The sequence below is a fragment of the Sciurus vulgaris genome (genome assembly GCF_902686455.1).
Source record: "Sciurus vulgaris genome assembly, chromosome: 14".
Taxonomy (NCBI): domain Eukaryota; kingdom Metazoa; phylum Chordata; class Mammalia; order Rodentia; family Sciuridae; genus Sciurus; species Sciurus vulgaris.
Genome location: NC_136475.1, coordinates 29,782,885 through 29,901,179, shown reverse-complemented (window position 1 = coordinate 29,901,179; position 118,295 = coordinate 29,782,885). Strand labels below are relative to the sequence as shown.

At 39.7% G+C, this 118,295-nt stretch overlaps 3 protein-coding genes, 1 long non-coding RNA gene and 1 pseudogene across 10 annotated transcripts in view; 2 read left to right on the top strand and 3 right to left on the bottom strand.

Moving 5' to 3' along the window:
* The window catches only part of LOC306644438 (uncharacterized protein C2orf78-like), a 96,690-nt pseudogene extending 66,414 nt beyond the window's left edge, over positions 1–30,276 (bottom strand). Inside the window, exons 1-3 of the transcript in view lie at positions 30,180–30,276; positions 26,769–27,530; positions 24,152–25,956 (exon numbers count right to left, since the gene is read on the bottom strand). The product of the transcript in view is annotated as an uncharacterized protein C2orf78-like (transcript). The remainder of the gene's footprint in view (positions 1–24,151; positions 25,957–26,768; positions 27,531–30,179) is intronic.
* Positions 30,277–40,788: 10,512 nt separating this feature from the next.
* On the top strand, positions 40,789–107,912 carry TPRKB (TP53RK binding protein). 2 transcript variants are annotated; one of them, XM_079111495.1, is made up of 5 exons: positions 40,789–40,811; positions 104,367–104,536; positions 105,394–105,516; positions 106,791–106,967; positions 107,602–107,912. In XM_079111495.1, exons 2-5 carry the CDS (start codon positions 104,396–104,398, stop codon positions 107,686–107,688), a joined length of 528 nt encoding a protein of 175 aa, XP_078967621.1. In that variant the 5' UTR covers positions 40,789–40,811; positions 104,367–104,395; the 3' UTR covers positions 107,689–107,912. The 2 variants fall into 2 exon arrangements, with proteins under 2 accessions (XP_078967621.1, XP_078967620.1); XM_079111494.1 differs by lacking the exon at positions 40,789–40,811 and adding an exon at positions 102,836–103,109.
* Positions 64,216–71,521, bottom strand: LOC306643673 (uncharacterized protein C2orf78-like; the record flags this gene model as incomplete). Its single annotated transcript, XM_079109917.1, has 3 exons — positions 64,216–66,134; positions 66,945–67,706; positions 71,425–71,521. 3 exons carry the CDS (start codon positions 71,519–71,521, stop codon positions 64,216–64,218), a joined length of 2,778 nt encoding a protein of 925 aa, XP_078966043.1.
* DUSP11 (dual specificity phosphatase 11) lies at positions 76,717–100,898 on the top strand. Of its 5 annotated transcripts, none has more exons than XR_013759391.1 (10): positions 76,735–76,969; positions 78,629–78,704; positions 81,149–81,280; positions 83,955–84,078; positions 84,955–85,015; positions 86,713–86,759; positions 87,201–87,276; positions 87,505–87,666; positions 91,367–91,491; positions 100,690–100,898. XR_013759391.1 is itself a non-coding variant. In XM_079111464.1 (9 exons), exons 1-9 carry the CDS (start codon positions 76,869–76,871, stop codon positions 90,060–90,062), a joined length of 975 nt encoding a protein of 324 aa, XP_078967590.1. In that variant the 5' UTR covers positions 76,717–76,868; the 3' UTR covers positions 90,063–90,164. The 5 variants fall into 5 exon arrangements, 3 of the variants coding, with proteins under 3 accessions (XP_078967590.1, XP_078967589.1, XP_078967588.1); XR_013759392.1 differs by having other exon boundaries at positions 100,657–100,788; XM_079111464.1 differs by lacking the exons at positions 91,367–91,491; positions 100,690–100,898 and adding an exon at positions 89,867–90,164 and having other exon boundaries at positions 76,717–76,969.
* Positions 107,751–115,953, bottom strand: LOC306644475. Its single transcript, XR_013759399.1, has 2 exons — positions 113,919–115,953; positions 107,751–113,653 (listed from the first exon to the last, which is right to left on the bottom strand). It is a non-coding gene; the product is annotated as an uncharacterized lncRNA (long non-coding RNA).
* Between the last annotated feature and the right edge of the window lie 2,342 nt (positions 115,954–118,295).

Here is a 118,295-nt window from a genome sequence, read left to right as displayed (position 1 = left end):
TAACAATAGGGAGAAGAAAGTTTATTATAAGAAAGGTGAGGGCTAACTGATTTGCTAGTGCTAGGAAAACAATTTTAGCAGGTAACATAGTTGGGGACCCTCTTCTCCTTAATCAAAGTCATCATGTCCCATTCCAATTCAGGGTGCAACTTCCATGATCTCATGTGTTCAGGTCCTTTGGAGCATTGGAAGCACAATTAACTTAGGAACCATATTTTCTTGATGGTTCAATCATTTCCTCATAGCTTGACAGTCTGTGCAGAACAAAATTAACAGTATAGTTATAGCTAGTAGCCTGGTTACAAGTGTAGAAAGTATTTAAAAGGATTAGAGCAAGAAATCCCTTCAGCTAAACTGCCCCAAGTTTCTTCATTATCAAAAGTAGGAGTTTTTGGATAAGCCATAGCTGGAACCTGAGACTGTAATTTTAATACATCCAAAGAAGTATTATGAAAAGGATCAAGTCCCTTCAGGTGATTATGTACATTTTCCCATTGAATCTCAGTGTCATTATATGGAACTCTAGTAATACAAAATCGGGAATGTCATAGTGACAATGAAGTCTTTGAGCAGCTTGTAAATCTTGTACTTCTTCTCCTAGGCATATAATTTCTCAGTCACAGCCTGCACAGGGAGGGGATAAGTAGCCCTTGGAGGTGTGGGCAGGCTGGAAAAAAAATCTGAAAACTAGTATTAAGAAATCATATTTTAAAAAATGAAGAATGTTTTTTAAAGCAAGGGCTTTACAGGTGGAAAAGGCCTGATGGTTCTGAACCTACCAAAAGGAAAAAGGCCTCCAATGCTTTATTTATAGTGAAACACCCCAAAGGAATTTGATGTGAGGAAGGAATGTTCAAGGTAAACAATAAGCGAGAGGCTGTGGAGACGTTGGCCTGACTGGGATTCATCACTTGTGCAGTAAATCTCCCTTCTCCAGGTAGCTGGTACCTCGAGATTATTTAGCCTCCCTGGTATCTCTTTCACCCCAGGGCAGCAGGCATCTGAATTCAAAGCTATTGACTCATAAATTCCACACCAGGGATGTACTCTGCCCCATTAACAGTGGTCACCTGCAAGTGGACTTGTCTTTCAGCACTGCTGTATTTAAGGAACCCAAAAGGGCGGTCTAGCTGTCCAAGGCTATAGAATTCAAAGCAATGATTCTTTTGTTGCTCCTGACATAATTGAATCTTTTTGTTGTTGAATTTCCCTCAAAATTTCCTAGTCAATGTGTACTTGAGCTTGCCACATCTCAGTGAAAATTTTATGGATTTTTGGAAGGTAATGAGTAGTTTGGACTTGCTGTTGCAATGCCACCACTGCAGTGGAGGCAGAGGTGATGGTGGCAGCCACAGCAGCAGTACCTGCTATCGGCCACCAGATAATTCATTTAACACATTGTTTCAGGTGCCACAGTACTTCCTGCATGATGCTACTGAAGGGGTCTCTGTCATGGTTCTGATACTGCCTTTTACCTTGATAAGTCCTGCTTCCTCAGGTGTTGAAGTATAATGCCAGGTAACACTCCGAGGGAAGTGTAGAGTAGAAAGTAAGAAGCTTTGTTAAAGACAAGTGAAAACAGACTTCTCCTGGGTGGAAGAAGTGGACCCAAAGGCAGAATCCATGTGACGAGCAAATATTGTCCTTTTTATAGGTTTTTTTTACCTGTTCCTTTCCCACTTATCTCTTTCCTTTCTGTCTGCATGACTAGGCCCAGTTTTGCAGGTGAGATACGAACAGTGAGAAGCAGATGGGCAGGGGGAGGGCCAAAGTGATCCAGAGGGCATTAATTAGCAACTCTCTGCCTGTAGTCCTCCATAAGGGCAGGTAAATTTGGTAATCAGTGGGCTCCTGAGATCTTTGACATTCCATTCTTCCAGGGGCAGTCTCCAACTTCCAGATGCAGAAGGCTTTCATGGCTTCCATTTCCTTGATTTGACCTGATTCTCTATTTCTACACTAACCACCTGTCCTGAGTTCTGGCTTCAAATCTTCTAATTGTACAGGAAGAAGATGGCTATTGGCCTTTTGAGAATCCTAACAGTTTGTCCTGAACTTCCATATAGTTTGCCTTCCTGACACAAGGTTGCAGCATACAGTTCTCACATTTAACATAACATGTGTTCTGTGAGGCATTTGAATGGGTCCACATAAAAGAGGGATGTAATACACACTGTGAGGTAGAATTCCTTCTGAAAGGAAATGTTAAGATAGATCATATTTTTCATTTATTATATTGATAATCACTGTTCCAGATCTGAAGAGGCTCCTTGAATGCACCCAGAAAAATCACTCCAGACACAGGAACTCACACAAGAGATTTTTTTAAATGAAAGAGCAGCATGTCTGCCCCCAGGTTGAGAGAGAGACAGAGACAGAGACAGAGACAGGGACAGAGACCAAGACAGAGACAGAGAGAGAGTGTCCGGGGAGCTGTTCTTAAGTAGTGGAAGTTCCTCGGATAATAGAGATTAGACCAATGCCTGACAAGGACATTTGCACGCTAATGATCTAGGTTGTAAAATGGTGGGGTGTGGGTAGAAAAATGGCAGCATCAAAATGGCAGGAGGGAGTGGTAAACAGCTGCAGCCTTGGTAACCCATTATCCCTTCACTCCTCAGTCAGACCTATTTTCCATAAAGTTTCCTGAATTGGCCCCAAATCCATTCTCATGGTAGGAGGTCATAATTCTCCCTCAGATCAGTACACAGAGGATTGGAGTGTAAAACAGTTCTAAAAACCAATCTAAACTATCCCTGTTTGACAATTTCCATCCCAAAGCTTTAGATTCAGTGTCAATCAGTTCTCCCACAAGAACCCCAATTTATAACCTGATTTCCTACAACAGAACGATTTTGAAGATGGAGTGTAACACATTCAGACCATGGTAACAATTTATGTGACGCATCCCAGTGTCCATGTAAGAGCATAGGTGTCTGCTGAACGAGTTATTAACATGAACTTCCTGCCATGCAGGTGAGCCTCTGCCAGTGAGGAAATAAGCCTGTCCTCTTGATCCTGTGTTTTAGGGACATATGGAAGCCATGATTGAGGCCCAGTGTGGTAACAATATGAGTTCTTGAGAGAAATGTAAAGTGGGAGTTGAAAGTGTTGTGGGAATTAGGCAAGAAGTTGCAAAGGGCTCTGGAAGAGTGGGAGACACCAAACTTTATATTCCGCTGGTGCACCCAGAGGAGGTGAGCACTCCAGATTCTGAATGCCCCTTACCAGTTTTCCACACATTTCTAGGCTATCTAGTGTTATAAATTTTCTAGTCTGAAACAATACATAGTTGTACACATGGTTTCAAAAAATGATACATGATTGTGTGTATCAGTTTTCAAGTAAGAAGCATGTTTACAGAAGCAGGGTGCTATTAGGGGACTCCTCTCATAAGGCCTTTGGTAACTAAATCTCCACCCTTGGGCACTGGAGCCTTGCAAGGGGCCTGGGCAAGGGTTTTACACTTGAAAAGAACATAGTTTGGTCCAAGGGAAAGTCCTTTACAATCCAAAAGGTAGGAGTGAATGGAGATAATGAGGTTCCTTGTAAAACAGCTGGCAGGGGAAAGGGGAGGAGAACTCTCTCCCTTTCCCAGGCACTAATTTTCACAGGGTCCTTAGTTTATTTTGTATCTGGGTCTGTGTTTGCCACCGCCTACAGGAAGACAATCCCGAATAATTGAACAAAATTCATTAGGAAGAACCAGTAGTCAGCAAGGGACCAGGTAAAAAAGGCGGTGGAATTAAGTTAGAATGAAGGGGGAAGATCAAACCATGTTACTGGGTGAGCAATGGAAGGCTGTTAAATGTGAGCCCAAGAAGTCTCTGGCCACTAGTCATGCCCAAAGTTGTGCATATTATGAAGACCAGCACAAGGAACCTGTTAACAGGTTAGAAGTAATGAATTGACCCATTTTTATCAATTGGCACACAGATAGTTTTATTGTTCTCTTAACCTGCCTCCATCACATGGGGTCTGACTGCTCATTCATACTGCTTATTCCTGGGCAGTATCAAGGGTCTCATACACTATGAAGTCCCTCACGTGATATGTGGCATTAGCATGTTAAAAAAGTATGCCAGCAGTGAATCTGAGGGAGCCAAAACCAAGGAGGATTCTAGGCAGATGTCTCTTGCCTACGTTTTACTCCCGTGATATGTGTCATGCCCAGAGGGGCACTCTCACTAATGCAGAAGGTCATACTCCTTACCCAATACACTGCATTCTTAGAAGAGCAACTAATTATATCCCCCATCCAAACAATTCTTTGAAATGTAGAAAACCCAAGATAATTTACAATAGTATTTTAGATATACGTGGAATTAGAGATGTGGAGCTTGAATTTTATTCTTACGTAGGTCTTTCTTTTGCTTCTAAGGTTTAGAACTTGTTAATGACACTTTGTATGTACTCTGTTAAAGAAGGGAAAACTATTGTAAAGATTAAGAGCAAGACTGGGGTTGTGGCTCAGTGGTAGAGTTCTTGCCTAGCATGTGTGAGGCACTGGGTTCAATTCTCAGCCCCACATATAAATCAATCAGTCAATTAATAAATAAAATGAAGGTTCATCAACAACTAAAAAATATTTAAAAGCAAGATTAAAAACAGCTTCTGCATAAAAACTACTTATGACACAAGTGAACACATCCTTCTGATGCAGGTGAGGGAATATCATATTTTTACAAATCCACGTAGTTTTAAAAGCAGAGTAGAATAGGACATGGAAAATGCTGTTTGACAGCATAACATAGTTTGGATGATCTGACATTTTCAAGTTTTGGTTTTTTTCTTTTTAGGTCAGTGTCATACTTCAGAAAGCTTACTTCTGGAATGTTTTATGAGTTTAAGAGCATATGTTAAGTATCCATAAGACACATCAATCCCTATGTTCTCATAGAAATCAAGGAAACCCATCACTCCTACAGGTTAAGGTTAAGATCTTTGACATTCCATTCTTCCAGGGGCAGTCTCCAACTTCCAGATGCAGAAGGCTTTCATGGCTTCAATTTCCTTGATTTGTCCTGATTCTGTATTTCTACACTAACCACCTGTCCTCAGTTCTGGCTTCAGTTCTTCTAATTGTACAGGAAGCTGGTGTATAATATAAAGCTGCTCCCCAGCCCTTTACGCTGCAGCCATTTCTCCCCTTCCATCTTACAACCTAGCTTGTCAGTCTGTGAACATCCTAGTGTTGAGAACAGGGTGATATCTGTGCAGCTAGCTGTCTTAATTACCAGGATGCAGGCAGTTGCGACTGCTCCCTCAAAAGCCAATACAGCGCAAACAGGACTGCTGGGCCCCGTGCTTATCGAGGTTGTTAAGAAATATTTGACTGAGAAATGTGCAACTGCCTAGAAACCTTATCTATCAAGGACAGGGGGCCTAACTGCAACTCATCTCCTGCACAGTTCACCCCTTCCCTCCTCCCTTCTTCCTCTAGGGCCGTTCAGTTCTGGTGGGACCCAATGAGAATCAAATAGATTGGCAGGACCCAACCAGAGGAGGACTAATGTTTAGCTGTTCAAATGTTAACCAATTAAAAAGAACACTGTAAAACTGTTTGCCTTTCCTTATAAAAGCCTGCTGAACAAAGGCTCAGGGCCTCTTAGCGTCACTGGTTACCAAGTGCGCGGAGGACCAGGCTCGAGCTTGCTAATAAATGACTCTTTGTTGCTTGCATTGATCGTGGTCTCTGGTGGTCTTTGTGGGGTCTCGAGCCGCTGGGCACAACATATGGGGGCTCGTCCGGGATACCCCAAGCCCACCCAGACACCTAATCATAGAGTCATAAGTAACATCATTGGTCGGTGAGTAAGGCATTGCCGTATTTCTGTCTGGATTGCCTGCAGGTTTTGGTTCTGGGCTGGCAAAGTCCTGGCGGACGCGCTATAGGACCCCAGCAGGGTCTCGGGAGATGTCCCCTCGACCCATCTGGGCAGCCTGTGTGCTGCATCTGGGCAACCTTTGTGTTGCATCTGGGTGACTCTGTCGCATCTGGGCAGCCTTTGTGCTGCAATCTGGGCAGCCTTTGTGCTGCATCTGGGTGACTCTGTCACATCTGGGCTTTTGTTTTTGTCGACAAAATACCAACTAGCCAATTGTGATCTAGCGCACTATATATGTGTCTGTTTGTGTATTTGTGTATTGTCCTGTATGGTCTTTACTCTTGCCTCCTTTAAATTCTTCGATGTGTTAGTCCACTACTATTCTGTTTCTCATTATTAAACTTCTCATCTCCAATCTGGAGGAAAACGGGTCTATGAATCTCCTGACAGAGAGGAGAAATACTAACCAATGGTCAAATTCATTTCATCCTTTTGGAATTATACAGGGAACAGGCTCAGGTGACTCCTAAGACTTTCCTCCTGAGTCACTTTTCAGAGGTGTGTGCCAGAGGAGAGAACTTCAGTGTGGATCACCTAAAGGAGGGTGAGTTTGCTGCACTCTGCTCCACAGAGTAGCCAATCTTCACCAGGATCTAGGCTGAGTGAGATAAGTAAGCTTCTCTCTCCATGCACCCCACATCTGTTTGAGGTGCAGCTTTCTGTCTCTTCATTTTTGGAGGGTAAAATGGGCTACACAACACTCCCTCCTGGATGCTCCCCTTCCCTTGCTGGTCAGACATAGGAATCCAAACTGCAGGATTAAGACTTGGGACAATTAGTATGGAAATGCCCAGGTTCGTCACTAGTCTGTCCTAAGCACCTCTTTGTTTGTCGGAGGATGGGCTCCCTTTGTCCTCCCTGAGGTCCCCTATTCTTAGGCTTAGGGATACTCGTTGCAGGGTACTTTACAGTCCTTCTCCTTGTTCCTAAGAGATTTGTTTACTCCAGTCCCCCTAGGCGGAGAGCTCAGCAGCTCCATTCCCCAAAAGTAGTGGGAAATAATGTTTTGTGATTTTCTGCATTCAAACCTAACCTGATTTCTCAACCAAGAAAAAAAGGGTTAAAAAGTTCTGGGCAATCCCTCCCTCCTCCCTGCCTGGCCTTGCCCCCTGCCTGGCCTTGCTGAAGTCTGCATTGGAATGTGAACTGTAGCAGTTTCAGTGGGAGAGGCAGAACTAACCTGAGAGAAAAAAGAAAAAAAAAAAAAAAGAGGTGCGTTTTAAACTCCTGGGCTGCTACACAACAGAACTAATTCATTCTCTAGGATTCTTGCTTTGTTTTGTTTTTCTTTAATGCTGTATTTCTGAGCTCATAATTTTGATCCTACATACCTAGGTTAATGATTTTTTTTATCAGTTCTATTTTTATCCAACTCTAGAGTTATTTTTAAACATCTGTGATTGTTCTCCAGTAAGTAAAGTTACAAGGCCTTTGATTTTATGTTATTTGTTTTTGTGTCTGATGTCATGTTTTGTCTGTATCAAAACTGAGCGCTCCTAAAATTAAAATTTAAAAATGGATCCAAATACTTTTATTCACGTGATTTAAAAGGGTTCAATTTAAGTTGGGTAAACTAATAAAAGTGAAATGTCTTCAGAAATAATTCGCAAGTCTCTAAGTAGTCAAACTAATGCAATGTTGATGTTAAACAATGTCTAATATCAATTGTTTCTAGAACTTTTCTTCAACAGGAAAGAGACAGCAAATACTGTTCAGGACACTTGTCTGATATCTTGGTTTTTGCAGAATAAGTAAATTAAATTTAACATGTATAGGACTACTCAAATGTGTTTGTAAAGACATCTGATTAATTTGCAAAGTTAACATGCTAATTGTTAAATAACATTAAGTACTCTTAAGTCCTTAAATTCCATGGGGTATCATACTTAAACATTATTGGTGTTTTCATAGGTTGGTAAATTAAAAAGTGTTTAAAATTGCTTTGTGTCATTACTAAAAACAAGGTTATTAAGAGTTATGTCCTAACAGGTAAAACCCCAACCCAGAGGGTGAGCGTTCCATCTGCTTCCTTACCACTTCCCCCTGCTCCCCCTCCAGTTCTGCAAAGCTCCAAGGAGCTCTTAGGTTTGGATTTAGAGTTACCATCTCCCCTCTCACTGTGTTTCAGTTAGAGTACTATAAACAACAAGGTATTTTATCTTGTTAAAATGGAGTAATTTATCTAAATCCAGAAATTTCATGAGAGTTGTTTCAGAATGTGAGCAAAAAGGTGTTGACAGAAAGGAAAGAGAAAATAAAAGGTTCTGGGTATGAAAATATATTTAGTAAAAGGGAAAAAAAATGTTTCTGGGTAAGAAAGTGTTTATGTGATAAAATATATGAAGGTCTAAGTAAGTGCTAAAAAAGTCTGTGTGTAAGTAAAGAACAAATGTCAACAAGTTTGCATGAAACTAAGTTGCTTACAAGTATGTGAGACAATCGGTTAAAGCTATTTAAGGTTTTTCCTAAGGAAAAATACTAATGTTCTGATATAAACTGAAGTCTAATCTATATGGTAAAATGACATGGTAAAATAACAAGGATTTGAAACACTAATTTTCTCTTAACTTTGTGTCTATTAAGTTTTATTCTTTAGAACAATTAGTCTTAAAAATTGGGGTATACACAATTATGGTTAAACAACTGTTAAGAGTATTGTACTATGTTACAGAGTCTACATTTTTCTTTAAAAACTAAATTTGGTAAGAAAAAAAAGTGTCAAGGTAATTGTGAAAGTCATTAGTTGCATATTAAATGTGTTCATATTTTCCAGGTATACAAGTTTTTAAAGCAGGAAATTTATCAAGTGTTGCTATTCTCCAGAATAAACTTGTCTGTAATGGTAATCTTAAACTTAAGGAGTACATTTTATTGGGGATTTATTTTTATCACTTAATATTCTATTATGGGACCTATTATCAATAAGATATAAATAAAATTGGTTACTTATTTCACTGAGATAAAAATTTAAATGTAAATGTATATCTAAGAGTTAGTGACAGACTGATTTGTTTAAAGGTTCATATCATAGAAGGTGAAAGCATTTTGCTATACAAAAGAAAACTTAAAAGCTCTCTCAGCCTTTCTTTGATTGATTCCTGTTTTGGATATAATGTTAGTCTGTGTTAACTAATGTTCATATAGACTCAGGAATCAATATATGTAAACTTCTTAAAATGACATTTAATAAAGAGTATAATGCGCAGTAGCAAAAATGGGATAACAATGTCTGAGATTGGGGTCTCTGACCACATGACTGTAGCATGCCTGGTGCCTGGAAGTGTTCCTGTGTAGGGGCACAAAATGCCTGGCTGCTGTGGCAGTGCCCTCCCTGGGGAGGCTCTGTACAGGAGTCCTTTCAGCTCTTACATTGATCTCAGGCACACAGCTCTTGGGCAGAGGAAAAAAAAAAGAAAAATTGTTTTGCTAGATAATCAGTGTTTCATCAGCTCCCTTCTCTAGTTCCTGCCCACCTTACGGTAACTTTGGACAGTGGACTTTTTTGAGAGCTACACAGAGCTCCTAACATTGCACTTTGCAGTTGTGGAAAGAGTTACGTAGATGTTCTAGTCTCTGTAACTCTCCTGAAAACAAAGAATAATGCTTACATAGTCTTTAACCTAATAATAAGACATGTATAAAGATTGCTAACATAACTCTTTGGATCTGCATCTCCATCAGAGAACAGAGCTCCATCTGATCTCAGCTTAATCTTCAAACTCTGTGTTTATAAATCTTTGTTTTCTAATACTCCTTTGCCCCTCACTGAACTTGAAAATTTGGTCATGCTGGTCATGGCAAAAGGGGAAAAACTTAGCTTCAGGATCAGAACATTTTACTTAAGATTCATGAAGAGCCCTGCCTTACCTGAAATAAGGCTCTGCCACACCCTGCTGCATGTTAGAGTGACTCCAAAATAAGTCAGACTTCAGCTTATTTAAAGTTATAGTCAAAAGATTGGTTTTTGTTGTAGAATTACTATGATCTCAAATAGGGGATATAATGTGGTTCTCAGTCCAAATTCAAGATAGCTATTATACAAGCTGAATATGTTTTTACTCTTGCTAATTTCATTTTGTAAAACTGTTGCTTGTTACTGTTTTGCAGAAGTAGCTGCTTCCAGAATATACAACCTAGGTAACTTGTGATAATAAGCCATCACCTATAGAACAGATAGTGGTAACTTCCAGTACTAATACAGACTCCAGTTAGATAAAAGGGTAAATAACTGTAAAGTTATGGACATTAAAGTTAAAGCCCAGTACTCTTACTTTATGACTGGTGAGACTGGCTTGCTGGATGATTAAGATCAAACTTAGAAATTGGAATTAAATACAGAGGACAAGAAAAAACAGTATCTTGCCCTCAAAGTCAGCCTGAACCCAGGGAATAAGGGGACTTCTCTAAGGAGCGCTGCAACTCTGGGTCACACAACCTCCTGATCAAGGAGATTGTTGAGACTAGAGGACGAAAAATCACTCAGTGCATCTGCTGCAGAGGAAAGTCATGGAAAAAGGGAGACATCCCTGACACTTTCAAGGAAAGCCATGTCATCAAGAAGACCCTGCCTAACCAATGGCACTGGTGGAACTAAGAAGCTGCTCTTAAGTTCTCTACGAGTGACCCCTGTGGGAACTCAGCTGACTCTTTAACAAGACAGGAACCAGGTCAATTTGACCAGCTTCATCTTAGACACCCAGCAAAACAGTTAAAACCCAAAATACAGCCATTTTGGGGCATTTAAAAGAAATAATAGTTAAATGTAACTTAAGATGTACACTTGTATTAGCCCACTAGAATAAAAACTGGAAGCTACAAATGAGAAAAAGATTCTTCAGCAAATGTGCCTGATAACTATCAAAAGAAACTGCCAGAGTCAGAAGTTTTTAGTCAGTTTAAGACCTTCCTAAGCTATACAGGTAGACTTAATCTATGTTTGCTAGTATGATTACCTAGCCCTAAGTAACAGAAGTATAGAGATCTCTACTAAACACAGGTTATATCAATAAAAGGATATTTTACAAAAATCAGATGACATTAAGTAGCTTAACTATATTTTCTGGGAACATGTATGACATTAAGAGTTAAATGTTGTGTTTACATTCCTGACAATCTGGACAATGTTAAAGTCCCCAAATGAAGGCCTTGTCCTCTCCAGCCTTTGCTAGGCCTAGTTATGGGAACAATTTCTCAGTTCTTCCACCTCCTGGTGAGAGATTGACTTCCGTCATTTTCATGATACTCAGTGACATGTTTCAGATGCTGCAACATTTACTTTGTACTAGTCTCCTTTCAGTACTCATGTCTTTTTGTTCTTCTCTCATAGAAGCACCCACCCCCAGATGATTTTACAATCTGCTCTTCCACAGCCAGACTTCTACCTTGGACTCCTCCATTGACCCAATTTAAAAAAAAAAAAAAAAAAGGGAACTCCAAGCTGCTTGCCCCACGCCACCCACTTCCAGCTCGAAGAAGTCAGAAAAGTCATCGACCCCCTTCCCCAGCAGCATGAAGTTCCTAAGATTAGAGGGAGAAATAAAGCCAGAATTAAGAACAGGTAGTTAGTGTAGAAATAGGGGATCGGGTCAAATCGAGGAAATGAAGGCCATGAAACCCATCTGCCTCTGGAAGTTGGAGACTGCCCCTGGGAGAATAAAATGTTAAGGGTCTCCAAAACTCATTGATTACCAAATTTACCTGCCTTTAAAGACTGTAAGCAAGGAGGTCTATGTGCAGCCCTAGGAGAAAAATGTTGTTTTTATATAGATCACTGTGGGATAATCAAGGATAATATGACAAAAGTCAGAGAAGGACTAGCAAACAGAAAGAAAAAACGGGAAGCTAGTCAGAGCTGGTTTAAATTCTGGTTCAATTTTTCCCCTTGGTTAACTACTCTGGTGGGACCCCTAGTATTGTTGCTACTAGCTGTAACTATAGAGACCCAAGATTGGCTCTCTAAATGTTCTTGGAAAGGGGGGAATGTTGAGAACAGGGTGTTATCTGTGCAGCTAGCTGTCTTAATTACCAGGATGCAGGCAGTTGCGACTGCTCCCTCAAAAGCCAATACAGCGCAAACAGGACTGCTGGGCCCCGTGCTTATCGAGGTTGTTAAGAAATATTTGACTGAGAAATGTGCAGCTGCCTAGAAATCTTATCTATCAAGGACAGGGGGGCCTAACTGCAACTCATCTCCTGCACAGTTCACCCCTTCCCTCCTCCCTTCTTCCTCTAGGGCCGTTCAGTTCTGGTGGGACCCAATGAGAATCAAATAGATTGGCAGGACCCAACCAGAGGAGGACTAATGTTTAGCTGTTCAAATGTTAACCAATTAAAAAGAACACTGTAAAACTGTTTGCCTTTCCTTATAAAAGCCTGCTGAACAAAGGCTCAGGGCCTCTTAGCGTCACTGGTTACCAAGTGCGCGGAGGACCAGGCTCGAGCTTGCTAATAAATGACTCTTTGTTGCTTGCATTGATCGTGGTCTCTGGTGGTCTTTGTGGGGTCTCGAGCCGCTGGGCACACCACTAGCTAGCTATCTTAGTCAGCCTACAAGTCTCCTTCTCAGTCATTGGTTCCTTGTTAGCCTCCGAAATTCCATATTTAGGAGAAGTTCCTGCACCATTCTCTCTCTCTCCCCTCCTCGCTTACATGCGCTCTCCTCCTGGCTTTCACTCTCCCTCTCTCTTGCACACATTCTCTCTCTCACCCTGCAGGGAGACACTCTGTCTGTCCACTTAATAAACTCTCTTGTATGAGTTCCTGCTTCTGGAGTGGTTTCTGGGTGCTTACAAGGTGACTGTTGGCCTTTTGAGAATCCTAAGAGTTTGTCCTGCTCTTTGCCATATAGTTTGCTTGAAACATGGTTGCAGCATACAGTTCTCACATTTAACATAACATGTGTTCTGTGAGGCATTATATTGTATTTCAATGGGTGCAGATAAAACAAATTTAATACACCTGTGAGGTAGAATTCCTTATGAATGGAAATGTTAAGATAGATAATATTTTTCATTTATTATATTGATTATCACTGTTCCAGATCTGAAGAGGCTCCGTGAAGGCACCCAGAAAAATCACTCCAGACACAGGAACTCACAGAAGAGATATTAACTGGTTGAGCAGAGTGTCTGCCCCCTAGGATGACAGAGAGAGAGAGAGAGAGAGAGAGAGATAGGCGGGGAGGTGTTCTTAAGCAGTGGAAGGTCCCAGGTTAATAATGATACCACCATTTACCGGTGACAAGTTCTGCTCCTTCTAATGTTAAAGATTGAACACTAGAGAAGCACGCCAAGGCAAGCATATTAAGCAGGTTTTATTTAAAGTTAATAATACAGACTTCTCCTGGCAGGGAGAAGGGGGCCATGGCTGATGTTCTAAAGTCCCAAGAAGTGAGCGCACCCTACATCTTTTATAGGTTAAATTCTCTTTTGTCCTCCAGTTCTCTCCCTGCTTATCTCTCCTTCCTGCTTATCTCTCCTTCCGTGCATTAAGTGAGAAACCATGGGCAGGGGGAGGGCCAGGGTGATTCAGGCAGGTAAGGGCCCAGGGGGCATTAATTAACACCTCCTTGTTTGCAGTCCTTGATAAAGGCAGGTAAATTTGGTAATCAATGGGCTCTGGAGATCCTTGACATTCCATTGTTCCAGGGGCAGTCTCCAACTTCCAGAGGCAGATGACTTTATGGCCTCCATTTCCTCGATTTGACCTGATCCCCTGTTTCTACACTAACTACCTGTTCCCAATTCTGGCTTCAATAATGATTGGACCAGTGGCTAATGAGGATGTTTGCAGGATAATGATCTAGGTTATAAAATGGTTAAGCGGGGATGCAGAGTAATGGCAGCAGCAAAATGGCAGGGTAGTGGTAAACGGCTGCAGCCTTGGTAACCCATTATCCCTTCACTCCTGAGTCAGACCTATTTTCCATAAAGTTTCCTGAATTGGCCCCAAATCCATTCTCATGGCAGGAGGTGATAATTCTCCCTCAGACCAGTACACAGAGGAGTTGGAGTATAAAACCGTTCTAAAAACCAATCTAGACTATCCCTGTTTGACAATTTCCATCCCAAAGCTCTAGATTCAGTGTCAATCAGTTCTCCCATAAGAACCCCAATTTATAACCTGATTTCCTACAACAGAACGATTTTGAAGATGGAGTGTAACACATTCAGACCATGGTAACAATTTATGTGACGCATCCCAGTGTCCATGGTAAGAGCATAGGTATCTGCTGAATGAGTTATTAAGTTCCTGCCATGCAGGTGAGCCTCTGCCAGTGAGGAAAATAAGCCTGTCCTCTTGATCCTGTGTGTTAGGGACATATGGAATCCATGTTTCAGACCCAGTGTAGTAACAACATGAGTTCTTGAGAGACATGCAAAGTGGGAGTTGAAAGTGTTGTGGGAATCAGGCAAGAAGTTGCAAAGGGCACTGGAAGAGTGGGAGACACCAAACTTTATATTACACCGGTACACCCAGGGGAGGTGAGCACTCTGATTCTGAATGCCCCTTACCAGTTTTCCACACATTTCTAGGCTATCTAGTGTCATAAATTTTCTAGTCTGAAATAATACATAGTTGTACACAAGGTTTCAAGAAATGATACATGATGTGTGTAACAGTTTTCAAGTAAGAAGCATGTTTACAGAAGCTGAGTGCTATAAGGGGACTCCTCTCATAAGGCCTTTGGTAAATAAATCTCCACCCTTGGGCCCTGGAGCCTTGCAAGGGGCCTGGGCGAGAGTTTTACACTTCAAAGGAATGTAGTTAGGTCCTAGGGAAAGTCCTTTACAATCCAAAAGAGAATGGAGATAATTAGGTTCCCTGTAAAGCAGCTGGCAGGGGAAAGGGGAGGAGAACTCTCTCCCTTTCCCAGGCACTAATTTTCACAGACAGTGTTCATAGTTTATTTTGTATCTGGTCCTGGGTTTGTTACCCACTACAGGAGAACAATCCCAAATAATTGAAAGAAAATCGTTTGGAGGCACCAGTAGTCAACGAGGGACCAGGCAAGAAGGCAGTGGAATTAAGTTAGAATGAAGGGGGAAGATCAAACCATGTTACTGGGTGAGCAATGGAAGGCTGTTAAATGTGAGCCCAAGAAGTCTCTGGCCACTAGTCATGCTCAAAGTTGTGCATATTATGAAGACCAGCACAAGGAACCTGTTAACAGGTTAGGAGCAGTGAATTGACCCATTTTTATCAATTGGCACTCAGATATTTTTGTTCTTTTCTTAACCTGCCCCCATTACATGGGGGTGTGCCTGCTCATTCTTATTTCTCATTCCTGGGCAGCATCGAGGGTCTCATACAACATGAAATCCCTCACGTGATATGTGGCATTAGCATGTTAAAAAAGTATGCCAGAGATGATTCTGAGGGAGCCAAAACCAAGGAAGAACTAGGCAGATGTCTCTTGCCTACTTTTTACTCCTGTGATATGTGCCATGCCCAGAGGGGCAATCTCACTAATACAGAAGGTCATATCCTTACCCAATACACTGCATTCTTAGAAGAGCAACTATGATCCTTTGAAAAACAGAAATCAGATTCCATAACACATGGACTTCAAAACCTGTAATGACCTCCCATGATACTTGGGATTAAAAATTCAAACTCCTTACCCTGGATTGCAGAGTGATTCAGCCACTGTTGCCTCTCTGACCTCACCTCCCCCTCTCCTTCTTACCTTCCATTCTCCAGCCACATCATCTAAACATCTGCAGTTCTACTCAATACCTTTGCACAGCTGATCACACTTCATGAGGTGCCTTTCTAGTATATTTATTTGGCTGATTCCATTTGATCATTCATGTCACCTCCTCAAGGAGATCTTCTCTGTCCAACTACTCTAAGGAGCTACCCAGTCACCCTCTATCAGCTGGTCTTGTTTCAACTTTCTTGATAGTCTTTACCAGTGTTTGATATAGTTTGGGTTGTTTATTGTCTTTCATTCCCCACTGAAATGAGATGTCCAGAGAGACAGGAGATTTTCTGAGTTGCTTACAGCTCTCTTCTCAGTGCCTACATTGATATGTGACCCTCATCAATATTCAATCCATATTCCTGGTTGTTCACATATTGCTGAGATAAAGGTCTCACTGTTCCCAAAATCAGTTACATGGATGGGCTAGCCAATTATGGAGATATCCAAGGTACACAATGAGAAAAGATCCATTATGATCCTGAGACCAAGTCTTCTCCAGAAGGCAGTCCAAGCTAGAAGCATAATTCTTAAAGGCTAGATGACTTCATTTGCTACCATGCCCATGAGTCTATGCTACCCAGTGCACCTACAATGAAAAAGAAATATTTTTGTTACTTTAAGGCTTTCATAGATGATGGTTTACAGCCATCAGGACAAACAACTTTAAAAGGTGAGCAAGATTCTCAGGGGGATGCTAGGTGAAGTGCATGAATTGTAACACTACAACAACCTATCTAGAACATTGCTAAGGATTCTGAAAGCAGAAATGGAATGTGTATTAAAGAGAACTTGTTCACACTGGTAAAATGTTTGCTGTGAACCCATTGGGAACATTAAAATGACAGAATTTGAAAAGTTAATACTTGGAAAGAAGAAGATGGGATGAACTGGTTCAAATATAGGGAAATGTCTCAAATGCACTGGAATCTTTTAAGCTTGTACATTATTATTGCATGCATATGATATTCGTTTTCACTTGAGTTGGAATTACCTGGTGATATTGTCCCTTCAGAAGAAGGTTACAGTAAATCCATAACATTGAGATTAATCTGGGGTTTTGAGTGCCACCTATAGTTTCTTGAAAGATTGGTCTTTCCTGTCAGCAAGAAAAATGACAAGTTAGCAAAACAAGTTCTTATGCATGCTTGCAAAGATCTTTAACATGTGTGTTTGTTAAAATTAATCATTAAATATGTATATGAAGAATCAGTTTAATTTGAGACATACTTTGTCCTTTATTTCTGGCTAGTGAGCTATGTGTTACATAATTTATTTCCTAATAATTCAAAATCTTTGTTTTAGGTAAAAGATGCAATCCCAAGTTTGAGAATTACAAAAGAGTTAAATGAGATAGGAAATTTTATGGTTATTTGGAGCAGTTCAGGTGAGGGAATTTATCATTTTATATTTGGTTCACATATTTATTTTATAAATTGGCTTATACGTAGACAGTACACATTTTGTATTTCTAACTTAAAAGTTTTTTAAAAATATTTTTATTTGTTCTCTTATCTATGTATGATAATAAATATATTTTGATATATTATGCATACATGAAGTATAACTTCCCATTCTTGTTTTTGTACAAGATGTGGAGTTACACTCATCATGTATTGGTATACAAACATAGGAAAGTTATGTCTTGTTGGAGGCTGTGCCATGTTGACCAGATCGGCAGCAAGGAGGTTAATTGACATAAGCACACTCAGGTGATTTATCGTCCACGCACACAATGTATGCGCATGTGTTCTCAAGCACTCCTAATTGTGCCTGCTAGGACATCTAGCGTCTTGCTAATCTTGGCGTAAGAGGCGTGGCCCTGCTCTCTGCCTCCTGGAAGTGATATAAGCGTAGGTGGAGCGAGACAGCGAAAACACAGCAGCAGCTAGCAGAAGACACAGCAGCTAGCAGCACAGCAGCTAGTAGAAAGAAGAACACAGCAGCTAGTAGGAATAGGGCAAGAAGAAAGAAAAGACAGCAGAAGCAGCAGCTAGTAGAAAGAAGCGGCACAGCAGCTAGCAAAAAGCGGCGTAAGGCAGATCGCAGAGTGGCGAACTGAGACGCATCACTAAAGCACCTTAGGTAGACACACCCTTAGTTCACAGGATGCAGGACGCACCAGTAAGAAGCAGCAGAAAACTAAGAAGACATAGATATCTCTGAAAGCAAAGTCTCTCTCTCCCTCTCTCCCTCCTCTCAAAGCAAGTAAGCCTCATTTCCTCTATCCTCTATAAACAAGCAAGCAAGGAAGCAGCCCAGAGATAGAAGTGGCTCAGTTTCCAGTCCACCACCCATAAGACCCATGCAAATTGTTGCTGCAAGTGGTGACAAATATCTGCGGATTTGGTACCGCAAAGAGCCAGCAAATGTCTGAATACTTGTACTGTCTTTCCTATTCCCACCCCACCCTTCCCTTCATTCTCCTCTGTCTAATCTGATGAACATCTCTTCTTCCCTATCCCCCAAATTGTGTGTTATCATCTGCCTCTGAGAACATTTGGCCTTTGGTTTGTGGGGACTGGCTTATTTCATGCAGCGTGATAGTCTTTAGTTTTATCCATTTACTGGCAAATCCCATAATTTCACTGTTCATTGTGTCTGAGTGTATGTAATTCAGTGTGTATATAACCACATTTTCCTTACCATTCATCTGTTGAAGGGCACCTCATTAGGTTCCATAGCTTAGCCATTGTGAATTGAGCTGCTATAAACATTGATGTGGTCATGTCCTTATAGTTTGCTGATTTTAATTTCTGTGGATATATGCTGGCCTAGGAGTGGGATGACACTATAATTTTAGTGAGGGATGAAGAATTGCATGCCACTACATTTATACTCCTTGAACAAATTGATTTAGTCAGCCATTCAACACGTGTGTATTGGTTACCTCTTGTGTTCTAACACTGTTTAAGACCTGGGGCACATAAGAGTGAACAATGCAGACAAGAAAATTTCCTGCCTTCAAGGATGTTACATTTTACTGATGGTCAAAGGTGTAATGGAGAGTAAAAATAATAAACACAACAGTAAGTAAATTACATAGTGCATTTAAAATTTCAGAGCACTATAGGAGAAGTGGTCTCTGGTGAAGGGAATCAGATAGAAGGGAGGGAGAAACGCCAAGAGGTGATTGGTAGTTCCAATACTGTAGTCAAAGAAACTCTCACTGAAAATACGTGATTTGATAAAACACTTGAAGGAGGTGAGGAGAGCATTCCAGGCATGGAACAGCAAGTGAGCTCAGTATGTCTGGAGTAGAGTGAGTGAAAGGGAGCATAGCAGATCAGGCAGATCCAGAGTGAGAGAACCAGTGCAGCCTGGTTTTCTGAATGAAGTTTTATTAGAACACAGCTAATGTTCATTTGTTTACCTATTCTGCATGGCCACTTTCATGCTACAACTGCAGAGTACAGCTGTGCAGACAGAGACGGTCTAGCTCACAAACACTGACTTATTTACCATCTCTCCAGCTTTGTATAGAAAAGGTTTGTAACCCCTCACATGGGTAGAGATAGGCAGGAAATGGTTAGGGGTTATGCTAAAAGTAAAATGGAAGAATGTAGTTAGAAATGAATAGGTTTTCTAGATGCAATGTGAAGAGAGACCAGATGGAATTTCCTAATATTCTGACTGTGTGGTTGGGAGAGAAAGATAGGAGTGAAATTATGTCAAAGGTTTCTGGCCTGGGCAACTGGGAAATATTAAAATAAGGAAAGTATGCATAGGCCAGATCCCCCCCTCCCTACTTCCACCAGGGGAAGGAGAGCAAATTGGAGATTCTGCTTCATACATGTTTAGAAAGTAGATTCAAAGAAAAGAAAATGACCCGTTTGGACTAGAGGACACGTCCAGATTCTCCACCTGTCCTGCAGACCTATTCTCTCTTCCGTTGGCCAGATGTCCCTTTCTCATGAACCCTGAAGCTGTTGTTTGACTTCTCATTCAAAACACCACCTGAGCAAGCACAGGCACTAGGTGCCATGTTGCTTAGAGGGAATTCACATTCTGCCTCAGAGTCTTATCTATTTGGGGGGAAATGGAGCTCTGCTTCAGGGAACTGAAAACAGAAAGGTCCTAAATTTAAAATAATTACATTAAAATGTTAATCAGAATTTCAGAAAGATGAAGGCAGCAGTGCAGTTATGACCCTCCCTAAACACAGAAAAGAAAAAGATGCGTTAGGACTAGGGGCCATTGAAATAGATCAAACAAAGCCAAAGCCGTGGAGTACTATTTCCCACAAATATAGAGAAGAGTTTTCCCTATGAACTTCAGAACTAGAGGATAGGGAAAACCACCAGCAGGAGGCACCAGAGCTGCCTGGCAGTTCTACTTGCAGCAGAGAAAATGGGAGACTGGAGGCTTTCGCACCTCCAGCAGACATTCCCTGGAAAGTACTGCAGGCCAGCAGAGGGGTTTTAGCGAACCACAACATAAGTACAGTTGGTCTTGTATATCTATAGGTTCTACATCTGCAAATTTAACCAACTTCAGGACAACAACATGCATAAGAAAAATCACATCTGTACTAAAAACAGGTTTTTTTGTTTGTATTCCCTAATCAACATGGTAAAACACCTATTTACAGAGTATTTATGTGGTATTATGTATGATAAGTAGTTAGAGATGCTTGAAAGCATACAGGAGGATTTGTTCATTCTCTACACAAATACTACCTCATTTTACATAAATCTTGAGCATCTGAGAATCTTGGTGTCTGTGAGGAGTCCTGAAAAGCATTCTCTGTGGAATCCAAGGAGCAGCTGTAAGTACAAGTGTCCCATGATGGAATCTGAATGGCTGAAGCTGTCCAGTCCTTCTCCTCTCTTGAAAAATGAATAGCCAGTGCTCCTTTTCAGAACATGGCCCCACACAGAAGAGGAATTGCTGGGAGGAACAACAGACACAAAGGATAAAACTGCAGGTGGAAACCAGCCAGAAACTCTTAGAAAGCAAGCCACCATGTTTTTGAATACTACAAGAAGAATAGAAATAAGAAGGAGGAGAAGGAGGAGACCAGGGGAAGCAGACCAGGAGGAGTAGGGGAGGAAGGAAAGAAGGGGAGAGCAGAGAAAAGAGGTAGAGGGAAAGGAGGAGGAAGCTGTTGTCCCATTACATTAGAATCTTTATCCTCAATCATACTTTTACAAACCAAACTCATTTCACATAAAAATGCATAGGAAGAAAAGATTAAAACCAAATCCCATATAAAGGTATTTTAAGAAAAGGAAGAATAGCATTCTCTCAGACAATGAGAACACATCACAAAAGAACCGACCAGGCAGATCAGATGTAGCCCTCTATTTCAAAACTGGCTAAAAGGCATTAGGAAAAGCAATGCAAAATATGACAGAACATGAGAGGAGAATGAGGAATTCTCATTAATGGATGCAGGTTTCTGTTTGGGATGGTGAGAAGATTTGGAGATGGATAGTGGATAATGCTTGAATAACACTGTGAATCTGCTTAATGCTAAGGAGTTATCCACTTAAAAGTGGTTGAAATGGCGAGTTTTATGTTACATATTTGTTCACAATAACAAAAGAGCAACATAAATGGGGATTAGATGAGATACTGGAACTCATATGGAGACTAAACTAAAGAGAACATAGAGTCAGTGAACATAATAGATAATGCCTAAAAGAACAGAAAATTTTTTAAAACATCAAAAATTATTCCAGACAAATGGTAAATATAAAGGGCAAAAAAGTTAGGCACATTCTAAAGAGAATAATGCAAAAACACATAGGAATTGAGTATGCTATAAAGGTGACATTTCTAATCAGTGGGGCAGATCATTGGATTAATTGTGATAGATACATTCTGGGGTTAAGTAAATAATTTCTCTGGAAAGACTGGAAAGATCCCAAAACTGGCAAAAGCAGATATCTCCTCCTCTGGAGTGGGAAAGATGGTGGCTGGAAGATTTGAGATGAGTGAATTTCCACTGAGTACTCTTCCTGAATCTTTCTCATTGTTTTATGATGTGAATATTACTTCCAAAGACTGAATGCCACAGTTCAAATTCCAGATTCCCAGTTTATGGATAGCTCTTAATCTAGAGCAAATTATTGACCTTATCTCGTTATCAGTGAAAAGGGGGCCTAAGTTTGAGCCAAAAACTGGCAATAAATGTAAATTAGTGTGAAAACAACACAAAGACCACCAGTGATGTGTGGATAAACAAAAGTGGTATTATGATATTAGGTAGTGTCAAAAGGGATGAAGGACTCGCATTTTACAGCACAGATAATCCTTGAAAACGGTCTTCTAAGTGAAAGAAGCCTAACATAAAAGTCACATATTGTATGATTCCTTTAACATGCAATGTCCTGAAAAGGCAAAACCAGAGAGATTGATGACCAGGGTGAGGAGGGAATGGGAATGACCTCTAACAAGAGGCAGGATCTCTTTTTGAGATAATGAAAATATTATGTATCAGATAGTGCGGATGTGTGCACAACCTCGAAAAATTACTAATGCCACTGAACTGCACACATTTTAATGATGAATTTTATGTTATGTGAATTTTATCTCCAGAAATAATTTTAAAATGTAAATTAGTAATCTTTGTATGGTGATGATGCACTGCCTCCATCATCTTCTTGCGCCACTGCATTCCTTTCCTATCCTTCCCTACTGTCCCTCAGCCTCTAACAGGGCAGCATTGCCCAGCACTCTGGCCTCGAGAACAGACGGCATACAATTGAGCTTCCGAGTCCACTGGCTGTTGGCTGGCGTCCCTCACGGTCTGCTCGTATGGGGTGGATTTGGACGCCAAGAACTGATGTTTCTCGTGAGCGAGGGTTGATGGCAATGGTTCCTGAAGGCTGCACGTGCCGCAGTCAGTGGAGGAGCTGACAGTTTAGTATTTATCCTTGTTTTGAAGTGTGATCTCAGCTACTGGTAATGTCTGGATGCTGTGCTCTGAAAGCCAGGCTGGCTGCCAGTTGGCACTTGCGATCACAGAGGACTTGAGGCCATAGGCCTCAGATTGACACCTTGTTTCTCTGCTTACAATTTGATCCTACAGCACTACATCATTAGTAAAGTGGCTCAGTGATACTGGCCTTGTGTGTTTGAAGGCTAATTAAAGCACTGCAGCTCTGCTGCCCTGGTGCATGGGTGTTGAGTAAATGGTGATTTATTCCAGGCCATGTTCTGGGTGGGCCTCCTACTGCTGCAGTTCACTTGGCTAGGTCCCAGGTTATCAGCTGCCCTCAGGATATTTGTGAACCCTTGCCACTGCAGGTAGATTCCCCTATATTTTGTATTCACCTTCCCCAGCTATGATTTAGGTGATCCAAACATGCTGGAAGATGTGCCCTGAATCTTATTTTCTAGAATGCCTTTCTGGTAGGTCATAAGACCTAGGCCATTCCCCATGCGGGTTTTTTGCATTTCTTCTTGTCAACCTGAAACCTTCTTCTGCCATCTTCAATTTGGTTCAGCTTTTATGTTTTAACCCTACTCTCAAATCTTGTGTCTTACTTCAGTCATTTTATCCATTCGTGATTCTTTTTATACTCTCCAGAATCTTCTTTTTCCCTTGCTAGAAATGGATTGTATTCCTTCTTCTATCCTGTCCTTTACCCCTGTATCCCTGTCCAGGTTCAGTTCCTATCTTCTCACTCAAGTGTGATCCCCACCTCTATCAAAGAAACCACAGTTACCAGCAATTTAAAACTGAAAAGTTCTTTTATTACATACCTATTAATCAATTCTATTACATTTCTTTATTCAATGTTATTGTTAAAAGTATATCAGAATGAAAAAAAATTTATCTCTATATATGTGGAAAAGCATTTGCTAACCAAGTGGTAGCAAAAGGTCTCTTTATTATCTATTAACCAAATCTATTACATTTCTTGGTTCAATACAATTAATTTTTGAAAATATATCAGAATGCATACCTACTTTTATCTACATAGATGTGGAAAACTATGGGATACCCAAGTGGTACCAGAAGACCTCCTTATTATTTACCTATTAAAAACTTCTTTTATATTTATTTAATTTTGTTTCAAAATATGTCAATGAATAAATTTGTACATCTCTACCTATAAATATACATATGGAAACCTATTTGGTTTTCAAATGGTACCAAAAGTTCACTTATTATTTATCTATGAATCATTTCTATTACATTGTTTTATTCAATTTTATTATATTTTGAAACTATCAGAATGAATGAATTTTTAACTATCAATCTGTGTATTATATGTGGAACAAAACTGGTACCCAAGTCGTACCAAAAGGGCTCTTCATTAGCCATCAATTCTCATGGTACCAAAAGGCCTCTTTATTACTTATGTATTATTTGACTTTATTACATTTCTTCATCTACTTTAATAATATTTGAAATCATATGAGAATAATAAATTGGTATCTATATACATATGGAAACTAACTGGCAGCCATGTGGCACCATCAGCCTTAGCAGCTCTTACATTGTATAGCCATAGTAGTGAGCAATTTCCATCTCTCTTTCCCTCTCAATGAAAAACTGCACTCACCCCAAAGGATATTTGGCAGCATTCTCACGCTCTCGTTGAACCTTCTTCTTCATGGCTTCCCGCTCAGGCCTCTGCTCTTCTGTGATGGGAGTTGACATTACTGGCTCAGGAACATTGGGTTTCCTCCATGGAATTGGTTGTAAGGCAAAGTCTTGGAGCAGATATCGGTTTTGAGGCTTGGGCGCTTGGGACTGGAGCTTGTTCACAAGGGTGGAAACAGGGCCCCGCTGGACAGAAGTGCAAGATGATGCTCTGTAGGCTGCAGGCCTAGAGGCAGCAGACTGAGGGACACTAGGCTGGGTAGATGTGGTGAAGCCTGAATGGATTGAATGGGATACAGCTGGCTGAGCTGGCTTGGCAGGATGCATCAAAGATGTGTTGGCAGGAGCGGTCGAAATTGGTTGACTGCCCTGGGTTGAGCTGAGCTGGTGGAAGCAGGCTGGGCAGGGTAAGCCACAGTGGGTCTACGTGAGGCCAGAGACTGTGGCCTGCGATATACAGGTCGAGGTTGAGGTTTCTCTGAGGACAGAAAAGGCAAAGGCACCAATTTAACCTTCCCAGGAGGTGGAAGCTCATGCTGAGATGGAGATGGACACTCTTTGGCAGCACTGATATCTGGTTTCTGGGCTCTGACTTGAGTTTTCTCAGGACCTTTAACCTGCAGCCAGGGTTTCCTAGCTGGGCACGGACGGGGATCTTTGTTACTGCTTGAGTTTCCCAGGGCCCGGGAGGAAGAGAGCCCAGGATTCTTATCATTCTTCTTCCCCAGTGCATGAAAAACCTGCACCGACTCCAGCATGTGCATGCCTAGATAACTTCGAGGCTTTTTAAAGGTCTCCTGGCTAAGCTCAGGTTGATTTCTCTTGCGCTTTGCCTTAGGAACCATTGGCTTCTCTTCTGTCTTGACCTTGTTGCCTGCCTGCTTACTGTCTTCTGCTCTCTTGAAGCTGTTTTCTCTGCTCCTTTTGGGCTTTTCCTGCCTAGGACCCTTGGCTTGCTGTTCCTGCTGGGTGCAGCCTTTTGAGTGTTCCTGTTAAAAGGCTTGGCTCTGTTCCCAAGAGCCCCGTGACTGTCTGCATCCCTGCAAGCAACTTCTCCCTGTAATGTGCACTCTGGGGGCTTTGGCTGCATTTTGGCCTCAGGAGTCCCATCAGGAGGCTCTGAGGCTTTATGTTTGTTCTCCTAACTTGATCAGCATGGTCCTTTATGTCACTTGAGGTTACCTGCTCCTGATTCACCATGATGTCTCTATTATCATTGGCTTTTATGATTTGAGGACTTCCAGGTTGGTCAAGGTCTTTGAAGAAATTGAAAATTTCGGGAAGGTGAATATCCCCCACCAGTGCAGTGAGGTCTGCAAAATCACTGCTACATTCAATCCCATTTTCAAGTGTGCCTTGGTCCTCAAGACTCAGGCTACTCTTTCCCAGATTGTTATGTTCAGAATGAGGCGTCTCCTCTTGGTCCAGAGGACCAATGGAGGCCAAGAGCTGGTGGATATCAGAGATTTCTAAAGGGAGTAGTGGAGGATCCTGGTTTTCTATTGCAAACTTGTAGGCATCCAGAGGGTTTGAAAGCATGACTTTAATCTCATCCAAACTGTTACTGTCTGTTTGTTCCTTGCTTTGAGTTAGAGGCAATGCTAAGAAATCAGAAGAGCTCTGACCTGGAGTTATTACTGAAATGTCCCCAAGATCAGTTGGTGGGTTACTCTCAAGTATTTGGAGTTTTTGGATACTTCTGCTACTGCAGGAGTTGAGGAATTCTGGGGGTTGTGGCAGACAAAATGTCTGACTTGGATGTCGCAATCCCACAGAAGCCTCTATTCCTAGGGAAGTTTCCATCACTGCAAAGGAATCAAGGAGAATGGTAAGTAGGATGCTCCCCCTCCACAGCAACACAGTAATCAGGGAATCTGCCAACTGTGGAGAAGGCATTTCTGGTAGTTCTTCCTAAGGACCATGGACAGGTCTCTGTTAGGAGCTAGGTGCTGACCCTTAGTTACAGGTGATCACTAGTGTCCTAGATTTGGGCTGGCAACATCATGAAGGCAGCATGGCTCTTCGGTAGCACACTTGCCTTTTATGTGGGAAACCCTCAAAAATGTTTTATGAAGCCTATCATTCTTATGTAGCATGCTCTGAGTTCTCTCCACTCTCCCAAGAATATATGAACACTGAGCACCATGAACTAGGAGAGGATGGAGCACTTCCTTATGAAGTATATGTGAAAGGACAGATTTTGAGACACCTGCTTTGTAATGATCTCTGAGTACACAGTTTAAATGCTGGAATAAATTAAGAAAATTAAACTATCACTACCATGGTCAGTTTTGAAGTATCTTCCCAAGGGACCACAGCAAGATTGGGAAATATATTCAAAATATGTTGGTTTAGTGGGACTGATCTACCAGACAGTGAAACTTAACCACCTTCATTGTGCTCCTAGAGGTCTCTTAAATGCATCATGGATGGCCATTACAATATCCTGCATTCTCATCTTACAGAGTCTGAAATGCAGAATGCTGAATAAGGAGAGGAATTAAAGTCTCAGGAGTTAAATTCTATGAATCTGTAGACCCACAGCTCCCAGCTGCCTAATTGTCCCTCCTTTTGATTGCTGATCTCGTTCCTTCCCCATGTTCCTGTTCATACTCACCTTGAAAACTTGTTCCTGTGATAGGTTGAGTAGACACAGAGTAGTAGTTGCCAGGTGTAGAGACTGATGGTAGGACATTTGTGGGCTGAACCTCCTTCAGCACCATCACCATTTCTGGTTGAGGGGCAGTGGCCCTACTTTCTGCATATGACACAGAGCCATAGGATTGCAGGTAGGGTCCAAGATCTCCAGAGAGCAGAGGCCCCAGAGTGTTTTGATCATAGAAGTAGACCTGGCTTCCTTCTTGGTAGGGAAGTGACAGGGTATGTGCCTGATTTGGAATCTGAGATGCTGTCACCTGGACAAGCCTGGCCGTCAGTGATGGATACTCAGGGACCATGGCATTGGCATCTGAAGTTGTATCATATTGGGCTGTCATAGACATGGAAGGAGCTGCTGTGTCCTGATCAATGACAGTCAGAGTAAAGTCCCCCAGTGAAGATGACTTCTTTTCAGCACCTCCCGTGATATCCCACTCAAAAACACTTGGATAGGAGGCAGGTGTCATGGGGATCTGGTGTTGGCTAGTAACCCCAGACAACATGGCTGTGCTAGAATGTTGATAAAGGTAGGCACTACCCATGAGTGGCTGGAAGGAGGTGCCGGAGTTTGAAGGCAGTAGCCATGCTGAACTGACAGCTGGAGCAGAGACTCTGGAGAAGTTACATGCACTTCCTGTTAGGGAAGCTGCATTGCTCACCACAGGAAGAGAGAGAGGCAGAGAATTTGCAGTTCCAACTATGGAAGAATTCTGGAAATTTTCTGTAGGAAGCAAGAGGGTGATGAGAAAATTGATGAGACTCATGGATTTCTAAGATACTTCAGAAATGGTATTATCTAAAGGTTGTGGCAGTCAGGAAGCCTCTAATACCAGCAATTATTGAGATACCCCAAATGAAAACAATTTGCATGCCGCAAGTGTTGGAGCTAATTGGTACTCTTCTGATGAACTACAGTTTCTCTCCAATTGGGCACAGAACCCAAGTGGTCTATTTCACACATTGTTCCCAACAAGCATCCTTCTCCCTAATAGCTTTCTTTGAGCCTGCTCTAGTATTGGCCCATTAATATGCCCTAGAACTGCAGCATTTTAGAAGTTAGATAACATCAAATGTTATCAGTTTGCAAGTGAGTAAACCAAGGATCAGAGAAGTATCACTGACTTGTTCAATATCAGCTCCAGGTTATGAATCAGGTTCAGTGGCACACACCTGTAATTTCAGTGTTTCAGGAGGCTGACACAGGAGGATCACTAGTTAGAGGAGATCTGGCTAATTAGGGAGAGACTTTATTAAAATAAAATTTAAAACGTGTGTGGGATGTAGCTCATTGGTAACGTTTCCCTAGATTCAATCCCTGGTACTGCAAAAAAACAAAATCCAAACTAACTCTCCTCTTCCCCCTCACATGCAGAAGCAAAAACTGAAGGAAAAGAGCACTATTAATCTGGACATGGTGGGTGGTCCTGTGGTGCACATGGGAAGTTGAGGTACTGGGATTGCTGGAGCCCAGGTATTCAAAGCTAGTCTGGTCAATTTAGCAAGATCCTGCCTCAGAAACATAACAAAATATACTGGGGATTTAGCTTGTTGTAGTTGTTGTAGCATGCTTGCCTAGCATATATGAGACCCTGGGTTCAGTCCCAAACCCCGGGAAGGAAAAAGAAATGTAGGAAGGAAGGAAGGAAGGAAAGAAGGATCAAAATTGTATACACAGTAGAGAACAAAACAAGAAGTGTAAAGTAATTTCATCTCTGTGCTTGTTCATTTTCTTGTAAATATTATCCACATGAAGTAAAAGATATTAAAATCCCACTAGGTAGATATTTCAAATAACATAAAAACATTTTCTGATAAGAATTTCAGTCATAAAAATGTAGAAAACATGCTTTGCAAGGGCATTGAAAGATAAATTTATTATCAAAACATAAATATAATCATGTTTAACAGAAAAATGTTGTCCCAAAAGTCTGAAAGAAATATCACCACTAGAATACAATAATACAATTGAAACAAAATTTTTTGATGTTTACAGGAACAGGGATTTGAACCAGGGGTTTGCCCATTCTAAGTATGCACTCTACAATGGACCACCACTTCAGCCCCAAATAATTCTTTGAAATGTAGAAAAAAACAAAGTTAAAAATAATATTTTTTTAGATAAAGGTGGAATTTGAGATGTGGAGCTTGAATTTTTATTCTTACATAGCTCTTTCTTTTAATTCTGAGGTTTAAAAAACATTAATGACTATTTGTATATGCTCCATTGAACGAAGAAAACTATTGTAAAGATGAAAAATAGCTTCTGCTTAAAATTACATATCACACAAAGGAACGCATTCTCTGATGCTGGTTATGGTAAATCATTTTTTAAAAATCCATGTGGATTAAAAAGCAGAGTAAAATAGGACATGGAAAATGCTGTTTCCCTAGCCCTGCCTGTACATTCAGAGGAAGAATCAATTCTAAAACATACTTCAAAAATATCACTTTCAAACTGCCCAGGTCATCTGTGTTCAAAGAGGCCACAGAAAAACTCCAAAAAACCAAATGTAACTTTTCTGAGACACTGCTTTCCCCAGTGATACCCTAATTCTACCCTTTGTTTCCTTGCTAGTCCATTAATCAAGACATTTTCTCAACCAACCTCAATTGTCCAGTGCTGGGAAGATTTCCCTGTATACTTTCTCTGTTCATTTGAAATCTTTGTTTCTCTTGCACATTCCATCCCAACATCCTATTTTTTTTCTTGAGAACAGCTCCATGTTCTTCATCTCTTTTATTCTCACATTTCCTTCTCCCTTATTTTAATATTTTCTCCCCACCACCAAGTTTCTGTTGCCCAGTGCTTCAACAGTCCCAAACTTACTTCCCCTGGAATATCTGCCTCCTTATAGTCCTGTCCTCTCCCTCCCCTCTTCCTCGTTCTCTTTCTACATAGTTTAAACAGAAAACTCCAAAATGTGTGAATGTCTGCTTTAGAACAGCACTAAATTTGAAATACTGAAATGGAAATATTGGTGGGGGGAGACTGTTCCAGATGAAACCTCTTGGTACACAGTGTGAGTTTTCTTCTCTACCTCAGATTTCTCTTTTTCTGTTGAAAAAAAGACATGCCCAAAATCAGATTTCATTCTTTATAAACATGCCTCTTAAGACTCAATATTAGAAAAGAAAGGGACCAGTGCACAGTCAGTCTGTTATCCTCCTAGTTCAGATGAGGAAACAGATTTTGTGAGAGAGTAAATGATCATCCATCCCATACCTAGTACATGTCAGTGAAAACTCAAAATAGGTCTCCAAATTTCTACTTCCATCCTTTTCCATATTATTCTAAGCTAATTGGAATTCCAATAGTACATTGAGGCAGCAAAATGTCTAATGAAAAACTTTTAAAAGTTTCTTTCCTTACCTGACATTGTCAGAGAAGAGGTAACATCAATTGCAGATGCAAAGGATGAGGAGACCACCCCAGAGGATGTCTGGGTGACTGAGGCTAGAGAATGCATGCTTCCCAGTATGGAGTTCACTGGTCACTGGCCACTGGCCACTGGTCACTGATGACTGGTTACTGGTCACTGGTCACTTGCGATGATCCAAATTTGCTTACAACTCCATGGAAACCCTAAGATTCTACCAGGTGGCAGTAGGTTTGGTGGGAGAATGATGTCACAAAACAGGCAGTTTAAAGGTATGAGGTAGCCAATAGGGAGGTCAGATTCCCAACCAGAAGGTGGGATTGGGTGGAGAAACTGACAAGAGAGTTGATTGGGTGGAGAAGGTGATGGGAGACTTATCATTGAACCTAAATGGCCAAGCTCTGGGGAGGTGAAATCCTGCAAGAGGGACAAGGTAGGGCCACCTCCCCCAGGTGCTTGTTTTAGGGAGATCATCTCAGTGTTCCTTATTAATGTTCATTAAAAATTATATGTTATATATTATATTTCACATTGTAATAGGTAATAGTGTGCACATAATTATATATTAATATATAGTTAATATCCCTGTGGATGGAAGAAAGAGAGCAATACTAGTTGTTTTGGAACCATTAGAAGTTGATCTGATTACTGAAGTTACTGCAGCTTCCAAGGATGAAAGAAAAGGATTTAAAAGGTTTATTCTGTAGCCTAGTTGGAGGTGGATGCAACACTTTTATTCATTTATTTTTATGTGATGTTGAGGATCAAACCCAGTGCCTCACAAGTGCCAGGCCAGCACTCTACCACTGAGTCACAAACTCAGCCCTAAAGAGTTCTTTCATAACTTAAGAGTAGGGTGAAATTCCTTGAGTGCACCCTGTAGGGAATGAGGAGGTCCAATCTTTTTTTTTTTTAGGTTTTCTTGAATCCTACTTTCTTTGGACTGGGCTGGGGTGTGCTGGGCCAGGTTGGACTTGTAATTCTCTTCTGCTCTCCTCCTCTCACCCCTTTCATTGTAGACATTGTTGTTTCATGGACAAGCCTTGATTTTGCATTCTTATACTCATAGATAATATTTTCTTTTGACTTCCAGAGCAGGGGTCTGTTTTTTCTGTGACTTGATTCTTTGAAAATTGTACTCTGAACATTAGAAGTAAACACTGGAGAGGTGGAAGACCCAGCTCACTGTGAAGTGTCCCTGCTCTGGACTTTGGTTGTACATCATTTGCCTTGGATAACTCCTGGGTAAGGTAGACATCCTGCTTTGGCCTCTTTCCCCTGTGAAACGCACTGAGGATTCTTTCTCTTATGTAGGTGAATCCAGTGTGGCAGTTACTCTATCTTCCTTCCCCTTGCAAACAGTCACTAGGAAAATCTAGGGCTTCCCAATTCTTTGTCTGCCATGCTTGGGTAGAAGAACAGGAGAATAGTTAGAAGAGAACATTAGTAGAATATAGGGAACCTGAGAGTAGAAAAAAGATGGTAACATGGATTTTTAATTTTTTTTGTCAGAAACAAGTCAACACACTTTGATTTTATTTTGTAGAAATAAAACAGACAATTCTATGTTTGGGGTGAGGATCTTGGAAATTAAAACCAAAGACACTTTACCATTGTGTCATTTCCCAACCCTTTTTGTATTTTATTTTGAGGCAGGGTCTTGCTAATCTGCTTAGGGCCTTCCTATGTTTCTGAGGCTGCTCTTGAACTTGTGATCCCCTTGTCTCAGTTCCCTGAGTTGCTGGGATTCAGGCATGTGCCACTGGGCCCAGGTCAATATATACACATATATATGTATGTGTGTGTGTGTGTGTGTATGATATAGCTAGCTAGAAAGTTCAGAAATTGTCATGAATTCTGTACAATGAAGATACAAATCTTACATATTATTTTGTTATTTTGTTTTATGTCATATCTCAATTTTGTTCTTTATTAATGTGTTTGTGAACTGTGGACAGTTCTTAAAGGCTCTGGAATTTTAACTCACTTTGTCATATTTTAGAGAAATCTAAAAACATGTATCACATGTTTTTCTATTGATGATTGTTTATGTTGAAGCATCATTAACTTGACATAATGCATTTATAGAGAAAATTTGAGAATGGCATGTGGAAAAAGCATTATGTTGTAAGTTACACCATGCACCCAAGGATCAGGTGTGTTGGTGTTCATCCCAACTTGATCTAGATTGCTTTTGTTATTGATCCTGTGCAGAGTATCTGTTTCACTAACTTCTCTTTTAACTGTGATAAAGCAAATCAGGACATATTTGCTAGTTCATATATAATATATATAATATTCGTATATAATTTTCATATATACTATGTGGACTGAACTGGTTTGAAGGAGCAAATCTATAGATTTAATTATTTTCATTGGTGGTAAGATCTTAAGGATGCCTGGATTGATCTGTCTAGGGACTTCCTAGGGTCAGAGGGTGGATAGTTTGTGGTTCAACAGGTCTAGAACATACAGAAAGACAAACATATATATGATAAATGTATCATATATAAAGTTTAAATATGAAGATAAATATTTCATTTATAGGTCTATTTCTCACATGTTTTCCAGTGCTTATTATGTTATATGATATTTTTGGTAGTTTTGTGTGGGATAATGCTTTCCTGAGAAGAAATTGTCGAAGGATTAGCAATGAAAAGATATATCTTGGACTATGTAAACTTTTTCAAGGCTTTTGTTCCCCCTTTTATCTCAGATAACTTACTTCTATATTACTGGTAGTATTACAGTACTGGTGGTACTGTAGGCCTAACAAGAAGTACATCAGCAAGTGATATCATTCCCTATGTTCTCATAGCAATGAACTAAATCCATAGCTACTACAGGTTAAGGTGGTAGGTGTAAGATTGTGAGGAATGTGGTATATTCGTTGGGTTTCTGTTACTGTAACTAACACTTGAGATAATCACCTGATAAAGAGAAAATGTTTACTTTAGAGATTTCAGGCCATAGTCACTTGGCCCTGGTCCTTTTGGACTTTGGTAAGGTAGAACATCATGGATGGGAGTGCATGGTGGAATAAGCTGCTGACCTCACGACCTGGATGAGAAAGAGAGAGAGAGAGGAAGGAGGTTTTGAGCTCAATTCTCGACCCCAAGCTCTTGCCCTCCTCCTAGGCCCCCCACCCTCTTATTCCAGTACTGCTTAGGGAACCCAACAGCACTCTGAGCTATCACCAGCCCCTCCACTAAAATCTTATTTTCAGACAGAGTCTTGCTCAAATGCTCAGGTTGGCCTGGAACATGAGACCATTCTGCCTCAGCCTCCCAAATAGCTGAGATTATAGACATACAACACTGTGCCCCATTTATTCCCCACCTCTTAAAGGTTCCACCAATTCCCAATAGATCCAAGCTGGAGGGGAAGTCTTCACAACATGGGCCTTTAGGGACATTCGAAATCAAAATTCATAGCATGTGGTAAGTTCATTTTTTATAGCAATATAATTTTTACATACTAAAATATTCAGGTTTAATATTCAGTTATAATTAGGCAAATCTGTCTGCCTCTCCTGGTCCCCAGGGATAACTATTTACCCTTCATATTCCATCCACTCAATTCTAGCTACAGTATCAGCATCAACTCAGCCTCTAAAACAAGTCTAAAATGTGGAAGGAGGTACCTAAAGAGCTTTGGTTCACCACTGTGCACCAAATGTCCTCCCCTGACATAAGCCCTGAGATTTTATAATGAGGGCATTGTCCCAGAGACAACCCAATCCCAGCAATTAGTACTGATCAGAATAACTAGGACTCATCTTGCTGTTACACACCCACATCATCTATCCCTGACATCCTTCCATGTTCTCTCCATATTCTCTTTTGGGTTTTATTAAAGACTAGAAACCCTTAGGTCTCTATATGATACCTAGGCCCTACCAGGTACTGTCACATTTTATTAGTGTCAATGACTTTATTGATGCTCTTAATATCCCTTACTCCTGTCTCCATCTTCCATTCCTGTGCACTACGGATCTGTGAAGACATTCTTTTACTTCTTATTGGACTCACTCTTCTAAAAGGCCTACTCTTTGACACTTCCCATACTTTCTGGAAACTCTACCCAGCCTAGGTCTGGATTTTCTCCTAGCAACTATAACTGAGTTTGTTCTTGCCCTACATGTGTCTGTTTGAAAATGTAAAGTGCAAGACCAATATAGCTATTCTAGTTTCAGAGAAATTTATGTCACATTTTGTATTTTGTCATGTTTATAAACATATGGACCATTTATGCCTTCTAGCCATCATATACCTCTCAGATATGTTTTCCTATTTTCCAAAAGAATATTTTATATATTAGTGTCAAGTTTGAATGTGCCTAAAGTAAGTTTGCAAATTAAAATTGTTGTGAAAATAATAACAGTGCATATAAGGTGCTTTTAAAATTAGAAACAGAAAAATAGAAATTATTTTGAACAACTATTGCTATAATAACTATTTGCAGTTTAATCTGGAATTCAGTCCTTGGTCTCGTACTCAGATGGGAAACACTGTTCTTTGCTCATCTACTTGTAGCTGAATTGAGAGTTTTCCTAGCAGGTTCAATCCCACAATCTGATAAGTTTGTGCAGATATTAAACGTGAGCTACACTCTCATGTCTCTCACTTTTGTTTTGGTTTTGGTATTTGCTAAAACATATCCAATTCTTATCTACTTTTAGCATGATACCTGTCATGTGATAGGAACTGAGTAAACGTATGGCCAGGAATGGGAGTATAGCTTGATATAATTTTTGGAGGTCAATTAGGCAGTATCTTTCAAAACTTCAAGTGTGTGTCTCTTTCATTCCAGAAATTCTATTTCTAGAAATTTAGATATAGTTTTGTGTATGTGTAGGGATAGTCATTGCATGGCCTGTAAGAGAAGACCAAAACCCAAACCAAAAAACGTGAAAACATCTAGAGGTTCATCAATATGGGACTGGGTAAGCAAATGATGATACTTTCAGTTATGTTACTTACAATGCATGCAATGCACTGTGGTCATTAAAAACTTGGCCATCCACGTATAAACTGAGAAAAATCAGTATTCTAGAGAGAGTTAGAAATCGTATGGTGTGCTGCTGCTGTGTAGGAAGAGGCTATACATATATGTGAAAGTAAATATCTATAAAAGACATACAAAATTGTAAATGTAAACACTTGGAAACATCTAGAAGAACACATAAGGAACTGGGTGCAGTGGGACCTAACTCTTTATTCCAGGGCCAGCAGTTTTGAATTCAGGAGTGCTCACTGGAACTCACAGACCTGTGCTACAGGCCTCCGGCTAAAGAGGGCGCTGTGGGCGCCAGAGCCCCGTGTGTAAGTCGAGGAACACAGCAAGTGGGCGTGTCCCATCACGACGGGAAGTGGCGCAGGCACAGTGGCGCCGGCCCGCACACCATGGGTAGGTGCCCGGCACGCTCCCGACCCAGCATCTTTTTCCCCCGCACCGAGGACGCCACAGTGACGGCCTTGACCCGCTTGGCATTGGGTGAGCGGCATCTCGGCGCCCACATGAGCCAATGGCATCCTCTCCGCAGGGGCTGAGGCCAGGGACGCGACTGTTCTGGACGTCCCTCAGCAAAGAGGAAGGGCGGAAACCGCATCCCGGTAAGGTGATATGCCCTGCTGCTGGGTTGGCCCTTCCGCCTCGTAGCTTCTGGGTGGGCTCCAGGTCTTGTGGTCTCAGCCTCGCCCTGTCGCCGCGGCGAGCTTGGCCCGTCTGCCCGGGGTTAAAGCCTTTGACCCTCGCCGCGCTTCCAGCAGAAGCTGAAAGGAATGGAGTGCGGCGTTCTGTGATCCGCCCCACCCTTTTCTAAGTGAGGCTGTGTTCCTTTCTCCTCGGGTCAGGTATGCCTTTGAGGCGGGCCATGGTGTTGGGGACGCTCCTTAATCGTCCAGATGGAACGTCCCCTTGAATTCCTCAGGTCGTGTTATTGCTTGGCACAGAAAATATGAGTAACAAGATTTAAATTCGAATGAATCCCTCAGTACCTGCCTGAGACCTTTCATGAAAAGTAGGTTTGCGTCCTTGGCAGGAATCACGGAAGGCACACAGGTGCTTCCTAACGGGTGGCCCCTGAGACCTTCCTCTACATGCCCAGATGGTCAGTTTTGAGGCTGTGTGCCTATGTGCAGTGGAACCGTTTACTCCTCGAAATCTTCCTCTCCTCCCTTCCAAACTTCTTTGAGTTCCTCTAATTTTATCTCCTGAATATCTTTTGAATCTGCCAACTCTTCTCCTTCAGCATCCTAACGGAGGTCTTGCCTGATCTGTTGCAGTTGAGTGCAGTAGTGTCCATATATCTATCCTTTACTTTCTTCCAGTCTGTTCTTTTCACAAATCTTTTAAATAGGTCATTATGAACAATTGAAATTGAACCCTGCACAGTGGTGCATGGCTGTACAGCTACTTGGGAACCTAAAGGAAGGAAGATCACAAGTTCCAGTCCAGGGTCAGCAATTTAGTGAGACCTTTTCTCTAATTAAAAAAAAAAGCGTGGGTATATAGCTCAGTGAAGTGCTCATGGGGTTAGCCTCAGCACCCAAACAATGGTGAAATTGAAATGGAATTGTGAGGTAGGTCATAGACATCAGTGTAAAGCATTATTTTAAGAATAAAAAAACCAATCTCCTTACATGGTCTGTGAGGCCCTGTGTGGTGTGGGATCCTCTCTGCTTCTCCAGCCCCACTTCTTACTGCTCTGGACTTTCTGTGCTTGAGATATATTGAATTCACCATACTTACTTCTAACTTGTCCTACAGAAGTGAGCTCAAATAATACTTTTCAGAGTTGACTCCTAGCCTTTTTAAGTGTGGTTCACAGTCCCTTTCTATTTGAAGAGTTTTCTGTTCAAAAAATAAACCTTAAATGCCCTACCGATTGAATTTGATGCTGTCAGTTGTATGAAAACTAAAACATATGTTTAGTTAAAGAATTGAGTTTAAAGCGTTGCACTGTGTTTGTAATAACTCCTTAGTATTGGTACTAAGGTTAGAGTTTGTGAGGGATACAGAAGTTCTGGCCATCTGATTTTAGCTATTCCTGATTTGTGGAGGCCTTTGTTTTGTTGCCTTTGATCTGTTTTCAAGACGGGCAGATGAGAAGAAGGAATTATTACCAGACAGGGATGCATAAGTTACTTAGCAGAAAGCAAAGCAGAGGAACGGGGACATGATGTGTGGGTGTGACTCTGGCTTTCCAGAATCCTTTATTCTGTGCCAGGGAGACAAGGCTAACATACAGTTTGGCTAACAAAGAATATATCTACTAGGTGGAAAGACTATCTCCCAGTTGGAATTGATTTCAAAGACTTCACTGCTTTCAAAGTTCCTTTGCAAAAGGTAAGCAAAAGTTAATTCTGTATTCTTTCAGAAATCTAAATTCACCATATGGAATACTGGGGTATTTTTTCTTTTTTCTTTTGAAATTAATATGGAATTTTAATATATGTATATGTTTTAACACTAGATGAAATTTATAAAATAAAAGTAGTTGAGACTGAGAGTGTAACTCATTTGGTAGAGTGCTTGACTCAAAAGCATAAGGCCCTAATGGGGGGTGAGAAGGGGGCAAAAATGTAGGAAGGAGGGACTGTATAGATGGAAAAGAGGGGCGGGTGGGGGGGGGGAATAACAGAATGAATCAAAAACTATTAAACTAGGTAAATGTATGATTACATAAATGGTATGCCTCTACTTCATGTACAGAGAAACAAGATGTATCCCATTTATTTACAGTAAAAATAATTTTTTTAAAAAAAGCATAAGGCCCTTAGTTCAATCCCCAGTACCGCAAGAAAAGAAATTGTTCACTACAAGTTGTTAAAAAACTTTGTTCAACATGTACAGCATAAATATAAGTTCCTCTTTGGGGTAGGGATTAAAAGCCCCAGTATCCTTGCCTCTAAGTGGGAACCTGCAGGTGAGGTGTGCTCTTTTTCTCTCAGGTTTCTGCCTGGGCCACATAGCCAGCAGGAATTTGGGTGGTGGTGGCCTACAGAGGAGCAGCACAGACTCTGCAGAGGGATGGGGTTATCAAGCTGGGACTTTCTGTGGTGGGGAGCTTCCTTGCTTGGAGAGGTTCTTTTGGGATGTAGCTGCTCATAAACATGGTACAGTTGGCCTCTGTAAAGTAGAGTGGACATTGTCTCTGCCATCTTCACTCATCTGACGTGGTTTTTACACATATGCAAGCAGTGGAACCCTCTGGGACTTAAGAGTCACAACTCAGGCATCCATATAGTCCAAGTATCACACAGCCAGGGCTGGGCACGGGGAAGTAGAGTGTTGATATTCAGGCAGCTTGACTTCATTGCGTCTGTGCTTGGCCACTCTATTGGACTACCTTCCTTGAAATGGAAAATATTTAAAAACAAACAAAAATGAACCAACACCTGACAAGGGTGGCTCAAACTTTGCCAGATTCCTGGTACACCACAGTGAAATTGTGATGCCAAACATTTTTTTTTTAAATGGGAAAAGTAATTTTATTTACAAATGAATCTTTTTGGGTTTTGTTTTTGTTTTTGCTTTTTTGTGGGTTTTTTTAGTCATAGATGAACACAATACCTTCTTGTTATTTATTTTTTATGTGGTGGAGAGTGTCAAACCCAGTGCCTCACTCATGCTAGTTAAGCACTCTACCACTGAGCCACATACCCAGCCCTGCACATAGATGTTAAGAATTAATCTTGTTTTAAATCATGCTGTTTGTTGGGATTGGTGAACTTTTTGTGTTTTGTCTTGATCATGGTGACCTTTATTCAGAGTATATTTATTGAGACCACAGAGGTACTAAAAGGTACCCAACTGCGTCCACTGTATAGTGACATCTTGGATTTGCGTACTTTAAAAACTTCAAGGTAAATTTACTTCTTAGCGCTCAGAGCCATGCCATGGAAAGATTATTCTATACAGGGATATTATTTATGAAATTACAGTGATTTGGGTTGCATCTGAAGAATTCCCACCTGCTGGCCAAGATGCACAGCTTTTGCAATTTGCTTCTCAGTGCCAGATCTGCTTGGTGGCTTGTCTGCTTACACCCGTGACCCTTTGTGCCATTGCTTCATACCACGTTGTATTTAGAAGCATGACCAACTGCAGCCAAAGTGGAAATATGGAGAAAGTTCTTCAATCTCTTTCCTTTGAGTCTGTCTCTAGCATATGGAATTCAGCTAAAATACTTACTTTCCAAAATAATATTAAGTAACAGCTTCCCTATTTTTTACCGTGTCTTGGTGACTATCTTTTCCTACTCTCCTCCAGGAGCAGCCTGCTACTTCTGAGGTTGGTTTTCTAGATTTAATTTCCCCTGCTGCACCAAATAAGGCAGTACCTAACTGAATCTGTATAACTGAGGATTCTCCATGAGGTTCTTTGTGGTAAATTCTCACTACTATCTACTGAGAAGTCTATATGTTCTGGTGAACTATCAGCCAATACTACTGTGGCTGTCTATTGAAAATTGTTTCCCATCAATGTTTTTTTTAAATTTGGGCTGCTATTTTTAATATAGGCTATGAATATATGAACAAATTATTAGAACACTGGTTTTCAACCCTGTCATACTCCATTTTCCTTTTGTAGCAAATGCTTCTTAATATGCCCTTTGCTCCTCATAAATGTTTGTAGATCAGTATAATTTACTTAAAACCAAACTTTCAAAGAAATCATTATAATGCCATAACTATGAATAATATACTAAATTTATAATTAATGTATATTTCAGTATCTAAATTAATGAGCATTTGCACACTAGAATATTAAAAAAGAACAGGTGTTTATACTATGAATGCAAGATCTACAAATATAGATTGTGACCTAGGTCGTATTTCCAAAGCAGTGAACAACTGAATAGATTTCCAAACAAAACAAAATATAGTCTTCACTTTGTTGATCAGGTGATTACTATCCTGAGACATTCAATGGACATTAAAATTGTCCAAAAATACTTTGTGAATCAGAATTAGGTTCCAAAACTTACATAAATAGTAGGGTTTTTTAATAAGCTATATTAATGTTGACTCGGATGTTCACAAGTCATTTAGTATGTGGAATGTAAGTAACACATATATTTATATAGAGTGATCTTTTACATATAGAGTGAGCTTCTTTCTTCCTTCAGATGAGTGGAAGAGAGGTTTATAATTTAGCTTCTAGAAGAGTAGAAACCCTCCTTTTATCGTTTGTTGGTATCTTCAGATTTGAATAAATGTATAACCAGATTTTAGCACACATTGTCTCTCTATTTCATTCTCTCTGACAGAATTTTGAAGCCAAACTTGCTCCAGAAGAAAACTTTTTCCGCTGGATCTTTTTAAGCAAATTTGAGAACAAAATGAAGAGCTTAGATGATTATTGATTTAACGAATACTCAGTACCATTATGAGTCACGTAAATTGAACCTTTAACTGAAGGGATTTTTTTTTCCTCTCCAACCAAGGATTGAACTTGAACTCAAGGGTACTCAACCACTAAGCCACACCCCCAGTCCTATTATGTATTATTTTTAGAGGACAGGGTCTCACTGCCTTGCTTAGTGCCTTTCTGTTGCTGAAGCTGACTTTGAACTTGCCATACTCCTGTCTCAGCCTCCCAAACTGCTGGAATTGCAGGTGTGCACCATTCTTTATTATGATGTTAAAATAATTCATAGTAATTCAGTAATGATTTCATAATTTTCATCTTATTCTCATGTGAAGCCTGGCCTTCTTTCATGAGTAATGATAATTTTAAAAGGAAACCAAATGGTTTTCTTAATTACATGCTTTTAATTGCTATCTCAAAATGAGACAAAATGGTGACCATTTGGTCACCGTTGCTACTGTTTGTACCCAAATATTTTTCATCATCTTCACCAAAAACTCAGTAACCAATAAACAGTAATTCCCTTTTCTTCCTCCAGCCCCTGGTAACCTCTAATCTACTTTTTGTCTCTATAACCTTTCCTGTTCTTGGCACTTCTAGAAATGAATAATAATCCATGTCCTTCTGTGTCTAGCCCATTTCACTAATTATGTTTTCAGTATTCATCCATTTTGTGACATGTATCAGAATCTTATTTCTTTTCATGGCTAAATATTTCATTGTTTGCATGTGCCATGTTTGTTTATCCTTTATCTGTTTATAGACACTTGGGTTGTTTCTTTGACTATAGTAAATATTGCTGCTATGAACCTTGATGTACAAATGTTTGTTATTTGGGTTTTTTTGGTATTGGGGATTGAAACCAGAGGGACTTAACCATTGTGCATTATCCCCAGCTCTTTTTAATTTTTATTTTGAGACAGGGTGTCACTGAGTTGCTTAGGATCTTGCTAATTGTTAAAGGTAGCCTCAAGCATGTGATACTCCTGCCTCAGCCTCCTGAGTCACTGGAAGTACAGGCGTGTGCCACCATGCTGGGCTGGTGTACAAATATTTGTTTGAATCCTTGCCTTCAGTTCTTTTAGATGTCTGACTAGGAGTAGAATTGCTGGGTCACATGGTGCTTCTGTGTTTGACCTTCTGAGAAATAGCTGTGCTTTTGCAGTGTCATCTTGTTTTTAAGCTGTTATTGTAAATGTCACACAGATACAGAGAGACATAATACTTATAGGTGTTTATTGTATACCCACTAATGCCTTAGCTTTAATGTTTATCAACTGATGAATGTCTTGTTTTATCTGTACCCCTGCCTGTTTCACCCCATTCTGTAATATTTCAAAGCAAGTATCAGGTGTCATATAATTTTATTTCTACCTATTTGGTATGTGTATTTAATATAGGTACTTTTTTTCTTGAATTTTTCTAGATTTTTCTTGAATGGCACATAACCCTTCAGTGCTCAAACTTGAAATTAGCCCCTAAATGTCATAAAATACCATCATGTTGCAATTAGTTGTTAAGACTCTTATGTCTTATTTAATCCACAGATTCCCTTTCATGTCTCTCTAACTCCTCCAATTACACCTTGAAATTTATGTATTAATCAGGTAGTGTTTGTGACATATAGATTTTGACAATTGCATCCCCATGTGTTGTTAATATTTTTTTCGACTTTACTGTCTGCAAATTGGTACTTCAATCAAGCCTGATCATGTTCAGACTTACTTTTTTTTTTTTTTTGTGGCAAGATAATTTCTGAAGTTACAGTGTATTTGTTCTTCTCCAAGGAAGCTTATAAATGAGTGGTCATCACTTTGTATGATGTTAGCAGTTTTTTTTTTTTTTTTTATGTTAGCAGTTCTTTTTTTTCTCTTTTTTTTAATTTTAATTAAAAATCATAAATTTACGTAGGGCAATGTTGTTTGATTCATTGTTATTTTTTCCCTTCCCCCCACCCCTCCCACCCCTCTTTTCCCTCTATACATTCCTTTCTTCCTCCATTCTTACCACCCTCCTTATCCCTAACCCTAAACCTAACCCTAACGCTAACCCCTCCTACCCCCCCCCATATGTCCTCATCCGCTTATCAGCAAGATCATTCGTCCTTTAGTTTTTTGAGATTGGCTTATCTCACTTAGCATGATATCCTCCAATTTCATCCATTTGCCTGCGAATGCCATAATTTTGTCATTCCTCATGGCGGAGTAATATTCCATTGTATATATATGCCACAGTTTCTTTATCCGTTCATCAACTGAAGGGCATGTGGGTCGGTTCCACAATCTGGCTATAGTGAATTGAGCAGCTATGAACATGGATGTGGCTGTATCTCTGTAGTATGCTGATTTTAAGTCCTTTGGGTATAGGCCAAGGAGTGGGATAGCTGGGTCAAATGGTGGTTCCATTCCAAGCTTTCTGAGGCATCTCCATACTGCTTTCCACAGTGGCTGCACTAATTTGCAACCCCACCAGCAATGTATGAGTGTACCTTTTTCCCCACATCCTCGACAACACCTATTGTTGCTTATGTTCTTGATAATCGCCATTCTAATACGGGTGAGGTGAAATTTTAGTGTAGTTTTGATTTGCATTTCTCTTATTACTAGAGATGTTGAACATTTTTTCATATATCTGTTGATTGCTTGTACATCTTCTTCTGTGAGGTGTCTGTTCATTTCCTTAGCCCATTTGTTGATTGGATTATTTGTATTCTTGGTGTAGAGTTTTTTGAGTTCTTTATAGATTCGGGATATTAGCGCTCTATCTGAAGTATGAGCGGCAAAGATATTCTCCCTCTCTGTAGGCTCTCTCTTCACATTGCTGATAGTTTCCTTTGCTGAGAGAAAGTTTTTTAGTTTGAATCTATCCCAGTTGTTGATTCTTGCTTTTATTTCTTGTGCTATGGGAGTCCTGTTAAGGAAGTCTCATCCTAAGCCAACAAGTTGAAGGTTTGGACCTACTTTTTCTTCTATAAGATGCAGGGTCTCTGGTCTGATTCCGAGGTGCTTGATCCATTGTGAGTTGAGTTTTGTGCAGGGTGAGAGATAGGGGTTTAATTTCATTCTGTTGCATATGGTTTTCCATTTTCCCAGCACCATTTGTTGAAGAGCCTATCTTTTCTCCATTGCATATTTTTGGCCCCTTTGTCTAGTATGAGAAAATTGTATTTATTTGGGTTTGTGTCCGTGTCCTCTATTCTGTACCATTGATCTACCTTTCTATTTTGGTACCAATACCATGCCGTTTTTGTTACTATTGCTTTGTAATAGAGTTGAAGATCTGGTATTGCGACACCCCCTGCTTCGCTCTTTCTACTGAGGATTGCTTTAGCTATTCTGGGTTTCTTATTCTTCCAGATGAATTTCATAATTGCTTGCTCTATTTCTGTAAGGTACATCATTGAGATTTTAATTGGAATTGCATTGAATATATATAGCACTTTTGGTAGTATGGCCATTTTGACAATATTAATTCTTCCTATCCATGAACATGGGAGATCTTTCCATCTTCTAAGGTTTTCTTTAATTTCTTCCTTTAGTGTTCTGTAGTTCTCATTGTAGAGGTCTTTCACCTCTTTTGTGAGATTGATTCCCAAGTATTTTATTTTTTTCGATGCTATTGTGAATGGGGTAGTTTTCCTAATTTCTCTTTCTGAAGATTCATCACTTATGTATAAAAAAGCGTTGGATTTATGAGCATTGATCTTGTAACCTGCTACTTTACTGAATTCACTTATGAGTTCTAAGAGTTTTCTGGTGGAATTTCCAGGTTCCTCTAAATATATAATCATGTCATCAGCGAACAGGGATAGTTTGAGTTCCTCTTTTCCAATTCGTATCCCTTTAATTTCTTTGGTTTGTCTAATTGCTCTGGCTAGAGTCTCAAGAACAATGTTGAATAGAAGTGGTGAAAGAGGGCATCCCTGCCTTGTTCCAGTTTTTAGGGGGAATGCTTTCAGTTGTTCACCATTTAGAATGATATTGGCCATGGGCTTAGCGTAGATGGCCTTCACAATGTTAAGGAATGATCCCACTACCCCAATTTTTTCTAGTGTTTTGAGCATGAAAGGATGCTATATTTTATCGAATGCGTTTTCTGCATCTATTGAAATAATCATGTGATTCTTGACTTTTAGTCTCTTGATATAGTGAATGACATTTATTGATTTCCGGATGTTGAACCAACCTTGCATCCCTGGGATAAAACCCACTTGATCGCGGTGCACTATCTTTTTCATATATTTTTGTATGCGATTTGCTAAAATTTTGTTGAAAATTTTTGCATCGATGTTCATTAAGGATATTGGTCTGAAATTTTCTTTCCTCGCTGTGTCTCTGTCTGCTTTAGGTATCAGGGTGATATTGACTTCATAGAATGAGTTTGGGAGGGTTCCCTCCTCTTCTGTTTTATGGAATACTTTGAGGAGTATTGGAATGAGCTCTTCTTTAAAGATTTTGTAGAACTCGGCTGAGAACCCATCTGGTTCCGGACTTTTCTTTGTTGGTAGGCTTTTGATGACCTCTTCTATTTCATTACTTGAAATTGATTTATTTAAGTTGTGTATGTCCTCCTTGTTCAGTTTAGGTAATTCATATGTCTCTAGAAACTAGTTGATGTCTTTGAAGTTGTCTGTTTTGTTGGAGTATAGATTTTCAAAATAGCTTCTAATTATGTTTTGTATTTCACTGGTGTCTGTTGTGATATTTCCTTGTTCATTCCAAATTTTAGTAATTTGAGTTTTCTCCCTCTTTCTCTTTGTTAGTGTGACTAAGGGTTTATCAATTTTGTTTATTTTTTCAAAGAATCAACTATTTATTTTGTTCATTTTTCCCGATTGTTTCTTTTGTTTCAATTTCGTTGATTTCAGCTCTGATTTTAACTATTTCCTGTCTTCTACTACATTTGGTGTTAGTCTGCTCTTCTTTTTCTAGGGCTTTGAGCTGTAGTGTTAAGTTGTTTATTTGTTGATTTCTACTTCTTTGTTGAATGCGCCCCATGAAATAAATCTTCCTCTAAGTACTGCTTTCATAGTGTCCCAGAGATTTTGATATGATGTGTCTTTGTTCTCATTTACTTCTAAGAATTTTTTTATTTCCCTCCTGATGTCTTCTGTTATCCATTCATCATATAATAGTGTATTATTTAATCTCCAGGTATTGGAGAAGTTTCTTTTTTTTATTCTGTCATTTAATTCTAATTTCAATCCATTATGATCTGATAGAGTACAAGGTAGTATCTCTGTCTTCTTGTATTTGCTAACAGTAGCTTTGTGGCATAAAACATGGTCTATTTTAGAGAAGGATCCATGTGCTGCTGAGAAGAAAGAGTATTCGTTCTTTGTTGGATGGTATATTCTATATATGTCGGTTAAGTCTAAATTGTTGATTGTGTTGAGATCTGTGGTTTATTCAATTTTTGTTTGGAAGATCTATCCAGTGGTGAGAGAGGTGTGTTAAAATCGCCTAGTATTATTGTGTTGTGGTCTATTTGATTTCTGGAATTGAGGAGGATTTGTTTGACGTATATGGATGAGCCACTGTTTGGGGCATAGATGTTTATGATTCTTATGTCTTGCTGATTTATGCTTCCCTTAAGCAGTATGTAATGTCCTTCTTTATCCCTTCTGACTAGTTTTGGCTTGAAGTCCACATTATCTGAAAGGAGAATGGATACTCCAGCTTTTTTGCTGTGTCCGTGTGCATGGTATGTTTTTTCCCATCTCTTTCTATGAGATTGTTCTCTTGCAGGCAGCGTATTGTTGGATTTTTCTTTTTAATCCAATCTGCCAGTCTGTGTCTTTTGATTGATGAGTTCAGGCCATTAACATTCAGGGTTGTTATTGTGATATGATTTGTATTCCCAGCCATTTGACTCATTTTTGTTTTTTGACATGATTTGGTTTCTCCTTTATTTCGCTATTCCTTTAGGCTAGTTCCTCCCGTTGCTGATTTGCATTGTTGTTTTTCATCTCTTCCTCATGGAATATTTTGCTGAGAATGTTCTGTAATGCCGGCTTTCTTTCTGTAAATTCCTTTAGGTTTTGTTTATCATGGAAGGATCTTATTTTGTCGTCAAATCTGAAAGTAATTTTTGCTGGGTATAAGATTCTCGGTTGGCATCCGTTTTCTTTGAGGGCTTGGTAAATATTGTCTCAGGCCCTTCTAGCTTTTAGGGTCTGGATTGAAAAATCTGCTGATATTCTTATTGGTTTCCCCCTGAATGTAATTTGATTCTTTTCTCTCGTGGCCTTTAAAATTCTGTCTTTATTTTGTATGTTAGGTATTTTCATTATAATGTGACCTGGTGTGGGTCTATTGTAATTTTGTATGTTTGGAGTCCTATAAGCCTCTTGTACTTGGTTTTCCATTTCATTCTTCAGATTTGGGAAATTTTCTGAATCTATTTCATTGAATAGATTGTTCATTCCTTTGGTTTGTTTCCCTAAGCCTTCCTCAATCCCAATAATTCTTAAATTTGGCCTTTTCATGATGTTCCATAATTCTTGTAGATTCTGTTCATGATTTCTTACCATCTTCTCTGTTTGGTCAACTTTGTTTTCCAGATTAAATATTTTGTCATCAATGTCTGAGGTTCTGTCTTCCAGGTGTTCTATCCTATTGGTTATGCTTTCTATGGAGTTTTTAACTTGGTTTATTGTTTCCTTCATTTCAAGGATTTCTGTTTGGTTTTTTTTCAATATCTCTAACTCTTTATTGAAATGATCTCTTGCTTCCCGTATTTGCTCTTTTAACTGTTGATTGGTGCAATCATTTAATGCCTTCATTTGCTCTTTCATCTCCTCCTTCAGTGCCTGCATTTGCTCTTTCACCTCTTCGTTTGCTTCCCTGATTGTTTTAATTATGTACATTCTGAACTCCCTTTCTGACATTTCTTCTGCTGTGCTGTCATTGGGTTTTATTGATATAGTATCTAGGTTTGTTTGGGACATTTTCTTCCCTTGTTTTCTCATATTGGTCAGATGTCAGTGGGACTCTGAGATATTTCAGATTTCTTCTGTTGGCTTATAGTGATCCTGTAGATTTCCAGTGTATCACCTCTCAGCCTTCAGTAGCCTAAAGTCTTGGAGTAACTTGATAATGCAGTGCTTCTGAAGAAAGCTGCCCCTAGCCCACTACTGGTTCCAGGGCTTGGAGCTGGCTCTGTGTGGAAAGGCTGTCACTGGGGGGCCTGCTCAGAGAAGGTGGCCGTGTGGGAGGACCCACCACTGGAGTGCACAGGGCTGCCTGGGGAAGACTCTAGCTGCCCTGCCCGACTCTGATAAGCCACCCCTATCCGGGCCTGCCGCCAAGGCCGAGCTTCACCCAGTGGGAGACTCACCCCGTGGCTCTATTTTAGTCTGAGTCTCTCAGTGCCTCCCCTTCTTGAATCCTGGGTTCTGGAGCGACTGGAGATGCAGTCACCCTCTAGTCCGCCATCTTGGATCGCCCCATGGAAAAGCCTGGGTCCGGAGGAGGCAGGGGTGCCTGGAGAAGTCTCTGGCTGCCCTGCCCTGGTCTCAGAGGCTGCTTGCAAGTCGGAGCTCTCCGCTGGCTCGGGGACTTGTGGCTGGCTCTGTGTAGAAAGATAAATTTGAAATTCTTTACTACAACATTGAACTCTTGGAACTTCCTTCACTTCAAGGCAAATACTCTAAATTTCTGGTGGACTTTTTAAAAAAATTTTTTTTAAAATTTTTTGATACTGGGAATTGAACCCAGAGTTGCTTTATCACTGAGCTACATTCCCAGCTCTTTGTTTTTGTTTTTGTTTTTGTTCTTTAGACAGGTTCTCAAAAAGTTGCTGAGGATCAATCCTCCTGTTGTAGCTTTCCAAGTTGCTGGGATTACAGGCATGGGCAACTGCGCCTGGATTCTCTTAGAAAAGCAACAAAACTTTTGCTTATATATCTTTTAAAACAAGTAATGAAGGATTGTCAGAATTTGGGGCTTTCAAGAATCATTTTAGATACCAGCCAGTTAATGCCAAAATCTCTATATATTCTAAAGAACAAGTCTCAAGTATAAAGACCTTTTGCTCTGAGATTTTCTTTGCTCCTTCGTCCCTGTAACACCTAGAACCAAGTCCTGTGTACTCACTCATGAAACTTGGGAGAGCATACTGTAGCTATTGACTCTGTTAGCATCATCTGGTAGGAAAAGTGAGTGTGTAGGTCAATACTGGAGATAAAGGTGGTTTGTGTAGTATGAGTCTGAGAAGAAAAGAAACTGGAGAATTCTTGGTGAGCATGGACAGTCACACCTGGTCCATGAAGAAAGGTATGGTCATGTTAGGCCTTCTCAATAACTGGCTCCAAATTCCTTTTCAAGTAAAAGCTGTTTACAACCTTGAGGGGAACACTTGAAGTTCACACAAAGTAAGGATATTTCTTTCCAGCATTGTAAATAAGTAAATGTAATACAGGAATATGAAGAGGCCCATAATTTCTTTTTTGATATTTAAAGATTTTGTATACAACATGGTGACTACATATTTCACTTTCTTTTTTCTCCTCCATATTTTTGAGGAACTGCATTTTTTTATTATTTGACTTAAAACATTTTAATTGATATATAATTGTATATATTTATGGTGTACAGTGTGCTACTTCAGTACATATATATGCATATATATATACACACAATAAAACTATCAGGGTAATTGGCATATATATTACATATCAAAGATACTATTTTTTTCTTTTAGACAACATTCTAAATCCTGTTTTTTTCTATTTTAAAGACTGCACTTCTAATTTTATATATATCAATAAAATATATGTATATTTTTCATTGTAGATGTTCCTTTATTTTATTCATTTATATGTGGTACAGAGGATCAAACCCACAGCCTCACATTTTCTAAGCAGGTGCTCTATTGTTGAGCCATACCCCAGGACTTAGGAGCCATTTTGAAATGTGCACTTCATTGTTGTCAAACAGTTACCCTACAGTGCTGTCCCCAGCTGCACCCATTCACCTGTAAACTATCCTCACTCCAAACTCCATTCCCCAACTTATCCTGGCCTCTGCTAATCACTAGTCTATTCTCTCTTACAAGATCATATTTCTGAGCTTCTACTTTTTTATGAGAACATTTGGAAATATTCCCACCTTTTTGAAACCCTCTTGTTACCTGACTTCCAGCATACCAGTCTTCTTATTAGTCTTCAGGTTCATTGGTAAGTCCTCAGTCTTTTGTTTGCTATTCCTATTCTTTACTCCTTAATGTTAGACCACCCCAGGGCTTGATCCTTTTCCATTTTCTCTTTTCCAGCTGCAGTAAGTGATTTCATCTAATGCCATGGTTATTTCCTAATGACTCCCAGATTAAATTTCAAGCCCTAAATTATACCCTGAAATCCAGTTGTCTATTCAGCATCTCCTACCCAATGTGGACAAAATAGAAGTTGATTCCATGCTTTGCCAAACTCATTTTCCTCCAATATGCTTCATCTCTATCTCAGAATTCATCTAGTTCACGTAAACAAAGGCATAAGACTCATCCTTGACTCCTCTCTTTCTTCCACCTAATACCCAAGCCATCAGTAAATCCTAATTTCTCTGCCTTCAAAATAGAGACTGAATCTAACATCTAAACACTTCTCTATCATCTGTGAGACTAGCCTAAGACTTGTGCCTGGACTACTGTAAGACCTAAGTATTCCCTGCTTTGCACCTCAATCCTCTTCAGTCTAACCTTCACACTGCAGCTTCATATTTCACATAGGTAATCCAAATAATGCCATCTTCTTCTCAGTCTCACTAATGACCTCGATTTACATAGCCATACCAGGCTAAATGGGCCTTTCATAAAGTAGTCTCTGCCTTTTGTTCCTAGTTCTTCCCACTCTTTCCTCTTAATGATGCTATAATCTCACCAGCCTCTGCTGTCCCTTAAATATGCCACATAGGTAAACATTCTAGGGCCTTTATACTTGCCTTTGCCTCTGTGTAGAATGCTCTTTCCTAGTCAGTAGGCTCATATGCTTAGGAGGTTCTCTGCCTTTATCTCCTCTTCAGGCAGACCTTCTCTAACCACCTTATAAATGATAGCAACCACCTCCCCATCTTATCCCTAATGCCTGCTTTTTTTTCTTACCACCTGATATTATATATTGCTTATATGGTTATTATCTTTTTTTTTTTTTTTTTTTTTCGGTGCTGGGCATCGAACCCAGGGCTCTGTGCTGGGCCCTGTGCTTGCAAGGCAAGCACTTTACCAACTGAGCTATCTCCCCAGCCCTTATCTTTCTTCTTCATTGTAACATAAACTCTATAAAAGAAGATACTCTGTATGGGATACAGCTATATAACCAGCACACCAAAGAATACCTGGCACATAGTAAGGAACTCAATACATATTAATTCACTCTATGAATAGATGAGTGGGATCTCTACTGTCCAATTATACAGTTTTTGTTTTAGTGAATAGAAAAAAACTGAGGATGTGCCCTTCAATGCAAAGATAAATTCAGCTTCATTCCTCTAAAATGATATGAATTTTATTAAGAGTAGCAGAGTTATTCAGTAATACTGGAGCAAAAATTCTTATTTCTTAAGTTATTTTTTAGTTGTTGATGGACATTATTCATTTATTTATTTGCAGGGCTGAAAATTGATCCCAGCGCCTCAAACATGCTAGGCAAGCTCTCCACCACTGAGCAAGAACCCCAGCCCTCAAAATTTTGTATTTTCAACAAGAAAGTTTAATATGAAATTCATAAAAAGCTTCAGATTTCCTTCTCAGAGTAAAGTTGCCATTAGTTTACTTAGGCGTAAACATTTAAAATGTATATATATACACATACACATACACACAAATAAAATAGTTTAATGAAACCGTATCAGTATGAACAGAAATATCTTGATTACTCCCTATCCCTTCTCCTTCCTTCCCTTAACAAATTCCTACCAGTGAAGGCCCAGGCCATCAGCTACTCAGGGCTCTTAGAGTCATATGTGTTGTATCCTATTTGGCACTGCTGCTCTTGTTCACATAAGAAAAAATGTCAATATCCACAGAGGTTTCACAGAGGCAGCAGAGTATGCAAAAGTATGTCTGTGGATTAACTAGCACTATATGTTACTTGCTCTCTTCTATCAGTGCAGCTCATAGTATACAAAAATGTGAACAATCCACCACAAAGCAGATGTGTCCCTTCATTTATAAATTGGTGGAAGGCAGGGCATGATGAAGAGGTCATTTTTCACCAATAAGCTAAGATTTAAATGATGAAATACAGTTGGCCACACTAAGGCCCTCCTGAGCCATGGACAGGAGGCCATTCTGAGTACTACTTGATGGCAGTGTACTAATGAAATGAATAGGGGAAACAAAAGTCGAACTACTTGGCCTGTCTAGCCTTAAGGAAAGAATTTAGTCTGATGTGTTCACTTTGTATGTCAACATTCATTTAATATTTACCATGGTGGTTTTGCTCTCTGATAAGGGGAGAGCTCTGATCATGGGACAGAAAAATGATGAATATTGCTTCCTATGAAATGTTTCAAGCCTTGTAACCTCTGAGAATAAATACTCCAAATACCAATTCCATTTCTTCCCCTGAGTAGAGCTCATGTTTATTGTCCTTTCATCTGGGCTTTCCTGCAGCAAAAAGGAAGCAGCATAGCTTAAAAGAGAAGGGTGTAAAACTAAATTTAACTTCTTTTTGTATTCCAATACTCCAACTTTTTGCAGGATTTGGAGGTCAGTATATGTTCCTTTCTCAAAAGGGTTTGTATATCCATAGGCAACCACCTGGTTGTCAGTTAGTGATAAATTTCTTCATAAGTCTTGCTGCTGAAATTGAACTCCTGATTTTGCCTTTTGTAAAAAGTCATTTTTCTTGGCAGCATCAAATTTTTACATTACCTGTGCATACTATATCAGAGCTGGTTCAGTTTACTGGTATCCAGGCAGAGGAATGCAGAGTAGAACATCCCAGGAGCAAATAATACCCCTACTGGAAGGTTATAATTTACATATCTGTCATATCCTTCTCATTCAAATCCAAACTGAAGTGCAACAAGAAAGTACTGTTACTCTCCAATGACAGTACAGTAGTGCACAGCCATCCTACATAGTGAATCAGTTTAGACACAGAGTTCATGGATTCCAAAGTTGTCTCCAGAGGACTGCTTGCCAGAGGTTTGATGCGAATGTCCAGAGAACCACAGCAGCCAATTCTGCAGCACCTCTTTCATACTCTGAAGAACTCTACACTTGAAAGTTATGGTTGATGTAAAGAGGCGGCTTCACCTCTGAGAAATGACAAAAGAAATCCAGCTCACAAGCTGAAGGAATTGTGACCAACAACAGAGGCCATCCAGGAGGGGAAGGCACTCATACTGGAATGCTTCACAGGAGTAAAACCCCTTGTGTAGGAAGCACTGTGCCCTGATGATAGTGTCCAGGAAGTTGGTAAAGTCTTATCCATGTTCAAAATTATTCCTGTTATACCAAATACGTTCTTCTTGTAATGTTTGACTGAACTAGTGACAGAGCCTCAGTGACATTGACTCATCTCTGTCACAGTTAACATAGTAAAGTAGCAGAGTTGTTTGGCACTGAGCCCATCTGAAAAGGCAGCTCTAAGCAATGGATGTTTTGTAAGAGTGGAGGGAAGTTTTGAAGCTGTTCCAGTGGAAGTGATCTACTGTGACTGAGATAGTCAGAAAGACTCATCTGTTTTTTCCACATTAGTGTAGCTACCAGAATGTAGTAAGGTGTAACTGAGTGGGAATTCCATTTTCTGTTTAGAGGATGCACATTAGCTGTACCTAACACCACTGCCAGAGGTTCTGGAAAACTTTGCCGATTTCTTAGTATAAGCACTCGAGTGTACTAGGAACTGTATCCAAAGGAGAGGAAAACAATAAATAACCTATGTACCATCCGTTGAAAACAAGAAACAAGCAGTGTTCATAACACAAACAGAGACGAACCCTCAGAGAGCTGAGATTTGCTTACGTGAATCCCGCCCAGATTGATGAGACCCTGCTGATCCTGTATGAGGAAAAGTTCTCTTTCTCTGTGTTGCAATAATCATACCAGCACTTTGCTTGGGGATGAGAATGTGGGTAATGGTAAATTCATTCCTCATCTGCCAAAGTTGAAAACAGCTTGTCACGATTCTTGTGCACTCCTGCAACCTCACTGTGGAAAGTCAAACATCTACACAAGCAACGTTACTTCCCACCACAGCATGAGTCTCTTCTGTGTTCCCTGAATCCCTCGCCTCAGTGGGTCACGACCTTGTCTGCCAATATGTATTTCTTGGGGGCTCTTCAGTACCAGAGATGCTATGACCAACCCCTAACCTACCTCTGATGCTTTGCTCATGTCTAAAGCAGTTTTCCTCTCACTGTTAAGTCCTTCATTAAACTCGGGTTAAGTCTGTTCCACTTCATTCATGGATTCATTCAGCAGTTAGTAATGGGTTCTCTATGTGCCTGCATTCAGTGCTCTTTCCTTTCTCAAAATTCCTAGTGCTTGTATGGTACATACGATCAGAATGCTATCTGTTTTATTGCATATTTCCCATCTCTCCAATGTGATTGGACACCTTTTGTGAATGTAAACTATGTGCCTTACATATATTTCTAGGCCCTACCACAGAGTAGGTGCTTAGAACATGGTGGTATAGGTAGTGGCTAACTCTTCCTACTAAGTTTAGAGTTTGCTGTTTCTAACTATAATAATAATCAGTTCAATTCAAGAGAATCTGAAAAGCAATCAAATACAGAGTCAACAGATCTAAAGGGTCTATAATGGATAGTCCAAGGTTGCATGTGTGGAGAATTTGATGCAAATAGAAACTGTCCCTGAACATCTTCTCTGAGAGTTATGGGAGGTCAAGAAAAGTAAAGTCTCACTTCAGGAAAGAGTTTGATTTTTCATTGTTTTTCTTTTCTTTTTCTTTTTCTTTTTTTTTCTTTTTTCTCTTCTTTTTTTCCAGTTTCTCACTGGGAATTCCACGTTTCTACTCCCCGAACAGTGTTGGCACTGGCTAACTGGAGAAACTGAGTTCACGCCCTTCCGGGCACTACCACATGGTGCAATCCATTGATTATAGGAACTGTAATGGAGAAAGGAAAAGTCTGAGACCATGAGGCTGAATCATTCCAAGCAGAGCTTACAGCTGCTAGCATTGGGAGAACAATGCTAAGTCACTGGAATCACCCCAACTTCAGACATTGAGTGGTCATCTCATTCTCATGACATCAAAAAAGTGTCATAAAATCTCTTCTCCAGCCTGAGACCACAGCTGATTAGATGTTATGGTTGATTTTATGTGTCAGCTTGACTGCATTAAGGAATATATACGTGGTAAAGAGTTATTTCTGGGTGTAACTTTCAGAGGTTTTCTGAAGAAAACTGATGTGTGGTTTTCCAGACTAAGTGGGCAAGATCTGCCCTCAATATGGGTAGGCACCATGCAAACAGTGGGAGCCCAGACAGAATCACAACATAGGCAGAGTAAAAGCACTCTTCTATTCCTATCTTTGGAAATCAGGACTGGGTTTCTAGACTTTAGACTCTTAAGACATGCACCAGTGGCTCCTGGATTCTAAGGTTTTTGGACTCAAACTGAGAATGATGCCATGAGCTGCCCTGGTTCTGAAGATTTTGGATGTGGACTGAGCCACATGACCAGCATTCCAGGGTGTTCATCTAGCAAAAAATGCTTTTATGGAACTTCTCAGCCTCCATATTCATATAAGCCAATTCCCCTAAGAGCTGTGGGGCCATGTGGTCTCTACCTAGATTTCAAAGTATGTTGCAGATACTCTAAGGGCCTGTTGAGAGAAATGTCATAGGAGCAGAGCCACCCAAGAGAGTCTCCTTTGAGGCAATGCCTTGGCAAGGAGGAGTGGGTGTGCAGTGCCTAAAGAACCAGAACCAGAGAGCCATCAGCCCACATTTCCATTCTGGACAAATTTGGGCATAACTCATGAGAGTTCTGGGTAAACTGAGTTCAGCAGAAAATATAGGAATGGGCTGTCTCAGGCCTTGGGGGTTCAACCCTTGTCCTAGTGTACCCAGGATGCAGGACATGGAATCAAAAGATATTGTTCTCCAACATTAAGACTTAATGTTGTTTTCCCATGTTTGGTTTGTATGTTGCCCAAGCTGATCTTGAACTTGGGAATCCTCCCACCTCAGCCTCCCTAGTAGTGGGATCATAGGTATGTACTACTAAACCTGTTCCAATCACTCTGTTCTTCATTTGTTTCTCCTTTTTGGAATGGGACTGCCTGTCCTATACCTGTTCCACCTTGTATTTTGGAAGCATGTCACTTATTCATTTCATAGGCTCCCAGCGAGAGAAGGATCAATTGTGCCTTGTATCTCAACTATATCCGATTTATAAGAAATTTTGCACTTTGAGTTCATGTTCTCAATACTTCAAGAAAAAGTAGGCTTTACTTATTCAACGTCAGACAAGGGTAAACTACTCCTTTCCAAAACATTTCTAAGGTATTTAAAAATTCTCTGCCAAAATCTAAAAAGGAGGATTAAAAAATAACCTCCCCTTTCAACTGAATGTTTTCTTTTTCACCTCTCTTTGAACTCATAAGAATGTTAGAGTATGACTTTCAAGGAGGCATAAAATAATATAGTCTTCATAATGGAAAATGACTTAGGTAGTTATTTGTTTCTGAATATTCTTTAGAAGGAAGTTTAAATCCCAAACTCCAACCTCCTAAAATAAAAAAAGTCTGGTCTCTCTAAGAATGCATGAACAAAGAATTTCTAAAACTGATTCAGGATGCCAAGGATGGGCCCAGTTCCTGAACACCATGGAGAAACCTTATGATAAAGCTAGTAAGCTAAGGTTAGGAAGCACCTTTCACAGCCAAGTATTCATAATGAAAAAAAAAAAAGTTTAAAAGCATATTCTGCACATTCAACAGCAAGGTCAGAACCGCCAGAGAGGTGACAAATCAGACCACGAGATGCACAGTCAATTGGCACTCTGATGATGACATCTGCAGATGATGAATTAAGGTTTCCTTTCAATTCAGTAAATTTGCCTACTAAATTCATACCAAGTAGACACTGTGCTCAACCTACAGGGAACACAAATGTGAATCAGACTTGAGCAAGACTCAGGTCCATCCTTGCAGGAAGTGCAGATTGTTATTGACAAATGACTACACAATCAGGTAAGTGATCTAATTTATATTACAGATAAAAGGAACTCTGGGAGTTTTACAGAGAACTGAATCAATCTGATTGAAGGGAGAGGAAGTGGAAAGACTTCAAGAAGTGCTGGGACGGCAGTAACAGTTTAAATAGAAGGCAAATGTTAAAAATCTCATTGGATAAGGCAGTGGAGGGAATGTCCTGGGAACATGACAGTTCAATTTTCCTGAACTTAGAATACATAGGAAGGAACAGTAGTGGGAGATAAGCCTGCCTGGTAAATGGGGGTGACTGTCAAAATCTCAGACCTCACAGCCCAGCCCTTCTTCCCTTCTTACGGTGTACTTGTAAATGGATTTCCATCAAAGCTGACTTCTTTAAGTGACTGCTTGAAAGTCAATTCCTGCCTTCCCCAGATTCCTCTAATGATCAAGATATACTCATCATTTTATCCGATTCCTATTTTCTTGATTGCCATCATTCATGACAGTTGGAAAGACTGCCAGTAGTTTTTATGGTTGAACTGAGTCATCACCCAATTCACATAATGTTTACCTTGACTAAGTGCCTTAAGAATCAGGAATCCTCTCAGGGCAAGTACAATTCAGTAGCCTGTTTTTTCTTTTTTTCAAATCAGTCACTGAATTGCACCATAGTTTCTGTACATTTTAGGATTATTTTTTATAAAAAGCCAATGGTGGTCTCTAATTCACTGAACATTTTCAATCTCTGGATGACCTTAAAAGCTGAGGGTTTAACTTTCAGGGATAGTACCAGCTTTTCAGAAAACTGACCTGGCTTCAGGTAAATTGTATATTTTAAGCAAAGGTCTCTTACAAGAGAGCCAGTGTGACAGGTCACACTATGGCAGTCCTTATCCAAGGGGTTCTGTTACCAAAGGCTGGTAAGTGGGATCACAGAGGAACTCCTAGGCTGAGTCCCCCAGAATGATACTGGGAGGACATGAATGAAAATGGAACAGGAATGAAAATGGGAAGACAACAGCAAAGGGACTCACTACTTTCAGAGTTGCTCAGTACTCCAGGTTTCAAGGACATCTCCACCACTGGTGACTTAGCAGACCTTGGAGTTGTGTTACCGTCTGAAGGCTGTGTGGATGACACAGGTGAGGTAAGGAACACATCTAAGGAGGGCTTTTCCAAGTCAGGCACCAGTGGCCACCTAGGCCAGGGTCCACCTTTCCAAATTACTGTACAATTTTCAGTTGCTCTTTTTCTAGATCCTAGTTCTGGATCATTTCCTTAAAGGCATGGAACTGTTCCTGTTCCAGCTGTTGCTACTTCTGTGCTATTCTCTGTCTTTGCCGTTCTAGCTCTTGCTTGATAGCCATGTTCCCTGCAAATTCCTCCTCTTCCTTCTTCTACAAAGGGAGAAAAAGATTTAGGCCAACACTTCTCACCCCAGAAGGAAGGCTTCCCAGGGAAAGAGATTTTCAAAATGTACTTCTGTGCTAGTTTGATTTTCGAACACATGATCCATGCTTCCCTTGGTACCAATACACTGATGAGATACAGTCCCCACACCTTCCTACCAGCCACCAAATACCTATTTTCAAACACAATTAAAGTCCAGTACTTTCAGCTTTATGTATAACCAAATGTGAATGAATTTATGAACACATTACATAATAGGATCTAGTCATTGGTTTAATAATACAATACCATAATTCTGAAGTAGAGAAATGTGTATGGTATTTTGGAATATCAGAACAATTGTAATATGGTATGAAAATATCTTGATTTCTATTGGCGATAAAGTTAGAAATATTTTGAACATGGATTTTGTTTAAGCCTACATTCAACATGGAAAAATTGCTAAATGTCAGTTGGTAGATAGTAATAACCATTTTCCTCATCCAGCTTCACAGTCCCCTGAATTCTATCCATGAATCTCTGATTGTTTCCTGGCCCAGGGTTAAGAACCTCTTCACTAGAAGGTCTCAGCTGTTCTCATGGCCTCAGAACCATCTGCATTTTGAGGTCACCCTTATTTATATTTTCAGCCCATATCTCTCCTCTGAGTTCAGTCAGACTGGTACATTCAACCTCCTATTGACATTTCTGCTTGAACATCTCATAGGCATCCAAAATTTAACATGCCAAAAAAAAAAGAAAAGAAAAGAAAAACAAGATTCCAGGGCACTACCACTGAACTACATCTCCATTTTATTTATAAATTCTATTTTATTTTTTTCTATTTTATTTATAAATATTATTTATATATTTCAGACACAGGGTCTCAGTAAGTTGTCCAGGTTGGCCTTGAACTTACAATCCTGCTGCCTCAGCCTGCTGAGTAGCTAGATTATAAGTGATTCACCACCTCAACCCCTTTTGGACACACACTCAGGAAATAGACTACCAAGTTGCTCAAAGCAAAAACCTGAGTTCAACCATGATAGCATCTTTTTCCCAGACTATAAGTAAATCCCCAGCACTCTACCTCCATTCAGTATATCCATCTGTCTCTACCATGCTGCCATGTTTCACTACTCCAAACCATTAGCCTTCTGCTGAGTTGCTGAAAGAGTTTCCTAGCTGGTTTTCCTGCCTTCTCTGAGCACCCCTCCACTATTTACCACAAAACAGCCCACACTCATATTTTAAAAGTACAAGTTTAGGTCACACCCTTAATTTACTTTTCAATGGCTTTCTTTTGCTCTCAAGGTGCAATGCAAACTACTTCCCCTGGCATATAAAGTCCTGCAGAATCAGTCCCAATTTTTTTCCAAGTCTATGTACTCTATTGCATTCCTTCATTTGCATTAAACAATATAATATTTATCAATTTCTATACAATTTGGGGCAGGACACAAAAGCATTATCTTTATTGAAAAAGAGACATAAGTTAATACAATGTGTGCTGCTTCTCAGGAAGAGGCCAGATGGCAAACAGATTAGAGATACAGGACACAAGCCACCAGGGATCACTGAATTTCAGAATATAATCCATTATTGTAAAAGTCACAAAATGAGCCATGGATGAAGACCCCAAATAAAAGTGTCCAGAGAGCAAGATTTGGAGATGATCTGCCTTCCACCATTGGGACAGATGGCAGAGGCAGACCCAAGTGCCACTGTGGCAACAGACTGGTGGTGGCTTCTGACCACCTGTCCTCGTTTTTAAGTAGCATTTAGGAGAATGGCAGATGTAAACTTCAAGAATCAGCCAAAAGCCTTGTTCAGGAATGAAGTCATAGTTGTGATGGACCCACTTTCCTGGTGCAAAATAAGCCACTGAACAAAGATAGGGATTGGGTTTATATAAGTTTTTTTGACAGGTGCTCTAGTGAGCATAACAGTTTTCTTGGGTAAATCAGGAATTTGACCTTTTTTGGACCAGGGATCTGTGGGCAGCTTCTGGAGAGGATTTACCTGGAAGGAGATTAACTAATGCCTCCTAGAGACTCTTACTTTAGGAGTGATAAAAAACACCTCCTCCCTGTCTGCAGCTAGCACCTGGAAACATTTGTCTTGGGAGATGCAGGTTTTCAGCGCTTGCATTGCAATGCTACAACAGCCTGTCTAGAACATTGCTAAGGATTGGGGGTGCTCTGAAAGCAGAAATGGGATGTATACCGAAGAGAAATTGTTCACACTGGTAAAATGTTTGCTGCGAACCCATTGGGAATATTAAAATGACAGAATTTGAAAAGTAAATACTTGGAAACAAAAGGATGGGATGAACTTGTTCAAATATAGGGAAATGTCTCAAATGCATTGGAGTCCTTTAAGCTTGTACATTATTATTGGATGCAAATGATGTTCTTTTTCACTTGTAATTGGAATTACCTGATGAAGTTGGCCCTTCAGAAGAAGGCTACAGTAAAACCATAACATTGCATTGTTAAAATCTTATGAAAGATATGTATGGAAAAATGTGCACCCTGAACATTCTGAAAAGGATCATTAAAATAAATTTACAAACTTCTCAGCACTAATTATTGTCCAATTCTAAGTGGGTCCATTCCTTGGGATAATATTAATGGGTTATTATTATCACTGCTTTTCTCTTTTCCTTCACCTAATTACTTAGAATTTATCCTTCCTTTATTTTAAATTATCTATTCTATCTATGCAATTAAACACTATTATCCAGAAAAATAAACCCTGTCTTTACCCTCTCCCTTCAGCCCTTGAACACCCCTACTGATCCCTTCCCTCCCCTACCACACACTTCTTCCAAAGGAAAGAACACATTGAGTCCTTTTGAAGGTAACATCACTGTGGTGTGAGGAATTTAATAAGGTTATCACACATAGTGATGAGACATACTGAGCATGCCCCTCCCCCCACTGCTGGTTAAAACGCCAGGACAAGTGATCAGGGGCCACAACCGGTCTGTTGCCACAGTGGCACTTGGGTGTGGCTCTGTCATCTGTCCCAATGGTGGAAGGCAGAACATCTCCAAATCTTGCTCTCTGGACACTTTTGTTTGGGGTCTTCATCCCTGGTTCATTTTGTGACTTTTACAAGGGTGAATTATATTCTGAAATTCAGTGATCCCTAGTGGCTTTGTCCTGGATCTCCAATCTGTTTGCCATCTGGCCTCTTCCTGAGAAGTAGCACACATTGTATTAACTTATGTCTCTTTTTCAATAAGGATAATGTGTTTGTGTTTTATCCAAAACTACAAAGAAAAAGATAAATATTACATTGTTTAATGGAAATGAAGGAATGCAGTAAAAAGTAAATATTCTTCAAAAAAAAGAAAAAACATTGACCATTGACATTAATCTGTGGTTTGAAGCGCCACGTATAGTTTCTTTAAAGATGGGTCTCTTCTGTGAGCAAGAAAAATGACAAGTTTGCAAAACAAGTTCTTATGCATGTTTGGAGAGATCTTTAATATGTGTGTTTGTTAAAAGCAGTGATTAAATGTATACACAAGGAATCAGTTTAATTTTAGACTTATTTTGCTGCTTTGTTTCCAGATAGTGAACTATGAGTTATCTAAATTATTTCCTAATAATTCAATACTTTTTTTGGTTAAAAGTTACAATCTCAAGGTTGAGAATTTCAAAAAGAGTTAAATAACATAAGAAATTTTAGGCTTATTTAGTGCGCTTTGGGTGAGGGATTTTATATTTCATTTACACATTTATAAATTGGCTTATAAGCACATATATAACTTGTTTTGATTTTTAAAAATAAAAAAATATGGTCTTTTTGTTATACATGATTATAGAATGTATTTTGACATATTATGTACATGGAGTACAATTTCATATCCCTGTGGTTGTACATGGTTTGGAGTTAAACTGGTGATGTATTCATAAATAATTCAATAAATGTGGTATATCCATACAATATAATCATAGGCAATCTGAAAAGGAACGAAGGACTCACACTTTACAACATGGATAATCCTTGAAAATAGTCTTCTATTTGAAAGAAGTCAACTATAAAATGTCACATAGTGTATAATTCCTTTTATATAAAATGTTGAGAAAAGGCAGAACCAAAGATTAATGGTTGCCTGGGGGCAGGGTGAGGAAGGAATTGGAAAGACCTCTCACACACAGAAGAGTTTCTTTTTGGGATTATGAAAATGTTATGAATTAGATGGTGGCGATGGTTGCACAACCTCGAGAAATTACTAAATGCCACTGAATTGCACATTTTTCAATAATGAATTGTATATGAATCATATCTACAGCAATAATTTTTAAAATGGATTTAGTAATCTTTGCATGGTGATGATCCACTGCCTCCATCATCATCTTGCGCCATTCCATTCCTTTCCTATTCTCCCCCCACCGTCGGTCACCCTCTCCCTGGGCAGCTGTGCACGAGAACTCTGGCCTCTGGCCTCCGGAAGAGCCTGCACAGCTTTGGGCTTCTGGGTCCTGCAGCTGTTGGCCGGCTATCCCCTGCGCACGCGCACTGTCTGCTCGCACAGGGTGGAGATGGACGCCAAGAACTGATGTTTCTCGTGAGCGTCGGTTGATGGCAGTGGTCTCTGATGGTGGCACATGTCTGAATCAGTGGAGGAGGACGGACAGACCCCTCGGTTTAATATTTATCCTTGTCTTGAAGTGTGATCTCGGCTACCAGTAATGTCCAGATGCTGTGCTCTGAATGCCAGGCTAGCTGCTGGAGGGCACTTGCGATCACGGAGGACTTGAGGCCACATGCCTCAGATTGACGCCTTCTTTTTGTGCAAAATTTGTGATCATACAGCAGATCTTTAGTAAAGTGGCATAGTGATACTGGCCTTGTGTGTTCGAAGGTTAATTGAAGTAGTGCATCTCTGCTGCCCTGGTGCACGGGTGTTGAGTAAATGCTGATTTATTCCTGGCCGTGTTCTGGGTTGAGCTCATACTGCCGTTCACTTATCTAGGTCCCAGGTTATCAGCTGCCCTCAGGATGACTGTGAACCCTTGCCACACCCCTAGTAGATTCCCCAATTTTTTGTATTTACCACCCCAGCCCTGATCTTAGGTGACCCAAACATGCTGAACTTCTACCCCGAATCTTACTTTCAAAATCTCTTTCTGGTAGGTCATAAGACCTAGGCCATTTTCAATGAAGGTTTTTTGTTTGATTTTTGCATTGCTACTGATCAACCTGAACCCATCTTCTGCCATTTCCCACTTGTTTCAGAATTTATGCTTTTAACCCCAACCTCAAACTTTGTGTCATACTTCAACCATTTTATTCATTCCTGATTCTCCTAATAAGCCCTTTTGCTTTCCTAGTGCTAGATCATATTCCTTCCTCTTTCCTCAATTCCTGTCCTTTTACCCTGTTACCCAGTCCCACGTTCAGGTCCTTTCTTCTCATGCAGGCTTTGATCCCTACCTCTACCAAAGAAAACCACAGTTCACAGCAATTCAAAACTCAAAAGTTCTCTTTATTACTTATCTATTAATTCTTTGTTCAATTTTATTAACTTTGAAACATATCCGAATGAATAACCTACCCCTAACCCAAACCTATATATATATATATATATATACCTCTATGTGGAAAAAGTATATGATGCTCCAGTGGTACCAGAACCTCTTTACTGCTTATCTATTAAACAATTCTATTACATTACTTTATTCAATTTTATTAAGCTTTAAAATTCATCAGTCTATAAATTTGTACCTATTCATATATATAAATGTGGAAATCTATTTGGTATTCAAATGGTACTAGAAAGACTTATTATCTATTAATCATTTCTATTACATTGCTTTATTCAATTTTATTGTATTTTGAAACTATATCAGAATTAATTAATGTATCCATCTATCTATGTTTCATATGTAGAACACTACCTGGTACCCAAGCCATACCAAAAGGCCTCTTAATTATCCTTAATTCTCAGTGGTACAAAAAGGCCACTTTATCACATATTAATCAACTTTAGTATATTTCATCTAATTTTATTCAAATTTCAAAATATATGAGAATGAATAAATTTGTATCTCTGTATTCATATACATGTGGAAACTAACTGGCAGCCACGTGGCACCATCAGTCTTAGCAGCTCTTACATTGTATAGCCATAGTAGTTAGCAATTTCCATCTCTCTTTCCCTCTCAATGAAAAACTGCACTCTCCCCAAAGGATATTTGGCAGCATTCTCACGCTGTTGTTGAGCCTTCTTCTTCATGGCTTCCCGCTCTGGCCTCTGCTCTTCTGTGATGGGAGTTGACATTACTGGCTCAGGAACATTGGGTTTCCTCCATGGAATTGGTTGTAAGGCAAAGTCTTGGAGCAGATATCGGTTTTGAGGCTTGGGCGCTTGGGACTGGAGCTTGTTCACAAGGGTGGAAACAGGGCCTCGCTGGACAGAAGTGCAAGATGATGCTCTGTAGGCTGCAGGCCTAGAGGCAGCAGACTGAGGGACACTAGGCTGGGTAGATGTGGTGAAGCCTGAATAGACTGAATGGGATCCAGCTGGCTGAGCTGGCTTGGCAGGACGCACCAAAGATGTGTTGGCAGGAGCTGGTCGGGATTGATTGACTGCCCTGGGTTGAGCTGAGCTGGTAGAAGCAGGCTGGGCAGGGTAAGCCACAGTGGGTCTACGTGAGGCCAGAGACTGTGGCCTGCGATATACAGGTCGAGGTTGAGGTTTTTCTGGGGACAGAAAAGGCAAAGGCACCAATTTAACCTTCCCAGGAGGTGGAAGCTCATGCTGGGATGGAGATGGACACTCTTTGGCAGCACTGATATCTGGTTTCTGGGCTTTCACTTGAGTTTTCTCAGGACCTTTAACCTGCGGCCAGGGTTTCCTAGCTGGGCACGGACGGGGATCTTTGTTACTGCTTGAGTTTCCCAGGGCTCGGGAGGAAGAGAGCCCAGGATTCTTATCATTCTTCTTCCCCAGTGCATGAAAAACCTGCACCGACTCCAGCATGTGCATGCCTAGATAACTTCGAGGCTTTTTAAATGTCTCTGGGCTAAACTCAGGTTGATTTCTCTTGCGCTTTGCTTTAGGAACCATTGGCTTCTCTTCTGTCTTGACCTTGTTGCCTGCCTGCTTACTATCCTTGGCTTTCTTGGAGTTGTTTTCTCTGCTCCTTTTGGGTTTTTCCTGCCCAAGGCCCTTAGCTTTGCTGTTCCTGCTGGGTGCAGCATTTTGAGTTTTCCTGTTAGAATGCTTGGCTGTGTTCACAGGAGCCCTGAGACTGTCTGCCTCCCTGCAAGCAACTTCTCCCTCTAATGTGCCCTCTGGGGGCTTTGGCTGCATTTTGGCCTCAGGAGTCCCATCAGGAGGCTCTGAGGCTTTATGTTTGTTCTTCCTAACTTGATCAGCATGGTCCTTTATGTCACTTGAGGTTACCTGCTCCTGATTCACCATGATGTCTCTGGTATCATTGGCTTTTATGATTTGGGGACTTTCAGGTTGGTTAAGGTCTTTGAAGGAATTGAAAATTTCGGGAAGGTGAATATCCTCCACCAGTGCAGTGAGGTCTGAAAAAGCACTGCTACATTCAATCCCATTTTCAAGTGTGCCTTGGTCCTCAAGACTCAGGCTACTCTTTCCCAGATTAATATGTTCAGAATGAGGCATCTCCTCTTGGTCCAGAGGACCAATGGAGGCCAGGAGATCATGGCTATCAGGGATTTTTAAAGGGAGTAGTGGAGGATCCTGGTTTTCTATTGCAAACTGGTTGGCATCCAGAGGGTTTGAAAGCATGAATTTAACCTCATCCAAACTGTTACTGTCTGTTTCTTCCTGACTTTGAGTTGGAGGCAATGCCAAGAAATTAGTAGAGCTCTGACCTGGAGTAATTATTGGAAGGTCTTCACGTTCAGTTGGTGGGTTACTCTCCAGTATTTGGAGATTTTGGATACTTCTGCTATCACAGGAGTTGGGGAATTCTGGAGGTTGTGGCAGACAAAATGTCTGCCTTGGAGGTTGCAATCCCACAGAAGCCTCTATTCCTAGGGAAGTTTCCATCACTGCAAAGGAATCAAGAAGGATGGTAAGTAGAATGTTCCCCCTACACAGCAACACAATAATCAGGGAACCTGCCAACTGTGGAGAAGGCATTTCTAGTAGCTCTTCCTAGGAACCATGGACAGATCTCTGTTAGGAGGTAGGTGCTGACCCTTAGTTACAGGTGATCAGAAGATGTCCTAGATTTGGACTGGCAACGTTATCATGGCAGCATGACTCGGTGCCCTGTGTGAAACCCTCAAAACCCTCAAAAAGTGTTTTATGAAACCTATCATTCTTATGTAGCATTCTCTGAATTTTCTCCACTCTCCCAAGAATATATGAACACTGAACACCATGAACTAGGAGAGAGTGGGAGCTCTTCCCCATGAAATATATGTGAAAGGACACATTTTGAGACACTTGCTTTGCCAAGGATCTCTGAGTACAGTTTAAATCCTGGAGTTAATGAAGGAAAACTAAATTGTCACTACCATGGTCAGTTTTGAAGTATCTTCCCAAGAGATCAGAGGAAGATCAGGTAAATATTTTTATAATATGGTGGAATAGGGAGACTGATCTATCAAGGCAGTGTAAATTAGCCTCCTTCAGTGTGCTCCTGTAAGTCTCTTAAATGCATTGTGGATGACCATTACAGGGTCCTGCATTATCTTCTTACAGAGTCTGAAAATGTATAATGCTGAATAAGGAGAGGAATTAAAGTCTCAGGACTTGAATTCTGTGAATCTGTAGACCCACAGCTCCCAGCTGCCTATTTTACCCTCCTTTGATTGCTAATCTTATTCCTTCCCCATGTTCCTGTTTGTACTCACCTTGAAAACTTGTTTGTGTGATAGGATGAGTAGACACAGAGTAGTAGATGCCAGGGGTAGATACTGATGGTAGGACATTTATTGGCTGGACCTCCTTCAGCACCATCACCATTTCTGGTTGAGGGGCAGTGGCCCTACTTCCTACATATGACACAGAGCCATAGGATTGCAGGTAGGGTCCAAGATCTCCAGAGAGCAGAGGCCTCAGAGTGTTTTGATCATAGTAGTGGACCTGACTTCCTTTCTGGTAGGGAAGTGAAAGGGTATGTGCCTGATTTGGAATCTGAGATGGTGTCCCCTGGACAAGCCTGGCGGACAGTGATGGATACTCAGGGACCATGGCATTGGCATCTGAAGTTGTATCACATTGGGCTGTTATAGACATGGAAGGAGCTGCTGTGTCCTGATCAATGACAGTCAGAGTAAAGTCCCCCAGTGAGGATGACTTCTTTTCAGCACCTCTCATGACATTGCACTCAAAAATACTTGGATAGGAGGCAGGTGTCATGGGGATCTGGTGTTGGCTAGTAACCCCAGACAACATGCCTGTGCTAGAATGTTGATAAAGGTAGGCACTGCCCATGAGTGGCTGGAAGGAGGTGCCCGAGTTTGAAGGCAGTAGCCATGCTGAACTGACAGCTGGAGCAGAGACTCTGGAGAAGTTGCAGGCACTTCCTGTTAGGGAAGCTGCATTGCTCACCACAGGAAGAGAGAGAGGCAGAGAATTTGCAGTTCCAACTATAGAAGAATTCTGGGAGTTTTCTGTAGGAAACAAGAGGGTGATGAAAAATTGATGAGACTGAGAGATTCTTAAGATACTTGAGAAATGGTATTATCTTAAGGTTGTGGCAGTCTGGAAGCCTCTAATGCCAATAATCTTTGAGATACCTCAAATCAAACCATTTAGCATGGCTGCAAGTGTTGGAGGAGTTTGGTACTCTTACAATGAACTGCTTTTTCTTTCCAGTGGGCAGAGAAAACCTAAGTGTTCTAGTTCACACATTGTTCCCAACAAGCATCCTTCTCCCTGACCTAGCTTTCCTTTGAACTTCTGCTAGTTTTGGAGTATGAATATGCTTTTCAACTGAAGCATTTAGGAGTTAGAGAACATCTAACACTAGAGAACATCTAACATTATCAGTTTGCAAGGGTTAGAGAAGTTTGATTGACTTTTCAAAATCAATTATAGAAACCTCCCTGACAGGACTTTGTTCTGTAGACCAAGACCACAAATTGGAAAAATAGAATTTTATATTTCCCTGTTCATAGAAAATAGTACTGATATTTTCACTTTTTCCCTCAGTCTCATTTTGCTCATGCAGGTCTCATGCCATTTCCCAGAGTTCAGTTGTACCATCCAGATGGGAGTTTAAGGGGTCATTATTTTGGCTATTCATGCCTGAATTCTCATGTCAGTATGACCACCTGAGAGTAAGTTTCTCAGGAAATAGTTTTTGGAAGAAAAATTTATTTAAACTTTCTGAGCTTCAGGTTACTCATCTGTAAGGTGGTTACAATAATACTAACAGTCATTATTCATCCATGTATAAAAGTGGCAAATTACATAAGAATTATATGGAAGAAGATATAGTATGTTCTGGAAAGGTAGAAAGACAAAAATGAAAAACAGCACAGAACTATAAAGAATACCTAGATCCTAATGAAAATTTGGATATGTAGCAATTGTCAAAGCATAGTAAATTTACTAACAAATGAAGTTCCATTTTCGTACATACAATATTAGGAAAGTGAATACTTCTCCTATGTTTTAGTGAATACTGTTAATCAAAACACTGCCCACAATTGAAGGTGATTTTTTTTGTACCTATAGACAGAGAAAGTATATCAGCAAAAAGTGTGTAATAAGCAGCAAATTTAAGTAAACATGAACATATAGGTAGCCACAATGTGTAGATAAATATTTCAGTAAAAAATATTATGAATCCACATGCAGTCCAACACACCTGCAACCTCAGCTATTCAGGAAGCTGAGGCAGGATGATCACAAGTTAGAGGATGGCCTTGCCAATTTATGTAGACTGTTTATCAAAATAAAATTTTAAAAGGGCTTGGGGTGTAGATCAGTGGTAAAGTGTCCCTAGGTTCAATCCCTGGTAGTTAAAAAAAAAAAAATCCAAACCAACCTTCCTCCTCCAGGCCACATGATCAAGCAAAAAGTGAAGCAAAAGAGCACTATGAATCTGGCCATGGCGTGGTGGGCCTGTGGTGCTAGCACTTGGGAGGCTGAGGCACTGGGATTGCTGGAGCCCAGGAATTCAAAGCCAGTCTGTACAATTTAGCAAGATCCTGTCTCAGAGACAAAACAGATTGTGCTGGGGATATAGCTTGTGGTAGCATACTTGCCTAGCGTGAATGAGATTCTAGGTTCAGTCCCAGTACTGGAAATAAGAAAAGAAAACAAAGGAAAAAAAGAAAGGAAGGAAGGAAGGAAGGAAGGAAGGAAGGAAGGAAGGAAGGAAGGAAGGAAGGAAGGAAGGAAGGAAGGAAGGAGAGGGGGGAGGGAGGGAGGGAGGGAGGGGAAGGGAAGGGAAGGGAAGGAAAGGAAAGGAAAGGAAAAGAAAAGAAGGAGGGAGGTAGGGAGGGAGGGAGGAAAATGGAAGGAAGGAAGAAAGGAAGGAAATTTTGTACAAAGAAGAGAACAAAACAAGAAGTGTAAAATAATTTCATCACTGTGCTGGCTCATCTTCCCCTAAATATTACCCACACCAAGTAAAAGTTATTAATCCCACTAGTAGACATTTCAATTAATATAAAACATTTTCTGATAAGCATTTCAGTTATAAAAAGCAGGATGCATGCTTTAAAAGGGTCCTGAATGTTAAATTTATCACCAAAACCTAGTTTATAATCATCTTTAACAGGAAAATGTTGTCCCTAAAATCTGAAAAAAATCACCATTAAAATATAATAATACAATTCAAACATTATTTTTGATGCAAAGGTTGAACCCAGGGCTTTGAACATGCTAAGCATACACTCTGCCCCTGACCTAAACCCCTAGCCCAAAACAATTCTATGAAATGTGAAATGACTTTGCAAAATTACTTTAGATAAATGTGGAATTGAAGATGTGGATCTTGACTTTTTCTTCTTATGTAGCTCTTTCTTTTGGTTCTTAGGTTTAAAAATCGTTAATGACTATTTGTATGTCCTCTGTTAAAGAAAGAAAAAACTATTGTAAAGATGACAAAAAAACTTCTGCTTGAAAACTACCTATCACACAAAGGAACGCATCCTTCTGATGCAAGTTAGGGCACATCATTTTTCAAAAATTCTTGTGGTTTAAAAAGCAGGGTAAAACAGGACATGGAAAATGCCATTTACCCAGCCCTGCCTCTAACCACTTTCATTAGCATGTTTACAGGAAGAATCATTTCTAAAACATACTTCAGAAATGTTCATGTTCAAGCTGTCTAGGTCATCTGTGTTCAAAGAGGCCATAGAAAAACTCCAAAAAACCAAATGTGACTTTTCTGAGACACTGCTTTCCCCAGTGATCCCCTAATTCTACCCTTAGTTTCCTTGCTAGTCCGTTAATCTAGACATTCTCTCAACCAGCCTCAATTGTCCAGTGCTGGGAAGATTTCCCCCCTCTCTGCATCAATTTAAAATCTTTGTTTCTCTTGCACATTCCATCCCAACATCCTCTTTTTTCTTCAGAACATCTCCATGCTCTTCCTCTCTTTTATTCTTATATTTTCTTCTTCTTTATTTTGATGTTTTCTCCCTGCCCCATGGCCAGTTTCTGTTGCCCTGTGCTTCAACAGTCCCAAACTTACTTCCCCTAGAATATCTGCCTCCTAACAGCCCTGTCCTCTCCCTTCCCCTCCCTAATTCTCTTTTCACGTAGTTTAAACAGAAAACTCCAAAATATGTGAATGTCCATTTTAGAACAGCACTAAATTTGAAATACTGAAATGGAAATATTGGTGAAGGAGACTGTTACAGATGAAACCTCTAGGTACACAGTGTGAGTTTTCGTCTGTCTCAAACTTCTCTTTTTCTGTTGAAACAAAGGTACTCCCCAAATCAGATTTCATTCTCTAAAAACATGCCCTTTAAGACTCAATATTAGAGGAGTTGTGGCTCAGTGGTAGATCACTTGCCTCGTATGTGAGGCACTGGGTTTGATTCTCAGCACCACACATAAATAAATGAATAAAAAAAAAGTCTACCAACATCTAAAAAATATTTTAACAAAAGATTCAATATTAGAAAAGAAAGGGACCAGTGCACAGTCAGTCTGTTATCCTCATAGAGCAGATAAGGAAACAGATTTTGTGAGGAGTAAATGATCATCCATCCCACACCTAGTACATGTCAAAGTGAAAACTCAAATTAGGTCTCCAGATTTCTACTTCCATCCTTTTCCCTATTACTCTAAGCTAGTTGGAATTCCAATAGTACATTGAGGCAGCAAAATGTCTAATGAAAAACTTTTAAAAGTTTCTTTCCTTACCTGACATTGTCAGAGAAGAGGTGACATCAATTGCAGATACAAAGGATGAGGAGACCACCCCAGAGGATGTCTGGGTGACTGAGGTTAGAGAATGCATGCTTCCCGGTATGGAGTTCACTGGTCACTGGCCACTGGCCACTGGTCACTGATGACTGGTTACTGGTCACTGGTCACTTGCGATGATCCAAATTTGCTTACAACTCCATGGAAACCCTAAGATTCTACCAGGTGGCAGTAGGTTTGGTGGGAGAATGATGTCACAAAACAGGCAGTTTAAAGGTATGAGGTAGCCAATAGGGAGGTCAGATTCCCAACCAGAAGGTGGGATTGGGTGGAGAAACTGACAAGAGAGTTGATTTGGTGGAGAAAGTGACAGGAGACTTAAAGTAGCACCTAAATGTCCCAGCTCTGGAGAGGTGAAATCCTGCAAGTGTGATAAGATAGGACCACCTTCCCCAGGGGTATCATCTCAGTGTTCCTTATTAATGTTCATTAAAATTATTTATATGTTATATATTATATTTCACATTGTAATAGTGTGCACATAATTATACATTACATGTACAGTTAATATTCCTGGGGATGGAAGAAAGAGATATCTGGTTTGAACAATTCTAGTCGTTCTGGAACCACAGAAGTTGATCTGATAGTGAACTTACTACAGCTTCCAAGAATGAAAGAAAAGGATTAAAGTGCTTTATTTTGGGCTGGGGTTGTGGCTCAGTGGTAGAGCGCTTGCCTAGCATGTGTGAGGAACTGAGTTCAATTCTCAGCACCATATAAGAACAAATAAAATAAAGGTCCATTGACAACCACAACTAAAAAATATCTTTTAAAAAAAAGCTTTATTTTGTTGTTTAGTTATAGGTGGATGCAAAGCTTTTATTCATTTATTTTTATGTGGTGCTGAGGATCAAACCCAGTGCCTCACACGTGCTAGGCCAGCACTCTACCACTGAGCCACAACCTCAGCCCTAAAGAGTTCTTTCATAACTTAAGAGTGGAGTGAAGTTCCTTGAGTGCACCCTGTAGGGAATGAGGAAGTCCAAGCTTTTCTTGAATCCTACAGTCTTTGGGCTGGGCTGGGCTGTACTGGGCCAGGTTGGACTTGTAACTCTCTTCTGCTCTCCTCCTCCCACCCCTCTTCATTGTAGACATTGTTTCATGGACAAGCCTTGAGTTTGCATTCTTATACTCATGAATATTACTATCTTTTGACTGCGAATAGCACAGGTCTTGTTTTCTGTGACTTGATTCTTTGAAAAATGCACTCTGAACATTAGACTCAAACAGTGGAGAGGTGGAAGAGAGGCTCACTAAAATGTCCCTGTTCTGGACTTGGGTTGTACTTCTTTCACCATCATTTGCCTTGGATGGCTCCTTGGGTCACATAGACATCCTGCCTTTGGGCTCTTTCATATGTGAGTGGCACTGAGGATTCTTTCTCTCTTATGTAAGTGAATCCAGTGTGGCAGTTACTGAATCTTCCTCCCCCTTGCAAACAGCCAGTATAGAATCCTGGGCCTCTCACATTCTTTGTCAGTCATGCTTGGGTGGAAGGACAGGAGAAGTTAGAAGAGAACATTAGTAGAATATAGGGAAAGTGAGAGTAGAAAATAATAGGTTAACATGCATTTTTAAATTTTTTTGTGTCAACACACTTTGGTCTTCTTTTGTGTTAATAAAAGAGACAATTCAATTTTTGTGTGGGGGTCCTGGGAATTTAAACCAGGGACACTTTACCACTGAGTCACTCCAGCTCTTTCTATGTTTTATTTTCAGACAGAATTCTATATAATGAAGATAAAAATCTTACAAATAATATTCTTTATTTTCTATGTCACATCTCATTTTTTGTTATTTGTGTATTTGTAGACTGTGAACCACTATTAAAGCCTCTGGATTTTCAATTCACTTTTTCTCTATCATATTTTAAAGGAATCCAACATTGTAATACACATTGCCTATTTTTCTATTGATGACTGTTTATGTTGAAGCATCATGAAATAACTTCACCTAATGGATTTGTGGAGAAAATGAGAGAAAGTCATGTGGACAACACATTCTGTGGTAAGTTATACCACACACTGAAGGATCAAGTGTGTTGGTGTTCATCCCAACTTGATCTAAATTGCTGTTGCTCTTGATCCATGGAGAGTATATGTTCCACTGTCTTATCTTGTAACTGTGATAAAGCAAGTGAGTACTTATTTGCTAATTATATATATAAACATATATATATATATATATATATATATTTGAGGGAGTAAATCTATTGATTTAATTATTTTCATTAGTGGTGAGCTTTTAAGGTTGCCTGGATTGATCTGTCTAGGGAAATCCTAGAGCCAGTGAGTGGGTAGTTTGTGATTCAAGATGTCAAGAGCCCATGGGAAGACAAGATCATATATAGGATAGATATCTCATATAAAAAGTTCATATGTGAAGATGAATATTTCATTTATATGTCCATTTTGTCCCATCTCTTCCAGTGCTTATTATATGATATTTTTCCATAGTTCTGTATGGGATAATACTTAACTGAGAAGCAATTGTGGAAGGTTTGGCAGTTAAAGATATACCTTGAACACTGCAAACTTTTTCAAGGCTTTTTTTCCCCTTTTTGCTAACTTTCATATCTTGAATAACTTACTTCTATAATAGTGGTATGTAATATAAGCCTAACAATTACACATTGGCAAGTCATGTCATTTGCTATATCCTTGTACTAATCAAGTAAATCCATAGTTACTAGAGGTTAAGTTGGTAGGTGAAAAATTGTGAGGAATGTGTTGTATTAGTTGGGTTTAATGTTACTGTAACTAGCACTTGTGATAATCACCTTAAAAAGAGAAAATGTTTATTTTGGTTCACAACTTTGGAGATTTCAGTGCATAGTAGTTGGCCTTGTTGCTTTTGGGCTGTGGCAAGGTAGAACATGATGAACAGGAGGGTATGATGGAACAAGCTGCCTACCTCATGACCTGTATGAGAAAGAGAGAGGATGGAGGAGAGGAGAAGGTGTTGGTCTCCATTATCACCTCCAAGCCCATGCCCTCGATGACCAGAAGATATCCTACTAGGCCCCCCACCCTTTTATTACAGTACTTCTTAGTGAACCCAACAGCACTCTGAGCTACCACTAGCCCCTCCTCTAAAATCTTGTTTTGTGACTAGGTCTCACTGAAGTACTCAGGTTGGCCTGGAACTTGAGATCATTCTGCCTCAGCCTTCCAAATAGCTGGGATTATAGACATACAACATTGTGCTTCATTTAGACCCCACCTCTTAAAGGTTCCACCAATTCCCAATAGTGCCAAGCTAGAGGGGAAGCTTTGCCACATGGGCCTTTAGGGACATTCCAGATCAAAATTCCTAGCATGTGGTAAGATCATTTTTATAGCAATATAATATTTACATACTAAAATATTCAGGTCCAAAATGCAGTTATAATTAGGCAAATGTTGTTTGCCTCTCCTGATCCCCAGGCCTGATAACTATTTGCTCTTCATAATTCCACTTCTAGCTTTCAGTCTCTGCATCATCTTAGCCCCTTAAACAAGTCTTAAACTAGGAAGGAGGTACCTAAAGACTTTGGTCCAATACTTTGGAACTTAGCATCATGTCCTTCCCTGACCTAAACCCTGTTTTTATATTGAGGGCATTGTCCCAGGGACAACCCGATCCCAGCAATTAGTACTTATCAGAATAACTAGGACTCATCTTGCTATAACCTACTCATATCATCTATCCCTGACATCCTTCCATGTTCTCTTCATATTCTCTTTTTGTTTTATTAAAGACCAGAAACCCTCAAGTCTCTTTATGATACCGAGGCCCTACCAGATACTGTCACATTTTATTAGTGTCAACTACTTAACTGTTGCTCCTAATATCCCTTACTCCTGTCTCTATTTTCCATTCCTGTGAACTATGGATGAAGACATTCTATTACCTCTTATTGGAATCAATAAGGCCTCTCCAAAGGCCTACACTTTGCCTCTTCCCATATTTTCTGGAAACTATCCTGCCTAGGTATGGATTTTCTCCTGGAAACTATAACTGAGTTTGTTCTTGTCCTACTTGTGTCTTTTTGAAAACTTAAAGTGCAAGACCAATACAGCTATTCTGGTTTCTGAGAAATTTATGTCACATTTTGTATTTTGTAATGTTTATAAACATATGGACTATTTTTGCATTCTGTCCACCATATACCTATCAGATATGTTTTCCTATGTTCCAAAAGAGTGTTTTATAAATTACTGTCAAGTTTGAATGTGCCTAATTGTAAGTTTGCAAATAAAAATTGTTGTGAAGAATAATAACAGTGCATATAATGTGCTTTTAAATTTAGAAATAGAAAAGTAGAAATTATTATGAAAAACTATTGCTATGATAATTATTTACAGTTTAATCTGGAATTCAGTACTTGGTCAGGGCTCACACACTGTTCTTTGCTCTTCTGCTTGTAGCTGAATTGAGAGTTTTCCTAACAGGTTCAGTCCCCCAGCCTGATAAGTATGTGCAGATATTGCACTTGAGCTCCACTCTCATGTCTCTCAGTTTTGTTTTGGTTTTGGTATTTTCTAAGACATAACCAAGGTTATCTACTTTTAGCATGATACCTGTCATTTGATAGGAACCAGGTAAATGTCTGGCTAGCAATGGGAGTATAGGTTGATATAATTTGTGGAGGTCACTTAGGCAGTATCTTTCAAAACGTTGTTTTTCCTTAATTCCAGAAATTCTATTTCTGGAAATTTAGATATAGTTGTGTATATGTATAAGGATAGTTCATTGCATGGCCTGTAAGAGAAGACCAAAACCCAGACCAAAAACATGAAAACAACTAGAGGTCCATCAATATGGGACTGGTTAAGCAAATGATGATATTTTTAGTTATGTTACTTACAATGCATGCAATGCACTATGGTCATTAAAAACTTGGATGGATAAGAGAAAAATCAGTATTCTAGAGACAGTGTAGAAATCGTATGGTGTGCTGCTGCTGTGTAGGAAGAAGCTATACATATATGTGAAAGTAAATATCCATAAAAGATATACAAAATGTAAATGTAAACACTTGGAAACATCTCGAAGAACACATACTGAACTGGGTGCAGTGGGACCTAACTCTTCATTCCAGGGCCAGCAGATTTGAATTCAGGAGTGTTCACTGAACTCACAGACCTGTGCTACAGGCCTCCGGCTAAAGAGGGCGCTGTCGGCGACGGAGCCCTGTTTGTAAATCGAGCGACTCAGCAAGCCGGCGTGTGACGCCATCAGGACGGGAAGTGCGTGGCGCAGGCGCAGTGGCGCCGGCCCGCACTCCGTGGGTAGCTGCTCGGCGCGCTCCCGGCCCAGCATCTTTTTCCGGCACCGAGGACGCCACAGTGACGGCCTTGACCCGCTTGGCATTGGGTGGGCGGCATCTCGGCGCCCACATGAGCCAATGGCATCCTGTCCGCAGTGGCTGGGGCCGGGGACGCGACTTTTCTGGACGTCCCTCAGCAAAGAGGAAGGGCGGAAACCGCATCCCGGAAAGGTGATATGCCCTGCTGCTGGGTTGGCCCTTCCGCCTCGTAGCTTCTGGGTGGGCTCCAGGTCTTGTGGTCTCAGCCTCGCCCTGTCGCCGCGGCGAGCTTGGCCGGTCTGCCCGGGATTAAAGCCTTTGACCCTCGCCGCGCCTCCGGCAGAAGCTGAAAGGAATGGAGTGCAGTGTTCTGTGATCCGCCCCACCTTTTCTAAGTGAGGCTGTGTCCCTTTCTCCTCGGGTCAGGTATGCCTTTGAGGCGGGCCATGGTGTTGGGGACGCTCCTTAATCGTCCAGATGGAACGTCCCCTTGAATTTCTCAGGTCGTGTTATTGCTTGGCACAGAAAATATGAGTAACAAGATTTAAATTCAAATGAATCCCTCGGTACCTGCCTGAGACCTTTCATGAAAAGTAGGTTTGCGTCCTTGGCAGGAATCACGGAAGGCACACAGGTGCTTCCTAACGGGTGGCCCCTGAGACCTTCCTCTACATGCCCAGATGGTCAGTTTTGAGGCTGTGTGCCTATGTGCAGTGGAACCGTTTACTCCTCGAAATCTTCCTCTTCTCCCTTCCAAACTTCATTGAGTCCTTTTGATTTTATCTCCTGAATATCTTTTGAATTTGCCATCTCTTCTCCTTCAGCATCCTACGCAGGTCTTGCCTGATCTGTTGCAGTTGAGTGCAGTAGTGTCCATATATTTATTCTTTACTTTCTTCCAGTCTGTTCTTTACACAAATCTTTTAAATAGGTCATTATGAACAGTTGAAATTGAGCCCTGCACAATGGTGCATGGCTGTATTCCCAGCTGCTTGGGAGCCTTAAGGAAGATCACAAGTTCCAATCCAAGGTCAGCAATTTAGTGAGACCTTTTCTCTAATTTAAAAAAAAAAAAAAAAAAGTGTGCGTGTATAGCTTGCTGGTGAAGTCCTCATGGGTTTAGCCTCAGCACTCAAAGCATGTTGGAATTTAATGGAATTGGAAGGTAGATCATAGACATCAGCATTATTTTAAGAATAAAAAGTCTCCTTACATGGTCTGTGAGGCACCTGTATGGTGTGGGATCCTCTCTGCTTCTCCAGCCCCACTTCTTACTGCTCTTGACTTTCTGGGCTTGAGATATATTGAATTCACCATACTTACTTCTAACTTGTCCTGCAGAAGTGAGCTCAAATATTACTTTGCAGGGTTGACTCCTATCTTTTTAAATGAAGTTCACAGTCCCTTTCTATTTGAAGAGTTTTCTGTTCAAAAATAAACTTTTTTAAATGCCCTACCAATTGAATTTGATGCTGTCTGTTGTATGAAGACTAAACAATCGTGTTTAGTGAAAGAATTGAATTTAAACTACTGCACTATGTTTGTATCAATAACACCTTAGTATTTGGTACTGAGGTTAGAGTGTGTGAGGGATGCCCAAGTTCTGACCCAGCTGACTTTAGATATTTCCAATTTGTGGAAGCCTTTTTCCTGTTGGTTTGGATCTGTTTTCAAGGTAGGGAGATGCGAAAAAGGAATTGTTACCAGTCAGGGATGAATTAGTGGCAGAATGCAGAGCACAGAGAAGGGACATGCTGTGTGGGCTGGGACTCTGGTTTCCCAGAAGCCTTTGTTCTGTGCAGGGAGACAAAGCTAACATACAGTTTGACTAACAAAGAATGTATCTACTAGGTGGAAAGACTATCTCCCAGTTGGACAGAGGATGCCTGGGACTCGATTCATTGCTTTTAAAGTTCCTTTGCAAAAGGTAAGCAAAGGTTAATTCAGAATTGTTTCAGAAATCTAAATTCACCACATGGAAGACTGGGGTTCTTTTTCTTCTTCAAATTAATATGGAATTTTAATATATATCACTATATATATTATAACACTTGTTGAAAATTTATTGAATAAAAATTGTTGACTACAAAAAAACTTTAGTAATAATGTGTACATCATAAATATAGGTTCCTTTTTGGGGTAGGGGTTAAAAACCCCAGTATCTTGCTTCTAGGTGGGAACCTGCAGACAAGGTGTGCCCTTTTCTCTCTCTTGGCTGTGTAGGCCACATAGCCAGCAGGAAGTCGGGTGGTAGTGGCCAACAGAGGAGCAGCCCAAACTCTGCAGAGGAATGGTGTCATCCAGCTGTGACATCCTGTGATGAGGAGCTTTCTTGGTGGGAGACGTTCTTTTGGGATGTAGATGCTCATAACCATGCCACTTGTAACCTCTGAAAGTAGAGTGGACATTGTCTCTACCATCATCACTCATCTGGCTCTGAATTTTATACATATGCAAATAATTGAACCCTTATTTGTGACTGACTCTGGGATTTAGGAGTCACAACTCATGCATCCATATGGTCTACAGTGTTACACAGCGAGGGCTGGGTGTGGGGTGGTAGAGTGTTGATAGTCAGGCAGCCTGACTTCATTGCTTCTGTGGCTAGCCACTATATTAGATCAGCTTTTTGAATAGGAAAGTATTTAAAAAAAAAAAAAAGTCTGACATTGATGTTTTAAACATTTCCAGATACTTGATATACCATAATCAAATTCTGATCCAAAAGTTTTTTTTTTTTTTAAATGGGAAAACTAGTTTTATTTACACATTAATCTTAAGAATTAATCTTGCTGTAAATCATGCTGTTTGGATTGGTGAACTTTTTTGTATTTGTCTTGATGATGGTGACCTTTACTTAGAATACATTTATGGAGGCCACAGTGCTATCACTGTACTAAAACATAACATGACTGTGTCCACTTTATAATGAACTATTGGATTCTCTTACTTTAAATTTTTCAAAGTAAATTTAGTTAACTCTCAGAGCCATGCTACGGAAAGATTATACTATGCAGGTCTATTATTTATGAAATTACAGCAGTTTTGATTAATTCGAAGAATTCCCACCTGGTGCCCACAACACAGAGCTTTTGCAACTTCCTACTCAGTGCCAGAGCTGGTCAGTGGCTTGTCTGCTTACACTTGTGACTGTGTGTGCCAGGGCTTCATATAATGTTGTATTTAGAGTCATGGCTAACTATAGCCAAACTGGAAATATGGAGAAAGTTCTTTAACAGTCTGTTTCATTTGAATGTGTCTGTGGAATTCAACCAAATACTTATTTTCCAAAATAACATTAAGAAACAGCTTCCACTGTTTTCTACAGTGTCTTGGTGACCATCTTTGCTTGCCCTCCCCCAAGAGCCAGCCTGCTTCTGCCGAGTTGGATGGTCTAGTTTGAATTTCCCCTGCTCTGCACCAAACAAGGGAGTCCCTAACTGAATCTATAGAATTGGGGATTCTCTGTGAGATTCTTTGCTGTAAATTCTCACTGCTATCTACTGAAAATTCTGTATGTTCTAATTAACTATCAGCTAATAGAATTTTGGCTGTCTATTGAAAATCGTTTTCCACCAATTTTTTTTTTAAATTTGGGCTTATTTTTAATAGAGGCTATGAATATATCAAAAAATTATTAGAACACTGGTTTTCAACCATATCACACTCCATTTTCCTTTTTGTAGCAGATGCTTCTTAATGTGTCCTTTGCTCCCCATAAGTAAGTTTACAGATAAAAATAATTTACTTCAAAACATACTTTTAAAGAAATCAATATAAATCCACAACTTTAAATAATATACTAACTTTATAATTTAATAACATATTTCAGTATCTAAATTAATGACCATTAGCACACTGGAAGATATAAAGAAAGAGATGCTTATATATGAATGCAAGATCTACACAATATAGATTGTGACTTAGGGGTGTTATATTTCCATAGCATTGAACAACTCAATAGATTTCCAAACAAAACAAAATTTAGTCTTCACTTTATTGATAAGGTGATTACTGCCCTGAGAAATTCAGTGGACATTAAAATTGTGCAAAAAATACTTTGTGAACCAGAGTTAGATTCTAAAGCTTAAGTAAATAGCAGGGTTTTAAAAAAAAAAAAAAAAGCTGTATTAATGTTGACTAGGATGTTCACAAGTCATTTAAGATGTAGAACATACATAAACAAACATTTACATATTGAGTGAGCCTTTTTCTTGCTTCGGATCAGTGGAAGAGAGGTTTGTAATTTAGCTTCCAGAAGAGTAGAAACTCTCCTTGAATTTCATAGTTTGCTAGCATCATAGGAGTTGAATAAATGCATAATAGAGGATTTTAGCACACATTTGCTCTCTATTTCATTCTCTCTGACAGAGTTTTGAAGCCAAACTTGCTCCAGAAGAACGCTTTTCTCCTCTAGATCTTTTTAACAAAATTCGAGAACAAAATGAAGAACTTGGACTGATTATTGATTTAACATATACTCAGCGCTATTATAAGTCAGAGGTAAATTGAACCCTTAAAGGAACATTCTTCATTATCATATTAAAATGATTTATAGTAATTTAGTTATAATTTAGTAGTTTTCATCTTGTGCTTATATGAAGCCTGTCCTTTCATGGGTAATGGTAATTTTAAAAGGAAACCAACGGATTTCCTTAATTACTTACTTTTATTTGCTGTCTCAAGATTGGAGAGATGAATTGAACCATTTGGTAACCGTTACTACTGTTTATACCCAGTTTTTTTCAATCATTTTCAACAAAACCTCTATAATCATTAAACAATAATTCTCTTTACTTCCCATTTTCCTGCCCCTGGTAACCTCTAATCTACTTTTTGTTTCTATAATTTTGCCTATCCTTGGCACCTCATACAAATGGAATAATATTTGTCCTTCTGTGTCTAGCCCATTTCATTAATTATGTTTTCAAGATTGATGCATTTTGTGGCATGTGTCAGAATCTTATTCCTTTTCAAGGCTAAATATTTTTTTGTATGAATATGCCATGTTTTGTTAATCCTTTATGTATTTATAGGCACTTGGATTATTTCTTTGGCTATAGTGAATGTGCTACTATGAACATTGGTGTACAAATGTGTGCTTTTCGTTTTTTGGTTTTGGTATTGGGGATTGAACCCAGGAGGGCTTTACCATTGAGCCTTATCCCCAGCCCTCTTTAATTTTTATTTTGAAACGTTGTCTCACTAAATTGCTTAGGGCCTTGATAAGTCACTAAGGCTGGCCTCAAACTTGTCATCCTCCTGCCTCAGTCTGCTGAGTCACTGGGAGTACAGGTGCATGCTACCATGCTGGGCTGGTGTATAAATATTTGTCTGAATACTTGCTTTTAGTTCTTCTAGATGTCTGACTAGGAGTAGAATTACTGGGTCACATGGTGCTTCTGTGTTTGACCTTAAGAGAAACTGCTGCACTTTTCCAGTGTCATCTTGTTTTTTAAGCTGTTATCCTAAATGTCACACAGATAAAGAGAGACATAATACTTACAGGTGTTTATTGTATACCCACTAATGCCTTCAGCTTTTATGTTTATCAACTGATGACTGTCTTGTTTCATCTGTACCCTTATCTTTTTCACCCCATTCTGTAGTATTTCAAAGCAAATCTCAGATATCATATAATTTTATCTTTACTTCCTTAATATGTGTGTTTAAGTATAAGTACTTTTATTTTTTTATATCAGTTCTTGAAAGGTACATATCCCGTCATTGCTCAAACTTGCATTAGCTTCTAAATGTCATAAAATATTGTCATGTTGCAATTAGTTAAGTATCTTAAGTCTTATCTATCAATTCCTTTCCATGTCTCTCTTACTGCCCCCTTACTTACCTTGAAATTTATGTATTAAAGAAATCAGGTAGTGTTTGTGTTATGTAGTTTTTGATAATTGCATCCCCATATGTCATTAACATTTTTTCTAGTTTTTTACTTTCTGCACATTGGTAGTTGGATGTAGCTTGATCAGATCCAGGCTTGACTTTTCTAGTTTTTTTTTGTTTGTTTGTTTGTTTGTTTTTTTTGTTTTTTTGGGATTTTTTTGACAAGGCATTTTCAGGAGTAATGATGTATTTGTTCTTCCCTGAGGAAGCTTATAAGTGAGTGATTATCTTTTTCTATGATTGTTAGCAGTTATGATGATTAGTCCATCAGTTCTTTTGAGACTTCAAAAAATAGAGAAATCAATAATTCTTTTTTCATTTATTAGCTGTGGATTTTTCTTTAAAGAGAAGTTTCCTCTTATCATCTGGAGACCCAGTTGTGCAGGCATGATTCTTTCCTTTTATTTAAGTTTCCACAGTAATGAGTAGGACTAACAGGATTTTGTTTATTAACTTATTTTTTATATCATAATGAACTCCATGCCTTTGTTTTTGTTACTGAGATACAAGTAGAAAAGCCCTATCTCTGGATAGTTGGAGCTTCTCAGTTTGGTTCCTGAGACATTTTGAAACAACCTTAGTAATCTTTGTTCACTATTTTTGCTATTTGTATAAAAAAGTTCCAGGCTCATTTTGTACATCTTGTGCCCCAGCCTGAATCAGCCATTTTAACAAGGTACTTAGATTCCTTTTAGTGGGAATGATACTTAGAGACTATCATCTGAGTGTTAGAGATATGTATTGCTACCAGGCCAACAATGTTCCTTTTTCAGTGGAATTATGTTTGTGCATGCGTGTTTATAATGTAAAAGCATGAGTCCATGCTGATACTTTCCATTTAACTTCTGAGCTGTAGGCTTTTCACTTACCCTCTTTTTCCTTTTAACTATACTTTTTCCCACCCCAAGAATACTTCTACTTAAATCACATCTGCATTATGAAGGCACTGGCCCTTGTAATGTGAAATATTGGGTAGAACCATTCATATAATTTTTAGTTATGCTCCATGTGCATTTGTTCACATGGAACCTGCTAGTAGTATACCTAGTAGTTAATAGGTAGTATACCTATTAACTATCTCTCCTGTAGTTTTAATGAAAAGTAATACTTCGTGGATGGAGCAGCTTGGGAAAAAAAGTGGCTCTTTTATCAGAATTGTTGACATTTATAATAAGATTATTATAATTTCTTAGTTTATATTCCAGCTCCTCTTGTCTTTAATTCTTTCCCTACAAATGAAATAATATATGTATTGTTTTCTTGGTTTTTTTTCTTATAGGATTTGCCAGAAACTATTCCTTACCTAAAAATTTTTACAGTTGGGCATCAAGTGCCTGATAACAACACTATTTTTAAATTCAAATCTGCCGTTAGTGGATTTTTGAAAGAAAATAAAGACAATGGTGAGTTTCTGTATGTGCATGTTATCTGAACTCCAATGTTTTTGATATGAAGTTGGAAGTTTTGATATTTTTAATAGTTCTGATAATAGGCCCATTGTCTTTTATTGTGTTAAGGTGAAAATGTCAGATTTAGGTAGTAGACTAAGGGTTTCCCCTTTTCTGGGTCACAGATAAACAGTTTACTTTGGAAAGTGATTTTAATGAGAAATATGAGCTCAACTAGCTCACCGATCTCTTAAAAATAATTACTTATAATGAAGTGTTTTTTTGTCTTTTATATTGGTTAAGTGGCTAGAGGAGAAAAGAGTATTTCAGGGTCTGGCTATGTATATTGAAGCTATTTCTTATGTTTTTCCACTTTGAGAATAGTTGTACTTGTATCCAGTATCAAAAGTAGAGGCCAAGCTGGTGTGTGCTGGTGGAGCTTATCTAGCATGTGTGAGGTCCCAAGTTTCATCCGCAGCATAGCATACTTTTTTTAAAAAGGTTAAGGCATTCCATTTGTTTCATTCAAAAACAAATTTTATTCTCCTAGCCCGTTGTGGTTTTTCTCACTCCTTTTTTCTATAATCAAATCAATTACTGATAGGTACTCCATTTGAATGTATTTGTCTCAGTACAATTGCAGCTCTTAATACCTGACCAGACCTTCTGCAGTTCAAACTAATGAGTTTAATTGGGGTTATTTGAGAAATTTTCTCCAGTGAATGTTTACTTTCTAGTAGATAATTTTTTATTATACATGTATATTTTTAAAAAATTCCTTTTCAGAGTAGTGGTCATATTGTGGTACCTTATAAATGTTACTCTTCAATAATCATCTCTTTTTTAGTGTACCTATTTTAGTTATTTAACTCTTTATTTCTTGTTTTATAGACAAACTTATTGGTGTCCACTGTACACATGGTTTAAACCGGACTGGCTACCTCATCTGCAGGTGAGTTGCCAATTCCAGAGGCAAACTGTGTTTAAGTTGTTTTTGTCTAATAACAATGGTAATGTAAGTTTGTTGCAAGAAATGTAATCAGTATAGAAATGTGTAAAGTAGAAAGAAATATAGTTCCCCACCCAGAGATTACCATCATTAATAATTTAGTGTACATCTTTTTAAACTTCAAAAATGCAGATACAAATGTATATGGTATAGTAGATGTTCTGTTTTATAATTTAATATGTTGTCGAAAGTACTTGTGACCTTATTCTTTTTTAAGGCTGCACTGTTCCTTTGTGTGCTGATGAACATAAAAGTCATAAGTTTTTGATATTATATAAAGCATTAAAATAGTGAATATTCATGTGTGAGCATCTTTAAATACATTTGTCATTGTCCCAGAGATAATTTCACTCAAGGTGGAAATTCTGAATTCAAGAGTGCATTTTATACATTCTATGAGTATCAATGCACTATACCTATTTATGTTTGTTTATTCAGAGAGTACGTACTGAGCATCTGGTATATGTAGGCACTGTACTGGCAAAGAACCTTGACTGCCTTTTATGAAGAAATAGATATGAAAGAATCACACAAATGCATATAGGAATATAACTCTGACAGGTTCTAAGAAAGATAGGGACTTGGTACTATGAGAGCATGAATTGGGAAGAATTTGACTTCTATCAGGGAACTAGGTTTCCACGGAGAGCTTTGAGCAAATATCAGAAAGTTGAATTGGTATTGATCAGGGTAGGGACACTGTGGAGAGAATTGTGGACATAAGGAGCAGCAAAGATCCTGTAACAGAATGACATAAACCATGTTGGAGGAATCAGACCATGAGGTAAGTATAGCATTAAAATGGAGCTGGAAGTATGGATAGGACCTAGATCATGCAGAGCTGTGTTTTTAAGACTTTGTTTTATTTTAAGAACAGAAGAAAACTACTGAACTTTTTTGTTGGGGCTGAGTGTGTAGAACATAATCCAATTTGCATTTTCAAACTTTCATTTTACTACTGAGTAAAGAATGAACTGCAGAAGAAAGGAGTCATGTTAGGAGGCTTTTGTAGGAATTGAGCATAATAGTAGCTTGGACCAAGGTGTGCTAATCATTTTGGTGGAAAGATACGGTCATATTCTAGAGATATTTTGGTTATATCATTTGTCAGTACTTGGTGGTGGGTTGAAGTTGAGAGTGAGGAAGAAATGGCTGAGGTGATGGTGGCTTCTCCTTCTGGCCCAGACAGTTGTTATAGAATATTTTTTTGAATGTGATGTTAATTTTCCCACTTTGTCTTTTGCTTGTTGGTTCCTGATGAATCCTCTGCCAATTTAAGGAAGTTTTCTGTTTTTAGCGTACAAAGTATTTTGATGAAAAACAACTACTTAATTTTCCAAATACCTGTAAAACATTTGCCACTTTGGTCCTGTATTTCCTTCCTTTATTAGTTAAATTATTATTATATCAATGTAAGTATTTTTATTAATAGATTTTCTAAAGTTGGGTCATCTTGCATTCTTGGAATAAAGTCTTTTTGTGGTCATGGCATATCATTCTTTAATAATAATTGTTGGATTAGATGTGCTGATATTTTCTTAGGATTTTTATGTCTCCATTTATAAGTGAAATTGGACCTTTTGAAAAAAACTTTTTTTCTTTTGTATATATCAATGACCCAAATTATGTTGTTTTGTTAGATATTTGATTGATGTAGAAGGCATGAGGCCAGATGATGCAATTGAATGTAAGTATGAGGGTTGTCACTATTTCTCCCTTTTCATAAAAGTTAAAGGTAAAAATGTAGATGAATGTCTCAAGTTTTGGGAAAAAAAGTAGTTTGTAATTAATTTGTTCCAATATAACAAATAAAAAAAGGAAAAAGAAAGCTTAACTTTTGGGGCTGGGGGTGTAGCTCAGTGGTAGAGTACCTGCTTAGCATGCTTGAGGCCCTGGGTTCAATCTCCAGCACCAAAAGAAAAAAAGGAAAAATAAATAAATAAATAAACCCAAGAAATAAATAAACCCAAGAAAGATAATCTTTTTCCAAAGTTTATAAAGGGATATATGGAAGTAATGAAATGCAACGGCCTAAATAATTAGTCAATGAATTTCAGCTTTGATTTACTTTCTCTGGGAAAGATTTGTTTTCTGTACAATTATTTCTAACAGTTCATCCACTCCTCAGTATTCAATAGGTGCCGGGGACATTGCATAGAAAGACAAAACTACATTGAAGACCTTCAGAATGGTCCTATCAGAAAGTAAGCCTTATATTTTATATGTGATATTTGTAGTTAGGGTCTTTTTTTGCATAATTCAGGTTGTATATGTCCATCTTCTGGTAGCTTATTCATTTGCTGGGGGAAACCTTAACAAATCAGGATGGGCAGAGGAAGGAATTTTTATTTTAATGGGCCAAAATATATACTTACTAAATTGACTACCAAGTTGGTAAACCAGTAATATTGTGTGAAAATATTCTCTTTGAGGAATTGGTCAAGTGATTTGGAAGCCTCAACACATCTCATGGAACCAGTTCACACCTCTAACAAGTCTGGTAACCAAGGATCTAGGTATAATTTCCATCGGACCTATGGTTATCCGATGCCTTCCCGGCGTTTTCACACCCCACACTTTCAGCAGTCATTCAGGTACCTCTGCTTTTCCTTTTTCTGAACCTGAAATAGAAATTAATACTATAAATCACTGAAAATGCATTATGATAATGATGAGGAGTTGATGTCTTACTGATCATTGTGAACCAGAAGATGTCATCTTGCTCTGTAGTTTGGAATATCAAATACTGAGTAGAGAAATAGGTAATTTCAGAGGCAGTTCGGAAAGAGAGACATTTTTATTGATTAGTAGACTCAAGTTTAATATGTCTACCAGAAAGAATCTTGCATTCTTAGACTACATGAATTGTGGTATAGTTTTCAGAATAAGGAAAAAGAGTAAATATAAATTAAAATAATAAAATCCCAATAGAAACATTTATAAAGGATTTGAACAGATAAATCACAAAAGTATTTTACTTGGGAAATGGAAAAAATTTGTTTGATTAAAATAGTCTGTAATGACTCTCCAGAAAGAGAACCAATAGGAATTAGATGATAGAGAGGAAGAAAGGCTTTATTAGGGAAATTGGTTCATGTTATTATGGAGGCTTAGAAGTCCTACAACAGGCCATCTGCAAGTTGGAGACCCAAGGTTGCCAATAGTGTGGCAGAATCCAAGTAAAAAAGCATCAGAACCAGGGAACCTGGTAATTCTCAGTCTGAGTCCTAAGACCAAAGGCCTGAGAATCCATGGGTTGGGGTAAGGCATGGGAAAGTAGAGGAAAGGTGCTGCTCATGCAAGTCCTGGAGTCCAAAGGCTGGGACACTTGGAGTTCCAATATCAAGGGCAGGAGAAGAAGGGTGCCCCAGCTCCAGTAGTGAGGGCAAATTCACCTTTTCTGCTGGTTTATTGGGGTTCACCTACACTGAGGCAGGATCTTCCCACTCAGTCTTCCAACTCACCTACCAGCCTTTTCCAAAAACACCTTTATAGACATATCTAGAAATAATGCTTTACCAGCTATATAGGTATTCCTTCTTCAGTCAAGTTAATACCTGAAAGTAACCATCACAAAATAGCAAGGTATTATTCTTTCACTATTTTAGCAACAGTTTTTGATGAACCTACCCCATGGTTGTCAGGCTAGTCCTGGATTTGCATCCTGGCTGTGCCATTCACCCATTGTATGATCTTGGGTGAGATACTTAACCTCTCTAGAGTTCCCTTTACTTATCAGTCAGGTGAGATTTTAATAATACATACCCCCACAGACATTGACTACTACATGAGTTAAAACAGTGTAACATATTGTAAACACTTGGAAAAAAGATGTTGGCATTTGTTTTAAAAGATGTAAGCATTTTAAAAAGATCTTGCCAGTGATAACCCTTTTGAAACAATTTTAATAGCCATAACAATACTCATGCCTGGTAATTCCATGTTGAGACTAAGGAAATACTTCCAAATATGGGACAAGCTATATTTATTCTGTGATTCAGCACACTTCCAAAGTCCCTACTGTGTCTTCTATGTCTGAGACACTGGCCTAGTGCTCAGGCTCCAATGGTATATATTTGGGGATATTAATGCAAGAAATACTATGATGGTAAAGACTGGTAGTGTGATTTCAAACAGTGGAGACTAGCTCAGTAATTATATTTATACTTTGACATTTTATAAAACCATTGAAAGTGATAGCTCACTTAGTAAAAACAATAGGTTGTAATTCAACAGTCAAAAAAAAAGATTCAAATAGAAAAAGACTAAAAGGAAATATGAACCACTTGAATTAGATGAAGTGGGATTGAGGGATTTGTGGGTTTTATTTTTATCAAATTTCCAAATATTTTGTAATTATGTATATTCACTGATCTTGCTTTTGAAATGATAAAATCCTAATTATCCAAATTACCTGCATGTACCAGTTTGATAGAGTGTTTTTTATACTTTTTAATGAATTTATTAAAGTAAAAGCTGCTCCATTTTCCATACTAAATAGCTTATTGTTTTATATCAACCACTTATGGAGGGAAAGGTCGAAAGACTCCTGGGAACCTGTATTCCAGGGCATTGTGGGAAATTTAAATATATTGTCTTGTTATACCTTCATAACAGCCTGGCAACATATTAGCTCTGTTTTATAAAGAATGAGGAGATAGAAAAATTTAAGTAATTTATCCGCTAAGATCAAATAGGTAGCAAACAGAAGAACCAGAATATCTATATGTTATTTCATAAAGCTTATTATATATTTCACTAATACTAATAATGGATTATTACTTTTTGTTTAAGAAAATTTTCACAAAGTCAGAATGTTTACCAGAGAGGCCATATCCCTCCTCCTGGCCCCGCTGGAGAGGACTATTCACAAAGGAGATACTTTTGGAATGTGAAGCCAAATGGCAGTCAAGCAGTCCAGGATAAGAGGTGGTGTCCTGGCAGTTATCAGAGACTGTCCTATCCAGCCCATTGGGGATGGACCGAGTGATACAAAACCTGTCCTGGATATCTCCCTGGAGGCCAGAGCTGCACTGAAGATAGCTGGAGTGACTTTTAATAAAATCAGGTCAAATGAGGTTTTCAGGTCAAATGAGGTTTTTGTTTGTTTTTTTAAAGTCTGTTTTATTGCTTCCTTACATGTGTTCAAGCTTTTAAAGGAATTACATTAATATTTACCTCTTTGCTGATAGATTTACAGTAATTACAGCAATGCAAAAAACAAAACAAAACAGAAAAACTGTCATTCCAGTCTTAAATTTTTCTAAAGGAAGATGATATTTTAGAACTAAAGTATTAAGAACTTCCCTTGCCAGTTATTTTTTTAAATTCTGTCTTCTTTCTATGTATTTTCTTCTGATTAGACTTATAACATAAGTTTGTGTATGTACAGAATTTTTTAGTGTTTTTTTTGTCATGTTCTTTTGACCCAGTCATTAACGGTATCTTTTTTTCCATAACTCTTCAAAATTTCTATTAAAATTTACCTAGGAGAAAATTTCTTTAGAAGCTAGTCACTATCTGTAATTAATTGTGGTGTTTTTGTGATTAGGCATTTCTTTCTTTGGCAATTAATTATGGGATTTGACCAACTTTCTTTCACCAAATTGCCGGATAAGCCATCTAACACAGGGATGGATAAAATTTGAAAGACTGATTATCATTTGGGTGAGAGAGACTAATTGATAAACCAGAATGCTGGTTAATTAAATCAAATCATTATTTACCTTACAGGATAAATGTCATGAACAGGGTAGAATTATCCAGAAAGCTTGGAAACTTTATAGATTATAAAGGTTGTTTTTTGAATGGAATGGGGTGTGACCATAAATTGCCTGAGATGTCTGGTAAAACTGTTGATGTTATTGCTCCTCTGTTAAACATCCCTCTAGGATTTTTCTCCAGTTGCCTCTCACTGGAGTGGTGCTTTACCTCAGGAACACACAGGTAGATCATTTGGGAGAATGTTAATTATTTTTAGTTGCAGAGGAAGCCAAAAACCTTTGCTTGCCCAAGCAAGTGTCTCATCAGTCAATATTTGATGAATACTAGGGCAACTTGGCTTCCTTTTTTAAAGCCTCTGGTTTTGAGGATTTGTATCATAGATTATCTGATACTGCACATGAGGGGTATTTTCTCTGTTTTCTCTTATGTATGAACAACATGTGGAATCTGATCTTAAGGAAGTACTCTGCTTCAGCTGTTCGTGCCTATGTCTAGTTGGCTCAATCAGGGTACTCTACTTGATCTAAGTAATGGCTGATAAAGTTTTTCTCTGCTCTCCACATTTAACAGAGATACAAAAGTCCTTCTTGCTACAAGCCTACTCTTGTAGAATTGTTCCCCAGGATACATCCTGAAGGCTCACATTGGAAGAAATTGGAGCAAGACAACTGTGAGGCAAAGCAGAATCAGCAGGGGTAGGTATGGGAATCCAGCTAGTCTCATAGTTGTAAAGAAGGCCTTGGCAAGCAGCTTCAAAGGAAAACACTCCCAATAGAAAGGGCCATCATATAAGCTTTGCCTCCTTCAAAAATTTTTATTTATTGTCCCTTTTGTATCTCCCCATTTTAGCTGTCAGCATGACTTGTTAAAAAAAAAAAAAAATACTAGTTAGGATTTGATATCTCCTGTTTCATTTATTCAATAATACATTGGTTCTGGTTTCTGCTCACACCATTGCAAAAGGACCAGCAGCTCCCTTTTTAAAAGGGCTTTAGTCTGTTCAGGCTTTTAAAATTTATATTTTTTTTAAAAAGCACATTTTAGAATTCGGATAGCTCTACTGAGATTACCGTGAAAAAGAACAGTCCTCTGCCCTGCCCCAATTATCTTTTCTCAAAAGCAACAACCTTAAGTAGTTTCATGTTATCATCTGGTGTTTGGCTCCATTATTTAAATAATGTGATTATATATTGCCACTTCTTGATTTTACAATTAGTTATAGTGTATTGGTGAATTCCTACTACGGTAGATGAGGAGTCTGCTTTTGCAGTACCTACCCACACTACACCACAACTTGTGGTTAAATCAGTGTTCTAAGTTCACGTTACTAGGTAAATATTCCATAGGGTACCATATGAGCCATAGGGTACCATAGTTACATTTCTTATATCCTCCTCTTCCCTCTCATTTTTGACTTTTTTTTACCTCTTTTCCAATAGACTTATCACTAGTTCATCCCCCAAATCTCTAATAGCATTATAAAATATCTCAACATGGGTAAATTCATCCGATTCTCTTTCATTTGAATTCTTTCCTGGAGCCCTTTTGATCTGTTCCAGGTTAGGTGCTGTATTTGTTTTCTAGGGCTGTCATAGCAAAGTACCACAGACTGTGTGGCCTAACAGAAATTTGTTTTTTCACAGTTCTGGAAACTAGAAAAGATGAAGATGTCAACAGGGTTGATTTCTTTGAGGCTTTTCTTATTTTGTAGATGACTAGTTCTCCCTATGTCTTTTCATGGTCTTTCTTTTATGTCTGTCAGTGTCCTAATCTCTCTCTAGTGGTTTTTGTTGGTTTGGTTTGGGTTTTTTGGCAGTGTTAAGGATTGAGCCCAGGTCCTCATATACACTAGACAGGTGCTGTACCTCTAAGCTACATGCTCAGCCCTCTCCTCTTAAAAGGATGTCAGTCATGTTGGATGAGGGCCCCCTAGGGCCTTACTTGAACTTACTTACCTCTTGAAAAGCCCTGTCTCCAACTGCAGTCACATTTCCAGATATTGGTACTTAGAACTTCAACGTAGGAATTTTTAGGAAACAACTCCACTCATAACAGGTATATTGGCTGTTCTCTAGACCTGGGGCATAGCTCCTTCCCCAGGATTCCACTTCATCTTTACCCTGTTCATTTATTAGGCCTCTCTTATGTCTCCCAGATCCCATAGCTGCTGCTTTCATTATTTCCTTCCCTGTTTAGTGGATTAATATCCTTTGGTAATCAATGGGATGTAAATTTTTTTAAATCCTTTAATGACCAATGTATTTATTTTCTCTGCATTAATAGTTGTATTAGCTACAGAATTGCAGGTAAGCACTTTTAAATGCATGTATATACATCATTCTGCATGTTGTCGTTGCTGTTGAAATCCTATACTATTCTGATTCTGGAACTTTTATTTGTGACCTGTAGTTTTTGTCTAGAAGCTTTAAGATCTTTATTTCAGGTGTCTTAATATATTTTAAAATGCATGATGCTATATTTAGTGAGCCCTTTCAATCTGGCAAGTTATGAGAAATTTTCATCTTATGCTCTTTTCTTCTGGATGAACTTCTAGTTGAACATTGGATTTTCTGAAATAGGCCTCTAAGTTAATTATATATTTTTTCTCCTATTTTCTATTTTTAACAATTTTGCTTTTTAAAAAATTCTTTCTTTTAATATACACTAGCATGTATGTAATTATATATTTTTTAATTTATTTTTATGTGTGTGTAATTTTAAAGAGATCGGGTCTTACTCTCTTGCCCAGGGTGGCCTTGAATTTCTGGGCTCAAGCAATCCTTCTCCTCAGCCTCCTGAGTAGCTGGGGCTTTCTTAAATGAATGTATTGTCTTTTATCTCTTTAATGATATCTGTTCTTTCTGATTTCTTCATCAACTTATTTTTTTCTTTTCCCTTTTTCATTGTATTTGTCTCTGTCTCTCATATTCGAGGTGTTCTTGTAATACCTGGTAATCATATTTATTGGCCCACCTGTCTGTATTTAAGGTTGGGACATTGAAACTGATGGAAGCTCTGTTTTCTTCTCATGGTAATGAGGTGATTGGTCAGTCTGTTTTCTGTTTACTTTCCTGATGCTACACACATTTAGGTTTTATTTTTCTCCATGCTGATGGTACCATCTTTGAAAATTTTATCGCCATCTTTCATCTATATTTGTCATCTCTCCCACTTGTTTGGGAATTTTTATCTTTAAAAATTCCTTTACTGTTATTTGGTGGGGTTTGGGTAGGGGCTAGAGATAGTTGTGAGAGCCAGCATAATGAGAATTTAATTGCCAGATAAATTGCTGTAAGGGTTTATCCTCAGTCTAGTAAGCTTGATTTTTAAAAAAATTTACTGCTTTGTGTCCCAGGAGTGCAGGCCATTGAGTGTTCTGAGTCATGATTTGGAGCCACAAACACTCCTATGGAAGGAGGCCCCATCTAGTTTCCTATCTAAACCTTGTTTATTATGAAATTGTAATAGCTGCCCCAGAATTATGTTCTGAAAATAGTTCAGTCATGTTACTCTCCTCTTGGAAATCTTGAATAGCTTATGGCCTTCAGATTCCATTTTCAGCTCCTTGTCAAGGTTTTCTTTATCTGACTGCAAGCTGACTTCTCAAAGCCTTTTAGTATGTTCCACTCCATGTTTATGTGCCAGCCATTTCATGGTACATTGGGCCATACACGTTTATGCCACCATGTGCTTATTATTCCAGGTTGTTCCCTTGGCTGTAGTCTCTACCTGTGGTCTCTGTGAGCCAATCCTTCTCGTGTTGTATAAGCCACATCTCTAAAGTCTTTTCTCCCAACCCTGCCCACTGAAGGAAAGATCCCATTTTCAACAAGTTACCTTGTGTCATTTTATTTATATCTTGTGCAATATGAAATACAGGTTCTAGGGCACCATCTCAGGTTCCCTCAACCCCTTCCTTCTCTAAAAGTACCATCTGCCTCTGGGTCCACATTCCCCTTTTTTTTTAAACCTTTGCTAGCAAACCTTATTGAGATCCCCAAGTTAACTAGAATACAAGTTAGCTCTGGGCCTACAAGGTCCTTCCAGTTCCACACCTTGTATACTCTCTTCTCAGATATGGCCCCACTTTAGAGATGGAGGAAATGCTACACAATAGGCTTTCTGAACTGCCACTGAAGGGTGAGGTACTGATCTAGAAGTGTGAAGGAGTCTGCTCCCTCTGGGGGTTCTCGATTAATGAAATGTTGAGGACCAGAGGGAGCCTGCCCCTGCTGAACACTACTCTCAGCCATGGTTTTGCCTTCTGAGCCTTCCAGAGAAGGTCCGGCTTACTGAGTGATGAATACACCTGCCAGACATCCTGCATGTTCTTTCTGGCTCATTGTAAAGCAACGTTGCATCACATTGCTTAGCACTGCTCCTTGCTTCGCTTACCCTTTTCTTCACCTTTAGTGCTCTGTTTTTACATATTGCAAATAAAATACCAGTGATTTAATCTTTGCCTCAGGCTCTGCTTTCTAGAAGATCTCAGTTGTTTAAATATCAACCACACATATAAAAGTGGGAAGTGCCCAATATCTCCCACTGATAAAACACTGAATTCTACAAATATTTATACCTTTAAGAACATAAAGAGGTGTTAGTTACACCTAAGGTAAGTTATCTGGAGTTAAATTCATTTGAGGGGTTATAGTCACATGACATGGGATTAGTTTTTGAATTCTGGGTATTGCATGTGACCCATTTGTTGAACACTTTCCAAGGTTTAGATTCTTTGTTTGCTTGCTTTTTAAGATAAGATCTCACTAAGTTGTCCAGACTGGCCTCAAATTCTCAATTCTGCCTAAGCCTTTTAAGTAGCTAGGATTATAGGTGTACATCACAGGGTCTGGCTTTTTTTTTTTTTTTTTTTTTTTTTTTTTTTTTTTTTTTTAAATTGCCAGGAGCTGGGGGAGGAGGGAATGGGGAGTTAATTGTTTAATAGGTACAGTTTCAGTTAATACAAGAAAGAGTATGGATATAGATTGTGGTAATGTTTGCACAACATTATGAATTTATTTAATACCACTGAACTGTACACTTAAAAATTGTTAAGATGGAAAATTTAATGTGTATTTTACCACAATAAAAAAATACTGGAAAATTTGATGTAAATCTTCAGGTAACTAAAAGTAGATTAGCTGGATTACATCAAAATTTAAAATTTTGATACCACAAATGACACTGCTTAGGAAGTAAAAAGCTGGGCACAGTGGCACACACCTTAATTCTAGTGACTCAGGAGGCTGAAGCAGGAAGGTTACAAGTTCAAAGCCAGCCTCAGCAACTTAGTGAGGTCCTGTGTCAAAATAGAAAATAAAAAGGGCTGAGGATGTGGCTCAGTGTTTAAGTGCCCCTGTGTTCAATCCTGGTACCAAAAAAAAAAGTAAAAAGAAAAATCACATCATGGGAAAAACATTTTGCAAATCATATCTGATAAGGGACTTATATCTCAATTCTTAAAACCCAATATTAAAAAGAATTAAAAATGAATAAAGAATTTGAATAGATATTTCTCTAAAGAAAATGTACAAATACCTGCCCCCCAGAAAAATCACCAGAAAGCCACATGAAGAAATGCTAACAAGCATATTAGTCATTAGAGAAACAAAATCACAATATAGCACTCCACTCCCACTAGGATGGCTATCATATTAAAAAGGACAATTTCAAGTATTCAAGCTTATGAAGAGTTTGATACTAGAGAAATGTGAGTGCACACAGGAGAGAGAGCACAGACAGATGAATCTCAATTGTGTGCTAGGGTGCGAGATGCCTGCAATGGGGCTACATGCTATAGATGGGGAGCTAAAAGATTTCCCCTGAAGTTTGACTGGAGGGGAGTGATATGCTCTTTAAACAATATCAAATCTGAAAGTGGAGACATTGATTCTTGACCTTCTGCCTTTCCCTAAGGAATGACTGATGCCCAGCCAGTCCCTTGCTGGGCCAGGTTCAAACTTCTAAGTGACACCAAGGCACTCCAAGTAGACAATTTGTGTTCAAGAGAAAAACTCCAAGTTTCATCCCCCAAATCAATTGAGAACCATTATAAAGAAATCAGCACTGGCACTCTGAGGACAACTAGGATCTTCTGCAAGCTGTCTTTTTAGGAGGTCAGAGAAAACAGTCATAAAAAGGGCAGCTCTAACTCAAACCAGGTTCAACATGTAAAACCAGAGGTGGGAAAATGGAGCCAGGTTTTGATTTTAGTTTGGCCCGTTAGCAAGTTAGTTCTCTCTGCAGTGTCAGTTTCCTCTTCTGGAAAATGGGGACAATGGGTGCTTTGGTAGGGAATCACTTGAGCTTGAGCTAAAGCAAGTAGAAGGGCCCAGCACAGTGCTAGACACAGCAGTGCGGTGCGACTCCGAACCTTTGGGTCTCAGCGTCTTCCTTGATGCCTGGAGGCATGTGGCATAGCACTGCAGGATCCAGAGTTTGCTGGGCCTGCGTGCTGAGCAGGAGTGTTAGCTCACAGACACCAGCTTGCATTCATTTTAATACTTGGTAAAAGTTACAAATGTTTATGCAAATATTAATGTAAATATTAGAGAACAAGGCTGACATTCTTGTGGAAGTTCTCATTTAATACATTTCATAAATTAGATCTTTTGAACCAACTTGCAAATGATGCAAAATGATATCTCTTCCCCTGCAGCTTAGGTAAAGGAATCATGAGATGACTTAAAAAAAAAAAAGTAAAATTCATCCCTTTTCAGTATACAGTTCTATGAGTTTTGAAAAATACATGAGTTTTGAAAAATTCATCCCTTTTCAGTATACAGTTCTATGAGTTTTGAAAAATACATGCCAGTTTGTAATCACTAAAATCAAAATATAGAATGGTTAGTTCCACTATCACATAATTCCTTCACACCACTTTGCAGCAGTTGGCAGTTGATCTGTTTTCTGACCCTGTAGTTTAACCTTTTCTAGACTGACATCTAGGTGGAATCATAGAGTATGTCACCTTCTGAATGTGACTTCTTTCACTTAGCATACTGCTTTTGAGATTCATCCATGTCATTGTGTGGACTGCCTGTTGGTTCCCTTTTGTGGCCAAGTTAGAATTCCATATATATATATATATATATATATATATATATATATATATATACCACAATTTGTTTATCCATTTGCCAGTTGAAGGATATTTGGGTTGTTTACAGTTTTTGAATTTTGAACAAAGCTGCCATTAACATTTTTGCATATGTTTTTATATGAATATCTTTATTTCTCTTGGAAGTGGGACAGGTGCTGTGAAATAAGGGAATGTTTAACTTTATTAGAAACTACCAAACTTAGGATTTCTAAGTGGCTGCAGTATTTTGCATCTGCATCCACAAAGTTTGAAAGTTACAATTGCTCACATCCTCATCAGCTCTTATTGTCAGTTTTTTAATTTTAGCTATTCCAGCAAAAAGATGTAGTGTAGGCTCTTTTAAAAAAGCAGCTTTAGAGATAAAATTAGCAATACAGTACATTGTACATTTTTAATAGTTGATTCCTTTTGTTGCTGAGTTGTATTTCATTGTATGGATATATGACAACTTGTTTATCCATTCACTTGATGAACGTGAATTATTTCCATCGATGGCTACAAACTAGCTGCTATGAACTATGAAATTCCAGCATTTCAAAAATAATTTTAAATGTTTTTATTTTTATTTATATATATATATGACAGTGTATTTTGATGTATTATATGTACATGGAATATAACTTCCCATTCTTGTGGTTGTACATGATGTGGAGTTACACCAGTTGTGTACTCATATATGAACATAGAAAAGTTATGTCCAATTCATTCTATTCTTATTACTGAACTGAGACTTTTTCAGTGTATTTTAAATCAATTTTATTGTAAAATTTCTAGTCTATAAAATGTACTCTTTTAAAGTACATAATTTCATGCATTTTTATAAAGTTCATATGCCCTTGTAACACCACATCAAGACACAGAACATTGGCTTCAGATTAAATAGTCCTCTGGAGTTAGAATCTCCCATTTCCCCATCTTGAACAACCATTGACTCGCTTTCAGTAACTCTAGGATAAATTTGTAATTCCTAGAGTTTTGTAGAAATGGAATCCTAACTAATTTTAGTTTCTTACTATTTTTACTGAGCATGTTTTTTACATTCATCTGTGTTGGAAGAATCTGTAGTTTATTCCTTTTTTATTACCAAGTAGTATTTTGTATGAATTTTTCACAATTTGTCCACCAAAGTGGTGTTGCTGTTTATGGCTATTACAAGTAATGTTGATATGAACATTCGTGGACAAGTGTACAAGACCTCAGGGGGTCTGGGACCAAGGCAGTTTTCTCCCTTTCTCATTTCTGGTTCTCAAGAATCCCAGTGACTTTGGAGGCTGAGACAGGAAGAATGCAAGTTTGGGGTCAGACACAGCAACTTAGCAAGACCCTGTCTCAAAATATAAAATAATAAGAACTGGGTATGTGTCTCAGTAATAAAGTGCCCCTGGACTCAATCCCCAGTACCGGAAATAAGGAAAGGAAGAAAGACTAGAATGTGCTGGGAATGCAGCATCATGTGACAAAGAAGGATTAGCCAGAACTGCCCAGGTTTTGTTCCAGTCTCCCTGATTACAAGATGTCCTTCAGTTATTTAGCTCAGTGTCATGTTGCCCCTTCCCTTGGTGTTAAGACATGGGGCACTACTTCTTGTACAACCAGAGAACAAGTTGTACCCCATTTGTTTACAAGGAATCAAAATAAATATATTTAAAAAAAGGACCCAGGGCAGGCTGCTTTTGGGGGTTCCCTCAGCTACAGGGGAAGTGAGGTGCGCAGACAAGATTCTTTCCAATCTGAGCAGCTTTCATGAGTCTTGGGAGTCCAGCTCACAGTGAATCCCAGGCTTCTGTGCTGCCTGCATCTTTGTTGTTACATATGGAGGTGTTCTGTCCCACTGGATTTTTCAGTAACCAATGTAGAGTTGATATGGGACGTATCGATGAGAATGGTGGGAACATGAAGAGAATAATTCTATAAAATGGGTTCGCTGAGCTCACCTTGCCACGTGATTTCTTTGCCAAAAAGCAATTCACCTGCAGCCTTGCCTGGCCTAAGTAGATAGAATATTGTCACATTCCTCAGCAAACTGAACAGGGGCAAACGTCAGGCAGTCAGTGTAGGTAATGAATGATGGGGGTCCAAAGAGTGACAACTGGTTATCAAAGAAATAACAATGGGGTTTCTATCAGTCAACCTCCACCTCCCAGTCCCTGCTCCTAGTCACAGGAGGAGGAAAGAGAAGACAATGATTAAAGAGGGGTGTTCTGGGGTCTATAAGAAAGCAAGGTGTACCCCCTCCTACGGGTTTGGGCTCTGAAGTCACTTCCTCTCAGGGGATGTCTGTCCTCTGTCATTTTCTTAAATAAAACTTGCTTGCTACGCTTGCCTTGGCATTCCTCTGGTGTTTATTCTTCAACACTGGGTTAATGGGAACCTGTTGGGATCTCCAACGGACCAGTATCACAGTGAAAGTGCTTCACAAAACCAGCCTTTGCAAGAACATATTTTCATTTCTTCTGGATAAATACCGCGGAATAGAATTGTTGGTTATGCTAAGTATATGTTTAACTTTTTAAAGTAAACTGACATTTTTCCAAAATGGTTACATTCAGAACAGCAACATAACCAGTTCCGCATCTGTGACAACACTTGGTAATATTCACCGTGTGGCCGGGTGGTGATACCTCACTGTGTTTTAATTTGTATTTCTTCCGTGACTAATGATGTTGGTAATCTTTTCGTGTTTACTGACATTTTGTCTATTAGGTTTTATTATTTTTGAATTTTTTTTAACATCATCTGGATACCAATCTTTTGTCAGAATGAATTTAAAAAGAAAACAGCACACACACAGGTTTAGGACAAAACCGACATCGAACATCAGACCTAAGCTTCCGCCTCCGCCGAAAGTGATGGACTACCGCCGGTTCTCCGTGTCCGCAGACAGGACTCAGACTCGGGAGGAGGGATCAGTGGCGGAACTAACAAGACGACCCTGTGCGAATCCGGCCAGACATGGCGACCGCACGCCGACCAGGAAACGGGCTCCGGAGTGCAGGGATTGGGAGTACTTCCGGAAGTTCAGGGCTTTGTTTCCGAGGGGGAGATCTTTCCAGACGGACCAGGAGCTGCCGGTGAGTTCTGCCCGGGATGTGGGGCACCGCCCGGGCATCTGTAACCGTTTCCTTGGGATGGTACTTGGTGGTTCCCTCAGCGGATATGTAGTGCGAAACTACCAAAGTCAGCCCCTGGGAATGCAGCAGGGAAGTGAGAGCCTTTCCCTTCAAGAAATAAACTGATAGGCGACGTGAACCGACAGGCAGCCAGCTAGTTAGGCCGAGGCAGGGCCGCGTAATGAGACCCCCTGTCAAAAACGCCACCGCTGAACTTCGTTAAAACTGTGCTCAGTAATAAGGAGCGCGTACGATAAGAGACCTGGACCCTGAGCCCCGGGCATTCAAGCAAGATGGACTTGGAGGGAGAGAAGGAAAAGATTCGAGGGGAAAAATAGGAAGAAAGAGAAGGGAGCTGTTTGGAAGCTGAGAAGAGGCCATTGTGGCGGTAGCAGAAGGTGGAAAGGCCACCGTGACGTAAAGTTTGGGCATTATCATATCATCTCGGTACCGTAACGACAAGATATTTTGAAATGATCACAGTGACTGGGGGCGGGGTGAAGTTTGGGTTCTGGAAGTGCAGGGGTTTCGATGAGGAGACCTTCAGGGGCTGCTGGTGTAGAGAGAGTGGTTGCAGTGGGAATGGGAGAGAAACAGACGGGTCAAAATTATGTTCAGGAGGTAAAATTTAAGAATTTTAAGGATTGGATATGGAATTTGAGTGAGAGGTATTTATTTACCTTAGTCTTCATTCTGTTGCTAGTAACATTACATCAGATGGAGAAAGTTATAAAGGGAAGTGGTTCATTTTGATTAACGATTCGGTCCAAGGTCCAGGGGCTGCATTTGGTGATGGCTTTGCTGATAGAGTATCATATGACAAGAGAGGGAGCATACGAGGCGACCTAACCGAACTGGCTTTTGTAGCCTACTCACCTTGAGATAAACACAAATTTGGCAATCACATGAGTGGAATAATCCACGTATGAGGTAAAGTCCTAATCACCTATTCAAGGTCCCACCTTGTCCCACCCCTCCCCGCCCTTAATAATGGGAGTTAAAATTTAGATGAGTTTCAGAGGGTTCAAACCAGAGCAGTTGCCAAAGGTAATTCTAAAGTTTCTGGCCTTAGTGAACAAGGATGAACTATTTTGGGGTTTTATTCCCCCCTCCCCCAGGACTCTTTACCACAGCTACATCCCCCAGTCCTTTTGTTTTGGTTTGGTTTGGTTTTGAGACAATCTCACCAAGTTGCTGATGTGACCTTGAATTTGTGATACTCCTGTCTCAGCCTCCAAAATTGGGATTATAGACATGTGCCATCACCCCACTATTTTGAGGTTTTCTAGGAGTTCTTTTATCCCTACTGTTGAAAACATTTAAAGTATTTGGTTTTTTTTCTCCCTGATTTTAAGTATTCATGTTTGTGTACTTACTGTAGAAAATTCAGAACATACACAAACTTTTTTTTCCCAGAGGACCTAAAAATCACCTAATAATCTCACTACTCAAGATAGTTGTATTTTCCTGACTCAGTGGTGCACCCCTGTGATCCCAGCTATGTGGGAGACTGAGGCAGGAAGATCATAAATTTGAGGCCAGCCTCAGCAACTTAATGAGATGCTATCTCAAAATAAAAAATAAGAAGGGATAAAGATGTAGCACTAGGTTCAATCCCCAGTACTGGGGGGAAAAAAAGGTAAAGAAAGAAAGAAAAAGAAATGGCTATCTTTTGGTACATCTCTATATCTTTCTTTTCCCCCACTGTGCATCTTCTTATATAATTAGGATCATACGAATTATATTTTTCTGTATCCATTTTTTCATTAGACATTAGCATGACTAGATTGAAATTCTGTATGCCAGGACATTACTTAAAAATAGTCTTTTATCTCTTTGTAACTGAAAAAAATCATGTAATTTCAGTAACTCAGAGATAACTTTTTTAGCTTTTTTGGTGTGTTTTCTTTTCAACATTTACTTTATTTGCAGATTTCTTGTACTGGGGATTGAATTTGGGGGCATTCAACCACTGATCCCCAACCCTTTTGTATTTTATTTAGAGACAACATCTCACTGAGTTGCTTAGGGCCTCTCTTTTGCTGCGACTGGCTTTGAACTTGTGATCCTGTCTCAGCCTCCCAAGCCACTGGGATTACAGGTGTGCACAGCTGCGCCCAGCTATGTGTAGATTTTTAAAGGTGTTGTTTTTCCATTAAGGTGTTTTTACTTAATATTATTATTGCTTTTATACATCAAGATTATAGTTTTTAATGGTCTTTTACTCAAAATCAGTCCTGCTATTGGCTAGATAGTTTTCATCTTTTCACTGTTAAAATGATGAGAGGAACATCTTACTATATATAATCCTCAAATCTCCAATTTCTTGAAAAAGAGCCCTAGAAATGGAGCCTCCCAAGTAAAAGGATGAAAGGAGCCTAATTGCACACCAAAATATCATTAAGATTTTCCTTTCAAGGATATGATTACAAAGATAGATTTTTCTAGTTACTCAAGTTGTCTTTTATGCTTGTTATTCGTTTATTTATTTCATGGTGCTGGAGCTCAAATCCTGGACCTTTGCAAGCTAGGCAAGTGCTCTACCACTGAGCACATCCCTAGCTCTTATACTTCTTTTATGTCTTCATATATACCCTGTCCCTTCCTGTTAACCTTATGTCTAAAAAAGGACCAATATTATTGGTTGTTTATTAATCATTCCCTCTCTGCTGTTTTCCATGTGTGAAAATTAGTAGCTTTGGGTCAAGTGTGATACTTTATTCCTCGAAGTTATTTTCTTAATATTCGTGTCCAGGTCCTGCTAAAATACAAATAAAATAGATCAGAAAGTTTAAAAGGTGGAAGTGGAGTAGTTTCATTAATACCATAAGTAGCCTGAGTGCCAGAGATTCCTGATATTCTGCCCCTAGGCTGCTGAGAAACAGCCTCTCAACCACATGTGCAAGCCTTTCATCTGGACAGGCAGAGGACCAGCTGGCTCCCTTGGCTTTTTCCTGGGAGTGGAAAAAGGACTAGAAACAGCTCAAAAGGGTTAGTTAGGAAGGCATCTCACAAGGATGCCAACTGTGCTTTGGGGATGGATTTAACAGTTTTATCATCTTATTATTATTATTATTATTTTTGGTATTGGGGATTGAACCCAGGATACTTTACCACTATGCAACATTCCTAGCCCTTTTTATTTTTTATTTTGAGACAGGATCTTGCTAAGTCACTGAGGCTAGCCTTTAACTTGCAATCCTTCTGCCCCAGCCTTCATAGTCACTGGGATTACAGGCACCACTGCACCCAGCTCTATCATCTTTTAAAATTAATTTCATTTTTTAGCAAGGATATTTGTTAAGAAAAGAGTTTTAATATTAACTTTTTTAAAAAAAGAAATCTGTTGGTCCTTTAGGTTTTGTGCCGTACAATCCTGTGTATGAAATGCAGTTAACACATCAACTGGACCTATTTCCTGAATGCAGGGTGACCCTTCTATTATTTAAAGATGTAAAAAATGCTGGAGACTTGAGAAAAAAGGCCATGGAAGGCACCATTGATGGTGCACTGATAAATCCTGCAATGGTAGGTACAAAGCCTGAGAATGAGTGAAGGCATACCCGAAATTTAAGAATGTATTAATTTTTTGACAGTGTTATAGGTTAAACTAAAATCCTTTCATCTTTAGGTACAAAGTCTTGTCCAAGTCAGACTTGAACAGTGAATGGAGACAGAAACACTGGGCCCCTCCTAGGAAATAGAAAAGGTTATGGTCTAGCTCTGATCACATTTGTGGTCTGGCAAATGTTAGTCTCTAGCTTCTCATCTGTGCCATGAGGGTTCTGAACAAGACAGTGTATGTGGAGGAGGAAGAGCACAGTAGTTAAGAGCATGTGCCGGGATCATGTTACCAAGATTTAATCCCAGCTCTGCCACTTACTATGACTTTGAGCAGGTCATAGCCAAACCTTACACAGTACTTTCTCTTTTCCTGGCATTGTTCTAAATGCTTTCTATAACCTGACTCACTTAATCTTCAACAGCCTTATGAAGTGAGTGCTGTGATTTTCTGCCTCTGACAGATAAAATACTGAGGAACTTGCTTAAGTTCCCCAGATGGTAAGTGACAGAGCTAGGGTATGCTTTGCTCTATTAACCTCATCTATTATGTAATGATTTCATTTAGTGCCTGGCGGGTTGAAGCTAAAATATTTAGAATACATATTAGCCTGCAACACATGTTACTTTAAAAATGTTTATTATTTGTCTAAGTTCCTTACAACTTTAAAATTATAAGATTTTTTTTATTGTCCTGGCCCTTGAGATAATAATTTTGAAAATATAGTCCATTGAAATTATTTCAAAGTAACCATAGAATAGGCTACGTGTTTTCAGAGTGTTCTAGATTCTCCCCATGTAATTCTTGGTATTTCTTTTGGTAGATTGTTGATCCTTTTCAGATACTTGTGGCAGCAAACAAAGCAGTGCACCTCTACAAACTGGGAAAAATGAAGACAAGAACTCTATCTACTGAAATTATTTTCAACCTTTCCCCGAACAACAATGTATGTGGAATTTACTGACTTTCTGTTGACCTTGTCATAATAACATGTGTTCTCCTAGTGTTGGGTCACAGGCTAAGTTCCTACAAACCACTTTGCTAGCAATAAACCAAAGTAATCATGAAGAGATCTCTGAACAGAGATCTCTTACTAGACAAATAAGCTTTGGAGTCAGTTTCTTTATGAGTAAACAAAATTTAGCTAAATTAAATAAGGCTAGTTTTATCTTTCCTTCTTACCATGTAGGGTCGGGAAAATCCTTTAAGTTGCTCAAGAAACTGACAGAAATACATATGATAAAACATTAGGCATAGATATTTTGTGTGTTCATGCACATCTTTCACTCTATAAACTGCTTGAGGCTAAATGCGTGCCTTTTCCATATACTGTACCAGGACATTGCTGGTACCTAGAACAGCCCTTCACACATGCTCACTCACACACTCAGTGCATAGGAAGATTTTGTGGTTTGAAAAATGCATGGGAATGCTGTCTTAATAAAAGTTATTGAGCTAATGACATTCCATATGTACATAGCCCATGAAAGAAAATGACTGAAATTTTGCCAATGAAATTTTAGTATCATTACTATTATTAGCAACACAATCAGGTACTAGTATCAAGAGAAGAATTGGGAAAGCTGTGGCATGGTTTAAAATGAAGATTCAAACTTTGTAAAAGGCAGTTATCTCAACTTGGTAATAGGATTCCTTAGCACCTGGAAATATTTTTGGCCAGGTAATGATTGTTTCTTAGAGATTATTTGAAACAGTTCAAGACACCATTCCTGTTCCAGTTATAGTTCTAGGGGCAAAGGAGGAGGGAACGTTCCTGAGGAGAGGCAGGTGAGACCAAAGTTTAGATGCCGTAGTTGGGGGTGGCCTTGGAGCTGGACCCTGAAGCATGTGTCAAGCAGACAAGCCATAGAGAGAAAGATGATTGGATAAGGGACAAACATGAGCATCAGCAGAACAGTGTGAAACACAGCTGGAGCTCCAGACTGGCCAGAAGGCAGGAATGTGTGGCTGCAGGGTCACTTGGGGCCTGAGGTGGTGGCGTTTGCATGCAGCACAGGAGTCTGCGCCTGATTCCATAGGAGCAGGTATGGCTTTCAGCAGAGAGTATTTTCCAGGCAGTAGCAGTAGATTCTGGAAAAGGATTATTGAAGGGAAAAACTAGGGTATGAGAAACAGGTAGAAGCTGACTGAGGAAGAAGGCAGGTCAGATATTTCAGACATAGGGAAAACTGTTCCATTCCTGTTTTGTTTTTTCCTTAGATTTCAGAGGCTTTGAAAAAATTTGGTATCTCAGCAGATGATTCTTCAATTTTAATTGTTTATGTTGAAGAGGGAGAAAAACAAGTAAATCAAAAACACCTAATATCGCAAGTAGAAGGTCACCAGATTTCTCTGAAAAATCTTCCTGAAATAACAAATATTTCTGAAGTCAAAAAGGTTTGTAAATCCATATTTTTAGCATGTGATAGATGAGGAATAATGCTGATGTTGTTCATTAATCACCAGTGCACCAGCTTCTTTTAATTGGGGAAATGTTGCACTTGGGATTTGGCCCAGTGGGGCAGTGCTTACCTAGTGCGTGTGAAGCCCTGCGTTCAATCCCCAAGGCCACAAAATAAAAGAAGAATGGTAATGGGTTTTTTAAAAAGTTGCTTGAAATAATTACGGATAAAAAGAACTGGGAAGTTCAGGTTTATGTAAAATATAATTGTAAATGTAGTTAATGAAATCATTTACCACTTCAAATAAGAAATTAGATATTTTTAGGTATCAAGCTTATATAGTACATTTAGAATAAAACAAACAGTGTAAAGTTAATACCTGGATATATGCTTTTAAAAATGATACAAATTTAGTTTTACATACAGAGAATTTGGTTTTTAATGTTCATAATTGCACTTTAAAGGGAATGTTTGATGTGAGTTGTGAATTACCATATATTTTGAATATTTTAATTATATTGTTTTTTATTTCATACATTAACCCAATAATTGATAATTTCACTTATGTTTGCATAACAATTAGTGCATAAATGTATCAGCAAATCATAATTTGTCTTTGATTTTTACAGATATATAAAGTTTCTTCACAAGAAGAAAAGATTGGGACATTATTGGATGGTATCATTAGTAGAATGTCAACAAAAGATGTTTTATAAAATGTTAGAAATATTAACAGAAAATTTCAGCTTTAAAGAAAACATTGATTTTTCATTCCTGATTATAAAATTAATATAAGTTCATTATAGAAGAAAATTATTTTCATGAGACAGGATTGAACCCAGGGCCTGTGCCAGGTAGGCAAGTGCTCCACCTGATCTGTACTTCCAACCCTACAAAAAATAAATAAATAAATAAATCACAGAATGAGATTTAAAAAGAATACTCCTAATTGTACCATTTTTACTAATACTATTTTTGTTGTTGTCTTCTAGTCTTCTATTTGTATTTGAACTTTTTTTTATATAATTGAAATAAAAACTGACAACACTTATTGAATGTCTACTGTGTACTAGGTTCTTGCCTTAGTATTTTATTTCTGGTGGTTTTTTTGTTTATTTCTTTGTTTATTTTTGGTACCAGCATTACCTAGCCCTTTTTATTTTGAGACAGGGTCTTAATACACTGCTTTGGGTCTCGCTAAGTTGCCAAGGCTGACTTTTTGAACTTGTGATCCTCCTGCCTCAGGCTCCCAAGTTGCTGGGATTACAGGCACATACCACTGTGCCCAGCTGCCTTAGTATTTTATATCCATCAATTCACATTTCTCCCCTTTTGTCTACTCCAACATCCCCCTTCTGAGCCTCTGGATCCTGGTTCTAAGTATTATATATGCAAGAATTCATTTACTGCTTACAACTTCATGAGGTACATACAATTTTTACTTCCATTTTATACACAAGGCAACTGAAACATCCAAGAAATATTAAGTAACTTTGTAAGATCATACCACTAGTAAAAAATTGTCTGATAAATGCTATTTTTTTTTTCACTTTATCTAATATTTTTATTTTGTCAGTCAAAATAGATTTGGTCGGGTGTCAGCAAACTTGTGTGAAGGATCAGATAGTAAATATTTTCCTTCTTGCAGGCTACATGGTCTCTCTTGCAACTACTGGACTCTGCTGCTGTGGTATGAAAGCAGCCACAGACAATGCATAAACAACAAGCCAACTTGTGTCCCAGTAAACCTGGATTTACAAAAACAAATGGTGGGCAAGATTTGATCTCAGGGCTGTAGTTTGTGGATTTCTGGGTTAATTCTGCTGCAGTGACAGACAAGTTCCTAAGGCTAATTGGATTAAAACAACAGAAGTACATAACTTGCTCACTCTGCATAGTGTGAATCAGTGGGAAGACTCATTGCAATAACTGGAAACCTGGTCTGCTGATGGTGTCTCAGTGCTTCTGGATCACTAAGCAGGTTGAAGGGAGCATTATGAACTTAATGGCCCTGACAGTATCTGCATGCAAGTGATAGACATTGCTAATCTCGGGCAAATTTCATTTTGCAAAGTTTTATTGGGCAAAGCTGGTCACATGGCTATACCAACTTTAAGAATGGTAGGGAAGTTAAATCCTACCATGTGCTGCACAGTGCATAGGTAGATTTTTTTTTTTTTTTTTTTTTTTTTTTTTTTTTTTTTTGTACTGGGGATTGAATTCAGGTGCTTAACCACAGAGCCACATCCCCAGCCCTTTTTTGTATTTTCTTAGACACAGGGTCTTGCTGAGTTGCTTACGGCCTTGCTAAGTTGCTGAGGCTGGCTTTGAACTCAAATCCTCCTGTCTCAGCCTCCCAAGCTTCTGGGGTTACAGGGGTGTGCCCCATGCCTGGCAAGGTAGAAATCCTTAAGAAAGAAGTACATAGGTAGCATTTCCTGCATGCTTACCGTACTCCAGATTCTGCATGAAGAACTTTTCTGTGCACTATTTCATTCAGTCTAATCCACAGCCTCAAGATTTTTACAAGTGAGGAAACATTGTTTCTCAATTTTTTACTTCAAAAAAAATTTTCAAACAATAATTGAATATAGAACAGTGAACATCTGTGTACCATTCACATGAATTCACCATTGTTTGCTACATTCACTTGTTCTTGCTCCTATCTATCTTACCTGTGTGTACACACACACACACACACACACACACACTCACACTTTGTTTTGCTAAACTACTTGAAAGTAATTCCTGACATCATGAAACGTCACTCTACATTGTGTAGTTGTCATGTCTCTTAGTTTTATTTAATCTGAAACAATCCTTTATTTTTTATTTGTTCTAATTAGTTGTTCATGACAGAACATTTTGAATTCTTTTTGTTAAATGATGTTGGCATTTGGAAACTATACTAGATGTCTTTTAGGATTCCATGCAATTAATTCATTCACAATTAGAGTGAGTTTAAATATTGTAGGAATTAATAGCATATAAATGATGACTATGTCCTTCCATTTGCACCTCATCAGGAGGCACATAAAGTCAGTTGGTCCCATTATGAGTGAAGGGAAGTTCGATCACTTGTTTAAGGTGGTGCTAGATCTCTCCACTACAAAAGCATCTTTTCCCCTGAAGCTTAGAGAGCTGAAGTTTCCCCAAATCTCAAAGTACTTTAAGGGTCAGGATTAAAACTTGGAACTAGGTGATCTCACATCCTGAGCTCTGAATCTACCACATTGCCTCTTCCAGGGCCAACACCCTCAGGCCAACACCCTCATTCTTTTAATTTGATGGATAACATACATGCATGTGCAATCATCATCCTATTACACATTTATGTCATTTTAAATGTTTTACTTACATTTGCAAACCAATCTTTGTACATGTTTCTATCCCTTTAGGATAGCTGCCCCGAAATGGAAGTACTGGGGAAAGGGCATAGACCTCTTAATGACTTTTAATACCAGAATGGTGCCATTTTGCACTTCAAATAGCAGTGCACAAGGATGCCTGTTTCACAGCAATCTTGCAGGGGATGTCTTTTAATAATAAACATGTTTTCCATTTTGGAATGTTGGACTACTGGTGAAGCTGAACTCATGTTTATTTGCATATTATGAAGATTGTAAAGATTTTATTTCTGTAACTATAATGTTTTCAACTCCTTGCAAATCTTTGGATCAAGAAAAAAAAAATGTTTCCAGGGAAAGAAGTTAACCTCCCTAATGGATATGGAGAATAAAAATTCCCCAAATAGTGAAAACTAGGAACAAGAAAAGGGAGTAAAAACGAAGGCCATGCATCGACAGCTCTCATCTCCCAAGACGAATGTTCTCCAGATGTTGGCTGCAGGCAAAGAGGATGTTTTATCATCCTCCAAAGAAAACAGTCTCTAGGAGGCATTAGCTCCTCCAAAGCAAAATTATTTTTTTAGGCACTGCCCATAACATTGACCGAAAGCCTCACATTCCTGACTAAGCAAAACTGACATATGCTCACTAGACCACCCCTCAAAATAACCTATATAAACCCAGTCCTTTTCTTTTTTTCAGTGGCTCATTTTCCACCAGGAGAGTGGTCCACGGGCACCATTCATCACCCTGAATAAAGAGCTGAGATGACGCGTGAGATTCGCATCCTGCCCGGTCTTTTTGTGCTAACACTCCCCAAATTTCTTAGAATAGTATTGGATCAATTTAGGCAGATGCTGTGTAAGGCCTATTCTTTGAGCTATCCTAATTTGTTCCTCTTCAGTCAGCTGAGTTGCTAAGTCAGTCTGGCTGGGTGTTGAATGACAGGCTGGATCTGGAACTTGTTCCTGCTAGTGTAGCAGTGGCTCCTGATCGGTCCCATCCCCTTGCCAAAGCTAACCCAGTTGGATTGAGAGTCAGTGAAGCAAGGAGATGTCATGTGAGGTGGGGGATCTGAGGCAGTTTCCCATCTTCTGGGGCTGGGTTGTGTAATCTGTGCACTGTTCTAACAGTCTTTTCAGTATTGAGCCAAGTCAGGAACTACATTCTATGTATTAACCTGGTAGGTCCAAAGTCTAAGTGTGCCCTCAGCAAAAAGAGCCTGTTATTAGAGCCTGAAAGAAAAAAAACACATAGTTTTGTAGGTTACATGTTTGCAGCTCCTTAGCCAAGGACTGTACATTAAACAAAGTGAGCATCCTCCCATGTACTCTGGGATAAAGTGGGGAGTTGGCTCTGTAATCCAGGGGATCACTGTTGTTCCCTGTCTCCCCAGGCTTGGGAACAGTCAAGCTATAACTACTGTAGAAGTGTCTTTAGTGCCCTTCCCATTCAAAACTAGGAACTGCTGTAAGCCAGGACTAAGTCTTCTTTTTAAGAAGAGCCCAGGGGCTCACAGGCTGTAAGGCCTCCTGCTGCTCACCTGGTTCTGCTCCACCCGTTGCTGACCGAATTCCATTGCTCCTCCGCAGCTGGGTGGTATGTTGGCCTTGCAGCTGCTCCTCTGCCCTTGGCTTTATTTTGCTGCCTGTAGTGCTCCTGTGCACTTCTGGTCACAGTGTGGAGTGATGCGTAACCTAGGCTGGCTGCCCGCAGAGAGAGAGCAGTTTGTTCATTAAGGGCCTACTCCTGACCTGTTCATAACCCGTGTGCCTCCATTTCCCCTCCAGATCACCACCTTTCTCCACTCCTGTCTGGGGAGACAGGATGCAATAACAGAGCAACAGGCCCATTTCCCTCTGACTTCCATGTGGGTTTGGCCTGTTGAGGATGTGGTGGGAGGGCTGGCAGAGACTGGATGATTGGAGGGAGGAAGAGTGTGGCTGGTGATTTTATTTCTTTGTCCCTGGACCTCCTCCTGGATGGCCACTCTCTTCAACGCCACCAAGGTCCTCCCTGCAATAACATTTCTGGCACCTGAACCATGGTTGTTGGCTCTCCCAGCCCACACCCATAATTCCTCCTCTGGTTGTCTACATCTGCAAAATCTGCTCAAAGTGTCCCAATTTAAGTGCTGGGGACTGATATCCTCTCCTTTAAGAATTTGTTAAAAGGTTAAGTTGGAGAACATTTCTTCCCTCTAGCACTGGAACACTTGTCCTTCAATTCTGAACATCAAACCAAAAATGACTTATCTGTCTACTTTCTTTCCATTTGACATAATTTGCTGTTATTTTGTTTCATTTGTGTCTTTCAAATTATGAGTTCTTGGGATGTCAGGGATGTCAGGACACTGATCTGAGATTGGGTTATTGAAATCCCTGATAAGAAACCAAAGGGGCTGATATTCTTTCCGGGGACCAAAGGTAAATAAACCTGAATTGATTTTTTTTCTTTTTCCTGAGACTCCCAAAGTGTACTGGCACTTTATTGACTACTTTTCATCTCACAGATTCATTTTGGGGCTGAGTTGGTCCAGTAGAAGAGTGTTCTTCATAGATATGAGCAGGAGTTGTCATGACAGGCTTCTCCCAATGCCACAAATCTTAGAGTAAGAGCAATTCTGAAATATAAAATTACATTTTATAAGGTAATTATTTTCTATTGTTTTGAAAGATGAATAACTTATTAGAAAAATGAATAAAATGGCTTTTATATCTGATTAACTAACAAGTTAAATGACATGGTAAATAAGTAACAAAGGGCGATGACACAAGTGCTTGGTGAGAACGTGAAGGCCCCAAAAGGAGGGAGCATGCAAAATTCCTCTGGTTGCTGAAGCAACAGCACTCAGCTGGATCTTCAGGAAGGAATGTGGCCTTAGCAACATTTTGGAAATTTGGACAAACATGGCAACAGGTTGGGTGTGGTGGGCTTGGAACTGAATGTTGCATCCATCCAGGGCTGGCTGAAGAGGGACAACAGATCCAGGCAGGGTGCTCCCCAGTGCTGTCTGGGTGGACACTGAGCAGGGAGGAGATGAGATGCTGTGGTTACGTGGGCAGAGGAGTTGAGGGAGTGGCAGGGGGCTACCTGGACATGGATGTCAGGAGAGAGGTGGCAATGTCTGGAGCCCAGTGCAGGCCAGTCCAGCCTGAGCGCCCAGACCCAGGGCCAGCTCCTGTCCAGGGGCCCATGGATGGCTCCAGCTGCAGGTGGTCACATGCAGTAGAGCTCAGGCCCTTCTTTCTGGCAGAGGCCCAGGAATGGAAACTCGAGAATACCAGGAATGCCTGCCCAGCAAGTGGGGGTGCTTCAGTCAGCTTTTATGCCACTGTGAATAAAAGACCCAACCAGAACAATTGCAGAGGAGGAAAAATTTACTTGCAGGCTCACTGTTTCAGAGGTCTTCGTCCAAAGAAGGCTTGGCTCCATTCCTTGGGGCTCAAGGTGAAGCTGAACATCATGGTGGGAGAGTGGGGCAGGGGGAAGCAGCTCATGTGGTGATCAGGAAGCAGAGAGAGAGCTCCACTTGCCAGATACAAATATATACCCCAAAGCCACGGCCCGAATGACCCACCTCCTCCAGCCACACATACCTTCAGTTACCACTCAGTTAATCCCTTCAGGGATTAATTCACTGATTGGATGAGGCTCTGGTAACCCAATCATTCCTTCTCTGAACCTTCTTGCATTGTCTCACATGTGGGTTTGGGGGGACACCTCACATCCAAACCACAACAGGGAGACATGATCAAACCAGGAGCTGATGAAGGTGCAGAGGACAGGAGTTCAGGACTATCAGGATGATCCCTGCTGCACCCCTGCTCCACAAAGAGTGTTCCTGCTGCTACCTGTAGTATCTCCAGAGCCCTGACATTGGCCCTTGCCCAGACTGGGCACTGGTCATGCTCCTGAACTGAGTTCCCCTGGGTGAACTGCCTGTGAGGAGGAGGAGTCAAAAATGTGACATCATGGGTCAGTCCAGAGACCCCAGAGAGGTCACAGACCCAAGGCGAGAGCTTATGGCTTCCTGAACCCCAGTCCAGCCCATTCCTTCCCCATGCAAATTGGGTTTCCATGGGAGAGTTCCATTTTTTTCCTCACCATTCATATTTACCCTGACCATGCCCTTGCTCCAGCAGGACCACAGACTTTTATCAGTCCCACAATTTGTCTGCAAAGCAACATTACCTGCCTGCAATGCAGTGTCCAGGCCTTCTCTCTTGGCACATCAACCCCCAGAGATCCTTTCTTGAGAAGTGCTCTGGGTCAGATTTAAGGCCTCATGAGGTCACCAGCAGTGCACATGGGTATAGGTGGCCCTGAACAAAAGGCACTAGCCTAAAAGTACCTGAAATTAACGTGCTCTGAATTCCTCTCCCCAAGTACCATGTAGTCCCAAGAAACCTCTAAGAGCTTCTGCTGTGGCTGAACTGGATGCCAGAGGAACAGAATGTTCCTGGCTATGGGAGCCCCCAGAGCAAGTCCTCTGGCTACAGAGAAATGGAATTGACAGTGAAATCTCCTCCCAGCACAGAGAGCCTCTCTGAAGGGGCAGGAGAGAGAGAAAACACTTTCATCACTGGAGAAGCATTAGCCCTCCTGTGGCGCTCATTACACGGAAGACCTAGTAGGTCGCGAGAGAGAAAGAGCAGTGGTCCTGTAGCACAACGAGCACACACCCACTCCACGATGACCTCACAAACACTGACCAGTCCTCCAGTAGAGGACTCCCCAGCACCACTGGTCACTCAGCATTCATCTGCATTCATCTAGGGCACCTGCTCATCTGTTCACCAAGTGGCTTTAGGCAAAGAAAAAGGGATTCCAATCTTCATGATTTGCCTCTTAGAGCCATGTTAGGCTCCTCCCTCCTCCAGAGACTGGCAGGCAGGGCCCCAATTCCCTTAATAGTTCCACTTTGAAGAGGGTGCCCAGGTTCCTGAGAGGATTCCTGGCAGAAGTCTTATTAGCTGTTAGATGGTTTGCACAGGTCTTAGAGGGACAGAGGAAGCTTTACAATGACATTTTCTAAGATAATGCTCTAAGAAAACGGTGAGAGGACAGCTCTTACCTTTTGTTTAACAAGGAGAGTTCAGCCACTTTACCCTATTTCTGAGACAAGTGCCCAAAACATGGTGAGGTCACCAGGACATTGTCCCATGCCAACACAATGATTGTGGAGGGACAATTACCTAACTACTGGGGAAAAAATTAGTTGTTCAGTATTTTGTATGTAATATTTTGAACCTACATGTTTCTTTCTGGAGAATCTTAGCTCTGAGCAAGTGAAATGAACTTGAGCTATGACAGCTCAAGGTGCTGGGTTATTCATTTGCCCTGTTTCCTTTCATAGGACTCATTGACAACCACTCATCATCATCTGCAAGATCTGGATCACAAAAGCTTTTGCATCCAGGCCACATGCACAGCCCTTATTTATTTACTTTGGCACGATCTGCAGCAAATGCCCAATTCCAGAACTGCTTCCTGTGGGGCTCTGAGATCCTCTCCCATTATTTAGTAATCAGCAATGAATTAGAAAAGAAGCAAGATGGCAGAAGAAAGGAGGTCATTTTCCTGGTTGCTCCATGGAGTGAAATCAAGAAAGCAGACATGCAGCTTCTCAGGAAGGTGGATGAACAAAAAAGAAGCGGGGGGCGGGGGGAGGACTTTACAGGAATTTAAAACTGGACATTCAAAGCAGATCGGGGACTTAGGAGGTTGGATATAATAAAATAAGGAAGAAATGCTGTGGCCATGCTGGAGGCACCAGCCAGAATGGTCCTGTGAGCACAGAGGAGGGATGAGAGAATTAAAGGAATCTACATTTTCACAAGGTCCAAGGCATGTCTGGGTACAGAGTGTTAGGAGATCAAAGACATTGCCCGGCAAACCTGAAGGATGTGCTGCAAGATATCAGTGTGCGGAAAAAGAAGCCTCCATCTCTCCAGGCAGTGTGAGGGGGAGAAAGGAAGGAACCATTTTGCAGCTGTTGTGTGGGGGCTGGCAGCTGAGGGAGCTGATTCCCGGCAAACCCGAATTTGGCCCAAAATATAGGCCCAGTAAACACACACTGCACTACATAGAGGGCACTTAAGTGACCAGGAGAAAATCAAACACAGAGAGAGGTTCACACAGGAGAAAACTGGTCATGGAAAACCACCTGTCCCTCTCCTTTCCCCTCCAATCCAACTGCTTGCAGGACCAGCTGGGAGAAGCGAGTGTGGCCAGGAAATTGGAAGGGCGGGGTTGAGAGAGATTGGAGACTGAACTCAAGACCAGGAAACAAGGGGTCCAAAGGTGACATGCAGGACTAAGAGTTGGGTTCCCTACCACACAGGTGAAACCCAGGGGAGATCCCTGAAGTACAGTCTTCCAGCATGGACCAGCAAGTACTGGGCACTGGTGGTGAGTTGATTGAAAATCTCCAGACCAACTGACATTCAGGTAAGAGCCAGGAGCCCACCTAAGCCTAAACCCTGCCTCCAGGAACTCCACCTGCGGATTACCTCTCTCTCTCCAGCCATCCAGAGGGTGGAGCATCACACTCCAGATGACCCCACCTAAAACTGCCGAGGAGAGACGCTGAGAATATACTGAACTCCAGTGTAAAGAATTTGAATTCTTTACCTTTTCTTCAGATCATTTTTTAAAATTCTTTTTCTCTGTTTAATTGTGACCTGAATAGTACATGGACATTAATACATATGTATATTTGTTTCTTTTCTCATTTCTAGCATTTTTGAAGCAGGGTAGAAAGTCTATTGCCTCAGTCCCATACTGTTAGATGGGTAGACATGCAAACAACACGAAAAAGCAAGGGAACAAATCAGTTCAAACAAACCAAGATACTCCAATAACTGAATCCACTGACACCACATTTGAAAAAATGTCAGATAGAGTTTAGAATGTATGTAGTTAAACTGATCTGCAAAGTAAGGGATGGTATAAGAAATGAAATCAGAGAGAAAATACAGGAAGTGATAGATCACTTCAATAAAGAGGCAGAGATTCTGAAAAAAAAAAAAAAAGCAGAAATCCTCAAAATGAAGGAAACAATAAGCCAAATTAAAAATTCAATAGAAAGCATCACCAACAGACTAGCCCACTTAGAAGACAGAACCTCAGGCAATGAAGACAAAATATATAATCTTGAAAACAGAGTTGACCACAGAGAGAAGATATTAAGAAACCATGAACAGAATGTCCAAGAACTCTGGGATAACATGAAAATGTAATATAATATAAAGCTGCTCCCCTGCCCTTTCCGCTGCAGTCATTGCCCCGCCTCCCAACTACTTGTCAGTCTGTGAACTTCCTAGCTAGCTATTGGTTCATCAGTCAGCTTTCAAGTACCCTTCTCCATCATTGGTCCCATTAACCGCAGAATTCAATTGTTTAAGGATAGCTCCCACCATTTTCTCTTCTCTTTTTCTTCTCACTTTCATGCCTCTCTCTCTCCTCCTAGCTTTCATGCTGTCTCCTCCATTTCTCTCTCTCCTGCGCACATGCCCTTTCTCTTTTCCTCTCATTTTCTCTCTTACCCTGCAGGGAGACACTTTGTGTGCTTAATAAACTCCCTTATGTGAATTCCCGTGTCTGGAGTGGTTTTCAGGGTTCTTACAGAAAAGACCAAATTTAAGATTTATCAGGATAGATGAAGGCACAGAGATATAAACCAAAGGAATGCACCATCTTTTCAATGAAATAATGCCAGAAAATGTCCCAAACCTAAAGAATGAAATAGAAAACCAAATGGAAGATGTTTACAGGACCCCAAATGTACGAAATTACAACTGACCCACACCAAGTCACTTAATAATGAAAATGCCTAACACATAGAATAAGGACAGAATTTTAAAGACTGCAAGAGAAAAGCACTATGTATAGGGGGAAACCAATTCAGATCTCAGTTGATTTCTCAACCCAGACCCTCAAAGCTAGGAGGTCCAGGAATAACATATACCAAG

Bases quoted from the DNA above. Each gene is read 5' to 3' on its own strand.
- DUSP11 (XM_079111464.1), top strand. From the start codon at position 76,869: ATGAGCCAATGGCATCCTGTCCGCAGTGGCTGGGGCCGGGGACGCGAC. The intron at 76,970-78,628 runs GTGATATGCCCT...TGTATCTACTAG, and splicing joins GGAAACCGCATCCCGGAAAG to GTGGAAAGACTATCTCCCAG. The intron at 85,016-86,712 runs GTGAGTTGCCAA...TTGTTTTGTTAG, and splicing joins ACTGGCTACCTCATCTGCAG to ATATTTGATTGATGTAGAAG.
- TPRKB (XM_079111495.1), top strand. From the start codon at position 104,396: ATGCAGTTAACACATCAACTGGACCTATTTCCTGAATGCAGGGTGACC. The intron at 104,537-105,393 runs GTAGGTACAAAG...TTCTTTTGGTAG, and splicing joins CACTGATAAATCCTGCAATG to ATTGTTGATCCTTTTCAGAT. The intron at 106,968-107,601 runs GTTTGTAAATCC...TGATTTTTACAG, and splicing joins ATATTTCTGAAGTCAAAAAG to ATATATAAAGTTTCTTCACA.